Source organism: Arctopsyche grandis, chromosome 12 (assembly GCF_051622035.1).
Source record: "Arctopsyche grandis isolate Sample6627 chromosome 12, ASM5162203v2, whole genome shotgun sequence".
Classification (NCBI taxonomy): Eukaryota; Metazoa; Arthropoda; class Insecta; order Trichoptera; family Hydropsychidae; genus Arctopsyche; species Arctopsyche grandis.
Genome location: NC_135366.1, coordinates 15,704,681 through 15,848,859, shown reverse-complemented (window position 1 = coordinate 15,848,859; position 144,179 = coordinate 15,704,681). Strand labels below are relative to the sequence as shown.

At 33.5% G+C, this 144,179-nt stretch overlaps 14 protein-coding genes across 21 annotated transcripts in view; 5 read left to right on the top strand and 9 right to left on the bottom strand.

Annotated features, from left to right (window-relative positions):
- Positions 1-59,571, bottom strand: part of NaCP60E (Na channel protein 60E) — a 245,469-nt gene extending 185,898 nt beyond the window's left edge. Inside the window, exon 1 of the mRNA XM_077443333.1 lies at positions 59,368-59,571. The gene's annotated coding sequence lies outside the window, so the exon portion shown is untranslated. The remainder of the gene's footprint in view (positions 1-59,367) is intronic.
- Positions 59,572-72,931: 13,360 nt separating this feature from the next.
- On the top strand, positions 72,932-74,163 carry LOC143919888 (uncharacterized). Its single transcript, XM_077442453.1, has 2 exons — positions 72,932-72,966; positions 73,050-74,163. Exon 2 carries the CDS (start codon positions 73,063-73,065, stop codon positions 73,657-73,659), a length of 597 nt encoding a protein of 198 aa, XP_077298579.1. The 5' UTR covers positions 72,932-72,966; positions 73,050-73,062; the 3' UTR covers positions 73,660-74,163.
- Positions 74,164-79,624: 5,461 nt separating this feature from the next.
- LOC143920181 (uncharacterized) lies at positions 79,625-80,676 on the top strand. Its single transcript, XM_077442907.1, has 2 exons — positions 79,625-79,659; positions 79,878-80,676. Exon 2 carries the CDS (start codon positions 79,890-79,892, stop codon positions 80,571-80,573), a length of 684 nt encoding a protein of 227 aa, XP_077299033.1. The 5' UTR covers positions 79,625-79,659; positions 79,878-79,889; the 3' UTR covers positions 80,574-80,676.
- A 10,442-nt stretch (positions 80,677-91,118) lies between these two features.
- On the top strand, positions 91,119-92,495 carry LOC143919751 (uncharacterized). The gene is made up of 2 exons (XM_077442245.1): positions 91,119-91,166; positions 91,238-92,495. The coding sequence occupies exon 2, from the start codon at positions 91,246-91,248 to the stop codon at positions 91,903-91,905; it is 660 nt and encodes a 219-aa protein (XP_077298371.1). The 5' UTR covers positions 91,119-91,166; positions 91,238-91,245; the 3' UTR covers positions 91,906-92,495.
- Snx1 (sorting nexin 1) lies at positions 92,007-101,407 on the bottom strand. 2 transcript variants are annotated; one of them, XM_077442242.1, is made up of 10 exons: positions 100,864-101,407; positions 96,640-96,786; positions 96,324-96,567; positions 96,065-96,244; positions 95,862-95,983; positions 94,674-94,880; positions 94,467-94,583; positions 94,274-94,393; positions 94,039-94,191; positions 92,007-93,955 (listed from the first exon to the last, which is right to left on the bottom strand). In XM_077442242.1, exons 1-10 carry the CDS (start codon positions 101,059-101,061, stop codon positions 93,905-93,907), a joined length of 1,539 nt encoding a protein of 512 aa, XP_077298368.1. In that variant the 5' UTR covers positions 101,062-101,407; the 3' UTR covers positions 92,007-93,904. The 2 variants fall into 2 exon arrangements, with proteins under 2 accessions (XP_077298368.1, XP_077298370.1); XM_077442244.1 differs by having other exon boundaries at positions 94,039-94,185; positions 100,864-101,204.
- Positions 101,408-104,741: 3,334 nt separating this feature from the next.
- On the top strand, positions 104,742-107,583 carry LOC143919689 (protein PRRC1-like). 3 transcript variants are annotated; one of them, XM_077442137.1, is made up of 8 exons: positions 104,742-104,790; positions 105,192-105,345; positions 105,423-105,526; positions 106,162-106,457; positions 106,534-106,636; positions 106,838-107,008; positions 107,087-107,276; positions 107,345-107,583. In XM_077442137.1, the coding sequence occupies exons 2-8, from the start codon at positions 105,205-105,207 to the stop codon at positions 107,462-107,464; spliced, it is 1,125 nt and encodes a 374-aa protein (XP_077298263.1). In that variant the 5' UTR covers positions 104,742-104,790; positions 105,192-105,204; the 3' UTR covers positions 107,465-107,583. The 3 variants fall into 3 exon arrangements, with proteins under 3 accessions (XP_077298263.1, XP_077298262.1, XP_077298264.1); XM_077442136.1 differs by having other exon boundaries at positions 104,742-104,794; positions 107,345-107,474; XM_077442138.1 differs by having other exon boundaries at positions 104,765-104,932; positions 107,345-107,474.
- A 6,750-nt stretch (positions 107,584-114,333) lies between these two features.
- On the top strand, positions 114,334-116,734 carry Hmgs (hydroxymethylglutaryl-CoA synthase). Its single transcript, XM_077442101.1, has one exon. It carries the CDS (start codon positions 114,435-114,437, stop codon positions 115,806-115,808), a length of 1,374 nt encoding a protein of 457 aa, XP_077298227.1. The 5' UTR covers positions 114,334-114,434; the 3' UTR covers positions 115,809-116,734.
- LOC143919673 (alpha-N-acetylgalactosaminidase-like) lies at positions 116,734-120,306 on the bottom strand. Of its 2 annotated transcripts, XM_077442102.1 has the most exons (10): positions 120,117-120,220; positions 119,851-120,025; positions 119,600-119,774; positions 119,345-119,519; positions 119,162-119,259; positions 118,922-119,083; positions 118,644-118,838; positions 117,032-117,199; positions 116,893-116,965; positions 116,736-116,819 (listed from the first exon to the last, which is right to left on the bottom strand). In XM_077442102.1, exons 2-10 carry the CDS (start codon positions 120,009-120,011, stop codon positions 116,788-116,790), a joined length of 1,239 nt encoding a protein of 412 aa, XP_077298228.1. In that variant the 5' UTR covers positions 120,012-120,025; positions 120,117-120,220; the 3' UTR covers positions 116,736-116,787. The 2 variants fall into 2 exon arrangements, with proteins under 2 accessions (XP_077298230.1, XP_077298228.1); XM_077442104.1 differs by having other exon boundaries at positions 116,734-116,819; positions 119,851-120,306.
- A 582-nt stretch (positions 120,307-120,888) lies between these two features.
- LOC143919747 (alpha-N-acetylgalactosaminidase-like) lies at positions 120,889-123,257 on the bottom strand. The gene is made up of 9 exons (XM_077442239.1): positions 122,989-123,257; positions 122,726-122,900; positions 122,466-122,640; positions 122,198-122,292; positions 121,817-121,978; positions 121,536-121,733; positions 121,264-121,437; positions 121,104-121,188; positions 120,889-121,023 (listed from the first exon to the last, which is right to left on the bottom strand). Exons 1-9 carry the CDS (start codon positions 123,138-123,140, stop codon positions 120,992-120,994), a joined length of 1,248 nt encoding a protein of 415 aa, XP_077298365.1. The 5' UTR covers positions 123,141-123,257; the 3' UTR covers positions 120,889-120,991.
- Positions 123,258-123,800: 543 nt separating this feature from the next.
- On the bottom strand, positions 123,801-126,572 carry LOC143919704 (alpha-N-acetylgalactosaminidase-like). Its single transcript, XM_077442161.1, has 9 exons — positions 126,284-126,572; positions 126,040-126,214; positions 125,781-125,955; positions 125,532-125,626; positions 125,201-125,362; positions 124,920-125,117; positions 124,657-124,830; positions 124,242-124,326; positions 123,801-124,151 (listed from the first exon to the last, which is right to left on the bottom strand). Exons 1-9 carry the CDS (start codon positions 126,433-126,435, stop codon positions 124,111-124,113), a joined length of 1,257 nt encoding a protein of 418 aa, XP_077298287.1. The 5' UTR covers positions 126,436-126,572; the 3' UTR covers positions 123,801-124,110.
- Positions 126,573-127,580: 1,008 nt separating this feature from the next.
- Positions 127,581-129,720, bottom strand: LOC143920303 (alpha-N-acetylgalactosaminidase-like). Its single transcript, XM_077443127.1, has 10 exons — positions 129,632-129,720; positions 129,404-129,563; positions 129,157-129,331; positions 128,906-129,080; positions 128,719-128,813; positions 128,479-128,640; positions 128,207-128,404; positions 127,958-128,131; positions 127,798-127,882; positions 127,581-127,684 (listed from the first exon to the last, which is right to left on the bottom strand). Exons 2-10 carry the CDS (start codon positions 129,556-129,558, stop codon positions 127,644-127,646), a joined length of 1,260 nt encoding a protein of 419 aa, XP_077299253.1. The 5' UTR covers positions 129,559-129,563; positions 129,632-129,720; the 3' UTR covers positions 127,581-127,643.
- Positions 129,721-131,065: 1,345 nt separating this feature from the next.
- LOC143920301 (alpha-N-acetylgalactosaminidase-like) lies at positions 131,066-134,565 on the bottom strand. 4 transcript variants are annotated; one of them, XM_077443124.1, is made up of 10 exons: positions 134,454-134,565; positions 133,291-133,446; positions 133,027-133,201; positions 132,786-132,960; positions 132,281-132,375; positions 132,042-132,203; positions 131,768-131,965; positions 131,488-131,652; positions 131,330-131,414; positions 131,066-131,239 (listed from the first exon to the last, which is right to left on the bottom strand). In XM_077443124.1, the coding sequence occupies exons 2-10, from the start codon at positions 133,443-133,445 to the stop codon at positions 131,178-131,180; spliced, it is 1,272 nt and encodes a 423-aa protein (XP_077299250.1). In that variant the 5' UTR covers position 133,446; positions 134,454-134,565; the 3' UTR covers positions 131,066-131,177. The 4 variants fall into 4 exon arrangements, with proteins under 4 accessions (XP_077299250.1, XP_077299252.1, XP_077299251.1 ...); XM_077443126.1 differs by lacking the exon at positions 134,454-134,565 and adding an exon at positions 133,838-134,162; XM_077443125.1 differs by lacking the exon at positions 134,454-134,565 and adding an exon at positions 133,701-133,827.
- An 87-nt stretch (positions 134,566-134,652) lies between these two features.
- Positions 134,653-137,408, bottom strand: LOC143920300 (alpha-N-acetylgalactosaminidase-like). Its single transcript, XM_077443122.1, has 10 exons — positions 137,064-137,408; positions 136,816-136,990; positions 136,568-136,742; positions 136,403-136,497; positions 136,152-136,313; positions 135,473-135,670; positions 135,241-135,405; positions 135,079-135,169; positions 134,921-134,989; positions 134,653-134,783 (listed from the first exon to the last, which is right to left on the bottom strand). The coding sequence occupies exons 1-9, from the start codon at positions 137,216-137,218 to the stop codon at positions 134,925-134,927; spliced, it is 1,281 nt and encodes a 426-aa protein (XP_077299248.1). The 5' UTR covers positions 137,219-137,408; the 3' UTR covers positions 134,653-134,783; positions 134,921-134,924.
- Positions 137,409-139,694: 2,286 nt separating this feature from the next.
- On the bottom strand, positions 139,695-143,752 carry LOC143919822 (uncharacterized). The gene is made up of 6 exons (XM_077442362.1): positions 143,587-143,752; positions 143,304-143,465; positions 142,994-143,226; positions 142,140-142,911; positions 141,792-142,030; positions 139,695-141,707 (listed from the first exon to the last, which is right to left on the bottom strand). The coding sequence occupies exons 1-6, from the start codon at positions 143,646-143,648 to the stop codon at positions 141,076-141,078; spliced, it is 2,100 nt and encodes a 699-aa protein (XP_077298488.1). The 5' UTR covers positions 143,649-143,752; the 3' UTR covers positions 139,695-141,075.
- Between the last annotated feature and the right edge of the window lie 427 nt (positions 143,753-144,179).

Below are 144,179 nucleotides of genomic sequence, written 5' to 3'. Positions count from 1 at the left end.
TCCTCCTGAGAGAAATGGCCCAGCCCCACATTCCCCAGCTTTCACAACGCACGCTCGCTAATTAATTGATAAATTACCGGGGTCGTTACGGGGGCCACGAGATTTCCCACCTCCTCCGAACGAGAGGAAACAATACAACCAGTGGGATAAATAAAAAGTGCAAAACACATCGATAAATCAGCGTTAATACACCCCCACAGCATCCGAACGGAATGCACTTCGCAAATTACCTCCCGGTAATATATCGGATCCAACTTACGTACATTACGGAACGGAACTGATCTAGGAACCCTAAATTAAGCAATAAACCGACGATTTTCAATATCTCACACCGGCGAGCGGTTGAAATATTCACCGAGTTTGGTAATTTATTATACAACGTTCAATATTTATCGCATTGAAAATTTACCGTTCGATAGTTCGATACAAAGTCGGCGAGAGCGACTCGAGTTTAAGCCGAGCTCTGTCAACCAGTTAACTTGTACGTTAAAAGTAAACTTTGCAACCCCGATCGTACATTAAACGCGATGAAAGTATTTATATCCGTCCGTTATTACACAGGGTGATCGACGGACGAGATATTATGCATCGATGAATAATTTCTATAAGCGTGTATATTTATAGCGCTCGTCAAAATGGAAAGGTCCGAGTTTAACGTGAAAGAATTTGCAATAGCACGCCATAGTTGTGTATAAATAAAATACGTCAGTATTTATGGTAAAACCTCCCCCCAGCGTATTTGTATTTACGAAGGCTGAATTTGAATAAGTTTTAATCAATTGTATGTACTTACAGTGAACTGGGTATAAATCAAATCAAACACCCAAACATACCTGCAACAAAAAGTATAAAGGTTAATTCATATTTAACGAGTTTTTATTATATGATAAAAAAGCATGATTCTATTTAAAAAAAAAAACTAATAAGTCTCAATCTTATTTCACCTCTTGAGCAATATTTGAACAAAATATGTATGTACGTATATAGTATATACAGACATACACACATACACAGTTTTGCAAGAATTATATAGCACACAAGAAAAATATTTTGACAAATTTCAGCGTTGCATTAAAAGATTCGTTGATGTTGTCAAAATATTTATCATGTGGCTTGGACACATTTTTTCAGAGCTTCTTTCAAACTATTACATGTATGGCAAATAATACATTAAAAATAAATGATCGACTATGATATTTTCTGATTTCACTACAAATGTATGACCTCTACAGTGTTCATTAAAAATTTTCATTAATCATTTTCTTAAAATATATCGCTACATAAGTACATATGTTGTAGTTATCGTATACATCAGAGCTCCCAACCTTTTTTTACCACGCCCCATTTAATGCTTCAAAAATGTCGATGCCCTCCCCCATAATTAAATATCTTATCAAGCTCTAAAAATAAATATTGATATAGCCATCATAAGTTATCAATACAGTCTCTATGTTTTTTTGTAGATAATTTATCCATAGGTGTTTAGAATTTTTTGGCTCTCAACATTTCAATACGTCGTGTCTTTACATCATAGCCATCTCATATATTTTATTACTAGTATAATAATACCAGCAATTGCTCAGAAGCATTTCTTTGTCATCTATTTCCAGAACTTTGTTTCATAACTACATAACTTAATTTCGTAATATCATATCTAACTTAATTTCGTTTAAAGAACAATGCCTTAATTGTTGATATTTTTTTTATATGCACATTTAACCATGGGTGTTAAGGGCAAAACCCGTAATGGCGCAATAGTAAATATATTTTTACTTTATCTATGTACGTAGTAACAATAGATGAAGTTTTGTGATCATGCGAAAATTCGAACTCGAGATTTTGACTGATTCGAACTCAGAATCGATTACTGATCACGTTTTAATGATCTAGAAAAAATGTGTGTGTGTGTGTCTGTGTGTGTGTCTGTGTGTGTGTCTGTGTGTGTGTCTGTGTACTTTGGGGATTTTTTCAACACCGTTAGTCCTATCGAACCGAAACTTAGTATCGGTTATTGAAATTCTTATAGACACTACGTAAAATTTTTTCAAATTTTTAAGTTGACCGGAAATGGTACCTCCCCTTATAGGTGTCCTCTTTTTTTTTAAGTTTTTGAATTCGATTTTCTCCAAAACTACTAACTGAATCGGACTGATTTTTTTTTACATGTACTAGAAATAATAATTTTTATATTTTATATTTTTAAATATTTTTATCTGAACCGGAAGTAGTACTTTTACTCTAGAGAATTGAGGTTTTTTATGTTTATCTCAAAATCCTTTTGATTTATCGAACTGAAATTTCATATCGAACAGTTTAAGCTCAATACCAAGTTATGTTTAAAATTTGGTAAGCGTCCGTCGACCGGAAGTGGCAGTTTACTCTTGTTCGATTTTTCTTCCACTATTTTTTTCGACCCCTTAAACATGTGTGGTCTTCACGAAAAAATGCAAGTATAATTCTTGTATCAATGTGATTAAAATTAAAAAAAATCACTAAATTTAATAAGCCGGAAGTGGGATTTTTTCCCTTCCGGAAGCATCCGGAAGGAAGGTCAAAAATGTTGTCGCCTGGATCCTGACCACACCCCTGAACGTATTAAGCTGAAAATTTATATTTATATTCTTTATGTACTAACTTAGATTTGGTAACGTTTTGGTCAGAATTCGTAAACCGGAAGTAGTATTTTTTTTAAAAACAATATTTCATTATTTTTTCATTATTTTATTTTGACCTTTTAAATTATTTTAAGCGTCTTGATATTTATTGGGTATAATAAAGATAGTGATTTTAAGTAAAAATAAAAAATAAAACCATCAAATTTAATGAACCGGAAGTGGGATTTTTTCCTATTAGAAAAGTCAAAAATGTTGTCGCCTGGATCCTGGCCACACCCCTGAACGTATTAAGCTGAAAATTTATATTTGTGTTGTTTATGTTCTAACTTAGATTTGGTAACGTTTTAGTGAGAATTCGTAAACCGGAAGTAGTATTTTTTTTAAAAACAATATTTCATTATTTTTTCATTATTTTATTTTGACCTTTTAAATTATTTTAAGCGTCTTGATATTTATTGGGTATAATAAAGATAGTGATTTTAAGTAAAAATAAAAAATAAAACCATCAAATTTAATGAACCGGAAGTGGGATTTTCTCCTATTAGAAAAGTCAAAAATGTTGTCGCCTGGATCCTGTCCACACCCCTGAACGTATTAAGCTGAAAATTTATATTTGTGTTGTTTATGTACTAACTTAGATTTGGTAACGTTTTAGTGAGAATTCGTAAGCCGGAAGTAGTATTTTTTTTAAAAACAATATTTCATTATTTTTTCATTATTTTATTTAGACCTTTTAAATTATTTTAAGCGTCTTGATATTTATTGAGTATAATAAAGATAGTGATTTTAAGTAAAAATAAAAAATAAAACCATCAAATTTAATGAACCGGAAGTGGGATTTTCTCCTATTAAAAAGGTCAAAAATGTTGTCGCCTGGATCCTGTCCACGCCCCTGAACGTATTAAGCTAAAAATTTATATTTGTGTTGTTTATGTACTAACTTAGATTTGGTAATATTTTGGTCAGAATTCGTAAACCGGAAGTAGTATTTTTTTTAAAAACCAATGTTTCATTATTTTTTCATTATTTTATTTTGACCTTTTAAATTATTTTAAGCGTCTTGATATTTATTGTGTATAATAGAGATAGTGATTTTAAGTAAAAATAAAAAATAAAACCATCAAATTTAATGAACCGGAAGTGGGATTTTCTCCTATTAGAAAGGTCAAAAATGTTGTCGCCTGGATCCTGTCCACGCCCCTGAACGTATTAAGCTAAAAATTTATATTTGTGTTGTTTATGTACTAACTTAGATTTGGTAATATTTTGGTCAGAATTCGTAAACCGGAAGTAGTATTTTTTTTAAAAACCAATGTTTCATTATTTTTTCATTATTTTATTTTGACCTTTTAAATTATTTTAAGCGTCTTGATATTTATTGTGTATAATAGAGATAGTGATTTTAAGTAAAAATAAAAAATAAAACCATCAAATTTAATGAACCGGAAGTGGGATTTTCTCCTATTAGAAAGGTCAAAAATGTTGTCGCCTGGATCCTGTCCACGCCCCTGAACGTATTAAGCTGAAAATTTATATTTGTGTTGTTTATGTACTAACTTAGATTTGGTAACATTTTGGTCAGAATTCGTAAACCGGAAGTAGTATTTTTTTTAAAAACAATGTTTCATTATTTTTTCATGATTTTATTTTGACCTTTTAAATTATTTTAAGCGTCTTGATATTTATTGTGTATAATAGAGATAGTGATTTTAAGTAAAAATAAAAAATAAAAACATCAAATTTAATGAACCGGAAGTGGGATTTTCTCCTATTAGAAAGGTCAAAAATGTTGTCGCCTGGATCCTGTCCACGCCCCTGAACGTATTAAGCTGAAAATTTATATTTGTGTTGTTTGTGTACTAACTTAAATTTGGTAACATTTTGGTCAGAATTCGTAAACCGGAAGTAGTATTTTTTTTTAAAACAATGTTTCATTATTTTTTCATTATTTTATTTTGACCTTTTAAATTATTTTAAGCGTCTTGATATTTATTGTGTATAATAAAGATAGTGATTTTAAGTAAAAATAAAAAATAAAACCATCAAATTTAATGAACCGGAAGTGGGATTTTCTCCTATTAGAAAGGTCAAAAATGTTGTCGCCTGGATCCTGTCCACGCCCCTGAACGTATTAAGCTGAAAATTTATATTTGTGTTGTTTATGTACTAACTTAGATTTGGTAATATTTTGGTCAGAATTCGTAAACCGGAAGTAGTATTTTTTTTAAAAACCAATGTTTCATTATTTTTTCATTATTTTATTTTGACCTTTTAAATTATTTTAAGCGTCTTGATATTTATTGTGTATAATAGAGATAGTGATTTTAAGTAAAAATAAAAAATAAAACCATCAAATTTAATGAACCGGAAGTGGGATTTTCTCCTATTAGAAAGGTCAAAAATGTTGTCGCCTGGATCCTGTCCACGCCCCTGAACGTATTAAGCTGAAAATTTATATTTGTGTTGTTTATGTACTAACTTAGATTTGGTAACATTTTGGTCAGAATTCGTAAACCGGAAGTAGTATTTTTTTTAAAAACAATGTTTCATTATTTTTTCATGATTTTATTTTGACCTTTTAAATTATTTTAAGCGTCTTGATATTTATTGTGTATAATAGAGATAGTGATTTTAAGTAAAAATAAAAAATAAAAACATCAAATTTAATGAACCGGAAGTGGGATTTTCTCCTATTAGAAAGGTCAAAAATGTTGTCGCCTGGATCCTGTCCACGCCCCTGAACGTATTAAGCTGAAAATTTATATTTGTGTTGTTTGTGTACTAACTTAAATTTGGTAACATTTTGGTCAGAATTCGTAAACCGGAAGTAGTATTTTTTTTTAAAACAATGTTTCATTATTTTTTCATTATTTTATTTTGACCTTTTAAATTATTTTAAGCGTCTTGATATTTATTGTGTATAATAAAGATAGTGATTTTAAGTAAAAATAAAAAATAAAACCATCAAATTTAATGAACCGGAAGTGGGATTTTCTCCTATTAGAAAGGTCAAAAATGTTGTCGCCTGGATCCTGTCCACGCCCCTGAACGTATTAAGCTGAAAATTTATATTTGTGTTGTTTATGTACTAACTTAGATTTGGTAATATTTTGGTCAGAATTCGTAAACCGGAAGTAGTATTTTTTTTAAAAACCAATGTTTCATTATTTTTTCATTATTTTATTTTGACCTTTTAAATTATTTTAAGCGTCTTGATATTTATTGTGTATAATAGAGATAGTGATTTTAAGTAAAAATAAAAAATAAAACCATCAAATTTAATGAACCGGAAGTGGGATTTTCTCCTATTAGAAAGGTCAAAAATGTTGTCGCCTGGATCCTGTCCACGCCCCTGAACGTATTAAGCTGAAAATTTATATTTGTGTTGTTTATGTACTAACTTAGATTTGGTAACATTTTGGTCAGAATTCGTAAACCGGAAGTAGTATTTTTTTTAAAAACAATGTTTCATTATTTTTTCATTATTTTATTTTGACCTTTTAAATTATTTTAAGCGTCTTGATATTTATTGTGTATAATAGAGATAGTGATTATAAGTAAAAATAAAAAATAAAAACATCAAATTTAATGAACCGGAAGTGGGATTTTCTCCTATTAGAAACGTCAAAAATGTTGACGTCTGGATCCTGTCCACTCCCCTGAACGTATTAAGCTGAAAATTGATATTTGTGTTGTTTATGTACTTAGATTTGGTAACATTTTGGTCAGAATTCGTAAACCGGAAGTAGTATTTTTTTTTAAAACAATGTTTCATTATTTTTTCATTATTTTATTTTGACCTTTTAAATTATTTTAAGCGTCTTGATATTTATTGTGTATAATAAAGATAGTGATTTTAAGTAAAAATAAAAAATAAAACCATCAAATTTAATGAACCGCAAGTGGGATTTTCTCCTATTAGAAACGTCAAAAATGTTGACGCCTGGATCCTGTCCACTCCCCTGAACGTATTAAGCTGAAAATTTATATTTGTATTCTTTATGTACTAACTTAGATTTGGTAACGTTTTGGTTAGAATTTGTAAACCGGAAGTAGTATTTTTTTTTTAAACAATATTTCATTATTTTATTTTGACCTTTTAAATTATTTTTATCCTCTTGATATTAAATGGGTATAATAATTATATTGATTTTAAATAATTAAAAAAATTTGAACAAAATCCGCCAACCGGAAGTAGAAATTTTGTCTTGTGCAAGTATTTGCATATCATAGTTATTAGTTCAATATCGAATTTTGTTTTGTAACCTTCTTATATTCCTCAAATACATAGATAAAGTCATGGGTTGGTCACACCCGAATTTTTTTAGTAAAAAATAAAAATAAAACCAGATACACGATGAAACATACATACATACATATGTACATCGATACATATCACAAATATCATGATCGCGACACAAATTTCAACGCTTAAGGGACGGTTTCGATAACATGTGACAGATATCAGTCGGAACTCTCATATATTTATTTATTTATTTTATATTTTTACTCATACATACAGTGGTGTCACCCCAATATCGGAACAAAGTTATTTTTCCCGAAATATACTAATATTAGTGTAATTACGTAAGAAAATGTGATGTGTTTGAGAATTTTCCGTTTATTATAACCGAAATTTGATGAAAACTGCTGCTCAGAGCGACTGTATTAAAGTTATAAATTAATTTATTTAAAAGTACGCATTTTCACTTGGGATTTTTTCCCACTGTTAATACTATTTTATATTGAGTTTTTATCTATTGAAACATGTTTATTGGGATAGTGTTCTGGCTACAGTATTTTTTATTAAAATTCTCATATAAAGACAATTTAATATATCTATTATCTCTATTAATTCAATTCAGATTCGTGTAAATACTAACACGAGCTTTTAGCGCGCAATTTAAAATTCAGCACACTTCCAATTATCCCTTTAAAACGAAAACAAAAAATATTGTGGCCAGAACACTATTCTAATAAACATGTTTAAATAGAAAATACTAGATATACAATAGTATTAACAGTGGGAAAAAATCCCAAGTGAAAATATGTACTTTTGACTTTTGATTTGAACTGGACGACTACTTAGAGAGATTTTAAAGCTGAAAATTACTACAAATGAAAGATAAAATACCTGACTATAGATTTCAATATTCATTTTGAACAGGAAATTGATAAATTTTGAGACATCGAGCGAACAACACCAAGATATAGAAAAATCGCGCGATTTAAAAAACACATATATCTCCAAATATCGAGCTAATCAACATTTTTTATTACCAGATTCATGTTAACTGGGCATAGATCTATAATAAAAGTTATATCTCGTTTCTGAACAGTGTTATTTTTAAATCGAAGTATGTATATTCAACAAAAATTACGAAAATTTTATAAATGGAACAACGGGTTTCCGGAAACTTCAGATTTTTAACAAAAGGTTTCTGCAAGCCCTCGGAAACCGACTGGATCGTAACACTGTTTTCAAGTATCCGTATGTCAACTAATTCCAGACTAACAAAAAATCAGAATGTGTCTAAAGTAAAATGGCTTATATTTATGACCCAGAAGAGTCCTTTCGGTTAGCAGTGTGCATCGTCCATTATTATGTACATAAATATGCATATATCTACATATGTACATATTAATGGAGCCGCTTTCACATCGACGCCAACATTATCGTTCAAGTGCATCAAATGAAATCGGCTCAAATACAGCCTAGTTTAAATAGGTATTTAAACTAGGCTATATTTGAGTCGATTTCATGTAACCATGTAATTTTTACAAAAAAAATTGTTATCAATAAAATTTGAATTGTAAAATAAAATTTGAATTTCAGACACAGATTGCAGCCTGGAACAAAGTCATTATGATTTTCCAAAGATTCTTGTCGTCAACCTTGGAGCATCTCCAACGGCAATCTGATAATCTGGATTTCGTGATTCGATACGAATCGGAACGATGCCGTTTCGCGAAGCAATAAGACCGGAACCTGTCGACCACCACACCTATATCCTGCGGATTAATCGGTTTAGGTGATTGTCGAGGGCGACGGACTCATTACCATGAATTTCCATTGCTCCAAAATCCCAACACCCCTCAATTTCCATTTTCAGATAGGCATAGCGAGACTTAATACATGTAACGAAACACCTTCATTGCGCCAATCACGCCGAATTACTCCGAAGAATCGTATGTATGGATATCCTCATACAAATCCTCAGTTGAAATATGTAAGTGTTCAATCGCCCGTGAGTTGTAAAAGCGCATTCATATTATATGGGTATAGGTAATATAATATGTAGGTGGATCAGACGGTGATAACCTTTTGGCCGCGTGCGGTAAAAGTTCGTACCTAAACACACCGGCCACGACCTATTTAAACGTGACGTGTGCTAGCAATAAAATAATCAATAGTAATTCCACGTCATTGGTCACATTTGAACCTTGCATGTTGTTAGTAGCACATACGCGACCTATTCTTCATATAATATATTATTACACTTAAATAAATTAGCCTTTTATTTTGAGAGCTAAATAAGAAATCGGATTGACCGAAAGCGGTCAAATAATAATACTTGCTTATGTATATATATGTAATATTTTGTATAAGAAAATACGCAAATATGACATCATACAAAAGTTCATGCTTTATTAAAATTTTAACATCTCTTTAAAATTTTTGCATTTGCATCCAACTCCGACATTTTCCCACTATCCGACTTAAACTCGGACTCGGATGTTAATTAAAAATCTAATTTTTTCCGTTTTTGTTATATGTATGTATATATATATTATTTTTTATTTATATGTATCATTACATACGTAAGTATCGCACACACGTAAGTAAGGTTGTGCGACAAAATCAGGAAGATTTTCACAGCACGCCAATTCGAGGTACATAAATACAGATTTTACCAACCGATGATTTATCAAATATCGGCACTCGCCTAAACATTTGAAAAAGACATGGTGGAAACACTGAGTAACTCTCGTCACAATAATAAGCCTTTACATAAAAAATTAGGTAAACAATTCAAAAAATAAATGAGACTTAAATCACAAATTCACGACTGATTTTTATAAATTAGTTGCTTTTAATAATTTAATTTTCTACAATTGGTTCGTATAAAAATCCTTGTAAAATAAATGATCCATGTTTCATGTCTCACCAGCAACATGTGTAGCTCTGTTGATAGCGTATAATGCTAATAACGGAGGAGTCATGGGTTCGAGAGTTGGTCCAGTGTAGCTGGCCATACTTTAGATATATGTGATTCCAGTTCGATCGTTTCCTATCAGAGTTTGCAAATATATCTGATTTCATTGCTGAAACGGTTCTTACCAAATTGGCCACCTACCATTAGTTGAATTTAATTAAAATTTATAGTAATATTATAAATTTATATACAGTATATGTACGTACAAAGTTGAGCATATTGTCGCCTTGGGGCAATCTCGTAATGAAATAAAATAATAATAAAAATATTTTCGACAATTTAAATGGCGCTCATACGAACATAATTAGAATTAGCAGAAATCACACACCCAAGTGGTATGAAAAAACTTAATAAGTAAAAGTTTCGTCGACATTTTTAAAAAGAATTAATAAAGCAATCCAATTGAGTCCATCGCGATACTCAAACTTTTACCAGGCCCGATCTTGGATTGCAATCAAATAAATACATATACATACAAATGTGTGTATAATTGCCAATGTATTCCTCATATGCCAATTGTTTTTGAGATTGGGACGACTTCAACGGAAATCATGTGGAAGATTCTGTCCAATCTGACAGTTTTATGGTCAGATGACTGCAATTGCGATATACATACATACATATACATATATGTATGTATATATACATAGGAGACGAAATTATGGACGAAAATTCATATCTATAAAATTATATCTTTAAGATTAAATGTTCCACGAAATTATCTTCTAGAATTTTCAAGAAAAGTATAAAAATCCAATGAACTCTTTAAAAGTTTTATATTAAATGTTAAGCAATAAAAAATATTGACTATTACTAAGCGCAGAAATTTTTATTCGTTCGGCGTTTAGTGTTTTATTGATTGGCCGAAAGATACATTCCCCGAAATTTATTTCTAAGTCGAAGGAAACCTTGATCATGACACGTGCCTATTTATCTTGGGGCCTTCTCCGACCTTAGACTCGTTCGTATTAATGCTCGTCCCTTACAAACAAAACCTTATTTGTTCCAAACTACGATTCTATACGCATCCGAGCATTGTTCAAAAATCTATTATAGAAAATACGCAGTTCGTCCATAATACACCCACGATCGTATACACGCAGAATTTCACCGATAAATAAATACAATATAATAGTCGGCCGTTTACAGGTGAATAAATTTGAATGTATGAAAGCGTTATTAAATCGCGTCGCATTCGTGTGTACAAACTTATGCGAAAAGTTTTCAGTCGCGTTCGTATATTTCGCAAAAAAGTCACATCGACGCTTCAAATGTACCGAAAGGAAAAACGATTATTTTTCCACGCTCGATTTTCGCATTTTCGTACTTTTGCTTATTGGAAAAACACCGCTCGTTTTCCAATTTTACGAAGTTGAAACGCGTACACTTATACAATACATACATATGTATGTGTGCCGCTCAAGTTTACGTTATTTATCGACTTTCCATCTATAAATTTATTTTGAATATATTATTTACATTATACTCACGTTTGCATTAATATTTATGCGAATTATTCCAGCGATTTTCAATTTGATTTATCATATTCAAATAGTAAACACACAATAATTGAGATAAACTTAGGAATAAACCGCACGTTCCTTATAGATAATAACAAAAATCGACCACGTATTTTCACCAGTTAAGATACAGGTTATATTTGTGTATACTATTGATACAGAAGTTTTACTTCAATAAAAAATATATAAACGTAATTTCGTCAATTTAAACTCTTTCCTTCCCCCATGAATGAATAAACTATTATCCTTTAGCCAATGCGTATCGTCTTACAAACCAAAGTTAAATATTTGTATTAGCACACTGCATGTTTATCGTGCGGAAATTCAATATAGTATGTCTGTGTTTCGAGTAGACCAAGATTGTGCCAAATTGAATTAGATCGTAAGATACGCCCTCAGCTATCTTTCGCCATAGTTGAGCAACGAGTGTATCGTATTTTATGCAAATGAACAGTGTATGAAAACAATTTCATTCAACGGCTCGAAGCATCCAACGTGCTCAACAAGTACGTATTAATTTATTCGAAATACACATACGATAATAATGCTCTAGGAAATTGGGTAGTTAGAAAAGTGTAGGAGAATCTATTATCGAAGTAGTAAATCAGATAAAAGGCAGCGTCCGAACTTAGTGAGAACTTGGATATGGTTGAAAAGGGTAAATTACGCTTGGGGAACGTAATAACGTCGCAGGCATATTCAAGTTTATGCGTAAAGGGGGCCGCGTATAAACGTACACGTGAAATACGGAAAAGTCGCCGAGGATTATGCGCCGAAAAGGGTTCACCGTTAGCATATTTTCCCGCGAATAAAAAGTAATGGGAAAATGCGTCATAAAACAAATTATAAAATACGATCTTGAGGAGAATTAAAATTCGTAATATATTTAGTATGCAAATATGTACAGTATACGTATACGTATGTCGGTACATACATTGTGTTGCGTTCTATTCATGGAGTAAGAATCAAGGTGATGTAGGAAATGTATCCATGTCTTATTTTTCTTTTTACTGTCTTTATGTTCTAATGTACATATCTAAAAATATACAAAGTATCGATAGATGAAGTTTTGTGATCATGAGAAAATTCGACTTTTAGATATTTACTGATTTCGTCTGTCCATGGTAGGTGACTACCATGGACAGACATTGTTGGACAGTTTCGTTCTTAACATGTTCCTTCCATGAGATCTTTAACATCCTCCAGTAATTTCAAAATACTATCGTGTTCAACCTTGCCACTAATAGCGTCAGTATACATACCTGATACGTTTTCATCGTTTTTAAAAAACGTGTGTTTATGTATTTTGGAGATAATTCGCACATCGCCATTCACATCAAACTGGAACTATTCATTTGTAATTGAAACGCCCTCATAACACAACATTTTTTTTCCAAATCTCTTACTTGATTGAAAGTGGTACCCCTATTTATAAGTATTTATTTTTTTATATATATATTAATCAGTAAATTAGTTTGAAACTTTTGTACATATTAAAGATATGACAAATTATAAAAAGCGCAAATTATAAAATATTCTTAGATTTGAATTTACTGTCAGTATAAGATTTATGTAGGCATCTTGATAGTCAATTATCAAAAAATGGACTTGTCTCCGAGATTGAACTAACAATTTACATATTAATCCGTTCAAAATATTTTAATCTTAATTAATTAGTTTTAATTAATCTTAATTAGCTTAGCTTATAAAAAATCGACACAAATAAATCTAATCAAGAAACCACATCTAGTTATGGGAAAAACTGAAGGAAAACGTTGTTTATTGATAAAATAGAGATTAGGCTATTATTTCTTAGACACGGTGAGATGAAAATAGATTATTGTGACGAAATTGATGGATGATGTCCCACAACGTGTTGATCTATTATATAATAGAAAATTGTTTTACAAAATATTTAGTTGCTGCTATACTTGATAAATGTAATCAAAGAAAAATAAAAAAATGTTTTGAATACAGTCTTCATATCTATTTATACAATTAGCAAATGAATATTAAGAAATTTAAGATTCACGCTTCGGTACTTTTTTCTGAAATGAGCAAACATCTCAGAAAAAGTGTCAGTAGAAAATAAACAACAAAATCACTTAACATAATTCTTATACTACAGTTATAATTTACATTTTGGGTAAAAAAAAAAGTAGTTTACACGGTCATCAGAAGTAAATAGTTTGTATCAACCCGGGTTTTTATCGATGTGCACAAGGTTGAACGAGCGTCCTTTGCACACAATTTATATATCACTTAAGCGCTCCACTCCATAGAAAAAATTGACCAAAGTCTTCCAAGTCTCCACCCATCCCTCGTCCGAATGCTGACATATTCGGCGTGGCCGAAGGCTCAACAAGTCAACCGTGTGACAATATTTGCAGGAGAAAAATCAGGGGGGTAAGAATACCACCCTTCCCGTATCACTCCCCTCACCGCCGCCGTCGTCAAAAGAAAACGGTAAAAAAATCGCCGACGGCCTTTGTCCGGAAAATTTCGTCCGATATTCGATATTGTTGTATCGCGATCAAAAACTTTTATGGTTCAATAGTGTCATATTTTTTTTGACTGGGAAGGGTGAAACGCGCGAGTGTTTATTTTCAAACCATATGTAGGTATATGAGATGAACCACATACACATACATATATAGCTATACATGTACCTACATATGTGAAATTGAATATCAAATTTAATAGTTTAATGTTTAATGTTTCTTTTATGATACAATATAATTCATTAATAAACAAACTTTGAGAAATTTCCAACTATTATCAAAAGGTATTCTGCTAAATCCTGGATAAAGTTTGGTCAGATAATTCTTCGCTTATAGCTTCACTATGCTCTCGATTGAAATTTTGCCACGCTCTGACGATTTACTTCACTCTGCATGTACCCTTATTTATCTAATAAATTAATTTGTTGGGAAACTAATTAAACAGTATCAAAACTGTCAGTTTAAAAAAAACACGTAATACACTTTTTATTTTTTATATATCGTTAATGTTTCATATATCGTTTTATTTAATCTATTAATATTCAATTGAAAATTTTCGTTTAAAATTAAAGGAAAATTATCTTTGGAAAATAGAATCGTGGAAGATCGAATTACATATGGAAGATTGAATCGATGCTTTTCACATAAAAAATGGTTTACTATTGTCAATTTCTTAGAAAAACCATGCTTTTCTGCTCTCTTGCTTTGAATACTAGCGGAGCGGTCTATTTTTATTTGAAAAGCATCTACGAAAAAGCCAATCTCTGGTGATAACCTCACCATCAAAGCAATCCATTACCGTAAGTAAAGGAATTTTGCTTAAATTAAAACAAATCTTTCCTTGCAAGAAACTGTTCAAGTCTGAAACCACGTATAAAAAAATGTCTTTTTTTTAAATAATCAAACAAAAGCAATTATGTTAAATCACTACATAACCAATAAATCATTTATTGGACATCTGGCCAATATAAAAAGTTCTTAATTGACATCGCAAAGATTCACAACAGTATGAAAACGGGAGTAATCTTCAAGCAACAAATCAATTTAATCCATCCGTGTCGCAAATGATTAATTGGAAATTCTCACCGCGTATGGACGCTGCAAATTACACCCGCAATACATACATACCTGTGTATACAATAATACATTTTAGGGCACTTTGGGCCGCTAAATTCGATCCCAGTGTTCGCGTTTCACCTAATCCGTCGATTATTATCGTCGTTTTACTGTGGCTTTACCTTGCCTACCTTCGACCGCGCTGAAAAATGAAAACAATAAATAATGGATGACGCCCGCCCAGGGTGTATATAAAATATACGAGCGGGGTAAGTGGGCGGGCGGCCCGAGAAAAAGGTGAGTTTCGCCTTTTTAACAAAGGAAATTGATACATGGAGTATAAGCGGATGAGGCTGACGAAACCTGTCATCCGAGAAAATAAAGTGTGATAAAACGACGCGAATGAACGTGACGTTAACTTGTTGAAGACGAAAGCGACGCCTTGGAAAAAAAGGGGTAAAATGTACTGGAAAACACGTGCATTATTCACCGATTTGTACACGGCGCGTTGCGCATACTCGATACACACTCGATACGAATTGAGAGAATGTGTGGGCAATTTTAGCAAGTATCTGTACATGCATATATAATAGTACATATATGTACACAAGATAAATACAGCTCGAATTACACATACTAGTCGAGCAATCAAACTTAGCATTAAGACGTAGAACTGCGCTATTCACGAGGATATATTATACAAACATACATATTTGCATATAATTAAAATGAAACATACAGTTAATATATGTATGTATAGGAGCGATAAGAGAGACACGAAAATATAGGTATGTTGCCTTTAAAATCTATTGCTATTATCATATCCCGGTCAAAATTATATAAGAAATGTGTGAAAATTGGTATAAAGTACCGAAAATGACAGCAATAAACGGAATGTTTAATAATTCTAATGATGTTCAATAATGCGCATACAAGACAGTGAGTTTTTGTAAAAATATGCATAGAAATGAGTATTTTTAAAATTACAACTTGAGTATTTTCATTTTTCAAATATGAAATAATACCCCATTTAAATATTGCTAACGAGTTCTACTACTGTTATACGCGATATTGATTTCAACCAATAAAAAATCAGCCCACAATAGGAAAATAATAATTTTGTAGCGTTCGTGGACATGTCAACCGATTCAAAGTCTTAAAGTTTATATAGTAGTTTTACAAAAAAAACTACTCGTAAAAGTACTCAATCAAAAAGTGTAGACTGATTTGTAGCTTGGAATACAAATATTTTACTATTTATCCAAAAATTTATTTTTAAAAATATATATATAATTCCACTTATGTAGCCTTTGAGACTTTGAAAAATAACTGAAAAGTTTGATGACGACAATTTAAATTAATACGTTGTGGAAACTTATCAGACACAATAACAAAATGGTATTATATTTCAAATTAACATAAATATACGATCGTTCAAAGCGTATCGAATTAGTCCAAATTAAATAGAAAAACGCGTTCAACGAACCCCGTAATTTCGCTTAGGGGTCGAAAGCATCTGACGTCGGTGACTTGCCACAATCCAAAATAAAAATTGAAAAAAATCGCGATTTGGCATCGTAGCAACCCCCGAATAATAATAAAACATTAAATGCGAGCACTACTAAACGCCAGAGTTCTTTCTTTTTTTTAATACATTTCGCTATGGAAAAACCGCCAACGGGGTTATATTTAGTCGGCGAGTTTTTGAAGAATGGAAGTATTGCATGCTGGCGACACACAGCTGTATATTTAACGCTGCCAGGGCTGCCACAAACATACACGAACACATACATATATATTATATATAAATAATGCTGCGACACGTGTCAAATGTATAGTAGGTAGGTGCATACGTTTACATTTACTTTCATGGCGTGATTTTACAAAGGAGTGTTTTCCAGTTTAAGTGGTCGTTCACCCGTTAAATCATTTCAGAGAAGACGTAAATATATCCACTGTGATCTTCGGGGGAGTGTGGTGAGCCCCTATAAAAAATCTCTCATCATTTATTTTAAAGAAAATGTAATTTTAATCAAATGAAATATGTATTCCTTGTACATGCGATGTATGTCTATGTACCATGTAATTATTTTAGAAAATTTTTCGTAAGTACATTTACATATGTGTATAATAAGTCTTTTTTCAGCCAATTTCATTTTACTTCATATGTACATATACGTATATGTAAATACAAATTGAAAACAATTTTCGATGAAATTTTACGGGATTTGAATACACTTCAATGTATGTACATACATATACATATGTATATACCTATATATATATATATATATATATATATATATATATATATATATATATATATATATATATATATATATATATATATTATATATATATATATATATATATATATATATATATATATATATATATATATATATATATATATATATATATATTTATATATATATATATATATAGATATATATATATATATATATATATATATATATATATATATATATATATATATATATATATATATATATATATACATATGTACATACATATATATCTTAAAAATAATTGAATTAATATTAGTAATTCCGAATAAAAACAAAACAAAAATTCACTAAAAAAAAGTTCAATGCTTTTTTCATTTTTTCATTAATATTATTATTACGTCACTAATAGATTTGCCTAAAAAAATACTCCCAACCAAAGAGAGTTACGTCATTGTTTTTTTTTTACATCAATCAAGAACTAAAAGAATTTCACGAAAGAAACTAACCCAAAGAGACAATGTCCTTCGTTCTTTTTTTATTTTCAGCAAAAACTGCTTTGTTCGAACATATTGCGAAACTGACGCAACAAAAAGTTACCCTCTTAAATTGAATCCATTGCTATATTGGTTGAAAACTTAAAAAAAAAAATTCTTATCAAAAATTCCATATTTGGGTACAAATACTTATAATATATTCGGAACAATTTATTAATTTCAAACTACCAACAATATACATACATATTTAAATACATATGTCCTATGACATCTCATGGGTACCATTTCCTAATCTTATTGCATCATAAATCCTTGTCCAAGGTGATGAAATATAGCTTTACGTATGTATGTATGTACATACATATGTATATGTATACATATATAAGATATTATATACATAGTTATAGCAGACAGGACAATGAAGATTTCAATAGGAGATGTAAAGAAATGTAGATAAATTTAAGTCTTCGAAGGAAAAAGGGAAAGAGAAAATGAGGAATCTTTTCATACATAATATTTTTTACGGGTATTTATATCCCAAGTACACAGATGTGAAAATTTTCAATGTGACCTTAATAACAAAGTGACCCCTTATATTTCTCCGAAAAAGCGATAAAGAGACACTTCGCACAACATAAAAACACTACATATACTGATAAATAAAAGCATAATAACTTTCAGAGGATGGTTTTATGTAGCACTCGCAATAAAATAAGACATCTTCATGGAAACTGCAGTTTCTAGAAAGTTTCAAGAAATTGAATTTTATTGCGTGTACACGATTTCAATAACGAATACCGAGGAACTTTATAAAATATAGGCTGAATTCAACAAGTTCGCTGAAAATTTAAAAGAGGAGAAAGTCAATAACAGATTTAGAATAAATAAATAGAATATTAATTTAATAGTCCATCTTTCAACAGAAACTGAAAAATACATTAGTCATATTTAATTTCGTTATTATTAATGCACATGTAATTTAAGCCAGAGTGATTTTTCATTATGGTAATGAAAGTACGCCGCGTACAAATTCGATTCGCAGACTAGAGAAATGAAAAATCGTGACGGCAAAGCGTTTTAATTTAAATGCTCCCACGCGGTTTGCTCTTCGGCCGAATTCACCCATTTCGCTAATAGCCTTAGCAAAAATTCAAACTAATTAGTCCTGTGAGTTTATTCCCTAATGCCCACTACCCACTAATCATTGCTCAACCATTAAATGGAATTTACAAGGAAGCAAAACTGCCATTACGACGACATCAATATGTAGATACATATATGTATATAATTTGTAATCGAAACCATTTCCTGCATTGTACCTAATATCAAAAAAAAATCTCAAAAAACTTTCCAAATAGTTTGAAAATATTATATTATATATTATAAAACTTCTGTAATCAATTAAACCGTTAAAGGACGAAAAGACAATTTTCTCATAAAGGTCTTCTTCTTCTCAATGCCCTGTCCGCGTCCGGACGTTGGCGACCACCTCATTGATTATTTGAAAATATCCGCATCGGTCTTCAGCAGCTCGGAATAGCTCTTCGGCGCTCATATCGGTCCACATGCGCATGTTTCGAAGCCAAGACAACTTCTTCCTGCCAATATATTTTCTACCTTCTATTTTTCCCATGGTTATCAAACGGAGAAATTCGTATTTTGGACCCCGTATCATGTGTCCGAGGTACTACATCTTTCTCCAATTGATGATAGATGATTCCCTACCGCTCCCTATCATACCAAGGATAGCTTCATTTTATATTATTTTGATCGACGGGATCTTCAGCATACGCCTGTAGACCCACATCTCAAAAGCTTCGGTGCGGCTGATCATCCTGGTCTTCATAGTCCACGTTTCACATCCATGTCGTAACACTGTCGTGAATCTCAAACGCGTAAAAAGATTGAGATGCTTTTTTTTTAACAGTTATAAAATAATAACATAGTGAGATATATACTCGTATACATATGTATAATACAAATGTTTTTCACACGTAATATGTACATACCTATATTATAGGCTATTAATAAATAAAGGCTACGTATTTACTTCTAATTTTAAGGCATATTATACATACGCCAATTATGTATATTGCACATACATAAAATTATATTACAAGGTAGAGCAATTTAAATTGACACATTTAAAAATACTCAAACGCCAAGAAATAAATAATTGCATATAATTTTAAATATAATTAATAGCGGTACGCCATTACACTCGAAAAAAAACGACTAAATGAGTTTCGGATAAATCAATACGATATACAACAACACTTACATAGTTCATAGGCTTTTTTTCCTTTTGAACAACATAACCAGCAGATTAGACTAGTGGTTAGCATAAAATGCTTTGAACAGAGTGGTCACAGGTTCAAATTCAACTGGTTTCTGCTGGCCAGACCTTGGATTACTAACTCCAGGTCGATCGTTTCCTATCAGAGTTTACCAATTTATCTTATTTTCATTGAAACGGTTCCAAAAAATTGACAAACTCATCCATTTTCTCGCAAATCTTGAGTTTTCAGCAATCTCGAATTTCACTGAATTGTATAAAATGCTGCAAATTTACAAATCTGACCATTAATGTATCTGTGAATGTTAATTGGTATGTATTTACTGAATTTCAATGAATTATTTAAAAATTGCTGCAAATGTACAAATTTGACCATAGATGTCTCTGAGGTTGTTAATTGATATGTACATATTTACTTTGTATAATACTTGTATCAAAATGTACAATGTTTTTAGCCAGGAAGGCGCATTTAGGGTTACGTATTAGGCCTTCCTTGTATAGATTAAAAAAAACAAATTTAGACCAGAATGATGTCAAAAGCAGACACATTGCAACAAAAAGAAAACCAGCAAAACGCACTCAACAAAGCAGTCTTTTGATAATGGACGTGTTTTGAATCGACGGGAATTCACATCTTATTTTTAAATGTTTAAAAAGTTTAACACCGAATCCAAACCTATCATTCAACACCACACATTCGAACACAATGCACTTTTTCTAGAATAGCCGCACCGCACCGCAAGCTTCCCCTATTCAACACATAGGTTGGCTACCTTATTGTATTCTATGTAGATACGATTTCAAATACGAAGTGCACTAAAGTGCATCGTCACCCACCGGATTTTGCGGTCGTAACTCGTAGAATTTATATCCGGCTTTCACTATGCCGAGGACGAAGCAGTAAGCCGTAAGTTTAGTGACTCGGCGGTATCAGCTGTGCAGCATCCGTGCTACCTTTGCCTCTCTCTTTCTACATATCTCCTTGTGACCATTTTTGACCTTTTCCCCGTGTAGTTTCTGAACATTGTCTAAGTCTTAAAGTGCGAATCCGTCCCTGTCCGCACACGACCATGACAAATTTGAAGGGGGCGCTTGCTTCTTACGAACCGACCGCGAAATGCGAGAGCAATTTGCGCCGCAGCCACTATTTCTCACTATGTAGCATGGCCGCAATTACTCAGCAGAAACGTGGCACAGAAACGTATGTATCTATGTATATATGTATATACATAAGTATGTATACGTGTAACTATGTATCTGGGCTCTCAAGTGGCTGAAATGTACGATTGGCATTAAAAGCGAGCGATTAAACGAATAGGTGGATTCCGGAAAACCTACTCTGAGTAAAAGTTAAACGTTGTTGTATATATAATATTATATTATGTGTACATACAAATGTATATACAGTACATATATCACTAAAAATTGATCTACACATTCCATATAACGATTTTGAAAATAAATAACTCTGAAACTGCATATACAAACTCTTTTATTTACCAAATAGTGTAAAAGAGATATTGCTTTCTATTATTTATCCATTTTTCGATGACGACACATGTTATCTGAATTATAATTAATCTTATATCTAATTAAAGCACGGAACAAATCCACCGAATTTATACGCTCATCACAGAGAGACCATTGATCGATGGGTCGCGAGACCTTATTGGCTGTTGTATGTACATTGATTGCTGCTGGTAAACCTATAGTCGACGAGAACCGATCACCTAATCTGTACGATAAAATATTTTCATGACGAAAAATTTAATTTAATTCAAGATCGACCATTTTCCGTCACAATTTTTCAACGTATTGAATTCGACTAACATTTTCGTTACTGTGCAAAAAAAATCTGCTAGCCACTGTGCTAGACGCCAAACGTCCAGTTAAAAATGTGTGTTCCAAGTTAAAATAATGCAATATTAAATAATATAAAATAACGGCTGAAGCAGAGTCGTCATTGCATGGCGGATATCATCTCACATTGACCATTGACTTTATCTCTCATCTGTGAGGCAAGTGTACAAGGGACTTCCTGTGGAAATAATTATTTCTGTTAATATTGATCATTTTTTTATTTCGCAATGGCATAATTCGAATCATAGGAGTTTCGATGAGGAATACATGAAGTATAAAGACCCTGCATTCAATATATTTGGAGAAATAAAATAAAATATAAGTCCTGGTCACTCATGTATGTGCATATCCTACCCTGTATATAAATATCAAAATACATACATACATACATTCTTCCAAAATATTCCACTCTATAGCAGATGTAAAACGACAACGTAAGGTCTATAGAATTAATGTCGAATTATCAAAAATAATATGCATATGAGCCGTTATATTTGAAAGTGGCGGAAGTCCAATTTTCAGTTCCAAAAATACTATTTCTGCTTGACTTAATTCACAGATTGCTATCACTTCTTTTAATTCAATATTTCCAGAATCTCGGAAAATCAGGATAAACTTATTACATGCCACTAGTATTGTTAAATTTTCGAATGGCTCCTATTCCAAGAGCTATTCGACTTCTCAATGAAATCGTTGCTGCCGTGCCTGAATGCGATATTTTCCACCTATGTAAGTGAGCGTAGATTATCGGATATTATTTTAACATATTTATCTAGCAACCTACGCTCATCATTATTCTCTTAATTTTAATGTGATGTATGTGTGGAATTGTAATCTACTCTCTTCCATTTGGGCCTCTCAGGGATGTGTTGTATTCGTAGCTTGTTCTTATTTATCGGAACAGGCTGCAGGTGCAAGACATTTCCTTCTTTGTATTTTTACTTATTTTAATTTTAATTATGCTTTAAGGTTCTTCCTGTAATGCCACAATGGTCCATAACGTTAAATAAATAAATATATATTGTAAAACGCAAAACATTATATTTAAATTTTCGCGAGACATTTCTCGAAATGAAAAAAAGTGGAATTTTGCCACTTTCAAATATAACGGTTCATATGTATGTATGTATGTATGTACTACCTCAAAAAATATAATTGAATATGTGTCAAATTCAATAAAAAATTTCTATTCTTTAATTTGAATGGAGATATAAATTTAAAAAATAATAATAGTTCTCTTAGATTCGTAGTTTGGAAATCGTCATGGAACGGAACCAAAGACAAAAAAAAAAAATATACCTTTATATTTCAATCGATTATGGAGCAGGGCCGGAAACAATTTAACAATAATTCGGGATAAAGTTTTTAGACGATTAGATCAATTTTCGGCGAAGAAAAGCGATCATAGCCCGATAAGGTCCAAATGAAAGTTCCACTGAAACGAAACGAGGGCCGTTTCACTCCCTCCCGGTAAACGGAACATCCGAAAGAATCCACTAACACTCGTTAAGCAACCGTGAAAAGTAAATGGCGCGTTTCACAACAAACAGTGGAAAAAACTCTTTCGCTACCGGAGAGAGAGCGAGCCTCTTTTTCCATTGCGATAAAAGACAAAGGAAAACTCTACGTAACGACACGGCAACCATACCGCACTTCATAATATTAGTATTTTTATTATCACAATAATGTGAAATAAAAGATTCGTATGTACATACGTACATACATATGTATGTAATTCCGCTTTCAGCGTTGAACAAAAGAACACGCAAACATGATCACTACATATGTACATACTATACTTTTAATCTTTTCTTCGTTTTATCTCTCATTTTTTCCCAAAAATCAAAAACCTTTTGTGTGTACTCACTTTCTGTGATAATTCATCTTTAAATGTGATTATACATAAATTTCAAGTAAATAACAGGAAAGCCTGATACCATAAGAAATTTATCACTTTTATTGAGAAAGGATTCAAAAATCTTTTTCATATAGGTATATGCACAATATAAATATGTACATACCTGCATATTTTGACTTAATTGAGGGGCGAGCAGTTGCAAATCTTAAAGCTCTAGGCTTAGTATTATGAAAATAAAGGTTGCTCGAAGCATTTACTCGCACTTGGCGTTTAGCAAGAATCTCGAGATTTTATTAAAAGTGTAATGGCCGCCATTACTCTTACCCGACAAGGTCGTGGCATTTAGTTTCGTTTTGACAGATAAATTTTGTACACATATACGTACATACATATGTATGTACTATGTTACCATGCATTGTGTAACGTTATTCGTAGTTTGCAAGTAAATTGCCTCATCATTTCATTACTTACACTGCTTAAATTTTAAGTCCACGCTTAAAAGTTGTTTCGAATAGACACAACTTATTATAAAAGCTTTTAATCTTAGATAAAGATACTACACTATTCGCTCAGTCCTTTCGCAGATCGACGATAAAAGAAGTTGAAAGTCTGAATTTATAGTTCCTCTGAAGTTACTACGATCGAAAAAAAAGACCGCTTAAAGTTCCACAATAGTTTCTTTTCTGCGAAACTAAATAAAAACACCCTATTCATGTTAATATCTAAAAAAAACATATATACCTATAATATGTATGTACATACATACTAATGCATATTATTTATTTTTTGACGCAGTAGATTTATAATTCGTCGTGCGATAGAAATAATATTATCAAAGAGCGATCGGAATTGCGGAACATTCGATTTAACTTCGCTAAATCACAAGGACACGGAATTCGGGACAAACAACAAAAAACCTTAATACGTTTTGGTGATTGATTTAAAACCAAGTGAATAATTAAAAAAGTATCGGAGTTCAAGTTTTGCTTGCTTAATGAAATTTGTTTTCGCGCGGATCCCATAAAGAAAATCATAAGCTGAATCAATTTCTTAAAATCACACAAAAACTTCTAATATTTTGTACGCGCGTGTTTTGAACGTTTTGAAAAACGTTTTATAAAATTATTCATACCTAATAACATATTTTAATATCAAACAAACCGTCAATCTGAAATTATGTGACATTCAACATTCTGTTTTACAAAAACATTTTTACAAAAACCGTTTTACAAAAACAAAAGCATATCTCCATTTGAATTTTATTCAAATTATTCCATATCAATGAAAGAATATATGATTTTAATTTGAAACATTTATCTCACACGCGCTAGTAAAAGTGGTGTATTTTCCTTCCTCGTTAAAGGCCCCATAATAGCATTCGATACATAAAATATTGTCTAATATATAGTATACATAAATACATATTTTTCCTTATATCTAAGCCGCTCAATAGAATATTACGCCTTCATTGGTTGAAAACCGTATATATGAATTTGTCAAATACATATAACTCCACGAAATGTTAAAAAAGTGATCAAAATTCGAAATTTAACTTCAGAATACTTGATACACAGGCAAATAAAGAATGTAGACATTAAAATTATTTTTTATTAGTTACGAGGAAAATATGCGTATGCAATATAAAATATACGTATGTATGTAACTCTTATTTTCATAAATTAAATTCTAAAAACGATTTTTTGGATAGAGCCAAAAACTGTACTACGCAACTTTAAGTTCAAATTTAATATAGAAAACCCTCTTATAACACCCTAAATCGGTTCAGAAAAAAGGCATAAGAAAAGAAATAAAAATAAATAAGTGAAATCGGACAAGGACAATATTTATTACAATATGATTCTTTTTATTTTCCCTTCTTACTTTTTTCCGTTTTCCAGCAGAAAACATCTAACACTTTATAGTAAGTTTGAATGTACTTTAATTTAATCAAATTTAATTTTGAAAATATCTGACATGAATTCCAGAATTCCCTATTGCGTCATCACCTTTGCAATTGTGCTGGAAGCAGTTCCCAAACTACGCCTGGCGTCATTCTGCAAAACGACGAGTGCGAACCGGACGTTTTGTCTCTCTATCGTTAAGACGGTTAACCATAGCTTCTCGTAAAACTTAATTACGGGCGTCATTTAGTTTAATTCGCTTAGCGAACTTAACGCGCGTTGATAATTAATTAAAACGTCAATTTCCGGTGTGAAGTCGGCTTAAATGCGCGCAACGTTGACAAATCCCGAACTTAACGCCCATTGACACCGATCATTCTCAAACTGTCGACCGAAATAAACAAAACATAAATAATTAAAAATACATACATATAAGAGATTTACATATACATATATGCATGTCCAAACAGGGCAGATATACAGTCAACAAGTAAATCGAGAATGAAATGAAAGAATGCGAAAAAGGGGTTACGAAATGAATTTCCCCCTGACGGCGATCAAAAAAGATCTCGAGAACGAAAAGAAAAAGATAAAAGGAAATCTAATCCAATGGCGAATATACGCCGTTATTTTTAAGAACGATGCAAATCCAATCGCTTTTCCATTTCCGATAAAACTTTATTCACAGTAAATTTTCCAGTGTCCAGTTTGATTTGTTATTACAAATTAATAAGCAATACCAAAATGTTAGTAAACATCAAATTTAAAATGCTTTAGTTTTAATTTTAATCACTAAAATAATACAAGGTACTTTATATACGTAAATTACTTCATATCGAACTATTTATGAACGAAAACTGTTACACTTTATAAGTGTTGCCTGAACGTAGTCCGACACTTACAGTCAGTACACACATAAATATCAAATTAAACTTCGAATTGATATTAGGATTCGAATATCGAATACGCATCTAACAATTCTAATAATTCGTAACTTGCGCGATTATCGGTTCACCGGTTCGCATTAATGCGAACGAAAATGATTAACTCGTCTAAACTTAGGTACGTGCAATAAATAAGCCTCTCGATCACAACAATATTTAATTTAGCTTTAAGCACTTAATTATATGTCGTCAAAAAAAGAAATCTGAAATTCACCAGTCGCGACTGCTTCAAATGTCATAAATCATCATATTAAGTATACGCACAAGGGATTGACCTCAAAAGAAGACCTTAATCTCTGAAATACACTTTTATATAATATATATGTACATATGTACAATAGAATATTTCGCGAACAATTTCCTTTGAAATTTTTTTCGCTTTATTTTATAAAATTATTTTTATTATTTCCCTATTTCCCCAGCTTAACTTTTCGTTCGACCTGCGTTGTTAACGAGTCTTTTTGTCATCTACATTTTCAAAGGACTCGAAGTCGTAGCAACTATTCCCAAACTGAACGTCTTTGCAATGTGCTTGTTTTGTTTGATTTATCATATTAAAACAATTTCATCGAGTTCAAGAGTTGGCTTCTTTTAAAAATTATAAGAATACACTTGAAACAACATACAAATATAATAGTTATATGTCAAATATTATAAATATCAAATTTCATTTTTCTCCTGGTTGCTTTCTGGAATGAAAATTGAGAATATGTGAAGAATTAAGGATGTATTTTGATATAAATTATGTATGTGTATATAAATTATATGTAGTTCGCTAAGTAAATTATCATCAAACTGTGTGTACTATCTCAAGGTACTCTATATTAGACCTTAAACGGTTTTGAAAGAGTCTTCCATACAAAATTTTAGATTATCTAAACACAATCAATCTGCTTTAGATCGCCGACTTTAGAGAGTTTTTAATTAATATTATGTTATATGCATTAGATGTATTATGAGCATTTATAAGAATTGTAAATAGGTTTTTGAGCTCTTTTTCCTATTATGCTGTAGATTAACATTAGAATAATATATGTAATACTATGATTACTAACAAAATTAAATTAAAATTATGAAATAGAAAATGACCAATAGATCAATAGGTATTAAAATAGATACAAGATGTATTGTGAACATAATTTAGTAAAAATTTAAAAATCAAAAATCAAATACAAAATTTCCTGAAAGAGTTCTAAATTTTGGTATTTTTAATTCGGCCAATATGTCTACATATCCATTATGTAATAAATTACATTTCAAACAAACATACAAACGTACATTCAATTGTGTATTTCATGTATATATGCATAGGTATGTATATAATATATGTATGTACATATGTATATAGAAATAAGTCAATAAATCAATATATTTAATTAGTTTTGATGCAGATTATTATATTATCGATAATCTAAAAGTATGTGCATATAACGTATGTATAATATATAACACGTGGCAAAATAATAATTAACCCAATTACACATAAATCTAATTTGTGAACACGTAAAATTATGCCAAAAAATAATATAAATTTAAACACGACAACGTTATCGAATTGAATCTGGGGAGCTTTTGGGGCGGTTCGTTAATTCGCACATAATTACTTCTAGCGACATACCGATGAACTTCACTGCAACCTCTTTACACATGATTCGATATTTTAAAAACCTATTGTTTTGCGGTCGGCTTGGGTCCTTATTAGGGCTTCCAGGGTCGGACCGCAAGGGTGGAGGGGGTCCGACGGAGTACACAACAATAATAATCGACCACCACGCAAGCGTGTCACATTTGCGGTTGTAAAGTGGCGTGTCGATGTGCGTGCCTATTTTTTCTATATATTTCTTTTCGTATAATATATTTTTATTTTTAATATATGAAAAACCGGCCGTGGTTCCGAGCCCCGTAATGCAGTGGAGAGCCGAAACGAATTTTTCGGGTCGTTTCGTGACTCGCGTGATGAAGGGCCAGACCTTAACTACTGCATTAATAGCCACATTTGACGACAATGGCGCACGAAGAAATCAATGCGGACCCTATTACATACTTGCGTATGTATGAACTTTACACACGTGTATAAAAATTGTGCCGCGCGTTTAAAGGGTTAAGTTCTCGGAGACCTATGTATGTACATATTCACCTATGTATACATATGTACATACTCGTATGCGGTTTCAGTAAATAGGTCAATTTTACACTAGATTTTCCCGTATTCATCCGATTGAATACACATATGTATGTATTATAACCAGTGGCGGCTCGTTCATACGCACAGCGGTACTGCAGCACCCCCAAGGAAATCGAGAAAAATTTAATATTATTATATACATAAATGTATGTATGTATATTATATCAATATTATTAAGCCTGCCCGCACACTGATACATCCAATAATGATCATACATCGCTGTACTAATATCAGAAAGTGAGGCATCGTTTATGATTTTGTGCAGTACGGTTTTCGATGGAATATGCCGAGTGGGCGAAGGAGGGGCGCGGGGGCAGCTAGAAGCTTGGTGGGTACTGCACTCCCAACAGCACTACATATACACATTTCTTGTTGCGTTCGTGTGTGCGCCGCGCCGCGCGCTCGACACGCTCCTCACTTTTCGTCATTTCTTCTGCACCTTTTGTCTTTCCTTCTACACCTCTTACACTTTCTACCTTTCTACACGTCACTTTAAGTATTTAAGATGGTATCAAAATCAAGAGAAGCTGAGCCAATGTTTTCAAGAACCTAAATATTCTTCCGAAAATACTGATAAAACAATAACAGATTCTACCAATTTACTGAATACAATTTTTTATTTTAGTCAGAACTTTTTCACAAGTTAATGCCGCATGTAGAAATTATTTATAACCAAATGCAATCTAACATAGTAATATCGATGCATTTTCAATTAAAGAAAACTTAAAAAGTTTTATTAATGTCATTATACAAATATGAGATTCCAAAAATATTTGATGCATATATTATATGCATATATTATCGCACATATTATTGAAGCCAAAATTATGTGCGATGTTATTATTAAGGATATAAAAGAAAGATATACTTTTTCTAATCAATTAAAAGTTGTGAAATTATTTAATAAAGAAAATTTTGAAAAATACTGAAAGAAAATGCCAATGAAAGATTTACTACTAACCGTTGAATCATATCCAATGCTAGATAAAGAAAAACTTCAAACTGAATTAGAAGTGTTTTACTCAAGGATAGAAATGCATAGTATTAACAATTTATTAATAATTTTAGAACTTATTTTTGCAATCAATTTATGCAAAGTTCGTGTGGAAATAGCAAAACTTATTCAAATTCTGCTTACAACTTCAACTACCACTGAGCCAGAACGATGTTTTTCATCAATAAATAGAATAAAGACATACATATATAAGAAACACAATGGTTCAGGAGAGATTGACGGCTTTGTCTATGCTGTCAATTGAAAAAAAATGATGATGAACAGTGAAAAATTTAACGAAAAGGTGATAGAACTTTTTTCAAGGAAAAAAGACAGAAGAATCAATTTTATAATGAAATAAAATACATATAATGTTTAATTTTCATCATTTTGATGTTAATAGTAAAATATAATCCAAATAAACTTTATTTTTATTTTTAATCAACCGCAGCACCCCCAGATATCTTATCCACGAGCAGCCACTGATTATGACAATAAATACATTTGAATGAAGTATATTCGTGAGCGAATGAGTGCTTCAGTAACTTACTCAACCATCAGTCCGTATGGGAAGGTGTTCCTATATGTAATTCTAAACTGATATGAATATCATATCCTCACCTCCTCCACGTATCCCATCCATTAACCTCAATTAAGCTCTCCGAATCCAAGTATACGTACATCAGTGATTGCACTTGCTATCTTACGAAATCTAACCCAAGACACTTATCCAACATTGAAAAGAGTTCCGCAATCAAACACCTCAGTTAAAGCTAATAACAAGAAATAAAATGCCACATAGAACATATTATATGTATGCACGTAGTAAGTTCAAAATAATGAAAACACTCCTTACAAACATAAACTTGAATCTAAACTAGAGTGTGAATATTTCAATACTAAATTTGGTCCGCTGTAAGGAGATACTTAGGAAAAACGTACATATATACATGCTGTCCCTTACAACCGATAGCATTTCATACATAAAATAGAACATGAAATTCTATTGATCGAGATGGGGTGTAAGGGACAGCATGTGCGTTTTACTTAAATGTCTTCCTACAGCGAATGGACTATAGACATGTAACTTAACCACCACTCTATTTGAAAGTACGGAATTAAATGACTTTGATCCAAGCTCTATATAAAAGTATGGAAGCACTGAAGGTATGGATCTATACAAAGATGAATGTTTCACATCTCGTGGTTTGACATAATTAAGAAAACGGAAGTAATTGCATTATTAAGGGAGATTAAAATAAAATTTAAAAAAATACTTCAACCAAATACTACACAATGAAGAATATAGATTCTTGCAAAAAATAGAAGGAATACGAAGACTGGAAAAGAAAATAGAATCTCGTGGCAAAAAAAATACAAGAATGCTTTGGGAACAACACTATGTATGTATGTCTTTAATTTGAGACACATATTATGAGACAATTTGACGGTTAAACTTACTTCGATTTACTTGAAAAAATAATTTAATGGATTTCAGACGCATTTACTTCGAAATTTGATAGTTATCAGTGTCAGTGTGTGAAAAATGTACATATATGTGGAACAAACAACTGCACAAATAATTTAAATAAATTTAATATGTGAAAGTAAAAACTTCAAATTAATAAACTTTCAGTTATTGTTTGTTCGATAAGGACCCTAATTTTACGCCCATCATACTAAGCGCCTGTGGCAAATTGCCCCCATTTACCCACCGAGATTGTGCCAGCCCTGATTATGTCTATTACGACAAACCCGGTATAGAGATCCGGTTGCATCAGTTTCAATCTCCGCAAGGGTCAATTAATCCGGTCGATTTCAACGATCAGTGCAAATAAGTAATGGGGTGAGATATTGAAAACGTCATCACATCGACGCGTGAATATTTAAATAAATCTAAATAAGAGAAGGTAGACATAAAGCGTCTAAATTAGACCGGTTTACTATTCTAGAGTTGTATCGCTGTCAATTCAACGCTCTAATTTCGTGTCTATAACGTAATTTTGAGCAAAGTTCAACCGCAACGTGAACGTGAATTGAAATTCTAATTATAATTAAATTTTGGACTTTCTCTGTCGAACGGGTGACAGAGTGAAATATTTCACATAATTTACATGCTTTTTTTATTTTGTCATTGAAAATTTAAGCGATTGCATCCTGGCGAATGCGCCGCGGGAAGGCTACAGGGAATTTTCGCCAGGAAAATCCGCGTCGGGTGGTGAATATTGGAAAATTGGCGAACCGATGTATGCAAATACGATATTGGAAATTATGCAAGAATTTGCACACACCACGCCGTTCTCGAATTAAATTGGCACGTCGCAACCAATGCACTCCATTCTCGATTTATTATTATATTGACGGTCCCCATTACCACGGTGAATATTCAATTTTCTGAACGCACCCTCTCTTCAGTATGATAAAGTGAAATGGTAAAAAATATAAATCTCGCAAACAAAGTGTATTTTTCGTTGATGCGAGTTTTTGATTTCGAGGGTTGACGAGGGTTCATTCGAATTTTTGCCGCAATAAATACTCGAAATATTTGGGCTTGAATTTTTTTTGTTGGAGTCGTGTTTTGCTTTCTACTGAAAAAGAATTAAAATAAAAATATTACACGTGCGTTATATTGTACGTATGTATGTAAACATTTTTTCTTTGAAATTTGTACTACATAACATTTTATTAAACTTTTTATTTATTTGTTTTTTGGTATAAATTTTAATGAGATTTTATATTTTCTAGGAGGCATAAAATAAAAAAACCGCCAAAAAGCGATTAAAAATTTATCGAAATCGACTTTTGGTCAAAAATTTTAATTTTTATGTTGTCAATCAAACGTGATATAAATATTTATAAAAACGAATGTATGTGTGTACGTATATTTTCCCGCTATGCAAATTCACAAATTTGGTACATTATCTCAAAATATCCTATGTAATATGAACCGCTGATAGGTTTTGGAATTCTTCGAAGCCTTTTAAAGAGTTTATTTTGCCATCTACCCGAACAGCAGCTTTCGATCTTCCCCAAACAAAATCTATCTCTGGATTTACGAGGTTTATGGCCCAGTATGACAAAATATTACATTTCATAAATGTTAATAAAATTACACCATAAAAACAATAAATCATGTACATGTTCACGAAATAATATTTTAATATAATATAAAACAATTTAATAATTCAAAACAAAACGTTACAGGCCGAAGTCTGCACCATCATTAAAATCTATTCAGATATGTATGTAACGAGGTATAGCTCCCAAAGGACTACAGTACATCACAATATGTTAACTTAATTACTCGCATACATATGTAATAAACGCGGAAAATGATACAATGGCTAAAGCAATGTCACTCAAAGCGCCAGTATAATAATTAATTAACTTTTAATACAGTTTTAATACAGTCACAACCGATAAATAAATATCACACGCCATTTTTAGTCATTCCGCTTAATTCTTAAATTCAATGACAGATTGAATGAGCACGTTCGAAGAAAATATAATGTACAAAATTATTAACACCGCCTCTCCCCTCCCCCTCCCATTTTGACGTACCATTGTGCGCGTACGCGTATTGTGTGATTTCTTATACAAATGATAAGGCTTTCAATTCAATTATGCGCAAATGTCACCTTTGATATTTTTCAAACAATCGTTGATAAACGATGCGAACGATTTGTTAAATGAATATCGTTGAATTAATATTTTCTTCTCTGTTTGAATTATTTTCATACCGTTTGATGTGGATCAAATTATGATTATAAAAAAAATATATTATCTGTCTGATGGCCAAACATTAGATAATAATTTTATATTGAAATGCATTTTAAATAAAATTAGTGGCTCTTAATTTACAATTCAAATGATGTTTTATGTTCGGTAACGCCGTTTAATAATGCATTCGAAACTTTAAAGTTGTCCAACACTTTTCAAACTAATGAATCTAGACTGTATATCATTAGTAAATATGTATGTACATATAATAAACTCATGTGGAGCAAATTTCATTTCTGAAATTAAAATTCCGTAGTACATACTTACCACTCATACAGTATAAGAACATCTGAATTTCAAATAGATATCCCTTATTAAAAATCGTTAATTGTAATCGTTAATCGTTAATTGAAATCGTTAATCATAAATTGCATAGAAATATCATAGTTTTAATCTATCATGTATGTTATTTTTGTTTAGACATAAAATTCATATAAGATCTTTTTTGTACAAGAAAATTTATAACTTTGTCCATAAATAATCGTCATTGAGCTTCATAACAAAAAATTACTAAATATTTGTCATTATTTGAAAAAAAAAAACATTAATGTGAAATGAATACACTTCCGCACCAACTTATAACGAATAAGCTATTGTATTTTGGCATGCAGTATCAAATATTTACTGGTAAAATAACTCAAGCGTCTTTTTGAAAATCATCATGTTTTAAAAAAGCTTTTTAAAAATATGTTTAGGTTATGACCTATAATAACTTTATGATCTATAAAATCTATAATCTACTGCTAGTATTGAAAATTTTGGAAATTTTTCATTATATGCATTCTACATGTTCATAAACATTCTAATCATAAATTAAATAAGTATGACGCTTTGGACTCAGTTTTTTTTTCTTTCAGCTAAGCATTTAATGTTAAGCGTTCACATGGTTTTTTTTTTTATTAAGTAAAATTTTATAGATTTATAGTCAATCCACAATATTGCGTCAAAGCCATGAAATCCCGTGAGTAACTGTAATAAACGAAACTATTATCAATTTCAAAGATTATCACAAAGCAAACCTACACGTTAGTGTTAGTGTTAACGAATATACATATGTGCATTTACAAAACAGCAACTCTGATGTTTGTATTTCGGCAGGATACCCTAAGCACCCGTTTTCATCATCCATTCAAAATTCATCCTCGTTAATTTTCGAAAATTTCTAAACTGGACAATCGAGCATATTGCACACATATGTACAATATAATTTGATCAAAACGTAATTACTTATGAGCCCAACGAACAAAAAGAAAATTCAATCTCCACCCTGCCATTGGTCAATCGGAGAGCTGCGACTACGCAACCGCAAATACGGCCAATCACAGCGACCTCACATATGTACCTACGCATAACATCCCAACTCGAATCCTGGTCCAAGTTTGACCTTCGCTCGGCCAGCATGCTTTGATCGACGTGTGGAGGGTCCTGTGCGCGTTGCAGGTGTATCGAACCGCGTACGGCGGCTCACATACGACCCCTTTCGTATTGATTTTGAATGTGGTGTATGTGTGTGTGTGTGTATGTACATATGTGTGCCATACACATATGCAGGGATTGCGCATGTTGGGGTCGCGGTCGCCGACGACGACTACGCACTGTTGACATTCCACAATACACGCCCCGGAGGACGCCGACTACTGCTGACCGGCACGAATTTCAACGTGAAATCCCAACGGGACTAAGTTTTCCAACGCTTCACTTCAACTGTGTTCTGTGATCTGCTGTTTCCCTGAACTTGCAATTTTATTTTATAAAATTATCGTTTTCCTGCCAAATACATATGTACTTTCTTTTCTTCTTTAATTTTTTATCATTTTTTAACCTTGCGCCACTATAGTTTGCCCAAAAACAGCACTTATTGCCAAACTTGTACATATTAAATTAAATATATATGTATATGTACATTATTAAAACCAGCAGCATAGCTCGGTCGTTAAGCTTCTGCCTAACACCGAGAGGCGCCGGGTTCGATCCCATGAGCTGACTTCGATTAAAAAATAATTTTTCTGAGTATATCTGTAGTGCTGCTGGTCAGACCTGGATATTTTAACTCCATTTCAATCGTTTCCTATCAATTTTCCAATTTTCCAAGTTTGCCAATTTTCTCTGATTTCATTGTTGAAACGGTTCCCGATTAAAAATTGGCTAAAAACCTTCCTACCTACTATATATGTCACCACTATTTGAGTATGATTAATGTACAATAAAATGTATGTACACTTCATAGATATCTCGTTAATTTGCGAGTTTTCAGTGTCTCGCAATTCAGCGACTTGTATAATAAAAAAATGCTGTATTGTTTGTAATTGGCCAGGAAGGCGCACTGGGGTTTACCTGTAAGGCCTTCCTAGTATAAAAATGTAATAAAATATAATATATGTATAAAATACATTTATATAGTACCTATAGATAAATTTTAAATTATAATCGATCAAACAGAGACGGCAAATAGAGAGTTGGTTGCCAATTTGTGAGGAAACGTTTTGACAATTAAATTAGATACATAAATGTGCAAACTCTGAAAGGATGGATCGACTATGTTTATCAGAATATTCGAATCAGAACAACACTACTGCTAAACTATTTCAAATCATTTATGAATATTATAAACGACTTTTTCACACATTTCAAGTTTTTATTTTAACGGGTGGTTTTGAAAATAATTTGAAAGTAAAGTTAGAAATGTTTACATGGTATCGCAAATAAACTAGATCCAAATCAATTAAAATATTAAATTCGAATTTTTTGTATCTTGAATCTATCGTTACTTTGTTTATAGATCATATAAAAATGGGAATCTATTTTCAAAATTTATCAGTGTGCTACGACACTCATGATTACATATGATCTCTGCGATCGAACTAATTAATGAACGAAAAATATCATACTATAGACCCTACAATATAGCGTTTCTCACTCAGTCGTTTCAGTAACATACTTTTTAAGAAAGTTACATAATTAAAGAAGATTTATTGAAAATGAATTGTAATAAATTTAAAAGCTATCGAAACTGTCTGAAACAAATAACTACGACTTTATTTTAAAAAAATATATGCTAAAAAACAATGCCGAGTGGATGCACGAGGGCTGTACCTTCTGAAATAAATTATCTTGACATATTTTTTCATAAATTTGTTTTATCTTAACTTTGTGCACACATAAAATATCCAAAAATAATTGGTTTATAATTATATGCGGAATTTTTTGAATATAAACACGTACGTTAACTACTGTTGTGTTTTCGATTTTTTTTTCAGAATTAATTTAATGACACTCTTGCATCAACTTTACATTTTTTAACGTTACACGAAAAAGCGACTAAATAATGAGATGCCGGCGTCCCAATCGTAAAACATGAAACATCTGGCAAACTAATATCAGTTTTTTGATAGCTCCATAATTAAACGGCTGACAATGCAAGCGCAGTTGCTAGCAGCAAAAACTGCATAGCGATTTTGTCGAAACTAGCTTTTTGGCATTTAGCAATTTCCTAGTATTATACAATAATATGAAAGTATACATAAAGTATTGGATGCCGCAAATAGAAAAAACGATTTGAAATAATCGATTACCCAATTTGTATCTGCACATGGCATCGGATCATTTTCTGCTTTTGCTAAACTATAAAAAAAAAATTTAAACGATCATAACGAAATTTAAAAAAGATCAAAGTGAATTTCTCCGAAAATTGTTCAAAAGTTTAAGGATTAAATTAATTGCGGCGAAAATACTTTCAAACTTTATAACTAAAAACCTGTTTCACGTTTGTGTGATTAATAATCAAATTTTGGACCGTTGACTTATTCCGTCTTGTATATAAAAATATATACTAATAACTTTACAACCCTTATCTCATTAAATACAAATTTTATCCACTTACATACATACATACGATAATTACGGCCAAAAGTGATGACAAAAATACTGGAACAGTAAAAATTTTCCAATAACCACTAAGACATGACACCCCAGTACACATATTAAAAAAATCTCGATTTCTTCATCTATTGTTACTACGTACATAGATAAAGTAAAAACATCAAAGGTAGTACATATGTACATATGACCCAGACGTTCCACGAATTTGACCCAGGAGCGTATTCAAACGTTCCGCGTGTTTTCCAACATACCTATGTACACAAGTTTCTTGTATTTGCGTCGACATTCCCCAATAGGTACACTTCTCGGATGGTCCTTAGTTTTATCGGTCGCTCACTCGACCGTTATCAATCCAATTTCGCTAGGAAACCTTCCGACCCACTCAAATGTCAATCGTTCCACCCGTGTTGTTTCGCAATTTAATCATTTCGTCCATCTGACATTGCGCACAATGAATACGCAATACTCTGAACGTCTACATATATGTATGTACATATATATCTAGGCATGACATCTACAAAATGACTGATAAATGAAATGTATTATATGTACTGAGCAATGATGTCTACCTGCTTGGATTTTCTTTGGCAGGCGAGACGATAGAACTGTGAACAAAATAAGACAATTCTAAAGTGCTATTAAAATAATTAATCTGTATTTGATAGACAGTGTGAAACAATTTTCTTTCTTCCGTTCGTTCTTTCACTCTGTCTATCTCGACTGATTCACAGCACGCTTTCAACAAAATGAAGAAATATGTATGTACTTCGTTTACAATTGTTTCGTACGTCTGTCATTAGCATTCTGAAGTTTTTATTTCACTTATGTATATATGTATGTATATATGTATGTATGTAATACACGTCTGTCTGTCTTGAAAACGATACTGAAATAATAAAACAGGTATTTATAATATAGTCAAACAGCGGAAAAAGCGATTCAAGATAGATCTGCCATTTGCGCATAGTTAACTTAAACGTGCATTCATAAAGGGAAAAAACTACAAAAATTCTATATAATATATAAAAAAAAAACTAAATAGACATGATTTAATATAGGTGTGCTTGAAGTATTATATATGTACGTATATAATACAATATGAATGAATGAAGTGCTTACAAATATTGAACATTCCAAGTTTGACTTCTATCAAGTATCAGTACAAATAAGTAAATTCCTCTTAAACCGAATCAATCATCATTTCGATTGAGACGTACATACAAGCATCATGTTTTTCAAACGTTACAAGTTCAACAAACATCATATATTACATATCCGTTTGTTGTAACAACTTGTGCAACTGTTGATTCTGCTCGAGTTATGTTTTCATCTGTAGAACAAACACACGAACGATAATTACACTGTCATAACTCCCAGAACATACACGCAAAAAAATAAACCACGCGAAACTTTTTCTTCCAGGAAAAAACATAATCGAAATTCTCGTTTATTGCAGGACAAATATTATTTTTTTATTCGCAAGACTTCCACATAAAACCTGCGTTCGAAACGTAACCCTGGCGCCCTTTAGTGGGTTGATTTTTTTTTCAATACTACACACGCCTAGGAACCGTCGTAAAATTTAATCGTAAAAATATAATATGCGATGTAAATTGCGAATTCCTGTCATTTTTTATGTACCTAGTACATCTATCTATGTAAATTTAACCGAATTTTGAACACGGCGCACTTTCTCAGGTGTGTAATATCAAAAATTGATTTCAACTTGCATACATACATATTTACACTATGTATGTATGTTGATATAAAATTTTATATAAATTGTATTTTTGCTTAATGGGCAACCCACTTACATATTTTTGACACTATTTTTATTTTACTAATATTATTTTGAAACTATATATTTTAAAGTAATAAAAAGGTTTGCCATTTACATTTTTGCTACTGCTATTTTCTTTTATAAATAAGTTAATATAAAATTGTTATAAATATTACTCTTATAAGCTAGTCTATTAATGTTCGATAATATCAGCAACTGCACGTAAACAGCAGTACAAAAATGATTATTTAGAATATTCTACATACATACATATATGGACACATTCATATGTTCCGTAATGTGTTAGTAACGTGTCCGAAACAGCAATAACTGACACGATCTGTTCATATTATACAGCAGTACCTGTCACCGAAACGTATAAAGCAGAACCGGTTTTCTTTTCCCACTGTGGAAATATTCACGCATGATACGTCATAGCGGTGAGTGCACCCATACTAATAAAATTGCTGCCATGTACATATTAATATTTTCAGAAACGTTATATTGTGACTACCTATATATTAATCGTAACCTAATTAACTTGACTTACAATATCGATAACGTAGATCTTATAGCGAAAAACTGTGCCAAAGACTTAGGTATACTTATAGATTACAAACTATCATTTAATGAACATATTAATCATATTGTTACTAAATCTTATAAACTCTTGGGATTTATTTGCCGAGTTGCGAAGCCCTTTAAGAATCCCCATACTCTGATTCTACTCTATTACAGTTTGGTTCGTAGTAATATGGAGTATGCCTCAATCATATGGTCTCCCTATTACCAAACTCACATTGAGCATTTAGAGACAATCCAGAAGCGTTTTTTGCGCCATTTATCCTATAAGACTGGTCTTAAAAAACTGTTACCATCTTATAATGACAGACTTTCTTTTTTCCATATTGCAAGTTTGTCTCAGCACAGAAGGGTTTCTGATTTGTTAATTTGTATTCTTGACACATATGTTTTAAGTGAGATTAATTTTAACGTTAATGCCCGATTCACCAGATGCACAAATCTTTTTTATCCACCAATTTTTCAAAGCAACACTTCTTTCAATGGTGTAATCGTTCGTATATGCCGTATTTACGATAGCTTAGATGATTGTCCTGACCTCTTTAGTGACTCTTTTAGTATTTTTAGGACAAGGGTGAAGAAAATAATATGTGGTTGATTTGCTTCTTCACCCTTATTGTCTTTCTTTTTCTTTTTCTTTTTTACATTATCTGTTTCTTTTATTTTTTTTTTAATCTTGATGTTTTTGTAATTTTACTTTTTTATATCACCATGTGATGCTCACTGTAAATGGAATATTTTATTTTTATTTATGTTTATTATTATTTTTTGTCTCATTATACAACTTTATTTTTATATTTTATTCTGTATGTGTGCCTATTTAAATAAAATAAAAATAAAATAAAAAATATTGACTCGACTATAAAACGCAAGCAATATTGCGCCGTATCGTCGAGCTCTGTAATATACATATGTCGATTTTGCCTTGCACTCGTCCAAAATAAATATGAACGGGCTGAAAACAGACAGTGCTGTACAGTATGAATGGAAGGTCTTTTTCGTGCAGTTTTGTGCCGAACTGTTGACGTGCAGTGCTGGATAAAATTAATGGATCTTATGTATATGTATGTAGACGTAATATGTATGTATTACGTACATAAAAATCTGCATTTATGATTTCTAACACCCAAAAATGTCGATTTGATTTGACGATTTGATTTGACGTAATTAATACATTACTGTTATTACTTATCCTACATATCAAATATGTACATATAAATGATATGTAGGATATTGAGATATATTTATCGGGCGAATTTTCCGAGAAAAACGCACCATAGAATTAACGACGATAATTACGACGTCGACGACACACACTTTTGTGCATACATAAAATATCTACAATTATGACCCCATCCCACCATCACCACATGCGATAAAACTTTGCCCATTCGATTCGGAAAAGAATTCTTCGAATCGTAAAATACGTCGTAATCGGACCACGGCGCAGATTCCCACCCTTCGAAAAAAAAAGTTAGAAAACATCCATATTTAGCTGCTTCGGGGGTACCTACATACATATAACAACTGTGAAGATATAATTGTGACCTCGATTCTCGCCCTTTCTTGGGGGAATTAAAGCTGCGCCAATTATCATCCATTTGGGGCACTAATGGGAATCGAAAAGGAAAAGCCAAGTCGCGTTAATTTTGTTTAAGCCGAGAGTCATAAATCCAAGCGCGTTTAAAAGAAAACACACACAAATCATAATACTCAACGACCAGAAACTTGAAGATTATTCCCGCTTGAGATATTTTGACGTCGAGCAGGCTATAGATATTTAAATTTCTTCAATAAATCTATACTACGTATGCATGAATGTGGAGTCAGCTCTCGTTTGCCGTTATATCACATTTTATTTTATGACTGCTCTTTTTCATACGATTACATAACACACACAATATCAAAATATAAAATGCATTTTCATCGATGATTTTCTTATCTCGTTTTACAGATGAATGCATTGAATCAAAAAGTTCAAATTGAGAATTTATTATATCTGTTTGTTTGTTCTTAATACAATTTCACCAAGAAAAATCTGGATTAAATTTAGCATTCGTGCAATTCATGCCATTGTGATCATACAACTACAAGGAATGTAAATTGATCTTTCTGAAAACTATCATAAAAAATGTGCCGTGTTTATTTATAGATTTTCGTTTGTAATTTTACTTATTGTAATTTTATTATTAATATAATTTACATTGTTTCATCGCACCACTTCAGCTCACTATTTCCAACATCAAAGGATTCGTTATAGTCCCGAAAAGTTTTTACAGATATGAAAATGCAAAAATTTTCAACTTTTATTATGAATTACAATCAAATTTTTATCACAGTGGGCCATATTTATGTACTTTTATTTATCATTTGAGCTTAAAAACTATTCAAAAATAATATGAAATACATGATCACACTACATATGTATGTAGATCCAATTTGCTGATCGAAAAAATGGATATGAACAGTAAAATTTTCTTGCAGGTTAAGCAAAAGTTGAAGACGGAAATTAAAATTGTAAAACTTCATATAGTAAGAGTGAGAATAATAACTCAAACGTCCCTAAATTTAATGTAATTTTATGCGTCGCGTCAACTTAACGATTCAGAAATAATTGCCATCATAAATGAAGAATTACGCCAATCTCCACCCCCTACCCATCCGCCAGCGAACGATAAAAGTAAGACGTTACACTTGAGCTATAAAATTCCACCACACGTCTAAATATAAGAACTATGTAGTGCTCCCACATACATATGCATGTATATACATATGTACTATTCAGCAGTTTCCATATCGAGTATACCCGGTTGTGTGACATGTGCTACTGTCTAATAAGGACGTTCTACCGACGAAGCAGTTGCACAAGTATTCGAAGCGCTCTCAGAACAATCTCTCCCTCCCACCCTCATCCCAAACAACTCGGGGCAACAATGCCGCTCCCCACCGGATAGACGATGGATGATGAGGAGACAACATCTCGTAGTTTCACCACCACAACACACCGCACCATCATAATATCCTAGGGGAGTGGAGGTGTACAATAGGAGCCTAGATATCATCGACCATTTCATAAGTGGGCTACTCGATGACGATAGACGTACCGTTTAGTACCTACATACAAACACTTATGCTGCCAACTCTGTGAAGACGATTTTCAATCGGTAGTTTGGAAACTGTTCGTCTTTTGAGAGGTTTGGAAAAAAAGTTGTGTGGTATTTAAAATATCATACATATGTATGGAAATATACTGTAGAAGATTTCTTAATTTCCCCAGTGAAACAATTTTGCATTAACAATGTGGTGTATAAAATTATAAATCCGAAGTTGTTCCTTGCATATAAAATAACTAGTGGTTTTACCCGGCTTCGCTCGGTATTTGTAATATTAACTGCTTAAACATGTCTAATCTAATAGAAAACATTTTATTTGATTTATCTGAATAGTTTTATTTTATTAAAATATTCAATTATTTTTTTATTAAATTTAACGTCACGGATTCTCCCACCCAAACCTTACATACAAAGTCTCTTTCGAAATTATATATTAGATGATATTTTCATCGTTGAAATACACCAGGAACCACTCTTTATAACAATGATCACATTGGGCAACAAAAAAATACTAATCGATCTTTACTGATTTTGACCCACTGAATAAAAAAAAAGAGTTTATTTTGCTAGTTCTTCATTTTACCACATTTATAACGATTAGATTTCTATCTCAATCAAATTAGTACGTTTAAATAATAAAAATATATTGAGATTGGAAACTAGCTAAATTAATGCAATATAGCACGGTAAAAAATTAAAAGCAACAATGAAGTAAATAGATATGTGTAAAACTCCACTATTTACATTTCTGCAGCATATTCTATGTATGTACAAAGTTATATATATGTTTTAGCACACCGAGTGAATTCATTCAAGGCCCGCAATTTTTTATTGAATTCAGAAACTATTTTGAGAACATTATTTAGACAATTACGAGAGATAGCATTCACACTTTTTTTACTACAAAAATATTTACACCATTTTAAAATGTGTAAAAATCTAACTGGCAATGTCCCAAGTATTTTTAACGAGGAAACTTTGGGAAAATGTTGAAAACGTATACGTAACGATATAATATACGACGTTGACGCAGTTACATATATACATATGTACATATTTAGCTTAAGTAGATAATTTGATTTACCGCTGATTGAAAAAGGCATTGATTTCGATTAGGCAAACTAATTTCAACAATTCACCTAAAATAGGTAGACACACATATGTACACACGTTCACAAGTGAAATTCTAGTTTGTCAAAGTTTTACGGCATTTTCAAAGTGAAACTTCTCGCTGCCAGTATTTCGTTTTCCAATGCAGCCACTCGCAAAGTGAAAGCCTCAACTCCCTGGGAGATCTGCAAAAGTTTCCTCGGTTGAAAAGTAACCACAGACCTGACAAACTTTTCAATGGTATTTATTAATAATTTTCAGCCACGCAACCCAACCGTTTCATTATCGCATTCAAAGAATAAGTGTTTGATTTCATTTTTGTTGTTTTTTTTATATCGCGAGACGTGCGTACGGCACGTTAAACAAACTGCTATCGTTCCTACGCTACCCGCGTTTATTCGACTCTATCTTCCATCTAACCAATAACGACATAATAATCACCAGGTAGAATCGTAAATTTAGAAAGAATTGAAAAAAACACACACACCACCGACGTATCTATATGAACTGTGATCGTTACGAAAGATAATTTCTTATATCGCATATTCATTATTAACATGTAACAAAATCTAGTGCACCTCACGCAGTCATTATTCACATTGAATTATCAACAATATTCATATAAGTGAATAATATTTGTAGTTGAAAAACAATTCATTATTATTTTGACTATTATAGATGCATTTCTATATTTATTAGCGACACGAAAAAAATCTCACCTTTAAAATCATAACAATAACATAACTGAACGATTGCATTTAAATTTCGACTATTTCGATGATATTCACAAAAAAAGATGGTGACAACTGGTATATTTATTTTCGCAAGAAATCTTAAGTTAAGCACTAAATAATTTTATGTTAAACACAGCGATTGAATCCACTTAAAATCCGATATTATATTTTCAACATTATTTTATGTTAATGACATATTCACTTTACAAATATGACACTAAGACTAACAAACGTATACTATTATATAAATAATTCAATTCAAACGAATTTTCCACTTTTATGACAATAATCGATATTAAGATATATGAGTCAAACTAGCGTCAAATATTTCGATAAATCACTAATCTATTAGCCATTAAAAGCAATTTAAAAAAAAAGCTGCACTTTTTTATTTCATAGCTTTTCACCTTTGGTCCAAGCTTTTTCTTACATTCCACTCCATCGAAATCAAGAAAAAAATATAAAAAAAACCAAATCGTTCCAAACTATGTATGTATGTACATGCACACAATTACACCCTATCTGGGGAACACTGTGAGGAAAACTGAATGGTATGAATTTTCCCACATTTCCTTTTTTACGAGCGCCCCGCCGAAACGCCCCTAATCACGGAAGAGATTCAAAAAGAGTCACTTAGAATTCGCCACCGACGAAGAATGGCACTTGAAATTTTAAATTGGCGCGAAAGTGGGTCGCCAACAGATATCTGGGATGGGCAGGGGAGGGACCCTAAAGAGGGTGTGGGATGGGAAGTAACTCTTGGCCTGATGCACGATGCCCCTTTAATTACGAACCGCGGACCCCTCGTCCACCTTACGACCCTTCTTATTCGCGATTGACCTTTCGCCGGCGAGTTATTAAAGCGGCTATTCCACCACCACCTCCCTCCTTACTCGCCCTTCTTCCCTTCCCTCCTACCCTTATTTATTCGATGTGTATGTATACTTTTGGCCGCATTGAATTATTCATATCGTAACGGGTCGGTCGGCATGTTTGACTTTGGCGGCTAACTCGATTCCTTCAAAACGTGATTTCTGCGCTCTGCTATCTGCGTAAAACGTCTAGCTACAGTAATTTGCAGATAATGATAATACGTTTAAACAATTTTTTAAATTTCATTGGATGTCAATTCCTAATTTTGTCTACCCATCTTCCTTGCGGACTTCCTTTTAACTTTTTGCATTCTCTCGGGTACCATTCTAGCACTTCTTTTGTCCACCTTTCGTCCAATTCTTCTAGCTTCATCTCTTTACTCTATTCACTGTGTCCTCCACTCTTGTCATACTTCTCACCCGCGTGTTCCGCTTCCTGTCTTTCCTCGTTATGTCGAGCATACTTCTTTGAGTGCATTGGACTTTGTGTAGCATCTTGGCGTTCAGTGTCCATACGTCATCACTTGCAAAACGCATTGATCGAAGATCTTTTTCTTCAGGTAGAGTGGCATTTTTGATTTAAAAACAACATTCGTCCAAATGCGCTCCATCCTAATTTCATATGTCTCTTTATTTCTTCTTCTTTACTACCGGATATGTCAATTATTTGACCTAAATATAAATAATTATTTACTACTTCTATTATTTTATAATCGAATGGAATGCTATCAGGCATTCAACAACTATTGAACATTAGTTTGGTCTTATCTACGTTAATTTTTAATCCTAATTTATTACTTTCCCTGATCAGCTGTTTTAGTCTGTTAAGTAGGTCAGTTAGATATACTGGTCAGTTAGATCGCGAGCTATTTAAACTATATCGTCTGCAAACCGAAGATGACTCAAGAAGCGACCGTCGATGATTACTCCGGCTGTGTCCAGGTTCCTGAAAACGCCCTCAAGCGCCGGATTGAATAGTTTAGGAGAGATGGTATCTCCTTACCTTACTCTTTCCTATGCTAGATTTATCTGTATTTGAAAATTCTAGAAATATGTCTATAATTATATCTTAAACAGAAAGCTTTTACAATTCATATACAAATTTACATATGTATATATGTGCTCATATGAATGTAGTATAATGCTTTGATAATTTTCCATCAAACGGAAACGATTGTTGAAATTTTCCGTGGGTATGCGTACGGAAAGGGTGAAATCAAAAATGCCAACGAATCTATTCTTGTCTCGAAATTAATTTGCTACATAAGAGCAAAGATCAGTTAAATCGTAAATATAGTAAACATGGTCGGGCTAAAGGTGAATTTTAATAATAACGTTTTTTCAAATTTACGGAAGAAACAATTCAACATCACTATTTTAAATAAGGGATTAATCAATTCAATGAAACCAATCAATTTTTCAACAAGTCTGTCATAGATTTAACGGATCCAGTGTCCAAATTAGTCAGTATATGTACATATAATGATTTTCTAAAATATCCAAAGCTACCACTAAATACTACTAAAATTTTTATGATTTAAAAATGCGAATGTTAATGATTAAAGAAAGTTACAGGTATTTATTTCATAGCAAAATGTAACGTTTCCTTTCTTTATAATATGTATAATAAAGCGAATAAATACTGTAATACAGATTCAATAACACTGAACTTACATATGTACATTTATTATTTATAACTTTTTCAATTATATAACCACTAGTTTCCATTTCAAAGTACATATCTAATATATAATTTCGAAAGAGACTTTTTGAGTATGTATGTATGTAATGTTGGTTGGTAACATCGAAAACAAATTAATTTCTATGACGACGATTCGATTTTTTTTTTCGATTCAAATAAATTTAATAAAAAAACAAATGAATATTTACTATTAGATTCACCATGTTTAAGCTGTTTATATTACGAAAACTGTAAAACAACTAATGTATAATAAATAGTACACGGTGTGAATTGACGTAATTATTTTAACGATACATAATTATTTTCAAATAATCGTCGTATGGAACTCAAAAATCAATATGAAAGTCACCCTCGTATAATACGCATGCTAAATAATCGATATATTGTATGTACTCTGAATTGAACTGCGTTGAATCTACTATTGATCTTGGGGGTTGCCTTTCAGAGTGACCTCAGGTTCTCCAATCACACTGATTCTGTGTGTTGATCAGCTTCAAGGATGCTAGGGTTTGTTTTTTCTCAATTCCCGGTATTTCCATAATCCTACTGCTTTGAGGCTGTTGTAAATACAATGCTCTGGTGAGAAGTATCATGGAGTACGCATCTATAGTCATTCAGCCAAAATTCAGTCTATTAAATTTGATGTAATCGAAAGACGCTTTCTTCGGTTTCTTTGAAAGGAACTGTATGAGACTTACCCATATTGATTTCATTCAAGATTTGAGTATGATTGGCTACACTTCTCTTGAAAACCGAAGGAGTGTTGCTCTATTACCAGTTAATTCTGGCGGAGATTAGCTTTCATGCTCCAGAAAGTTTTATCTACATAGGTCCGCCATCGTCCCCTATTTCATATTCTTTAGGCAAGAACCGCGGCATGTTATAATTCTCCCATTCCTCGAGATGTAATTGTTTTTTTTTTATAATATATTTTATCTTCTATTCTTAATCTGTTTAGCACACTAGTCGCTTTGGAGTTATCTGTTAGGCGAGTGTGCATGATTAATCAATAAAAAAATAATAAATAAATGAACGAATGTAATTGATATACAAAAGTAGCAATTGATTATTGATAATAAACACGAAAAAATCTGTCTTTTTTTTAATATCATATATTTATGTATGTATGTAGAATCAAAAATTTAATTATGAAAAATGTCGATCTTAACAAGAGAGAAAATTTTTAGAGGGGTGTTCCTCGGAGGGTCGTAGTGGGAAAATATTCACAAGCGTGAAATTCAAACACCGAATTTGACATAGGAAGAGTGGCTTTGATCTCGAGAGACGTCTTCAAATTTCTTCCTGAAGCACACACACACACACACACACACACACACACACACACACACACACACACACACACACACACACACACACACACACACACACACATACACACATGACAAATATACATATATACATATACAAATAGATATTTTAATGTACATATAGGTACATTTTCAAAAGTAAAGCTTGGTGATGGCATCCAATGGTTGAAATCATCTCAAAATTCATGAGTAATACTCTTGAAAGACGTCTTACAAAATAAATTCTATGCATTTTGATACGATTGAACGATTCCATCTGATCAAATGCTTCCCAACCGAAGAATCGTTTCCTACACAAAACCCTTTGTAAATTTTTCAATCAATAAATAAACGTACGTATACATACATATATGTATGTACAAACATACATGACGTCACACGAAATAATTTAGTAAATTATCATTTATAAAATTATATTCATTCAAAATATACATATACATACACATAAGTAAACGAGCAGACACTTCAACGCATTTTTATGCATGACGAACTAGTGAATTCTGAGCAAAGTGCGTATAATAAAAAAAATAGAAGTGTATCGCACACTTTTGACATTTGACAATTCGCGCGCATTTTTCATTTCTCCGCGGGAGAAAAAGCAATTTCGCACAGCTTCATTTCGAAGAAAATGCGAAAGCCAAGCCAGGTCGTACGAGGAGAGCCACCTCCAGTGACACGAGACCATTATGGGAGCGAGGCCCGAATAAAAATGGCGATATTTCCCGGCACATCAGTGCAAATGAGCGAGATATTGTCATCTTCTTATCGCTACTTGGGAGGCGGCTGGAAAACCACTCCACACTGTTTACGATCTTCGGAAAAACATACTAAAAAAGTGATACCCGCGCACACTCGCCTGCACACTTTTTCAGAGAAATACATCCAACGGGAGCCGTGATGAACCCCTAAGTCTTTCATCATCGTCAAATTAGTCGCGCGTTTCGTCTGCTGCGGGGCCGAAATGTCGAAGTTCGCCCTTTTCGCCCGAATAAAATTATATCATTTTGGGGGGCAGAGGAGGCAGAAATTTGGTAACAGGTTATGCCAAAATCCATTATTCGAGTATTGGGCAGATGTCGAACCGTTCTGAGATAAGGCTCGTATCTGATGAAACCCGACGTTCTAATTCCGAAGTGAAACATACACATACATACATTTATACATATATGTAGGTACATGCGTACGTACTCATACGATATGATCGAATCTACATCTCAATATACACCGAAGCGAATTAATTTAAGAAATGGGGAGTAATCGTTCTTCTTTTTCCATATACGATACGTGCATATGGATACAAAGCAAATCTGTATACATATATAAAGCAAATTGAATGTCTGTGTGTGTGTCTCGTATAGGCTTCTAAAGCACTGAACCGATTACAATGGAACTTTCAGGATTTGTTGTATGCATGTGCGGGAAGATTACTGTGAAAAAAAAACCTCTTAATAATAATATTCGTAATTACGATTTTACTGGCGTGAAAGTAATCCTCCCGCCTTCAACGCATCACGCCGCGAGTGCGACAAAAATCACGCGGCGCCTATCTCGCACTTGAATGTGCTCGGGAACGGGAACGGGAACGGGAATTGCACGCGTTATTGTGGCATTTCAACGCATGCCGGGTTTAGCTAGTATTTAATATAATTTCCTACCAGCATTCATAAAAAAATGGATTTGATATAGGTAATAAAATCCGATCATTTTTTCCTGTCTCAGACAAATATCACTCCGAACAAAGGTTCTCACTCACCCTTATCACCCGACAAAACAAACGAGTTATTTTATTTTTATTTTTGACAGTTTTGCTATGGGACAACTTTGACTTTACAAATGTCACGCGAGAAAATCCTAATATTTTGCTTACATTCAATATAATCTAAAAATACAACCATCACGATTATAATACATATGTGTATATATATATATATATATATATATATATATATATATATATATATATATATATATATATATATATATATATATATATATTACGAATCTTATGAAGAAGTATTTATTATATCACAATATGCACTATTAAAATTGAGTTTCGGGTCACTTTTATACACACACTCAAAATAAAATTCAACAATAATTCTCAAATTCAATTGTGAATAAATTAATAAAATAATAAAAAACATATAGGATACATATACGAGCGAAAATCTGAAATAAATGAAAAAGTCACATGTTGACTACACCAGGGCCATTGCAATTTGTGAAAATAGCAGAGAGCTTTTGTTTCAACGAAAGCTCACACACGTCACGCTTCTCCCACTAACGACCCTCTTTTTGGTTGTGCTTTAACATCTGCGCACGAAAATTTACCCACACTTCAAACCACCCCCTTCCATCCACGCTCACCCATCTATCTTCAGAGAAATTTCGTCCGGTTCGATTTGAATGATCGCGCACAGAAAATGAGCGAAAAAAAATACTCGATCGTAAATCTACAGGCTTGCAATTGAACGAACCGTTTGACCGAAGTGTTTTATTTACGACTTTTTAAAATTGGTCACCATAGTTTGACGAGAAGAAGTGCCCGTAAAATTGCGGCATTTACAGGTCCGCCCTAACCGGTTATTAAACGATTTAACGGTTCGCGAAACCGTTTGACGACTAATTTATAACAAGGCTCGCACATGGGTGATCGAAACGCTGAAAATTCAAACTTTTACAATGAATTTAAAATTATTTAAATATAATGCAAACTATTATATTAAAACTATTCAAATTTTCTAGCATTGCTCGAATGTAAAAAAAAGTGAAAAAAGAACTTTTAAAAACCCTATTATCAAAGGCTATCTACAGTATAAAAAAGGGTACGCAAAATGAGATAATATATAAAATAATGGCGATTTTCAATTGAAAAATAAACATTACTACAGCGAACTTTCAAATAAAAATTCAAATTTATATAATAAAAGATAGTAGAAATATTAAAATTCCTAATATATTTATACCGAAACGTATCAACTTGAGTGCTATGAAAACAACCATATCCGTATTTCACCCACTGGAGAGAAAAATCAAATATCACCACTTTGGTTCGCAGGGAGTACTTATTTGTGTTTGTATTTACAAACTTTTGTATAATATTTAACTTGAAATATACATTATTAGCGTATGTCGGCATTACAATTTTCTAATTATTTAAAAAACCGTTCGAAACATACATACATACATACACTTATCAAATGTCAGCAGACAAATTAGAAAGGTCGTTTCAGATTTAGTCATAAGCTTCATATTAATCACATGACCGCAAAAAGCTTAAAGCTTAAGTAGATATCTACATATATACATACAAATATATCTATTTGATATTTAAAAAAGCCTACATTAATATGCTCGGATTTGGACATTACATTATTATAATATAATAAATGTCCGGACCCTAGAGGTCAACTACACTCGCAAAAAATTTTCAACTTTGGTCCCAGAATAAGTTACGCGATAATACGCAGTAAGCCTACCCCTCCTCGTTTCAACATATCATACGAGCGTAAACGCTATCTAAAAACGTAATTTATGGCGTCCCTCAAGGATTTTTTATTTTATTTTTACAAAAAATACATCGATTCAACGTGTACAATTGTTATGCTGCGCACTTTTCGCTTTTTTTCCTGGCGTGGAAAACATGGTGGAAAATGCAACGAACGCTGCCGCGGCTTATTTTCTTTGTTACCATACGTCAAAGCACATAATGGACATATTTCAGAGCGTGAAAAGTAGACAGGGGCGTGCGGAGGGGAGGTGCATTGCGTGTCATGTACAGAATAAACCTCACACGACATTCACTATGAATATTGGCTCGTCTAATTGGGGCGACCATGTCTTTTTGCGAGACACTACGTAGCATAACTCAACAGAAGCTCAAACTGTATTAGCTGAAAGAACGTTTTTTGAAGTTAATTTCAATTTTTAATTATTCCTACGCCTACATATATACATCCATATTTTTAAACATACGTATATACACTTCGATTTCTATAACTTCCCGCAGTACATATGTGAATTATATAAAATCCATATGTAGCTGCTCCTTCCACATCCCTGCATTTGATCACTGTGAAGCAGCTGGCAAATAACCAGCTGATTTATCTGATAAGCCTAAATAGCTTTGACCACTACTCGGTTCTTTTTATAAAATGTATATTTATGTACAAATTATACATATATATTCTTTTTATTCGATTTATTATTTTTTTGCTATCTTGTTTTCTTTTCTTTTTACATACATATATACCAGGAATGCTTGACAGGAAGACCCCAATGCGCCTTCCTAGACAATTAATTACAAACAATGCAGCATATTTAATACATAAATCACTGTATTTCGAGAGGTTGAAGAACACGAAATTAACAATTAGTTAATCCTGTGAGACATCTATGGATTTAGACTTGTACATATTTTTTTACAAATTGTACATATGTACATTAAATACAGAAGATTTGTGACAGCAGGTAGGATGATTTTTTTTTTTGTCAATTTTGAGGAACCGTTTCAACAATGATCAGATAAAATTAGCAAACTCTGACAAGAAACGATCGACTTGGAGTCACAAATATCCAAGTTTTCGTGACTACAGTTGGCATTGAAATTTATTTTATTACAAACCCGTCATTGTAGAAATTGGATGAAACCACTGCGATACAAAAATGCATCAAAATATAACAACATTTGGTTCACCTTTAGGCGAATATTAACTAATCGGAAAACTATAAAAAAGAGCAACCTCCAGGCTTTTCGGCAAAGAAGCTCACCCCCCACCCAATTACAACAGGTGATTGTCTGTTTTTTTCGGGAGGGCAGGGGTAGTCCTACCCCACGTACCGGAATAAGGTCACTCCTGTGCGGCCGCCGCAGCCTATCGATCCTCGCCGATAAATAAATAAGCGGGCCGCCTTCTGATGCCGCCCCTGGAGTCTCGTCGAGACCACCCGCTCGCCCACACCACCCACCTCCCACCCGCCAACGTGGCGGTGCGGCAGCCCCTACACGACCGCATCGTGGTCGCACACGCTCCAATTGAACCACGCAATTAAGCAGCACCGAGCTTCTACTAATTTTAAATCAAACTACCCGGCGCTGCTCGGTAGCCGCCGGAGGCAGGCTCCACCGTGATAAATTAACCGGACGTGAAAAAAGTATTCGCGGTAAACGCGCGATAAATAATGCGCATACTAGATCTAGAATACTATGTATGTATGTACAATGTAGTAGGTGTGGAAGAATTTACATACATATACATATATACGTAGAACACTAGTATATATGTACATATGTATGTACTATGCATATGGATCCCTCGAGGATCTGTAGAGGTACAAAGGCTTATAAAGAAACTAGTGGCTATACCCGGCACTGACCAGGTTTATTTCAGGATACAATAAGGATTGGGTGTATATTTTTTTAATAATCAATCCCAAACGGTACATGATTATAAACGGGATAATGTTTTTGGCACGGCTGTAAAATAAATTATACGACATATGTCAAAACGACATTTAATGTCAAATTAACATCTCTAAAATAGCTCGCACAACCCATTTGGGGTTCGCCCGGAAAATCAAGCGTCAAATGGGTTGCCAGTAACAAAAATAAAATTTGAGGTTTCAGTGAAATCATAACCAGTTAGTGACATTTTCACTGGATATAGTTCAATGAAATCATATCCAATTACATTTTCACTGGCCCCTATCAGTGAAATTATAATTTTTGACGGTTAGATGATAGTGCGTCGCCCCGCTCCTGTCCATTCCCGCTCTCCCCATGGTCCACACATCGTAATATTCATCCAAACACATCGCAATATCTTAGCAGCCAACACTTATTTATTTAAAGGTTAGATTAGGTTAAGTTGGGTTGCCCCTATTAATTTAAGATTAGGTTATTAGAGTCGGTATTTATTATTGTCAATTTTTTTTTTATTATTATTGGCAACCCATTTGACGTTTGATTTGGCGGGCGAACCCCGATTTCGTCGTGCGAGCTATTTAAGAGAGGGGCATTCTTTTTATTTGCAGGGCGAAATATTTTAGAAATGGTCATTTGCATATTATGTCGTGAGAAATTTGTCTGGAAATAGGGCTATTTTGTCGGGCCAATAAATGATACCCATTATAAACTCCCCAACCCCTCCTCAATTTTTAAAATATACATACGTAAATTCAAATATTTTATATTTTCATTGAATGTGTAAAGCTGACGATTCATCTCTAACAATTTTAAGTATTATTTAATTTAAATACTAAGGTAATGTATATATTTCTTATTTTAAACCCATATTCACACGACTCCTTTCAAAGTATTATTTTGATGCGTTGAGGAAATACGCACAATTGATTTTAAAATGATAGGCGGTAAAATTATTAAGTAGCTTTAAATGGGTGGATATTCATCCGCAGATCATAAAAGTTTTACAATCCCTGTTGTCTACAAACCGCTTTACAAAATGTGTTTTATTCACGAGTGGATACGTGTATGGGGTGCGCTAGTCCAGAGATGGAGGTTCGCGGAGATGGCGCGAAACGGGGGAAATTGCGAAGGTGCGAGGCTACACGGCACGAGGTGAAAAATAAGTAAGAAAATAACAACGGGGTGAGTTATCCCTCATTTGTCCCACAAAGGATTTCCCCCCTTCCCCCCACACAGATGTACCTGAGAGGATAGGTATCTATACGTTTTTGACCCGAACTCGAAATGCTCAAAAATGCGAGACGAGTTTCGGAGTTGAAATTAATAACCAAGCTCTCCTTTGTTGTATTCTGTTTGATCTCCGTGGAAATATTTATCTACAGCTCAATATTATATTTTTTCCGTCGTTAAACATTTATGAACTTTCCAATATGAAATATAAATATGTACATACAAATGCACGATTCATTTCCGGTGAAACCCAATTTTATGATATGGAATTCAGTATACATATATATACATATGTACATATAAATCAGCACACCGTTCTATTTAACATGCGCTAAAGAATAATAAGACAAATTTCTATTGTAATTAAATTTTTCAGCGAACGCAATACATTGATTACCAACAAAATAAAATAAAAATAAATAGTAATAAATTGTCTTTCAATTGAGTAATTTTTTAAAATATGTTCTTTTTATAACAATTTCCATAGCATACCACAGATATTCCATATTCAGTCATAAATTTTAATAGAAATAAAAATTTCACATAGGTTTGAAATTTTTATTTAATTTTATTTTATTCCGTGACCAAATTATTATACAAACATATTGTACCAGTCAAGGAAAAGTTCATTTAAAGTAAGATGTATGATTTCGCGCATATCGTCGTCTCTTACGCCAACCAACATGTTTATTCACATTTCGGTCCATTAGAAAGACATGTACATATGCACATACGTACATTTCGTTTAGATACAACCGCTCTCGAAACATACTATAGACATTAACAGTTCATGTAGTAGGTTCTACCCGCATTTTCATGTTGAGATAAAAGAAGCTGGAAGAAAACTTGCAGGGAGAGAAAGTGCAAGCAGACTGAAACTTTCTGAACGGCATGATAATTTTCCACGTTAAAGTTCGCGCGGCATTCGTTTAATCAGATTTATTTTTTAAACGAGTTTCCTTTTAACGCAGAACAAACTCAATTTGACTCTCGAAGCCGGAATATAATATTGTGCGAACACAAGACGTGCATTAACCAAACATTCATTGCCTTCAATCTCTTCCGGCTCTGACGGTTTTCAGGCGCGCACACACACGCACACACTCACACACACACACACACACACACACACACATACATACATACAAATTCGATCTTTTCAAGCTCAATTTCATCCGTACCGCAAGTTCATTAATCACTCACAACTTTTTTGTTCGAGCACTCAACATCGCTGAACGGCTAAAAAACGTAAACCCACAGAGAGAATTGTAAAATTGCGTACGGTTTATTTTTTTCTTTTTTTTTTTGTTATTTCAGTTCAAAATTGAAAATCGCATTAGGGCATGCAAACACATGCGCCGAAGTGTATTTTGACTTTTAAAAATCTCTAAATAATTTCTCGCGCTCTAAATGCGTAATGCGTGCGCGCGCACTATTCTCCGTACCACACCGCATCTAAACGAACGCCTTTGTTTAATACAAAACCTCTTAAATTATTCAATGAGGTACCGAATGTTGAGAGATGTGCCTGGCGAGTCGACCTCCTAGATCAAAGAGGCTGGTATCAGAATTATTCGAGCAGGATTCCTGAATAAAAGAACGAATCCGCCTTCGGATTCTACGCAGACGACAGATAAAGCATGTGCATGTCAAAACTGGAGACAGCTCCAACCGCACGATTCAAAGGTCACATCTCATACATAAAACACTTCATAAATAAATTCATCAGTCTATCGATGACAACTTAAATGCAATAATTAAAAAAAAAGTATATATGTATATAATGAAAGTGTCACGTGGATACATATGTATGTACATATGTACATACATAGTTTGGGAGAACTTATGTATATTTTCCGTTCTGCATAGTTGTTGAACCTAAGCCCGGACATTTGGTATTAATAAAGTTTGCGAGTGAAAATGAGGTGATAAATGAGACTAGAGAACTTGGTACCATAACTCAACCGGGTTAATTTCCCGAGATTTTAGACAGACGCTTCGGGGAACACGGCAAGAGATTTCTACAGGAAGTCATCCTAATATTTACGAAAATAAATAGCGTACACGGAGAAACTCCTGAGCGGTGAAGTTCGTTTAAAATCGTACCCGAATTTACAACACACACATATATGAATAATATTTTAATATTTCATTTGAACGAGAGCGGTGCGATGAACATTAAATTCACACGGATGAGATTCAAACATTTGTTAATGACTCTCGTTAAAATTTCGAGAAAACACATTTTAACGTAAAAACACAAGTGTAGTTTATAAATTGACCTTGATAACAATAAAAGTAAATGACAAATTAATACGCAGGAATTTCGAAGAATTGTTTTATAAAATTATCCAAATCTCGAACGGTGAATCTCGTGAGATTTCCCTCGATGCCACTACTGACCCTTTTATTAAATTTGCCGAAACGATTAAAATAAGTGCAGAAGATCTCAAAGGGGTATTAAAAACAAAGAAGTGAAAGAAAATTTAAAATAGATATATAACAGCGATTCCCAAAGATAAATTTTAAATGCTTGACCCTCTTAAAGTTAACATAATTGACATTTATTATCTTTCATTTTATTTAACTTTAGAAACCGCTGTGTTGGTTTATGCATTATATTAATATTTTCATGTTCATTTAAAAAAAATGTTCTGTAAATACATACTACGATGAATGATAAGAATAGGAATATATGTATAATTTAATAGAATAGAAGGTATAAAAAATGCTACAAATTAATAAACAGTCTACAAGATTGTTTCCAAGGCAAAAAAAATATATATAGTAGTGTTTTCTGCGTTGATAAAATCAGTCTTTTTAATTCGGGGGCGTCCAATGAAAACTCAGCCTCATCAGTATTCATTGCATACTAACCCTTTGAGCGCCGCGTCATTCGCTACGAAGAATTCTTTGTAAATTGATAATTCTGTGGTCGAAATGTTTAAATGCACCAATTTATTCCAAGCCAAAAACGCATAAAATTAAACGAACACATGCGAAAGTATATAGTATATAAATAAACTTTTTGCGTTTAAAATTTGTATGAAACCACAGAATTAATAATCGTGAATTTAATACAATAAAAATGAAAAAACTTTCCACTTAGTACAACAATACACATGTACATACATATGTAAAACCCGCCTCGTATCTGAAGAACGACATGTCGCTCACGGCACTCAAAAGATTACAGAAGACAAATCAATTTAAAACAACATCCTCACTATTCCTGAGACATGTAAGACAGTGTTCGTCACAAATGCCCTACTGGCAACTGCAGGGTTTCAGTGTTCAACATAATCACCAACGTAAGCTTTAGCGCCACCTTTTCTGTATAAAATATATTGTACTCGTATACTTATAGATATAAGAAATACGTGAATTATTTTCAAAAAATGAATGTGCTGGTAATTATGAAAATAGACAATGTCTTTTTGGTAGACCGACAAGTAATCAGAAGTATTATAATGTAAAAAGAAAAAAATATATTTCTCAAAAGTAACTTCTATCACTTTCTATCATACATATTCTTGTGACGATTAATCAATTTTGCGATATTTTTTATAAAGCTTACCTTAGCATAAACAAAACTTTTAAGTTTATGCATTTGATCAACATTAAAAAAATTACCCGGTAGAAAAAGATTTTTATAATACATTTTGAGAAATATGTACATACATATGTATGTAGTTTTTTCTGCATCCATAATAAGTTATATTATTGATTGCTTTTCGATCCACTTTAACTATGCACAAGTGACTTAGCCCATAGTCATAATTACCTCAGTAAACTCAAACTAACCGAGCTTATTAACTATTAACCATTGTAATCAGTCTGAACAAAGAAAATAAAATACATGAATTCCAGCAAACACAAGATTCGATCCATGATTTGAACATGATAAATGCCACTATGTACGTAGTAACAACAGATGAAGTTTTGTGATCATGCAACGTGTATCAGAGAAGCAGTAAAACTTACGGCAGTACATATACAATCGTCACAGAAAATTGGAATATCGAGGGAACGATATCCCAACTAACCCAATATCTACACCAGCACCAACACTGACCACGGCATTCGTGACGAGCACTGAATCGCAACATTTCCAAATTAATTATAGTATGCTACTGACTGACCTCGTCGTAGATGAAGCTGTCGATCTCCTCCAGCGGCCTCCCGTACAGGTTCGGCGGGAACGGCTCGTACTTGAACGGCAAACGAGCGCCATCCTCGACGCTGAGCTTCCTCCTCGGCTGGAATCCATACTCCTTGACCAGCTGGACCGTTTTCGTCTCGAGCCGCTCCAAGGACTCCCTGGTGAAGGGCTTGACGGTGGCCTTCCCGGGGGTCCTGGAGCCATCGCTGGGTGTCTTGACGGAGGTGATCGACGGCGGGGTCTTGGCCGACCCAGCACCCGGCGTGGACTTGCCTTTGGAATCCGAGGGCGATTTAACTTTGCCGTTGCTGGTCGACTTGGGCAGATCGCCGAATTTGACCCCCTCGAGCGGTATGCGGAGTCCGCTGCGCTCCTTGCGCTTGTCCGGCGAGCGTTTGATGTTGAGCACGGGACTCAGAGACGGGTGCTTCTTCTCGAGGGTCCTGCATATCTCCACCAGGAGGCTGGAGTCTTCGATATCGCTGCCCGGGGAGACGATGTCGGAGGGGCTCTTCACGTTGGGCTCGTCGCGGGGCAGCCGTCCCTCCTCGGAGACGTGCAAGGAGGGGTCGTCGTCGGGCCCGCTCTGGATCGAATAGTCCTCCGCTATCTCCGGGCTGGTGACGTCACCTCCCGGTTTCCCCGGTGACGTCGGCATGGCTCAGCCACTGATGATTGTCTGTGTTCGCTGTTGTCGATGTTGCACAACGCAAGTGTAGCGGGTAGTAGTTACGTGATCATCGCTCCTCGGACACGTAGAACCTCATTTTCAACCGGTCGAGGTGTGCAGTGGTCCAGGAGGCTGCCGCGCGACACATCTTCACAAAGGGACGACCTCTGACATTATACGGGAGAGGGTAACCCGGGGATGACGCGCTGTCGGCGAGGCACGCCCTACTTTATCTCTTTTTATTTTATTTTTTCCCGAAGTATAATAGAATAATCGCACCTTGCTAAAATCACTGATGCACAATTTTTTTTATACGCGCATTTACTGTTTTCAATATTTTTTTTTTATACAATAACAATTTTTACAATTTTTATTACGAGAAATGCCAAATATTTACGCTCGCCCTCTTCCTAATTCAAATCGTATTGTTTTAATTTAAGTATTGTAATTATGCCTATTATTTAAAATTTATTATTATTATTTAAATTATGATTCCAGTGCTCTCCCTCTTATGTCTTACGATCGCTTGCTTTTTCTTTATCTCTATACGTTAACCAGTCACAACACTGTCAATATTAAAAATCATTTTATTGCTGTCGACATTTTGATATTCATTCCGCTATACAGTTGAAACGTTCGACTTGAACCTCGAATTTGTCACATTCCGTAGCCATTTGTTTCGGATGTATTCGATTTCCAATATCTGAAAAGAAATTCAACGAAATTTTAAATTAACAATTTTAAACTAATAAGCATCACGACTTCAAAAACAAACAAAAAATCTTTTAAATGATTTTATTTAAAATATTTAAGAATTCTAATAATACAATTATCTATGTATGAATATATTGTGCATTCTAAACCTTATTCAATTTTGGTATATGTATATTAAACGTATATACCACACACAAGTGCATCCCAACTGCTGACCCAATAATCTAAAAGAATAGAATAATAATATTGCATAGAAGAATATGAATTACATGTACCTATGGATATATTTACATATATAATAAGTCCATCAACGGAACTTTCCAACAGCGCCCCATTTTGCACACCATGTAAATTAATATATTTATATTATAGGTGGACAAATCGATCGATATACATAATTACGTACAAAATAAAAACTGGTTGAAACGAAAAACATTAACAACACGATCGAAACCCAGTCGAGTGGAAACAGAAGTTTATTGAACGTTTCGGTTTGAATTATTGATGATTTTTAACATACGATATATGTACATATGTACATACTTACACCATTTTGACGCAACACAGAATAATATAATGAAATACATAAATTTATCATACACGACTGCATGTATAAATATTTTGCTTCCTATCATCAATACATACATATGTGTGTATTTAAATATATACATACATACATACATACATATACATACAAAATAAAAATGCATATTTATAATATTATAATGAAAATACAAGTTAATTATTACAATTGGCGATTGCTCCCTGTACCTCAATCAACTAAATTGGAGAAGGTGGGATGCATGTTATTTCTTACCCTTAATTATGATTCTCATCACGTACACCCTGAAATTCTACCCTTAATTTTATCTTAAGTTACTAGAGCCTCCGTCTCACCTATCTGCGTAGATTACTTTAGTCTTTTATACATTATTTAGTTAGCATTATAAATTTGATGTGAAATTTTGATGGCATAATTCAGTTCAATTTTCATAGCTTAAATATTCCTTTATTCGCATTTAATCTTTATTTTTCAATTTAAATAACCGAGTATCTTTCGTTGAAACAATGTCAAGATTAAATAAATAAATAAAAGAATGTATTCGTTAACTGCGAACGGCGTTTTATTACACTTTCCAAGAAGTCGTCAACGTAATTAAAACCATGCTATTTTCAATTTTTTACGAAACATTAATTTCCCCCTCACCATGAAAAGCGAAATTTTTCACTCACTTGCATATTTGTGAAAGTAAATTCGATGAATCTGTACATATTTACGCAACGCGTTAACGACACAACAATAGCCAAATCAAGTTTCTGTACAAATTTCAAACAATCAAAAGTATAATTTCCTGCGAATAATGAACTCAAAGGGAAAATACTCCGACGCGTTTGAAAACGTTAACACAAAATTCAATTTTACGGTGACAAAATCCGAATCACTCAAAGTCTCTTAGTTCGTCATAATGGACCTTTGTTTTCAAAATTCGCAGACAAAAGCCCGAAAGGGGTAACCGGCGGGAAACCATTTCGATTCAATTCAATTGATTCCACCCCTTTGTTAGAATTATTGACCTGAGGCATTTTTGATCAATTTAATCCGCAATTGAAATCTGAACGCCTACGACGAAAGTTGAGAAAAACTTACTATAATACAAATCAATTTATAAAAAAACTTTCCATGATGATTTCTTCAATATATATGTATGTATGATGCATTCAATCCTTTATATTAAAATTTATCCAAATAATGCAGCATATTGTGTTAAAATTAATTATAACAATATTTTTAATTGAAAATAAACATAGTATGTAATTTACATGAAATCAAACAGCATCATTGATTAAATGACAACAATATCAAAAACTTTTGTTGCACCAAAAAAAAAAAAAAAAACCACCACGTCGAAGTTTTAATTTAAAAACCAATTTTTTCATTCAAAAGAAAAACTTGTTTCCCTTTTGTTTTCGTGTAAAGTAAAATTTCTTGCGAAAAGTTACTTTTTCAAACAATGAAATATGAAATGTTTCGCTTTATTACTGTTCTGGCATGTGAGAAAAAAACTGTCAAATTCATCTTGTTCAATTTCTCTTTATAAATTAAAAAAAAACCGTTTAGCGTAATGCAACAAACGTGGAAAGTCTTTAAAAAAAAGTTATTAAAAAAAACCGTGCGACGCAATGCGACTGTGGAAAAAATAAAAACAAAATAACCTAAATAAAATCACTAAACGCATGCAGAAAAAAAGGGTAAATTGAATGAAAAAAAAAAGTATTACAACATTTTTAATTATAGTTTAAAACGAACGAACCTGCCTGTTGGTACGTCTGTTTGTGTTCGACGCGTCCGTATTACAAGTGTTCGTATGTGTGAGTGTTGTGTAGGTGTGTACGTGTGTGTGTGTGTGTGTGTGTGTGTGTGTGTGTGTTTGTGCGGGGGGGGTGGTGTTGGTGTTGTGCGGGTGTTGCGGGGGGCGCGGGCGCTCGCGGCGCGTCGGGCTGCGGACTGGCGGCCCGGGCGCCCCCAGCCCCCAGCCCCCAGAGCGCACGCCCGCCAGGGGCGCAGCACCCGCGGAACGAGACCCACAATCTGATAGACGTTTAAATAGTACACACAATCTGTTTGTACAGTGTTTAAATAGTGGCACAAACGTATGTATAAACATACAAACGTATTAGACTTCTCCCAACCTCAATTATGGCACTAGAGAAATTATTTTTTAATATGCTAAAAAATCGCCTCTTTTTACACCCACGAAAAGAGTTTACCGTGCTTATTTAACGGTCGATTTAAAAAAAAAAACGCGCATAGTTGCACAGAAAATATCTTTCTCATACCGATGATGAAATTTTTTTCGGAGGAGAAAATAGAAGAATACGAAACCTCGACTTTGTCAATTTAAAATACGTTTTATCTGGTCGAAGCGCAACTGTCGCATTCACTCAATATATATATATATATATATATATATATATATATATATATATATATATATATATATCATCATCATCATCATTTACAGCCATTCGCCATCCACTGCTGGATGAAGGCCTCTCCAACACGCTTCCACTCGTCTCTGTTTTGCGCAACACTCATCCATCTCATTCCGCACATTTTCCTAATTTCGTTCACCCATCTTCCTTGCAGTCTTCCTTTAAATCTTTTGCGTTCTCTCGGGTACCATTCAAGCACTTCTTTTGTCCACCTTTCGTCCATCCTCCTAGCTACGTGACCCGCCCATTGTCATTTCAATCTCTTCACTCTATCCACTATGTCCACTACCCTTGTCATATTTCTCACCCACGTGTTCCGCTTCCTGTCTTTCCTCGTTATGCCAAGCATACAGCGTTCCATACTTCTTTGGGTGCATTGGATTTTATTTTGCATCTTGGCGTTCAGTGTCCAAGTTTCACATCCATACGTCATCACTGGCAAAACGCATTGATCAAAGATCCTTTTCTTCAGGCAGAGTGGCATTTTTGATTTAAAAACAGCATTCATCCGTCCAAATGCACTCCATCCTAATTTCATACGTCTCTTTATCTCTTCATTTTTCCTACCAGACATGTCAATTATTTGACCTAAAAATAAATAATTATTTACTACTTCTACTGGTTTATCATCTAAGGGGATGCTATCAGGCATGCAATAACTATTGAACATTAGTTTAGTCTTATCTACGTTAATTTTTAATCCTACTTTTCCACTTTCCCTGTCCAGCTGTGTTAGTCTGATAAGTAGGTCAGCTGAATCACGAGCTACTAAAACTATATCGTCTGCGAACCGAAGGTGACTCAAAAAGCGACCATTGATGCTTACTCCGGCTGTATCCCAATCCAATTTCCTGAAAACTCCCTCAAGCACCGCATTGAATAACTTGGGCGAGATTGTATCTCCTTGTCTTACTCCTTTTCCTATGCTAAATCTATCTGTACCTGAAAAAATTTTAACCGAAGCTGTGGCAATTTTATATATTGCAGCTAACAGTCCCACATAGGGTTCCGGCACTCCCTGTGTTTTTAGAGCGTTAAGTACTGCATTATGACTAACTGTATCGAAGGCTTTCTCATAATCGACGAAACCTAGGCACAATGGCCGTTGATATTCGTTGGCGCGCTCGATTAGTTCGCCAACTACTTGGAGGTGGTCCATTGTGCTGAAATTTGCCCTAAGCCCTGCCTGCTCTATAGGGTGGTTCTCGTCGAGGATATTCTTCAGCCTTTCTGTAATAACCTTCGTGAAAAGCTTGTAGACCGCTGAAAGTAGACTAATGGGTCGGTAGTTCTTGATATCGCTTTTGTCGCCTTTTTTGTGTATTAAAATGATAGTTGCGTTATTCCATCTGGTATAGCTTGGTTCTGGATGCATTTGCTGAAAAGATATATATATATATATATATATATATATATATATATATATATATATATATATATATATATATATATATATATATATATATATATATTTTTTATTTTATTTTATTTTATTTTATTGTTACAATCAATATACACTCGTCATTACAGATCGCTCCAATGCGACGAGTGTACGATAACGATCAGAAATACAATAATACATATACAATCAGAATACATAGCATATAACAATTAATCAGTACAGAAATAATAATCATAGATACATCTATGGATTATTTATTTTTAGATTTTTGTCTGATGCTAAATACATACGCTACCATTAAGCCAAACTGCTGGTTTAATATATATATATATATATATATATATATATATATATATATATATATATATATATATATATATATATATATATATATATATATATATATATATATATATATATATATATATATATATATGTATATGTATATATATATATATATATATATATATATATATATATATATATATATGTATATGTATATATATATATATATATATATATATATATATATATATATATATATATATATATATATATATATTGATATATATTGTCGCATTCACTCGATATATACATTCACTCAATATATATATCGAAGAAAGGAACGGCAACAAAATTAAGGTTTCGGGTGTACGGCCCTCTTAAGTGCGCTTTGCCGTTCTGTGTCGGTTTTTTAGCGCACATCAAAGGGATAAAAGTCCAAATGTTTGTGTGCCTGCCACACTGCGCGAAGCCCAGTTGCAACATCTATCCATTCATCACACATCTCATCATTATCATCATTATCACACATCCATTCACATCTTCGTTTTGGCTGTTTTTGTTTATTTATTTGCACGTGTAATAAATAATTACACGCGCATAAATAATATAAGCAAACTGTGTCGACCAAATCGTCGTCCATGTTTTGTGAAGTCTATTTGAAAGTCTAGCTGTGAGCTTAAATGAGCGATCAAATCTTTGAACACATATCTGGCAGATACAACAATATGTGACCAAATGTGTGAGCAAAGTCTTCAAAGAAGTGATCACTTCTTTGAACTCATGTCTGGCACCGGCATTAGCACAAGCAGTCCATCTCCAGTACTCAAGGCTCGGCGAGCAAGGCTGACGAAAGGGGGCATATTCCCATGGCCCGTACTCGGTGGGTCGCCGAAAAGCGGGGGGGGGGGAAGCTGAGGTTTAAGTTCCAGGGCCCGGACTACTTGAGGGGCTCCGTATTGGGACTTTTATATATGGGATATTTTATATTATTCTATATAAAAATACATATATTTCTTTAATGCTAAATGTTTATTATTTTTCGATCACGGACGACACTTTGTTCACCGATATCTAGCTCACTGACGCTTCGATCACGGACGATTCGTTCATGACAACTCGCTCGCGATAGTTCGTTCACAACTGTTGGTATACAGACCTGTCGTTCACAGATGTTTCATTCACAGCCATTTCGTTCACAGACGCTTATAATATAAATTAACTTATATCACAAATATAAATTAACTTTGTCGCGGAGCTCGAATGATTTTTTTCGGCTTTTCCCATAATTAAATTAGTATATCGTTTACGATTCGCAAAGACAATTCTGGAAAAAATTAGCTTTTTAAAGCAATTTTAAAGGTAACCACATTAACATCTCCGGTTCTATAGTTATTTTTGGAAATTGTGCTTTTTAAATAATTTTTAGGTATATCAAAAACTAGTAGTAAGAATTAAAAAAATATAGACATTTTCGTCATGTTAAAATCTCTATGAGAGTTTCATTACAAATTTAAACAAATGTGCAATTATGAGCTATGGACGTGCACATTCACGGATATTCCATTAGATCCGTCTTGTTGAAGCGTGTGGAATCTATTGTCGATTTGGGTATCACTTTTGATCCTCAGCTCACCTTTCACAACCATATCAAAAAAGTCGCAGACGTTTCCTTTAGTCGACTTGGATTTGTTTTGAGATATGCAAGATTATTCTCCAATCCTTTGTCTTCTCGCTTGCTTTTCAATTCGCTTGTGAGAAGTAAGCTAGAGTATAATGCGATTGTGTGGAATCCGCATGAAGCAAATTACTCTCTGATGATTGAGAAAGTGCAAAAAGCATTTCTTCGTTTCCTATATAGGAAAGAATATGGGTATTACCCATATCTCTACCCCACTCCTTTCCTTTTGGGCATGCTTGGGTATAATTCCCTTGAACTTCGGAGAAACTTCTCATTAATTCGTTTCGTTCTCCTGCTCTTACGTGGTAATACGTCATGCCCGTTGTTGCTGGAGCAGTTGGGGCTTTATGTCCCTAATCACTATGTGCGTGGTAGACATCATCATTTGCTGGCTGTACCTCCTGCCCGCACAGTCCTTTTTCGAATGGCTCCTATTCCAAGAGCTATCCGACTTCTTAATGAAATCGTTGCTGCCGAGACTGAATGTGATATTTTCCACCTTAGTGAGCGTAAATTGTCGGAAATTACTCTAACCCATTTATCTGGTAGTCTGCGCTCATCATTGTTTTCATGATTGATTGTGATTTATGAGTGAAATTTTGATTAACTCTCTTCCATTTGGGCCTTACAGGGATGTTTTGTATTTGTAGTTGTTTCTTACATATTTATTGAAACTGGCTGTAGGTGCAAGGCATTCCTTATGCTATATTTTACTTTATCTGTTATTATAAATGCTATTTTTAATGTATGTATGGATGTATTTATGTTTATGTTTAATTGTTATTTTGTTTTTTTTTCTTTTTTGTGTTATATTTTTTGACCATTGTGGCGCTTTAGGAATTCCTGTTATGCCACAATGGTCTGTTTAAAAATAAATAAATAAATAAATAAATAAATTACATGCTAAATCACAAAGCTTGAAAAAAACATAAGGGAACGATTATAATGTGGACAAATATATATCAACGCTAATTTTATTAAATTAATAAAACAATATTTTCAAAATAATGAATTCAGTTAATTATTAATACCTCAATAAATAACACTGTTCGACACGAAAAATGGTTCAGAGACGAGATATGACTTTTCTTATAGATCGAAATATGATTTTTTTAAGTGGAATTTTATTTAATTATCATATAAAGACAATTTAATATATTATCCCTATTAATTCAATTCAGATTCGTGTAAATACGAGTAAATAATTGTACGAGATGTTAACTCGCAATTTTACCGATTTAAAATTCAGCACATTTCCAATTAACCCTTTTAAATGAAAACAAAAAATAATGTGGCTAGAAAACTATCCCAATAAACATGTTTCAACAGAAAAATCTCAATATAAAATAGTATTAACAGTGGGAAAAAATTCCAAGTGAAAATACGTACTTTTGACTTTTGATTTGAACTGGACGACTACTTAGAGAGATTTGAAAGCTGAAAAGTACTACAAATGAAAGATAAAATACCTGACTATAGATTCCAATATTTATTTTGAACAGGAAATTGACAGATTTTGAGACATCGACCGAACGACACCAAAATATAGAAAAACCGCGTGATTTAAAAAACACATAAAAATCTCCAAATCTCGAGCCAATCAACATTTTTTATTATCGGATTCGTGTTTACTGGGCATAGATCTATAAAAAAAGTCATATCTCGTCTCTGAACCAAAAAAAAGTCGTCATTTGTCGAACCGCGTAATTAATGCTTACGTTATTTCGAACGCGAATTCTTTCATTTCAATCATACACATAAAATTACTTGCCTATATAATAAGTTGATAAAGTAAAATTAATACATAGAATCTTACCGGTCATCGAATATTGTTTTGCTTGGGCGACGCCAGGCATAAAGAGATCGTTTATTTTTTACAAAGTTCTTATTAATGCAATGTATATGTATATTTTTTATATGGCGTCCATTACACTGACTGAATTCAATTGTTTTTTATTTCACTTTTTCGATCGAATTAACAAATGAAGACTGTTTATTTTATCGAGTTAATTTGAAATAATCATTTAAGTCAATTTTATTTCTAGCGATCTATAATATTAAATAATAATACATAATATGTACATATTTAACCGCACATAAAAAAATCCATCTAAATTTGTAAATAGTGGACGCTTGCTTCAATGACATAAAGACATCGTGGAAAACTTAAATTTTTCCGTGTTAAAAATTAAAATATTGCAATTTTTTTCTATTTATTATCATTTCACAATTTTTTTCTAAAATTTAACATCAAAATTATTTGATTTGTATACCTACATATATACAGAAAAGTCATTTTTTTCATAGTGCATTTTTTTCTTCGTAAGTTTCATTTGCTCTTAGTATATTTAAATAATCATGTTTCCCCTATTTACATTGTTCACAATAAATGAACAATGATGAAGATTTAAATGGTTCGAAGTCGTCGCTTACGGACCCCTGAAGAAAAGCTCGTGTATTCGTCGTGTGGGAAACACGCGGTTCGCCTGTTGAAAATTATGAAACAAATACGACGAACACCAAACGATACAATGGCTGAGGCTCGATCGAAAACCCAGCACACACGTTTAAAGGTCACAAAGTTACTAATAGAGTCCTTTTTCTAGCCATCACACCTCACCCTTTAGCCCAGTTTGTGCCGCAAAGTTTCCAAAAACGGCGACCGAACTTCCAGCAAAATAATGCGGCGAGAGATAACGCTTCACTGCTCGCACACTTTACTTCTACTTTTTGGTTTACTTCATCGAGATATTCCAACAGAAAAGTTAGACCGGAGTAATGACCACTTTTAATGCACTTTAATTTCACCTTCATTATAGTTTGAGAGCCTTTTTATACGCTATAAGCCGCGTCACGCCTTTGAAATTCACATAACTACATATAAGCTACATATACCAATTTTATTTTTAACATTCCATATATAAAATTTTTATGGATTTTATTTTTGATACTACCAATATTTCTAAAATATATACATACATATGTATATACATAGATAGGGTCGATGACATTCTTCGTTAATGCTATCGATTGTAATTCTCATACTTAATTGTTAATTTGCATGTCACTTTTGGTTAGTTAATTTATGTATGTAGACATACATATGATATTTCTTATTATAAAAATCTCATATTTTTGTGTATATAGTACTAAAATGAATAAAAAGTTTAAAAACAAAGTTTTTTACAAGGCTCGTTATGGTTACGATAAAGCAGAATAAACTTTAGAAGGACTTAGCTCATTTTTTTCTTTCTATCCTTTGTTTCAATTATGTACAATATTTCAATTGATTCATTTGAAGCACTTTTTAAATTGTATATATGTTCATATGTACATTTATTTTATTTATTTATTTAACATATTTGGGGGGAAGCGACGAAGCCGATAGACCCAAAAGGTTTAACTTAGACATATACAATATACTAGTGTTTTTACCCGGCTTCGCTCGGTATTTGTAATATAAACCGCTTAAACATGGCCAATCTAATAGCAAACATTTTATTAAATTTATTTGGATAGTTTTATTTTATTTAAATTTATTTGAATATTCATTTGTTCGATGACATCACGGATTTACGAACCAACAATAGTTACGTACATACATACATACATAGTTTCAAAGTCTCTTTTGAAATTATATATTAAGATATATGTATATATATATATATACATATATAAATTAAATGAGAAAAAAAATTAACATTCAAGATAACAATGTACATATGTACACATGTATGTATGTACAAATTATTTTATTATTTAAAATAGCAATAATCGATGCATCAAAATAATGCTATAAATGAAAAATGTCCCAAATAAAATTTTAATCACAAAATAATTGATGCAGAATAGTTTAAATTTTTATAAAATTCTAATACAAGTTTAGATATGTATGTATTTACACATATTGATTGAAATATTTAGACTATAATTTTACTTTTCACATTATTGCCTTTGACAGTATTGACAATCATGGAAAACCAATTCTGGAGTTTGCTCAAAAACATGCTGAGCGGATTAACTTTCACCGTCACCAATTCACTGCCATAAATCTCCCCATTTGGCAGAATCTCTTCGACTTCCGGTTTTTCTGGCGCGGTTTCAACAGGTTGAACTTCAACAGGCTTGACGGGAGACGGATCGATCAAAGCAGGTAAAGGCACCGGATTAACTTCAATCACTTCAGGTAAATTGGCTATGGGTTGTTCGGGCAATACTTCCGGTTCGGCATCTTCTAGAGCGGAAATTTCAGGCTGCTTATTTTTTGGGAATAGTTTCTCCTCCTTGATCACCGCACATTGTAATGTATTGACATTTACATCAAGTATTCCATCAAGAATTGAACTCTCATCTCCATTCACGTATCCAGTAAGAGAGACATATCCATCATTTTCCACTGGCTTAGAATTAGCCAATGAGAAAATTCCAATACCAACAGGCACAGTGTTATTCTCATTTTGCCTTCGTACACAAAATAAAAAAATTTGAACGATTTTATGTAGTTAGACAATGATCTCGTTGAAATGTCGGCGATTATTTATAACTTCTAGTATTTTTTTATCTGCTAATCCGGATAAACCGTCATGAAATGTTTATTAGTAGGTTGTTAACGGTCGTCCAATACAGATATGAATAAACAAGTTATAAATAACAACGGATAATACATACTGAATTTATTACATTTTGTTTATATTTTATATCGCAAAATTTTATAGTCGATAAAACCAAGTCGTCACAAATTCAAATACCATCATGAAACTATATAAATTTTATTTTATGAAGTACGTATGTATGTGTATATAGGTAGAATTTTTCCAATGATGATTTTGATTTAAGTTCTTGTGAGATTAAAATTAAGGAAAATACTAGATATTTTATTTTCCGTTTTAAGGTTCATTTATATAATCCAGAACTGCACATCAACAGCTCGGTACAATACAGCATAGCACGAAAATTAGTTCTGTTCATACTATACAGCACCGCCCGTTTTCGGCATGGTCATGCTTATTTTGGACGAGTGCAAGGCAAAATCGGCTAACATTTTCACTACCGAACACAACGTTATGGCGTAATATTGCTTGCGTCGTATCGTAGAGGAAATATTGTCACAATATGACGTTTCCGAAAATAATCATATGCACATGTAAACACTTTCATTAAACGGGTGCACTCGCCGCTATGACGTCATGGCATGCGTGAATATTTCCACAGTGACCAATGAAAATCGGTTCTGCTTGATACGTTTCGGTGACATGTACTACTGTATAAAATGAATATATAGTGTCGGTTGCTGCTGTTTCGGATACGTCACATACACATTATCCATATGGAATGTACTAAATAATGTTTTTCGTACTGCTGTTTACGTGTAGTTGCCGGCTTGAGTTGCACTGGTATAAACGAACCTTTAAGGGTTTGCAACTTAACCGCGTGTTTTTCCGCTCTGTGAGATTTAATTCAGTTTGCAAACCGTTACCATTCGCCGAATCGACAAAATTTTCAATCGCCTCCCAATCGATTTACACGGCAAAATACAAACACGAATTTGGAGGTTTTCTACCCAATTTGCATTTTTATCGCCAATTAATTGTTTGTGTGTATATTAAAGTAAACTTAAAGCGATCATTGAGACCGTTGAGGTGCATAGGCTACAGAAGTATTTTTATAACACATTATCAGCATATCATCCCAAGATTATATGACAAAAAAGAAAACTTTTACTTTCAATTATCTCTCTTATCATACGTCGATTAAAGGTCATAACAGATCTCACACTATATAACACGAGTGAAACATTTGATATTCATCAGTCCTTTTTGGTTCATCTAGTGGAAAGGTAAGAACAAAACAACTAATTTATAATTTAGTAAATAGTTTATATTTTGTTTTTATATTCAAAAAAATCATATTTGTTTGTAGATACTAATTGAAAATGAAAGTCTTTGTGGTATTGTGCCTTTTGGCCGTCGCTTATGGCAAACCGACGTCGATGTTGAGACCCAACTTCGGCGAACCAGAAGCCAACATCCATGAAATTACTAGACCATCTGCCATCCCCCCACCACCTCAAGTGATCGAATTGCCCGCTGAATTAGCTCCCTTCGTTCAAATCATTGTCAACATCGTCAAGAGGCAAGAAATTCCAGTTGGAACTTTCCCACTCTTCCCAGAAGGAGAACTGCCACCAGTAGGAACTTTCCCACTTTTCCCAGAAGAGCCAGAAATCGCACCACTTCCATTCCCCTTCCCACAGCCTGAGCCTCTTCCAGTCGACCCAGTCGAACCAGAAATCAGACCACTTCCATTCCCCTTCCCACAACCTGAGCCTCTTCCAGTCGACCCAGTCGAACCAGAACTCAGACCACTTCCATTCCCTTTCCCACAAGAAGATTTGACTAAACCAGCCCCAGCCCCAGTCAACCCTGAATTTCTTCGACCATCCGTCAACGATCAAGTTGAAGATATCCCATTGAACAACTTCAACGACAATGCTGAAAGGCCGGCTGAAAGCATCATCCGAAGATATTAATTTAAATCTCCTTCTATTTTTCTTGAATGCTAAAACTTTCCTTTCTTGAATGCTATTTTTTTCTATTCCCATGTTTTAATCTGTAACCGAAAAAAATAAATAAAACTATAAAATATCTATGTACATAAATGGTACATATATTTTACTTTTATCAAATTTATGTTTTTTGTGACAAATGATATATGTATGTACATATTACCTGAGAATAGCTGGTTTATATTTAATTCTAAATAACTGGTTATTGTACACAAAAATACATCCACCTGATTCAAATAATGTTATAAAATCCGCCATAATACTAAAATTACGTTTTGACAGTATACCCAGCAATACATCAATATTAAACAATTCAAATACATACATAAATTAAATCAGGGACGTCATTTCACCGTTTTCCCCCACTTTTTTCCCACACATTTTTCTGATTTCATCCACCCATCTCACCTGCAGCCTACACAATATACATACATTTATGTATATTCAAAATATATGAATTACCAATGCATTTATGATTCTTAATTATTGTAATCTTAATGTGACTACTTTTGAAATTATAAAGAAACATTTATTCCAAACGATAAGACTAGAAGACATTATATCTCTACTCTCCATTTACGAATATTCAAATGTATATGTAGATACATATGTATATACATATAAAATTTATTTATTGTAAGGATAATATTTTTGGCACGGCTGTAAAATACGAAAAATGTCAAAAACGACGTTTAATATCAAATTAACATCTCTAAAATAGCTCGCACGACAGAATCGGCGTTCGCTTGGCAAATCAAACGTCAAACAAAATTGCCAGTAGGTTGCCAGTAACAAAAATAAAATTTGACGTTTCAGTGAAATCATAACCAGTTACATTTTCACTGGGTAATCGTAATATCTTAGCAGCCAACACTTATTCATTTAAGGATTAGTTTAAGTTAGAGTTAGCCCTATTCATTCGAGATTAGCTTGTTAGCGTCGGTATTTATTTTTGTTACTGGCAACCCATTTGACATTTGATTTGTCGGGCGAAAACCGAATCTGTCGTGCAAGCTATGTATTTTAGAGACGGGCATTATTTTTATTTGCCGGGCCGATAAATGGTACCCATATTGTAATATCTAATATATAATTTCGAAAGAGACTTTGTATGTAAGTATTGTTGGTTGGGAACTTCGTAAACAAGTCAAAATTTCTATGACGGTGATTTTTTTTTTCGATTCAAATAAATTTAATAAAAAAACATGTCATGTTTGACCTGTATTAGAAATACTGAGCGAAGCCGGGTAAAAAAACTAGTATGCCATAATTGTGTTTGCTTTTTACACAAAAAAATTAATTGCGTGTATCGTCAATAAGAATGTGCATAGTATGTACACATAATATATATATATATATATATATATATATATATATATATATATATATATATGTGTGTATCTATATTTTGGCAGACTAGAAAATCGGGAATGGTGAAAATTCCTGAGTGGGTCTCATTTAAATACTTTAGAATATTTTACAATCACCATATTACACTATAAAAAGAGGGAAATTTCTGTATTTTCCATCAAAGGTTTATCGCGATATTTTCAATTTCCCGATAAATTTAATTATGAGATAAGATTATTTAATAATAATAAGTATAATTTTAAATTAAGTATGTATCTGTATTCATAAGACCTTTAACGGTGGTATTTTTTTATATTATTATCTAAATAAACATTTTATTAGTGTAAAAATGTGTTACTTGATTACTTATTTGAATAAAAAAATTAAAACAATTTTGAATATTAATCGCCACTCAAGCGATTTCATAACCTAAAAAATATACTAATTTTATGAAACGTATCCCAGCATATCAAATATTATACGTGTATGTATGTATCTATATATATGTACATATGTATGTAAGTATGTATGTACAATGTTCATATGTATATATCTTTATTAGATTATAGATTTTTTTTTTAAACGAAATAGGATGTTAATGAAAACTTGTGTTGTTTCTCCCGTATTTTTTTACAATTTGATAAAATATTTACAAAAAATTATAATGAATGGTCATAAAAATGATCATAATGATCATAAATACACAAAAGTTCATAAAAATACATAAGATAAATGAGTATCGTCAAACGTAATAAAAAAAATCCAGTTCAATATAAATTTAAAAGGTAGGTACATACATATTTTTTATTAGTTTATCATTTTTGACAGTTTTATCATATTCATACCATAATTGAATATAATACATTGTATATAGCAAATACGTTTTAATAGCTCATTGTAATTGATGCTCTAATATCTAAATTAAGAATGTGATTATTAATAGTATGCTATATATATATTTGTAAATAGCATTCAATTTTGGTATTTTTGAGATCCTGCATATGTACATACATACATATATTCACAAAAATCTAACGATTTTTTTATTTGACAAAATATAACCCAGCAGCATGGACTAGTGGTCATCATATCTTACTATGGTCAGTGTGGTTATGAGTTCAAGTCACACTGGTTGCTGCTGAACAGACCTTGGTTTGTGACCAGGTCGGTCGTTTCCTATCAGAGTTTGCCAATTTCTCTGATTTTCAATGAAACGATTCCTGCAAAATTGGCTTTCCCTCGCCATTTCTCTCGCAAAATCTTAAGTTATAACGTTATATCTCAAGGTTCACCGGTTACTGTTAAGTTATTTCTCTCCATAGATGTCTCTGTGGTTGATTATCTATAAAACAAACAGTGTATGCTATTTTAAGTAGGGCGAACCCTAACTCAACCTAACTTAACCTAACCCTTACAGGGTAAAGTTGTTTTACAACTTTACCCTGTAGATTCTATTCAAACAATTCAAATTTTAGTGCTAATTGTTTAGTGGAAATTTTCCAGATCTTAGTTGCTAATTTTCCAATCTTAGTGCAAATTGTCCAAATCTCAGTGCAAAATGTTTAGTGGAAAATTTCTAAAACTTATCCAAATGTTAGTCCAAATTGCAAATTGTCCAAAAGTTAGTTCAAACTGTTTGAATATGAGTTCCAATTCCCAAGTGTATACTATTTAAACCTAATTTTAACGCTTTCGCGGACACTTCAAAATTATTTACACCTCATCTGGGACATCAATTAATTACACTGTTTGACACGAAAAATGGTTCAGAGACGAGATATGACTTTTCGTATAGATCTATTGATAACTGGGCTACCTCGATAAAACGAATTTTTGTTATTAATCCATAAGAATAGTCGAAATATGATTTTTCTAAATTAAATTCTATTTAATTCTCATATAAAGACAATTTAATATATTATCCCTATTAATTCAATTCAGATTCGTGTAAATACGAGTAAATAATAGTACGAGTATTAGCTCGCAATTTTACCGATTTAAAATTCAGCACACTTCCAATTAACCCTTTTGAATGAAAAAAATACGGTGGCCAGAACACTATCTCAATAAACATGTTTCAATAGAAAATACTCAATTTAAAATATTTCATTTGGGAAAAAATCCCAAGTGAAAATACGTATTTTTGATTTTTGATTTGAACTGGACGACTACTTAGAGATATTTGAAAGCTGAAAAGTACTACAAATGAAAAATAAGATACCCGACTATAGATTCTAATATTCATTTTGAACAGGAAATTGACAGCTTTTGAAACATCCACCGAACAACACCAAGATATAGAAAAATCGCGCGATTTAAAAAACACATATATATCCGGATCTCGAGCCAATCAACATTTTTTATTTCCAGATTCGTGTTCACTGGGCATAGATATACATATGTATAAGAAAAGTCATATCACGTCTCTGAACCAAAAAAAAGTAGTCATTTGTCGAGCAGTTTTGTCGATGCAATTCATGAAAATAAAAATATAGTTAAACCATAACCAAAACATACAATTACTATTTATATAAATCTGTTTATATAAATTGTGTGCTGTGTAGGGACGTTATTGTTACAAGTTCATACATGCAGTGGCGGACTGGCCATACAAGCGAACATGCCCGATGGCATGTGGGCCCCACTATCTGTTAGAAAATATGGGCCCTCAGTAAAATTAAATAACTTTTTAACTATTTCACGCGTGTAAAAATTTATAGGATATTGCACTTTGGGACCTAAAGTTTGGGTATTTCAACAAAACAAATTTCTTACGATATACACAAACAACTAATACCTGCTTTAACAGCCCAAGGATCGGTTAACTTTTTTTATTAGGCTCGAAATGTAAGTTTCAACATTTGCGTGGGCCCTTTTGCTGGGCCCATTTCTAACCTCAATATTATGTATATACCAATACCTATGTAACAACTACCTACTGAAATAAAAATGGAAATAAACAAATTTCCGTGAATAATATAAACTGAATTACTTAAAACAATTTTGATAGGACGATTCATCATCAACCAGCGATTTAAATTTACTTCATACTTTCAAAATAACATTTGATTATACTTCGACGATATAGTAAGATTTAAATACACAATTTTAAACAGTTTCCGAATATAAAATCTATTCGTAATTTAGACACATCCATGTATATAGAAATATAGGATAGGGGCCCCCTCCCCAAAATCCCGATTTTCGCATGATCACAAAACTTTATCTATTGTTATTACGTACATATGTATGTATGTATGTACATAGATAAAGTGAAAAGACAGTCAGTGGAAATTAAGTTAACCCAAAGGGTTAAGGGCTAAGGGTTGATAGTGATAGCTAAGGGACTCAGTTTGATGGTCGATTTTTGTTGACCATGTGAAGATTTTTAGAAAAAAATTTTCACCTGCGGCGCTTTTTTCACTTTTTACATAATATTTTTTTATATGTAATTATTCTATCAAAAATAAGCTTATTTTTTTCATATTTTATAACTCAATAAGGTGTATGCAAAGAATATTTTCCATTTTTATTCCGATATAAAAAAGATTTTTTGAAAAAAAATTCAATTTGACCAATCTTTGCCTGCGCCCCCCAAGAAAAAGCTGAAATGACGTCCCTGATTGTTTTCTACCGAAAGTAAAAGCCGCATTCTTTTATGATGCATTCTATTTACCTAGGACAAGGCTTAAAAAGAAATATACAATGTAATTTATGGATCTATTTTGCTTTTGCCATTTTTCTTGTACTTAAATTTGTTTATTCCCATTTTTGAAAATTTTTTTTTTACCCTTGATTTTTAGCGTGGTGGAAAGAAGAAAATTTTGTTATATGGGGGGGGGGGGGGGACAAATTTTTTTAACCCTGGGTGGGCCCCCTTTGACTCCTGGCATGCACTAATTTCAGTCCCAGTCCGCCACTGCATACATGCATACAAACTAATTACCACGCGCGCCTGCATGCACATACTTGTCCGGCGCAATAAACAAGAATTATGTGTGTCTGAACCGAAAACCGGAACTGAACCGGTATTTTTTTACCAAACCGGAACGAAAAAATAAAATTCGTGTCCCTGATTTTAACATGATAGCATGAATGCATAAATTTGTATAAACCAAAATTAACCTTTTTCAAATTATCTATGGTATTTATTAATTTTGATTGTGCTTAAAAATTTCATAAAGATGACTTTTTTTTTGTTAAATAAATATCAGACGTTCTATTGTCAATAATCACAACACAGTACAATAAAATCGAATATGGTTATATGTACATACATCTTTTCAATGCACTTCAACAATCATGAAAAATTCCTATTTCAGATAAGAAAATTGAACACACTCGGTTTTCCCGATCGTTGGCTTTTGTTCCCGGCAGTAAAAATCGGCTTTGGCACAAATTGCAATCGTAAAAACGACATGAATGATTAATACACGTCAGACATGAAAGACAAACATTCCCACAGCGGCTGCTCTGATAATACATCAATGAAAATCACTGTTTTATTGTAAACGTACTAAGCATGCTAAAGTTCAAACGAGTAATAATGTATAAATAACCAAATTTTACAATGAAAAGCATAAGTCTGCCGTTGTTTTCTGAAGAAGTAACAAGGTAAAAACATTGGTTTGGTTCTATATATACAAATGTATATATTTATTTATCATACCTATATAATGTAATGTACATATACATGTGTATAATACAAATTCAAAACTTTTTCTCGGTTCATATTAAAATATTTTATTTATTTACAAACTCTCATTAAAATTAGTTTTCCCAATGTCTACAAGTTGCCATTGAATTTCACCTAAATTAAATTTATGTTTCAGACAAAAATAAAAATGAAATTATTCCTGGTGCTGTGCCTAGTGGCTGCCGTTTATGGCAAACCAACTTCTGATCTTTTGAGACCATCAAATCCTACTGAGTCGATGTTGAGACCCAATTTCGTTGAACCAGAAGCGAACATCAATGAAATCACCAGGCCATCTCCTATCCCTCCACCACCACATATGACTAGACCATCTGTCATCCCCCCACCATCGCAAATAATCGAATTGCCCGCTGAATTGGCTCCCTTCGTTCAAATCATTGTCAACATCGTCAAGAGGCAAGAAATTCCAGTAGGAACTTTCCCACTCTTCCCAGAAGGAGAACTCCCACCAGTAGGAACTTTCCCACTCTTCCCAGAAGGAGAACTGCCACCAGTAGGAACTTTCCCACTTTTCCCAGAAGAGCCAGAAATCGCACCACTTCCATTCCCCTTCCCACAACCTGAGCCTCTTCCAGTCGACCCAGTCGAACCAGAAATCAGACCACTTCCATTCCCCTTCCCACAACCTGAGCCTCTTCCAGTCGACCCAGTTGAACCAGAAATCAGACCACTTCCATTCCCATTCCCACAAGAAGATTTGACTAAACCAGCTCCAGCTCCAATTGAAACAGAATTTCTACGACCAGCTCCAGTTCCAGCCAACCCTGGATTACTCCGACCAGCCAATCCAGATGACGGTATCATCTTCTAAACAGCTTTTATGATCATTTCCAATCAAAAAATAATAACAAAACAACAAAAAAATAGTTATATAAATAATATTTATTAATAATGTTCAATAAAAAGCATTCCACAATATTTTATTTTTATTTTTCTATATATGTAAGTATGTACATATCTACTTACAATGCAAGGTGATATAAAATATTACATGAGGAATTGTCATTTTTTGAAATAAAAATAACACATTTCATAAACTACAAACAATCTTAAAAATTAGAAACTACCTATACTTTGCAGTGAAAGTCGTAACTCGATTTTCCCACTGATGAATTAAATAAATAATCACCTCTGAAATTTTAATTCAAAATGTCAACATCCATATAAATACATATGAAGCTCACAACTACACTATAAAGATCAAAAGACAATCAAAACTAATTTGACTAACCTAATAAGTCAAACCATAAACTAATGAAAATTTAATTGCAATATGTATATCTAGGATAATACTCGATATCCACGCCGATAAATGTGTTTCGGGTAACTTATAATAATTTCCCCAAGTGAAATCTAATATATAATTTCGAAATAGACTTTGTATGTATGTATGTTTGTTTGGGTCGTAGATTCCGTGACGTTCAATTTAATAAAAAAACAAATGAATATTCAAATAAATTAAAATAAAATAAAACTATTCAAATAGATTTAATAAAATGTTTACTATTAGATTGGCTATGTTTAAGCGGTTTATATTACAAATACCGAGCGAAGCTGGATAAAAACGCTAGTATTGTATTATTCACAAACAAGTTTTATGGTTGCGATGATATATATGTAGGTACTAGGGATCCCAATCGAATATTCGAATATTCGAGTATTCGAATTATTCGTCTAATTTTTCAGCCGTTCGTTATTCGAATATTTCATCAACTATTCGAATATAATTCGTGTATATATTGTTTTATAAACTAAATACACAAAATCAACATGAAAAGAGTGATGACGAAGAAGCCGACAATTATGAAGAAAATGAAATATATAATGGGGATAATTGTGATGAAAATGAAGATAATGAAGAAGATCAAATGTCTACTTGTGAAGAAACGGATTTTTATTCATTAAATACGGAAATGTTTGAAGAAAATCACTTTTCGATCGATAATAATCTCTACGAAATTTTAGAAAACATCAGAAAAATAATACGAATATTTAAGAAATCACCGGCAAAATATACATTTTTACAAGAAATCATAATGAAAAAAAAATATATAAAATTGAAATTATTATTGGATGTAAAAACGAGGTGGAATTCAATGGCAACTACATATTATAAGACGATTTATTCCAGTTTACGAAAGTGTAAACATAGCACTAAAAGAATATAATTTCAATACTGTTTCCAAGAATGAAATTGATATTTTGAAATATTCTTAAAATTACGTTTTATTAATTGAAATATATTACATATATAAATATAATTTAATTTATGCTTAGTACATATGTAATTACCTTTTTTTTTAATTTTCGAATATATTCGAATATTCGAATAGCACTTGATTTAATATTCGATATTCGAATAGTTGAAGTCGACGAATATTTGGGATCCCTAATAGGTACATAGGTAGTCCCTCTCTCAACCCATTTATAATTGCCAGTGTGGATACCAGGGACGTCATTTTAGTTTTTCTTGGGTGGGGCAGGCAAAAATTGGTCAAATTGAATTTTTTTTCAAAAAAATATTTTTTATATATCAAATCAATAACAAAAATGGAAATTATACTTTGCATACACCTTTCTAAAAAAAATTATTAAAGAGAGAAATTGGAAAAACAAAAATATAAAAATTAATCATTTTAGATATTAGACAAATTATATAAGGGTATTTTTATTTTATAATATTTCATTTTTCTATTATTTTCATATATAATAATATGGAGTGGTTATAAAGATACATATAATAACAATAAACAACTTTATTTTTGAAAAATTTTCAAATTGTATCATTCAAATTCATATTTTGTATTATGTAAAAAGCCAAGGCGCAAATTTTTTTCCAAAAATCTTCACATCATCAATAAAACTGTATCATTAGAAAACTATCAATTAACTTAATTTCTACCAACTGTCTTTTTACTATGTCTATGTACGTAGTAACAACAGATGAAGTTGTGTGACCATGCGAAAATTTGAACTCCAGACTTTAACTCATTGACACCATTTTTTTCGACCCTTTAAATATGTGTGCTCTTCACGACAACATTCAAGTATAAGTATCAATGTGATGAAAAAAAAAAAATGAAATGTAACTAACCAGAACTGGGATTTTTTCCTCTTAGCAAAGTCAAAAACGTTGTGACCACACGGTTTTTCCACATCCATAGACGTATCAAGCTAAAAAATTATATTTGTATTCTTTATGTACTAATTTAGAGTTGATAAGGTTTTGCTCAGAACATTAAACAAATATAATAATAAATACTTTACTTTATTATCTATTTATTATCTATTTGATATAATCTGTTTTATTTTTAGAGAAATTCTTTTTCATAAATAATTTGTCATTCAAAATACACAGGAAAGTTTTAAATTTTGATATTTTATATTTCATCAATAGTTACATATGAGTTACCTGTGTTAAATTTTTTAATTAAAATATATGTAGTTACATATGTATGTATGTTAGATCTAGAAAATAAAGGTGCCTTGATTTGCACATACATAAAATGTATATTAATTTTACTTTATTTTATATAACTTTTCTACTAGTCACACATATTTTTAAATCTAAAATATTAGAAAGGATTCCTTAAAAATTAAAATCATCTATGGGGGACGGTTGGAGTGAAAGTGAAAGTGAAGTATTATTGTAAACACGTCTATTTAATATGACTAGAGGTAGGACCGGAAGCGTGCCGTTTATTATTCAATTGTTGTAAATTTCTTTGTAAAAAAGGTTCGGCAAACCGTTAACAATGCATTTACAACATTTGAACAATAAACGGCCCCCTCAGGGTCCGGGCTTTAAATATGACGGACGGGAAGGAAGTATAGTGGGATCTAACAACAAAGTCGAATTGGTGCCAACTCATAGAATGGCAACCTAGTTAGGTTCGACCATGTCTTAGGGTCGCCACAGATACTTAGATGACTTTGAATTAATTTATCTAGATTTAAAAGTCTTAACCAGTATGACATTATAATACACAATTTTAACATTTTTATTTCAAATACACGTATAGGTAGATATCTAATCTATAATTTGGAAAGAGACTTTGTATGTATCCTTGGTCGTCGTTTTCGTCGTCGTCGTCGTCCGTAGATCGGTGACGTCATCGAACACGTGATTCGATTTTTTTTTTTTCGATCCATGGGCGCCGATTTGTTTTTTTCGTTTCAATGGATTCACCCCCGCGGGGGCGCAAGGCGAGTAGCTTCATGGGGCCCCGCCAGGGGCGCCACAAGGGGCGCAGCCCCGTGGGGCCCCAGCCTCATGGGGCGCAGCTCCATGGGGCTCAAAAGGGGGCGCCACAAGGGGCGCAACCCCGTGGGGCCCCGAAGGGGGCCCGGGGGGCCCAGCCTCATGGGGCGCAGCCCCATGGGGCTCAAAAGGGGGCGCCACGAGGGGCGCAGCCCCGTGGGGCCCCGGGGGGGCCCAGCCTCATGGGGCGCCACAAGGGGCGCAGCCCCGTGGGGCCCCGTGGGGCCCCGAAGGGGGCCCGGGGGGCCCAGCCTCATGGGGCGCAGCCCCATGGGGCTCAAAAGGGGGCGCCACAAGGGACGCAGCCCCGTGGGGCCCCGTGGGGCCCCGAAGGGGGCCCGGGGGGCCCAGCCTCATGGGGCGCAGCCCCATGGGGCTCAAAAGGGGGCGCCACAAGGGGCGCAGCCCCGTGGGGCCCCGGGGGGGCCCAGCCTCATGGGGCGCAGCCCCATGGGGCTCAAAAGGGGGCGCCACATGGGGCGCAGCCCCGTGGGGCCCCGAAGGGGGCCCGGGGGGCCCAGCCTCATGGGGCGCAGCCCCATGGGGCTCAAAAGGGGGCGCCACAAGGGGCGCAGCCCCGTGGGGCCCCGAATGGGGGCCTGGGGGGCCCAGCCTCATGGGGCGCAGCCCCATGGGGCTCAAAAGGGGGCGCCACAAGGGGCGCAGCCCCGTGGGGCCCCGGAGGGGGCCCGGGGGGCCCAGCCTCATGGGGCGCAAGCCCTAATAGGCATTAACTAAGGGGGGCGAAGCCCTAGACGGCAATTAATCATGGGGGCGCGGAGGGGCGAAGCCCTAAAAGGCAACTGATCATGGGGGCGAAGCCTTAGACGGCATTTAATCGTGAGGGCGCGGAGGGGCGAAGCCCTAAAAGGCATTAACTAAGGGGGGCGAAGCCCTAAACGGCAATTAATCTTGGGGGCGCGGGGGGCGAAGCCCTAAAAGGCATTAACAAGGGGGGGCGAAGCCCTAGACGGCATTTAATCATGGGGGTGCGGAGAGGCGAAGCCCTAAAAGCCATTAACTAAGGGGGGGCGAAGCCCGAAACGGCAATTAATCTTGGGGGCGCGGGGGGCGAAGCCCTAAAAGGCATTAACTAAGGGGGGCGAAGCCCTAGACGGCTTTGAATCATGGGGGCGCGGAGGGGCGAAGCCCTAAAAGGCAACTGATCATGGGGGCGAAGCCCTAAACGGCAATTGCTCATGGGGCGTGGAGGGGCGAAGCCCTAGAAGGCAAAGGCTCAGGGGGGTGCCGAGGGCGAAGCCCTAGAAGGCAAAAAAAAAAATTTGATTTTTTTTTTTGATTTTTTTAAATTTTTTTTTTGATTTTTTTTTTATTTTTTTTTTTTGATTTTTTTTTTTATTTTTTTTTTATTTTTTTTTTTTATTTTTTTTTTAAATTTTTAAATTTTTTTTTTTTTTTAATTAAATTAGCTTAGTCATGTTTAAGCGGTTTATATTATAAACACTGAGCGAAGCCGGGTAATACAGCTAGTTATATATAAGTAAACAAATTTACACTGGCTGACAAGAATATCTCCATCATGAAAATATCTGACAGGAATATTAACTTCTAATTGGATGCCCAAAATACAACTGCCAATAAATTATATAGCTCCAATAAATCAAGTTTATAACAAACGCATTGTCATCTAGGTGACATTGTAAAACAGAACTTTGAATATAGCAATATCTCAATAGATAACGGAAGCTTTATTGTTCGTCTATACATATACATAAATCTAATCTATAATTTGGAAAGAGACTTTGTATGTAAATATCCTTGGTCGTCGTCGTCGTCGTCTTCGTCATCGTCCGTAGATCGGTGACGTCATCGAACACGTGATTCGATTTTTTTTTTTTCGATCCATGGGCGCCGATTTTTTTTTTCATTTCAATGGATTCACCCCCGCGGGGGCGCAAGGCGAGTAGTTTCATGGGGCCCCGCCAGGGGCGCCACAAGGGGCGCAGCCCCGTGGGGCTCAAAAGGGGGCGCCACAAGGGGCGCAGCCCCGTGGGGCCCCGAAGGGGGCCCGGGGGGCCCAGCCTCATGGGGCGCAGCCCCATGGGGCTCAAAAGGGGGTGCCACAAGGGGCGCAGCCCCATGGGGCTCAAAAGGGGGCGCCACAAGGGGCGCAGCCCCGTGGGGCCCCGAAGGGGGCCCGGGGGGCCCAGCCTCATGGGGCGCAGCCCCATGAGGCTCAAAAGGGGGCGCCACAAGGGGCGCAGCCCCGTGGGGCCCAGCCTCATGGGGCGCAGCCCCATGGGGCTCAAAAGGGGGCGCCACAAGGGGCGCAGCCCCGTGGGGCCCCGAAGGGGGCCCGGGGGGCCCAGCCTCATGGGGCGCAGCCCCATGGGGCTCAAAAGGGGGTGCCACGAGGGGCGCAGCCCCGTGAAGCCCCGAAGGGGGCGCGGGGGGCCCAGCCTCATGGGGCGCAGCCCCATGGGGCTCAAAAGGGGGCGCCACAAGGGGCGCAGCCCCGTGGGGCCCCGAAGGGGGCCCGGGGGGCCCAGCCTCATGGGGCGCAGCCCCATGGGGCTCAAAAGGGGGCGCCACAAGGGGCGCAGCCCCGTGGGGCCCCGAAGGGGGCCCGGGGGGCCCAGCCTCATGGGGCGCAGCCCCATGGGGCTCAAAAGGGGGCACCACAAGGGGCGCAGCCCCGTGGGGCCCCGAAGGGGGCCCGGGGGGCCCAGCCTCATGGGGCGCAAGCCCTAATAGGCATTAACTAAGGGGGGCGAAGCCCTAGACGGCAATTAATCATGGGGGCGCGGAGGGGCGAAGCCCTAAAAGGCAACTGATCATGGGGGCGAAGCCTTAGACGGCATTTAATCATGGGGGCGCGGAGGGGCGAAGCCCTAAAAGGCATTAACTAAGGGGGGCGAAGCCCTAAACGGCAATTAATCTTGGGGGCGCGGGGGGCGAAGCCCTAAAAGGCAACTGATCATGGGGGCGAAGCCTTAGACGGCATTTAATCATGGGGGCGCGGAGGGGCGAAGCCCTAAAAGGCATTAACTAAGGGGGGCGAAGCCCTAAACGGCAATTAATCTTGGGGGCGCGGGGGGCGAAGCCCTAAAAGGCAACTGATCATGGGGGCGAAGCCTTAGACGGCATTTAATCATGGGGGCGCGGAGGGGCGAAGCCCTAAAAGGCATTAACTAAGGGGGGCGAAGCCCTAAACGGCAATTAATCTTGGGGGCGCGGGGGGCGAAGCCCTAAAAGGCAACTGATCATGGGAGCGAAGCCTTAGACGGCATTTAATCATGGGGGCGCGGAGGGGCGAAGCCCTAAAAGGCATTAACTAAGGGGGGCGAAGCCCTAAACGGCAATTAATCTTGGGGGCGTGGGGGGCGAAGCCCTAAAAGGCAACTGATCATGGGAGCGAAGCCTTAGACGGCATTTAATCATGGGGGCGCGGAGGGGCGAAGCCCTAAAAGGCATTAACTAAGGGGGGCGAAGCCCTAAACGGCAATTAATCTTGGGGGCGCGAGGGGCGAAGCCCTAAAAGGCATTAACTAAGGGGGGCGAAGCCCTAGACGGCATTTAATCATGGGGGTGCGGAGGGGCGAAGCCCTAAAAGGCATTAACTAAGGGGGGCGAAGCCCTAAACGGCAATTGCTCATGGGGCGTGGAGGGGCGAAGCCCTAGAAGGCAAAGGCTCAGGGGGGCGCCGAGGGCGAAGCCCTAGAAGGCAAAAAAAAATTTTGATTTTTTTTTTTGATTTTTTAAAAAATTTTTTTTTAATTTTTTTTTATTTATTTTTTTTTTTTTTAATTTTTTTTTTTGATTTTTTTTTTATTTTTTTTTTATTTTTTTTTTTAATTTTTAAATTTTTTTTTAATTTTTTTTTTTTTTTAATTAAATTAGCTTAGTCATGTTTAAGCGGTTTATATTATAAACACTGAGCGAAGCCGGGTAATACAGCTAGTCTAATCTATAATTTGGAAAGAGACTTTGTATGTATGTAAATATCCTTGGTCGTCGTCGTCGTCTTCGTCCGTAGATCGGTGACGTCATCGAACACGTGATTCGATTTTTTTTTTTTCGATCCATGGGCGCCGATTTGTTTTTTTCGTTTCAATGGATTCACCCCCGCGGGGGCGCAAGGCGAGTAGCTTCATGGGGCCCCGCCAGGGGCGCCACAAGGGGCGCGGCCCCGTGGGGCCCCAGCCTCATGGGGCGCAGCCCCATGGGGCTCAAAAGGGGGCGCCACAAGGGGCGCAGTCCCATGGGGCTCAAAAGGGGGCGCCACGAGGGGCGCAGCCCCGTGGGGCCCCGGGGGGGCCCAGCCTCATGGGGCGCAGCCCCATGGAGCTCAAAAGGGGGCGCCACGAGGGGCGCAGCCCCGTGGGGCCCCAGCCTCATGGGGCGCAGCCCCATGGGGCTCAAAAGGGGGCGCCAACAGGGGCACAGCCCCGTGGGGCCCCGAAGGGGGCCCGGGGGGCCGAGCCTCATGGGGCGCAGCCCCATGGGGCTCAAAAGGGGGCGCCACAAGGGGCGCAGCCCCGTGGGGCCCCGAAGGGGCCCCGGGGGGCCCAGCCTCATGGGGCGCAGCCCCATGGGGCTCAAAAGGGGGTGCCACAAGGGGCGCAGCCCCGTGAAGCCCCGAAGGGGGCGCGGGGGGCCCAGCCTCATGGGGCGCAGCCCCATGGGGCTCAAAAGGGGGCGCCACAAGGGGCGCAGCCCCGTGGGGCCCCGAAGGGGGCCCGGGGGGCCCAGCCTCATGGGGCGCAGCCCCATGAGGCTCAAAAGGGGGCGCTACAAGGGGCGCAGCCCCGTGGGGCCCCGAAGGGGGCCCAGGGGGCCCAGCCTCATGGGGCGCAGCCCCATGGGGCTCAAAAGGGGGCGCCACAAGGGGCGCAGCCCCGTGGGGCCCCGAAGGGGGCCCGGGGGGCCCAGCCTCATGGGGCGCAGCCCCATGGGGCTCAAAAGGGGGCGCCACAAGGGGCGCAGCCCCGTGGGGCCCCGAAGGGGGCCCGGGGGGCCCAGCCTCATGGGGCGCAGCCCCATGGGGCTCAAAAGGGGGCGCCAACAGGGGCACAGCCCCGTGGGGCCCCGAAGGGGGCCCGGGGGGCCGAGCCTCATGGGGCGCAGCCCCATGGGGCTCAAAAGGGGGCGCCACAAGGGGCCCAGCCTCATGGGGCGCAGCCCCATGAGGCTCAAAAGGGGGCGCCACAAGGGGCGCAGCCCCGTGGGGCCCAGCCTCATGGGGCGCAGCCCCATGGGGCTCAAAAGGGGGCGCCACAAGGGGCGCAGCCCCGTGGGGCCCCGAAGGGGCCCCGGGGGGCCCAGCCTCATGGGGCGCAGCCCCATGGGGCTCAAAAAGGGGTGCCACAAGGGGCGCAGCCCCGTGAAGCCCCGAAGGGGGCGCGGGGGGCCCAGCCTCATGGGGCGCAGCCCCATGGGGCTCAAAAGGGGGCGCTGATCATGGGGGCGAAGCCTTAGACGGCATTTAATCATGGGGGCGCAGAGGGGCGAAGCCCTAAAAGGCATTAACTAAGGGGGGCGAAGCCCTAAACGGCAATTAATCTTGGGGGCGCGGGGGGCGAAGCCCTAAAAGGCAACTGATCATGGGGGCGAAGCCTTAGACGGCATTTAATCATGGGGGCGCGGAGGGGCGAAGCCCTAAAAGGCATTAACTAAGGGGGGCGAAGCCCTAAACGGCAATTAATCTTGGGGGCGTGGGGGGCGAAGCCCTAAAAGGCAACTGATCATGGGAGCGAAGCCTTAGACGGCATTTAATCATGGGGGCGCGGAGGGGCGAAGCCCTAAAAGGCATTAACTAAGGGGGGCGAAGCCCTAAACGGCAATTAATCTTGGGGGCGCGGGGGGCGAAGCCCTAAAAGGCATTAACTAAGGGGGGCGAAGCCCTAGACGGCATTTAATCATGGGGGTGCGGAGGGGCGAAGCCCTAAAAGGCATTAACTAAGGGGGGCGAAGCCCTAAACGGCAATTGCTCATGGGGCGTGGAGGGGCGAAGCCCTAGAAGGCAAAGGCTCAGGGGGGCGCCGAGGGCGAAGCCCTAGAAGGCAAAAAAAATTTTGATTTTTTTTTTTGATTTTTTAAAAAAAAAATTTTTAATTTTTTTTTAATTTTTTTTTTATTTTTTTTTTATTTTTTTTTTATTTTTTTTTTAATTTTTTTTTTTGATTTTTTTTTTATTTTTTTTTTATTTTTTTTTTTAATTTTTAAATTTTTTTTTAATTTTTTTTTTTTTTTAATTAAATTAGCTTAGTCATGTTTAAGCGGTTTATATTATAAACACTGAGCGAAGCCGGGTAATACAGCTAGTATACAATAACTTGTAAAATGTAAATAAACAAAAGAATTCGAGATCTTATCGGACAACCAAAAGTAGCAATTCATTTGGTTCAGACTTTTTCAATATTTTTTTTCAGCGTACATACTTATACATATGTACGTGTAATTTATGAAAATACATACGAGTATTTATGATTTTCAATATAAAAGTATATTGAGTATAATGGAATATTTTAAAATATATTATCATATGCAGAAATAAAAAAAAATTGCAAAAATGCCAATTGCAATATATGTATTGTTGTTATCGTTTCTTACTACTACAATTTTTATTATTTCTGGAGCATGAATTTGGATGTATGAATTTGCAATTATCAAAGTAAATCTCTCTAGCAAAGATATTTTATTTATGAACCTTTTATTATTCTCTTAGTTTTTCTCTAAATAATTTCAACCATATAGATAATCGAATAATTAAAGGTAACCTATTATACATATCTTTCATGATATTCAAACAAGCCCAAAATCTAAACGTCCAATAAAATCTCATTTTTTGTATAAAGGAAAAAATTCACCTCATGTACTAGATATAATACGTACATGCATATTTTAATCACACAATAAAATTAACTATTAGTGTTAATTACCAAAATTAATTTTTACATGATGTACATATATTTCAAATGTTCATATCAGTCTTTTGTTAATGCTATTTTATGACAAACAGAAACAAACCAATTAATCTTTATTATTCTTACACACTCGGATCAATTCAAAGTCTTCTTTATCTGATTATAATTTTCTCAAATATGTATATATAGGGATGTTTCATTTGAAAAGTATCATAGCTGCCTTGCGTCTTCGAGTGCAACATCAGTTATAAAACCAGTGAGTTGAACATAATATAAAATTTCATATTAATTTTACAGTTCATAATAAAACTTTAAAATTGTTTTCAGATATCAATATGAAGTTCGTATTCGTGGTTCTCGCCCTTGTTGCGGGTGCAAGTTGCAAGCCATATGTAGCAATTATGCCACTTCCCGCTGATTTTTCTGGCACTCATCCAAGCATCATGCCTCTACCTGCCTATCCAGGAATTATGCCACTGCCCGCTCCTGAAGAAAATGACGTTGGTATCATGCCATTGCCCGCCCCAGAAGAAGGTCACGGTATCATGCCATTGCCTGCACCTGAACTTCCTCCTGTGTCGACCTTCCCCCTTGTAGTCGACAACGAACCTGCTTTCCTGTCTGGAACCCCACTCGTACAAATCATTTTGAACATCAACAGTATTGATGCTATTTACGTGCCAGCTCAACCTGAAGATTTACCAATTGATTTGACTAGACCTTCCCCGGAACAGCCAGAGATTATGCCCTTGCCATTCCCCTTCCCAGAAGACTTGACTAAACCAGCCCCAGTTCCAATCGACCCCGAATTACTCCGACCAGCCCCACTTCCAGTTGACCCCGAATTACTCCGACCAGCCCCACTTCCAGTTGACCCCGAATTACTCCGACCAGCCCCGCTTCCAGTTGACCCCGAATTACTTCGACCAGCCCCAGTTCCGGCCAACCCCGAATTACTCCGACCAGCTAATCCCAATGATGGAATCATCTACTAACTTTACCTTATATTTCTTTGTTAATTGAATGTGAAAATCTAATAAATACATTAGATCTTTAAAAGCTTATGTGATTAAAAATTCCAACCATTATTTTTATTACATATGTTTATTATTTCATTTAATATTTCATACAAAATTTAGATAATCAAAAAACATAATAAATGTTTGCCAATTGTATTTCCAATATAAAATTTTCAGGCACTATATTTTTTTACATAAATAAAAATAAGGTTTTGTATATGACTACATATATCTTCATACTCGAGTATGTATAGTATACCTGTATACTTAAAAGATTTACGCCCAATTTCTTATTTTATTCAAAATTTTTAATTATACTATTCGAAAGGTATCAAACTATTGGTGCAATTTGAACAATTTAAAATAAATTTCTATTTTGAATATGACATTCGAAAAGATTAAAAATGTGAAATTCTAGGTGAATAAAACCAAATTTAGCATAATGACAAAAGAAAAAAATTTCTAAAATATGTACATATAATCATGTGTGTATGTATGTACATATATAAGATTGAAAAATGAGATTTTTTTGCTAAATATGTTACCAATGGAAACTTACATTCTACAAATAAAAAAATATAATATATTTCCTAAAATATAATATAACATGGAGTAAAATAATATAATTGAGCACAAATTCAAGCTCAATACAGCCTTTGAGAATTTTAGATTTTAAGTTTATTTTTTTTAAATAGAATCACATAATGACAATCCCACCTTTAAATATATAAAATAAAGAAAAAAACAATTTTTATGTAAAAAGGATATTATAATCTCAATTTCAAAAAATTTAAAAAATTTGATCATCGAAAATAAAAACAAAGAAACAAATGAAACTTCTATTAAAATCAATCAGTAATAGTTTATAAATTTAGTTTTTTTAATACAAAAATTATATCTTATCTAAACATACTTATAAATCAAATAGGAATAGTTTGAAAAATACGATTATTTCAAAAGTTTTGGTTTTAATTTTCATATATGCATATAATATTTTATAAGGAACCTAACATGTTGAGATAATACATAAACTTATGTATGCACAACTCAACATAAAATAAAAATATTTTTCTTCCATTTTGGAAATTTTAGTCAGGGCATTATAAAATACTTTTATAGCAAAATTATCACACATATTAACTACACATTTAGGTTTTAATATCCCTTTTACTGATAAAAAAATAAATGCTTTGGAGATTAGGATATACATATGTATGTATGTAGTATATAGTCATTAGGACATTTTGGATAAATAACGTAAACTATAAATTTAAAAAAGTAAAATATAAGTATTAAAGCAAATTAAAATGAAAAACTATGTTAAACATGTAGAACACCAATTTTTAAAATACGTAGCGAGCCTTTGAAGCACCGCACTGTAGCATAACACATTTAATTATTACAATGAATAATATATGCATGTAGTTTTATTTTAAAGTGAATAAATATTGTTTGGGATAGCTATCTTTATAACATTCAACACTCTTAAGTTGAACAATCGAAAATCATATTCATGTCAAGAAACATACTAATGTAAATTAACAACAAAAATATAATGGTTATTTTTAATTCACATTCAAACCATCATCAACTATTATATATATAATAAACACATCTATGCGTATTATATGTATGTAATATATACACGTAAAATTCATTATATTGAGAAAATTTCGAAAACTAAATGATGATTTTTCATGTTAACCATTTGAACACCGCCAAATCTGTTTGCATATGACACAGATACATATACACATTTATTTATAAATTCTATAATATATTTATATACTTTATGATATACTCAAAATAATATTTCCACTATTTCAAAGTGGATAAAAATATTTTACAATATGTAAAAAAAACACGATTTATACATTTTTTAAGAGTGAACTTTTCAGTTTGACGTTTTTTTTTTATTCAATTACCATTTACTACTAGTGTACATATCCCCGTAACATGAGGATTTATTTGAGCCTCAGGCGATTGCTTTGGCTTCTGGAATGAAAACTTCCCAGTATTTTACAAGCTAAAAAAATATACACAAGTATTTCAAATAAATTTCAGGATTAAAAATTCGTAGCATATTTGATGTTTAATATAATGCATTACCTGTGCTTGGTGTGCCATATGATCTTCTAAATATCTAATAATCAAAGACTTGAATTCTTTCACACGAGCTGCCTCAAACATTTCCATTTCCTTTTTAATCATGCTTGATATATTATTAAATTCTTGTTGTCCTCTCTCAACTTTAGCCTGCCACTTGAAATAAAAATATATTAAAGGTTTAGAAACTGCATTTGCCGTTTTCACACCAATATAAAACATCACAAAAAAAAAATACCTCAATAATTTCACCAGCTGCCTGCTCCATTTTATCATTGCGTCCGGATAATTCAGCTTTAGCTTTGTTTTCTCTTCTTCGGTTTAGTTGTAATTGAGCATGTTGCCAATGTTGGAACACCTAAATAATACCATTGTTAGTTAAAAACAATTACACTAATAAACCATGAGATTTTATAAAAGTAACACTTAACCTTTACACGTTCATGGAACACTTCTTTAATAGCACCAAGTAAGCCTATATAGTCTTTGATTAGTTCACAAAGAACATAAAAATCAGTATTAGACTGTTCATGATGAAGTGACTCAACCTTGACATAACAAAATCCAATACAGATGAATTAAAAAGATTATAAATAATAAAAATCGTTACAAAATAGTCGAACTTTTTAATTTCATACTTTTTCTTGAACTATCACCAAATGAGACAGCCCTTTTCCGAGAGCGGCATGTTCTTCAGCCAACGAAAGTGTTGCTGCAGAATTAGCAACACTGCCGACTAGGGAAGCCAGCTCCCGACGACCACCAGCTAGCGTCTCAGCGGCACCGTGCAATCTCCTCAACGCAGCATCCAACGCCTCGACCATACTACAACGTTCTTCGAACCACTAAAATAAAATTTAACGTAAAACAAACCAACAAACTTATGAGCTGAATCAATTTCAAAAGCTAGTTTACTAAATCAAGCATACAAATGACGAAAAATGAAAAAAATTCAATATTGAATTTCACTCTTTTAGTTCAAACCTGACAACCAGATATTTACCCATTTCTTCTAATTAGCAATATTTTAATACATCTATATTTGTATTGATTAAAATTCCTCAATAAAATATTACAAATTTGCACAGTCATAAGATTTCAAGCAAATAAAGATAAGTAACTTAATTAATTCAAAATCCAAGGCTAATCTAACTCAATAGGTTGAAATTGCATAAAGTATATAAAGCATGATAATAAGTATATTAATAACAAATAACAACATACATTCTATTATAATGTATAAACATATATTTACAACATCGGGATAAAATTAATTTATAGCACATTTAAGACATGGTTTTACAAACATATAAGTACATTGAATGTTAAAATAAAAACAAAATTTTTATTAACTACATACTTCGGCTGCTATTGTCAATTTCATAAGTAAACAATATCTACTATTGGCATGGTAAATCTTACCTTGCCATCCTTCTGCTCTCATCGTACATATGAAGCAGTAATACAAAATGTAAGAAATTGATTAATTGATTTCAAATAAAGCCATATTTCAATAATAGCACATTTCAATTTCAATATTTCAGATTACTTGACAGCTGAAACCCTTGTATTAAAATTAACTTCATTTTTTTTTTTTTTTTGTAAACAAATTTAAAATTAAAACACAAACAAGCCCTTTCGCATCCAACAATTACATGCAGTATTAAATTTGATCACAAATTTTAAAAGGAAACTTCACACAAACATGCTGGGTCTAGTGCACGTGTGTAGGTATTCAATAGAACATTTTAAAAGTACATAAAGGTTGTATTTAAATCCACAAATATTGAAAGCCAAATAAAATTAATACACAACGAAATGCTTACGGAATCGGTTTCGTCCATTTTATAAGTTATCTTATTGACAGTTTCCCCGACTTTATTGAAAAGTCGCATCACACCCGCACCACTAAGAGCTGAAGTATTTGTCGCTTTTGGTAAATCAACCTCTGAAACATACACAGCAGATATTTTAATTTCCAATATTTTCACTCACCCAATCAATACAAGCATGTAATTGACAGCCTCACCTGCTTCTAAAAATCTTCTGAAATCAGGATCAATGCAGAGAACGGGATGTTGGGCAGTTCTATTCAAATATCGTTCCAAAGAGGCACGACGACGCTCTACAAATTCCGAACTTCCAGACCCTCCAGGAGTAATGTTAGCGCTCGGATCTGATTGATTTGACATTTTGATCTTTGTCATACCTACAATTTCAATAAATCACAATGATACGAAGCGAGTAACATTATTATTCGATACAACCATTTAGGAATAAATCATTACCGATTACACTCTTCTCGGGAGCTGGTGGAATTATTCTTCCAGTTTTTAAATATTTCTCGGTTAATTTATCATGCAATCCTAAAAAGTCACTAAATCTTCTGGATACGGTGAAATTCTGTTTGTTAAATATACGCATGTTAGTTTTCGTGATGACTCGGTACGCCACATAAGAACTCATACCTTCTCCTACTTTTTGCGGTTCAGTGACAGATATAATTATATTATTACCCCTTTCAGTTGAAACCTAAAATCGAATCGATTACATTTATGAAAATATTCTTTATATACATAAAAAAAAATACAACGATATAACCACCTCTTCCATTATGGTGCTATGCATAATATTTTGCTTGCCGATCGGTACATCGTCAGTCTCATTTTTGGCCGGTGGTTGTATCGCCAAATTCGAAAAGTCATCAATATTGTCATAGCCGTTGGTTTCATCATTGTTCAACGGTATATCCTACAATCGATAAAACAGAATAAAATATGTATTATAGCGTGTCAATGGATTTCGCTTATAAATTTAGTGATCGTGGTAGAGTGACCGACAAAATTGTATGAAATAAAAACTGTGACTTTTTCAGTGCAATCGTTGTAGATTACACGCACATACATATTATTCTCGCGTTATTTTCACCGAGTACTCGTGAAACTGTTTTATCTATGTTTATTAGCATGTTGCACGATAAAAATTACTGGGGGGCCTTACCCAGCTTATGTTGTTTTTATCAATCCATTGTATTTTTGTAACATTAACATCTGAATTCAAATATAATATGTACATAGATAGTTTTGTCACAAAATTGAATTTAGAAATTGACTAGTGAACAAAAATTACATATATATTGTAATACAATATGACACGACACATTATGGCTATATACAGTCGCGCTCTGTTTAAAATAAGCAAATGAATGGCAGTGAGGCATAGCTGTAAATTTTTATATGAAACGTCTTTTCGAAATTGATAATTATTTATCCAATAGTTAAATTGCTGTTAATTAAACTTAATACTATTATATCTATAATACAATGAACAAGCTTAAGAACATTCTAAGGCTTTCATAATTGGATTTTCAGTTTTTAAATTGAACTTTAATACTACATATGTATATGTAGTCAATAATATATAATACATTATATTTTTTATTATTTCTTGAACGTGGAAATTTTATAGTGTTTTCATTTCATAAGGAAACTATCAATACTGATTTTTATGCATCATAAAATTACAGTTTTTACACTTCAAATTCAACCTTTTGTATTTTGAATTTGATTTGCAAAAGGTTGGATTTTTTATTTTATTATTTTTTACATAGATATATTACCAGGAAGGCCTGACAGGTAGACCCCAATGCGAAACAATTAATTACAAACTTTGCAGCATTTTTATTACATAAATCACTGTATTTCGAGAGGCTGAATAGCACAAAATTAACAATTAATTAATTAATTAATCCATTGAGACATCTATGGATTTAGAATTGTACATAAATTTTCACATATTGTATACATAAATCAAATTCAGATATTTGTGACAGCAGGTAGGATTATTTTTGCCAATTTGAGGAACCGTTTCAACAATGAAAATCAGATAAATTGGCAAACTCTGATAAGAAACGATCGACTTGGAGTCACAAATATCCAAGTCTAACCTGCAGTATAAATATTAGCACGGGATCGAACCCAGTAATCTCTCAGTGCTAAACATAAACGCAACCACCGAGCCATACTGCTGGATATTTGATTTCAAAAGGTTGAATTTCATTTGCAAAAGGTTGAATTTGAAGTGAAAAAAACTGTATTAACTTTGTGATAAAATACATCATGTTGATTTAGTAGAGAATAGAGAGACTGAAATGGCAATGAGCAGGTCACGTAGCTAAAAGAACGAAAGGACGAAAGAAGTGCTCGAATGGTACACGAGAGAATATAAAAGGATGCACATACGAGATGGGAAGATGAAATTAGAAAAATTTGTGATGAGAGTTGCTCAAAACAAAGACATGGAAGCGTGTTTGAGAGACTTTTATCCAGCAGTGGATGACAAATGGCTGCAAACAGAGAAATGTAATAATAACAGAAGTGGCTTTGGGCGTCATAATGTTGTAAAATTGCGGTATGGCTGCCGCCATACTTGATTAGTTTCCGCCACAGTCGTGTTTGGTATGCATTGTTCAACTTTTAGCGTTGCACTTTCCCATCTTGCGAATAATATGAACAAATTTTTATCAGACGTACGTCGAACACCAAACAAGACGGTGGTGGAAACTGAGTAACTATGGCGATAGCCATACTACAATCTTACAACACTATGATGCCTAAAGCCACTTCTGTTATTACATTATTACATTTATTTGGCTGTGAAGACGCAACTACACTGAATCGTACGGCACGGACACATTCTTGGCCACTTGTGGTGAAAAAATATGTTTTACATCGCGGGTTTCTTCTACATTTCTTCAAATATATGGGAATCACCATTATCGATCACTGTCAAACCTATGTTAATACAAAGATTTTTAGCCTGGATGCCACAGCATAGATCAGGCATGCTAGCGTTTTTTGACACGTGCAAAACTATTTAAAAAAAAACACGTGCCGCGTACCTCTCTGTGAGTCTACGCCTTGAATGATGATAACTAAGATACATTAATTGCTTGAATCATTTATTTTATTTGCTAGAATTTAAGGACCTATACGATGAACAGAATTTGTTTTCTGAGATATAAAATACTAACTAATTAATATATTTATATATTATATTATATGTATATATATACACATACCTATGTATTATGCTTATTATGGTTACACGACAATTGGTGCAAGTCCAAAAGGTTCAACGACAAAATGTACCCGCGACAAAATGTTCACGTGACAAAATGTCCACGGAAATAATGTTCAAGCGACAAAATGTTCGTGAGCGGATTATTAGTTATTGGATACGGTTGAGAACACCTGTCATTTATACTAATTTAATAACGCCCGCGATGTATACGATAAAAAGTAAATTATTCATTTGAAATAAAGAAAATTTTGGAGACGGTTGAGAAGCCCTGACATATAAACTGCAGTTCATACGCTTAAAAAGTATTTTTTTTTTCCAATTTAAATAAGTAAATATTGGATACGGCTAAGAACCCCTAATATTTAAACTAATTCAATGACATCTTAAAATGATATTCAATGAGTCACAATGACATTCACTTAAAATGTAATTGTTCAATTTAAATAAGAATATGATGATGCGGTTGAGACCACCTGTAATTTAATAACATCCGCGATCTATACGATAAAAAGTACCATTTTTGGTACTAAAAAGGATTTTTGAACATTTTGTCGCGTGAACATTTTGTCGCGGGTACATTTTGTCAGTGCACTAATTTTCGGGTACATTTTGTCGTTGAACCTTTTGGACTTGTCGCCAATTGTCGCGTCTCCGCTTATTATATAATGAAATGAAAATATTGTCACTCAATATAAAATTTTTTAATAAATTTAGATGAGGTTCACTTGAACAAACTCAAATCATAAAAAATTACAATCAAAACCCAATTGCACAAAATAAGTCAGGTAATAAAGTTTCTTTGTACTTGTAATGGATTGAAAATGGTTAGTGAGTTTGTATATTTGGGTTATCGAATCAACAATTGTGGATGATGCGTCGGAGATTATAATAGTAGAAAGATTGCGATGGCCAAAAGCACTATGACACGGTTTACCAAATTATGGAAGGACAGACGCACTAAAACATCTACAAAAAAACATTTAGTAATAAGTCATGCTTCTCTATATGCCTATATGCTGCCAAATCTTGGTCAATAAAGGCTGATGAGCGGAAGAAAATTGAAGTTTTTAAAAACATAGCGTTGGAGATGAATGTTGAGGATTCATTGAACAGCACAACAAACGTTGGTTCATTCTGAAAGAGTTTACAATATGTTTACGACGAATTCTCAAATTCTTTAAACGCACGGTGAGAAGAGACGACAATAGCCTGAAAAATCTTAATGTGGTTAGTGCAGTAGAGTGGAAGAAGATATACGGTAGACCAATCAAGTTTGGCTGTTCTGTCAAAATGCCGGTTCAAGAGAAGATTGAAGAATCGGAAATCACGATCCTTAGTACTGAGAGGCCAACTGAATAAGTATGTGTATTGTATATAATAAAATGATCATAGCAAAAGTGTGTTTCTTTTTGCATCCTCGAAATATGTATGTATTTGAAACTACACGTGCAGTTCTACAATATTGTAATATATTGATTGAACAAACGTATATGTTTTGCCTCTGTTTAACACACATAATAATAGCTAATAAAAAGAGACAGCGCTATGTGCATACATAGCATACAGAAAAGGAACAAAGCATGAAATAAAATACAAGTATCAAGTTGTCAACCCTGCAAGTTCCAATTGACAGATGCACGAATCAATGAATGCACCGATCCTATTAAGATGCAGACCGGATATCAGCAGTGAATTGATAACAAGGACACGTCACGAGAGTGGATGTTAGTGGATGAGTAGGTTTACCTGAACGGCGGAAGTGAAGAGGTCGTCGTCGTCGGGCGACTCGACCAGCGGCTGATCTCGCCGGATGACGACCGTCTCGAAGAGGGGCTGATGAGGAGGCTCCTCCGAGGCCGAGTGGACTCGACCGGGGTTCAACTCGACCGGGACCAAATTGTCCAACAGCGGCGGCTCGATCCGTTCTCCTTCACCGTCCGACATGGCGACTTGACGTTGGCGTTGACGTTGACACTGACACTGACGTTCCGACGAGCCGGTGCTCAGATTCACTGCAGTCAGCACCAGTACTTGTAATTACAACCACGGCGACACCTGTCACTGTCGCTCTCAATACTGCCAACTGCGCATTTGCACAATTATTCCACCGGCAATTTATGACGCGACAATTTCTATTCGACTTTTCCTTTCAGGTAAATTAATATCAGTGACGTTGTTCGAGCTAAAAGCCCTCGTGACCGTTGGTTGTCCTCTTACGGCTTCGGTCTTTTTTCCCCACCTTTTGCACCGACCATCTGTCAGTCGGCTTTAGATGCCCCCGTGGGTTCGTACTGTTACGTCTACATAAGTCTTTATTTGTTTTATGTTAGCTGTATTCTATTCCCACGACCTTTAAATCAATCTGCGAGACGAATTATGTTTCCCCCAAAAATATCAAAGCCCTTCTTAAGCCTGCACAACAAATTACGTGCATCTACTCAGCCATTTCTCGATACATTCAAGACACATATGTTAACACTAAAAATATCGTTTTTCAATTAACTTTATCGCTTTTCTGCATTATTCCCACGACTCTTAATCCGCACAACGAATTGCGTGAAATCTACCCTCAAGGGATACATATGCAAACACTAAAAATATTATCTTTAATTAGTTTAATTAGTTTTATCGACTACGGCCAGCTCGACCACGTGTTTCGACCCAAGCCTCGAACACGGTGAGCTCTCAGACGCTCACGAGCGACCAACCAAGAAGGTTGGTGGACTGGTCGACCCTTCCTGACCAGCCAGCGTCTCATCCACAGCCTTCGCTATAAAAGGGGCAGAGGCGCCGAGCATATACTTCCCGGCTCCGTATCATACAACAAGTCATCAATAAACGAGATCATAACCTTTACTCTTGTGTCTAATTCCCCCACCCCGCACCGTTCCAGAACTAGCTGGTCCGACGAGAGAGAAGATGCCGACGACCACACATAAGCAGTCGCTGGGCATCCACACATACACATACACACATACAGCCCCTGCAGCTATCGAAACAGACGTTCTTAGACTGTTTGCCGTCTTAGGCGAAGTTCAAAATGCCGCCCGTTCTAAAACTGTACGATTATTTTGGGCAAACATTTTGATTGCACAATTTTCATCTATGTACAGAGAAATGTAATAATAAAGGTCTGTTCATACCTATCCAGCACGACCTGCAAGTACGGACAGTATTCTTTAGTACTGTTACGTATACTAAAATAAGAGGTTAGTAAAGAGCCGCCGGTTAAGTGCAATCAGATTAGGCCGAGGCGCATCCCTGACACTTTGCGACCGTTGTAATTGGTTTTGAGGATTATCTGCAAACTAAGTGCAAGTAAGCTAAACAATGGCGAAGTAGTGGCACTCATACACTGTATGCAATAGAACAAATTTACATACGAACTAGTTTTTTCGTGCACATACTATTAGGCATAAGCTTAAGAATTCTGAATCGTTTGCTCCATCTTTTATCTATACGTACACTGGGCTGAAATGTTTAAAAATCAGCAGAAATGGGAATTATTACAACGTTCTAGTGTGGTTTCCATAGGATTTCCTATTTTAAATACTTAGTGTTCTGATAGCTAAAATTAGAGGCATTCTATTTGATTTTATTTCACCTGGAGGGATTCTATTTGAATATAGGTTTTGACTTTTAGTACTTAAACTAAAGCTTATAGTACGTGTATAAATAAATTAGTATGTTATTGAACAAACTGGAATGAATACTTGAACTACATATAACATTTATATTTGTAAAAGCTTAGCTTGTGCAAATATAATCTGGCCTGGAAGGCACATTGGGGTTACCTGTTAGGCCTTCCTGGTATAAATTAAAGACAAAATAAAATAAAAAATAACTGACCGCTATTTGCAATGTTGCTTTTAATCACTATAATATTATTTACTTGTCTCATAATCAACAAAGCTAAAATGCACCAGAATGTAAAATGCAGTCTACCTACCAAGCTATTCAGGGAACTGATAAATAATCTGATTCGCCTATTACTCATATTACAATACAAATTCAAATAATACTAATCAAATCGTTTGGAAATCGTTCGGAAATCGCATCCGTAACACGCCTGTGCCCCATTTTTCTTCCGACATTCTTCAACCGAATGTCCCTGGTTGTGGCAGAAAGAACACGTCAGTCGAAAACGCGGCCTTTGTTTACCCATTCGGTCCCTTCTCGGGAATGTTCGGTCACTTCCGGTCGCGGGCCGGCTTTTTTTTGTGTCCGGCGCGGGTCTCGAACGGTGTGGAATGTCGTGGGTCGCCTTTGTTCTTGTTTCAGGTACCCCCGTTGGCGTCTCCGCCTCCATCTCTGCGATGGTGCGTGCGTGGAGAATCAATTCTTGGAAATTGTCTACCTGCTCTCGGCTCAAACGGGTTCGTAGAAAGGGAGACAATAGGCCGTATACCATATCTAGCTGCATCTCTTCGGGAATGCTGTACGGCATTTTCGCGAACAACGCGCGTTTTTGATTGATGAAGAGGTCCGTTGATTCTCCTTCCTGTTGTCTCGTAGCGCTAACTTCGAGAAACAGTCGGTAAGCTGGTCTACGTTCACCGTAGCTGCTTCGTAGCGCCTCTAGCGCCACGGACCAGGTGGGGATGGAAGGTTTCATACCTACCCACCAAATCGCTGCGTCTTTATCGAGTAGCATAGGCAAACCTCGAAGCGCGTCCTCGTCTGGGATTCGGCAACAATCTTTATATGTCTCAATGGCATCAATGAAAGCTTCCACTGATTCCGATGAGTCGCCAGCAAATCGAGATTTGCAACTCGCAAAATTTCCCGCCGCGACCGGGGCAGGTAGAATGACGGGGGGGGAACAGATGCGGTGTTGGAAGCTACCAGGTGCTCCATCATCAGCTTCATCATCTCCATCAGCAACGCACCGTCTACTGGAGTTGCCATCTTCGTGATGACTTCGAAAAAGCGACTTGCTAATCAGGCCCACTCGTTGGGCACCAATGTAATGAACGGGTTTACGCGCGTCTTTATGCAGAGGGCGTTATACGTCGTTATTCTTCCAAGAGTCGAGTTATGTAGAAACGTGGACTAACCTTGGGATAGTTATATAAATGTATATAGTCGGGGAGGTTCCTGACTGCAAGTCGTCTTCATTGATAACAGCTTCCTCGTCGTCTCACGGCTGAGGTTTCTCCGGAAACAGCGTGAGGAATGCAGGGGAAGTTGGGCTGGAACTCAGGGGAGGGAGTGATGCTACACTCGACCTCGCGGCGGTTCTTCAGCACTGATGGTGATGGATCTCTGGGCCCCGTCTCCCCCTGGAGACGTGCACAGGAGAGATCTTTCTTCGACGGGAGCTCGCGTGTAATGGGCGCGCGCTACATGCGCGTGCGCCTATATAGCTTTTCCCTGGGTGGCCACTCGAAATAAAGGGCGAGTGTTGCCCTATGGGACGATGGGAAAACGTCGCGTTACAAACATTAATATTTATATATTCGAGTTCATGCCGTTAAATTATATAACAATAATAGATTAATAAAGCTTTGATTGCACAATTGACTTATTAAATATTTGAGAAGTAGGTATTTTCCAGTTGGAAAACCTATGAACATTTTCGAGTTAGAATGTAAAAAAATTCCAACGCGATGTATAGAAAACTCAGTTTATGGCCATTTTTAAGACCGACGCGTTCTGACGTTTAACATATGTGTTGGTATATTATTACATTGTTGAATATACATATATTTTATAATAATATCGATCCTTTCATCGTACATATATAATTAATAACTAAATCTGGGCTTAATTTTATACAATAATTAGTGTAAACGCTAGGAATTTATAACGCACGGTAATCAAATATGTACACGTCAGAATGTGACACATAAGCAAAACAAAATAAACATTCACATGCCGGTTTACTCCTTGTTTAACTAATAATTCCCTATAGTAATAAGTCGAATCAGTACGAAATAACGTTATTGTAAATTGAATTTTGCTATTGTATTTCAATCTGCATCCATCTGCAAATATTTATATTAATTAATATTTTCATTATTATCTCCATTTTAGATTTTAAAACTGTTCTAATTGCATATTTATTCTTACAGCAATAAAATTAAGATGAGTAACAATCAGAATGCACCCAAACTTGCAAACTCCACTGCACCTGGAGGGCTGTTATCACGAGTTGCACCACCGTCGGCGCTACCCAGTTTTGTCACCACCCCATTGCCACAGCAAGCGTCTGAAAATCTCATAAAAGTACTAAATAAAAATAAAAAAAGCATTGTAGTTATTATTCCAATTTAGATATATAATAAATCTTTTTTTTATTTTAGAAAGAATCAACTATTGAAAATATTCCACAAATTCCAGAAAATTTTTCGCAAACTCATCCATTTCCAACTAGCGTTTCAAATGATTTCATTCCAACATCTTTTAGGTAATGATTTATACCGGACTTGATATTCGTACACTTGAAATGTCATGCTCAGATAAAAAGATAAAGAGTTCGGAGACTGAGTCGAATTTGGGTGGGCAGCCGATCAACAGATTTTATTAACTTATTTCTTTTAGTGAAATTGATTCAATCATTGAAAGACATCAAATTTCGTTATTGACGATTTTTACAAGATTTTTACTATCTTCACTTGTTTTAAATTAAAAAGTTACAGCACATATAGGTTTTTCATTCCAAATTGAATTCCTTTTTCATTTCAAATTAAACCTTTTTGAAATGAAAATTTCAAATTGACGTTGAAAGGGGGTCAATTTGAAATGAAAAAGGGTAAATTTGGAATGAAAAATCTGTATGACTAAATATTGGATCGACACTAATCATTTCAAAAATGAAAATAGGCACTAGACAAACTTAATAAATTTATAAAAAATTGTAAGCAATCATGAAAGTTTCTTTATAAAATTCATTGAAGTTTACGAACAGAAAACTTATATGTACATATATAATGTTTGTAACATTCAAATTCTTCAATTCGCCGCAATAAACTTTAACTATTATATTATGAGATCTAACAAACCAATTTCATATAACTTTAAATTAAATTCATTGATTTGCAGTCCAGTAATACCGGCTATAAAGGGTGCTCCTATGGAAGCTTCACAACCGTTTAGTGGAGAAAACACATCATCAGATTTGACGACTCCAAGTTCTATTGACAGTGCCCATCCGTCTCTCCAATCAGCTCATGAAGCTGAAGAATATTTAGGAGATCCTATGCCCGGAAGTGGTATATTCACATGGGTCAAAGGTGCCGTTTCTACTGGTGGATTGTTACATAGAGTGGCCGAGAAGGCGAAGAGTTCTGTCGACTCGATGATTACCACTCTCGATCCTCAAATGAAAGAATACATATGTAAGAAAAATCAAAATATTTTACTGATTTTAATTTGAAAATAATTTTGTTAATAAATTTTAACATTACATTTTAGATTCTGGCGGTGACACTGAAATAGTTGTTGCATCGGATAAAGAAGATAAAGTCAGTGCAATCAGAGAAGCTTTTCAAAGTGTGTTTGGGAAAGCAACTGTTGTGTTAGTTTTATACCTCAACTGATTATATTTATGTTAAAAAATCAAAAAAAAAACGTAGCTTTTCTTTGACATTGTATCTCAATTATTTTTGAACAGTAAACTCTTATCAATGAATGATAGTAAAAAAATATTCAAATTTCTTTCATTTTGTAACAATTTACTGAATATTTAACTTTTGAACTTATGTATTCATAATTTTAGAGGACTTCCATCACAGTCTACAAAAATAGCAGCACAACCAGTCGGATTTCCATCAGCTCTGTCAGCAGCAAAAGAGCGAATAGGTTATCTTCGATCTACGAATAACAAGATAGGTAACCAAGTACCCATTGTCGCTATTGAAAATTTCGTGTTAGAAGTTACCAGTGAAAGGTCAAATATTCAGTCTCCATATGTAAATTGAGAGCATATATTTTATTTTTACTTAACAATGAATGTTTATCTTTTTAGGTGGTTCGATTTAGGAGTTCTAATTTTAACAGACCCGCCAAAAAATATAACACTTGAAATATACACTCAAATGACACCAATACCATTGGCCGTCATAGCCGCCGCCAAGGGCGACACGCCTAAAGATTATCCACTTAAAGAAACGGGATTCAGTACTACTATTGGATCATACATGGCTGCAAATTTACAAGTATGGCGAATCCATTGTCATTTAATCAAATTAAAATGTATCGTATGTGTAACTGGTATGTTTTTCAGGTACACCACAAACACTGGCATGAAAACGCTACTGGCGTATCGAGACGAGAATTGATTTTGCAGGCAGCAAAATCATTAGCAGTTTTGTATAAGAAATCTCTTTCAACTTCTAACAATTAAAAAAAGACCATATCATACATGTTTTCGTTCGTGATGTCTTTATTATTATAATATTATTTTTATATAATAGAACATTATTATCGTTTGTTAAATGAAATAAATATAATATTATACATCTTAAAATAATAAAATAATTATCCATAGTTTAATATATAATATATAAAAAAAAATAAAAATTTAAAAGTAAAACAATTAAAAGTATATACATATTTTCTATCTGAATTTCAAAGCGATAACTTAATTTAAACGCCCGTTAAAAGTGGGTTACAAGCGACATACGTTTCGTAAAATCTTGTAAACGCTTTCACTTTCATTCAGAATATGTTATCACTTTCTTCCATTAATATATTCCAATCTATCCACGCTCGTTGTTTGAAGTTTTCTTTCAAACACCGCTGTGTTGAATTTGAAAGGTCGTCGTAGTTGACATTTTATAAATTTGCATGTTCTTAAGAGACGTACGCATTTAAACTACTCCCCGCTGTGCATAATTCAAAATCGTATTGTATACATACAATTTTTATGGTTTTATTTTATTTATTTTATCCCATACCGAATGTTTGTGGTTGAAACAACATTTTTAACACAAAAGTTGTAATGAAATATTTACAATTATATAAGATGTACTTAAATATATGTATGTACATTTGTATTTTTACCAAAACTCATTACATACATATTAATATCAATCCATTGTTAGCATGTTTTTACTTTTTATGAATTCATCCTTTTGCATTGAAAGTTACTTTAATTGTTAGACATTTCAAATGTTCAACTTAGAGTCTGCCCAAAGCTGAATATGCTATTGGCTTTCACTTAAGTATTATATATTGTGAATTAATATTTTTTTATAAAAACAAAAATTTGTTTGTTTTATTGATTTGACTTAATTTTCCAAAAGTAATTTCCCTCAAATTTTCAGCGCTTTTTTTATTTTTATTCGTTGAACTCTGCAAACTACATGCAAACTCTAAACCTCATTTCCTTGCATGCGTATGAAAAATATAATACAAATCCTATTGGTTAAAGCAATTGAGCTGACCAATAGAAATATTTTTTTTATTGCTTCCTGTTGCTAAACTAACTTAAATTATGTGTAATTTAAATTTTTCCTGTTGGCAAATCATACTCTTTTGTTTTGAACGTTAAATTTAAATAAAAATGAGGAAAGGCTAATATGTTTACATAATTCGAATCCCATCTTAAGTATTCGACCGCATTTTTTCCTCATTATTGAATGAGAGTACCTTAGTGTTGTTTCTCGCTACCGGGTCATTCACTCGCGTATCATCGTCGAAAAAGAAATAAACCAGAAGAATTCCGTGGCACATGGCGAGAATCAAGAAATCGGAATGATTGTGATGCGACCTGATAATCACGACCGGTTTATCGAGAGCGTCATATGACGACACAAGCGCGTGAAGGTGAGAGTCAGCAGGAGAAAACTTCCGTGCCATCGGCTTTCAAAGTTGTTTCATTGGCTCGTAATCGAATAGTCATTATCTCGTCGCATAGTATTTCTTCGAATTAACGGGGGAGAGGGTAAAATTCTGCCGTTCGCGCTTCAAGCGAATGCTCCATATCTGTCGTACTTTCGACCAAAACAACGGATTCACACTATACGACACGTTCAAATCGATAAGTTTAAAATTTTTATAATCAATTTTTTCAAAACAATACAAGGTACTATTTCATTTTTGGACAACGCTGGCAGGTTATTAATAATAACCGGATACATCACTTTGTTTTCAACTGTCTATGCATATTTACGTTTCTCAAGGTGAATAAAAACAAGTATGTAGTATGGTTACAGGAAAAACGCCTCTGTAGAATACCTCATTTCAGTTTATTTGGTAGTAGGCAAATTCTAGATTCTTATTGATCGACGAACTTTGTTATAAACCTCTATCTTACACGAATCTTAAACGACCAATAAAAATCGCGTATTATTTTCTTCTTAATGGCAACCAATGGCAGATGGTATAACTCTCTCTGAAACACCGCTCGCACACACACAAGTAAGGCTGTGTAATGGAGATAGAAAGAGTTCCAACATCCGCAACTACTACCAAGTTGAGAAATAAGTATCGTTCAAATTTCAGTCATTAGGGAAAATCAATGTTAAATGAATCTCTAACTCACATCCTTTTATGCTGCGTACGCACCAAACCAACGAACGGCTCACAGGCCAACTTTTAAAACCAGTAGCGTACAAAATATCGAAATACAAACTAAATTAAATATCAAAATTAAGCTAAAGAGGGAGATTGAGCTAAAATTAGATCATCGTTGATGTTTTGAATTACAACAATCTTTTGAATTACGACGATAGGCATTAACAACCAGAGAAATATTATAATTTTTCTGCTTACGGGCGAAAAAAAATCTTGTTAATATTTCTTAAAAGTCGTCACGATATCCACTGTCCTCTGAGAAAACAATTATACGGCATCACACTTTAGCCTATATACGGTTGTATGAGTTGATTTGAGATTGTATTTGTATATTCGTGAATTCGCTCCCATTCGATCAAAATTCATCCTCTTGTGGAAATAATATTAATAAATAAATCAGCTCAGAGGTAAAATTAATCGGATGATGTGTGGTTTTTATATTGTTTTTGTTTGTAATTTCCGACCGACTTAAAATATAGAAATTCTCTATTAATTTTATTTCGACGAAAGAAAAAAAAACCCTTTAACAAAACACCGACAACCGACACCGACGGTTTTTTTAAAAGTTCGTTCGTTGGTTTGGTGCGTACGCAGCATTACACTTTTCTTGTCCAACTTTCGTCTTTTATTTTACTCTAGTGTCTAGTCGTACGCTTCGATTACATATAATCTCTCCTCATTATGCCAGCCATACAGCATTCCATACTTCTCCAAATACTTATTTTTTCGATACTTTAAAGCACATGTAAAAAAATCCAGGCCAAAACTCACCCCCCTGGGATGTTTTCTTGACATAGGATTGACGGTGATCGATAACGGTGATTCTCATATTTCAAAAAATGTAGGAGAAATGTTAAATTAATTATTTTGCACATTGTGATCGCGCAAACGACAATCCTTACTATGAAAATTGCGAATACGTATTATCTGGCACTCGAATTCTCGTTAGTATGATATTTCACGTGGGTAAATCTCGATGGATGGAATTTTCGATCTTTTTTTTTTTTGATCGTTCGAAATTTGGAAATCTGGCAACCCTGCTTGAGACCTACCAATCTGCATGTGTAGGCATTCATCAATTTGTTGTGAATTCGTCGAAAGTGCACTTCTATCAAAATCACCATTGAATTCAAATTTATGTTTCGAATAATAAGTGCCTGCTGTCGATTCATTTTCTATATATGTACTGCTCGACTGTTTACATTACGACTTTTGTGCGCATGAAACATAAATTATATTGTATTTTTAGTAGATTTCTTTTGATTATATTATGTACATAGGATCTTCGTCAGCCTAAGATCAAGAGTCAACTGTTCTTTTGTAATTTTATACATTGAAAAGCATTTACATTGTATGTGTGTAGATATTCTCATTGAGTTGAGATATTATATAAACAGATCATTATTCAATATGTATAACAAATACAATTTTGTATTCAATGCATATAAAGCTGCTGATTGAATTATGACGCCTTTTGTCGAGCAAATTCCACTACTTAACAGAGGTCAAAATATACCAACAGTTTAGTCTTTGGCCTTTTGCTATTATAATATTTTTTGCTTGTGCTCACTGTCTGTTGTGACTAGTTCAATTTTTATTTTTGCTATCTTGTATAATAAAACACAAACATCAGGGTTTAAAAGGTGGTTTGTAAGATAATAAATAATATCAATTATGCACATGCGAAGAATTTTCAATGACAAAGAAAGACGTTCAATTGTATGTACATACATACATATATTGAATAATAAACATTTGCTAAAAATATATATCGGATTCTTTGTTCATATTTTAATTTACAAAACAGCGTTCACGTGTGAAACTGGTGTTGAATAGTTGTGCGATGAATTCATAAAAAAAAAACTTTCACCAAATAGCATGTTGCATCGTGATCGTAATTCGGAACCGGAAATGATTCAAAAACCAAATTTTCGCATAAGTACGTATTGCGTACTTTTATACAATTTTTTTTACATATATTGGAAGCCTTAGGCGGTTTATTTTTATTTATAAAACTTTCTACTTGTTCAATAAAAAGAAAATTCAGGTGCTAAGAAATTAGTCATTGACATTTAAATTTTCTAAAATTCTTTGGAAACCAGTTTTTTTTGTTCCATTATTTTTTGACTTACCAATTTCAATAAGCAAATCAATTTACTTGGTTACCACGAAGCGTTAAAAGTTCAGTCTTAATATTTCTTTCGTAAAATTTGTAACACATGTTTGAAATCAATCGTGTGGAATATAAACATAGTCCTAAAATAATTTATTTATCAAAATGACTCAGACGTAATAAAATATGCAGTTTGGATTCCACGTGTCTTAATTTAAATGTATTTAATACCTACACATGTACATCTATAAGGTAGTCATTTATTGTATAAAATATTTTTATATTAAATGAGATTTAATAAAAAAATTCCTCTTCATCATATGAATACTTCTTTCAAATTCCAAAAAAATCTAAAAATCAATTTACACAAAAAAATGAAACCTTTAACCGTGGAGTACTATCACTATTATATTTTTATTGCTGTGCAAAATCGTTTACACATTATCGTATATTAAACATTTATTCACAAACATTAATAGATTTATCTGTCTAGATATTATATTTATTGCTGTAAAATGTATTTTATTGCATTTTTTTTATCGAAAATGATTTTTTTCTTTTACTAACAAAAAACTGCAATTACATGACAAACTTTTTTATTAAATTATCTTCATTTGAGTGTTATATGTATTACTTCTCTCTCGCATTATTTTTAATTAATTAATCACTCTACATATTTACATACATACATATTAACGTATTCTTATTAAATTTTATAAATACGTAAAAAAGTGATGCTAAAATCGGTTAATACGTTTGACATGAATCAAATATAAATACAATTTATAGTACCTGTAACACGCGTTGGCGCCCATCATATGTATAACGTCTATCAAAACTCTTAGTTTGAATAGGTAAACTCTCCGTATGGACTTTTATTACCTATATATTCTATTATATATTTAGAGCGCGCTGCAGGAATTTTTTTTAAACAACCTTATATGAATTATTGAAAAATATTTAGAATTCGAGAATTCGTCGCGAGCTAAAGAAATTTCTGCGTGCCACGTTTGGTGTGTGTGCAATATGTTTGGTGCCGTTTTTAAACATAGAAATATAAAAGACCTTTTTTTAAGGAGAGGTACTACTTCCAGTCGATTTAAAAATTTAAAAAAAAATTTACAAAGATTAAGATTTCATCGACCAATACAAAGGTTCAGAATTTACAGTGTTCGAATTAGTATATCTCCAAAATAAAAAAAAAAACCGAATAAATCAGTGACTGATTCTGATTACAAACCGGTCAAAATTTTCTAAAGACTACAAAAATTCTATTGACACTTCATATATAGAAAAAATAAAAATTATGTGAATTTTTATCAGTGGCGTAACTAATATGACACGGGGGTATGCGGTGCATGTGGGCCCTCAGAGTAGGGGGGGGGGGGTAAGAGGATCTCCAAATACTAATGTCACGATGTCCATTAAACACTTTCCAAACTTGTTAATATCAAAATAAAATTTTATTGAAAGCGAATTCTCGTAAGTGTATGAATACGAAAATTAATCACGAAAAAACTGGTCACACCCAAAAATTCGACCAATATTTAATTTTTGGGTGTGACCAGTTTTTTCGTGACCAATTTTCGGGTGTGACCAGTTTTCTCGTGACCAGTATTAGTTTGACGGGTGTTCACGTGTGACCGATCTAAAGCGACCGGTTGTCCTGTGACTGGTTCACATATGACTAGTAGTCCGTTTACCATTATTAAATTAGCGAAGAGATAAAACTTTTCTCACAGCTAAAAATATCCTCAAAATAAGATTTATATAAAAAAATCTATACACACTTGCGATTTTTTGTCGTGCGATCACTTAGTCGCAAAAATAGAACACACAATTTTAAGTACGATTGCACATGTAACCAAATAATCACGGGGTTCGGTGATTATTGGTCACAAAGCGCTCGCCCAAAAGTCACTAAAATCTCTATAACGGAACATGTGGCAGCCGAAAAGTCCATCATACTAACGAAAACTCGAGTGCCAAATATTCCGTATTTTCCGTATTCGTGATTTTCATGGCAAAAATTGTCTTTTGGGCGATCGCAATGTGACTAATAATCCAATTACCAATCAACGGCCACTTTGTATGGTTGTATGGTTGAAAGTGCCTACTTGTGTCTGAAGACAAAATCTTAAATTTTTTAAACGTTGAAAAAATACATTGCATTCGTTGTTTTTTAATAATTTTTTACGTCGATGGGCAACAAAGATGAAATGAGCAACAATTCTTTTAGATTGATAAATAATCCTCACAAAAAAATATTATTATTGCAAATCTTTCTTCCGCCGTCTGTAATCTAAAAACATTTCCCGACAAATGAAAAACGTTTCCCAGCAAGCGCGAGCGAGAGCGAAAACTCGAGCGACCGTCTCACTCTAATTTGACAGCCACCAGCTACCGCATCAGTAACACGCTATACCTATTTTCCTCACATACGTGGCCATCAGCTATACAATGCAAAAGAGTGAGAGAAAGCGATCGGCCTACTGACGGAAGTGAAAGGGACAGACCAATCGTAAAAGGAAGACAGCACTTTATTGTCACCTGGCCGGCATTCCTCGGGGTTATGTAAACCGTTTAACGAGTACGTTAACTGAAACCGCACACAACGTAGAGCGCGGCCGCTCAGTAGTGGGGGAAAGTCTCCCTCGAACCGCATCCACAGCCAGTGTTCAAGATGAGCTCGTGGCCTAAAGACGTGGGTGTGTTGGCGGTCGAGCAGATCTTCCCTGCACAGTACGTAGACCAGACCCAGCTCGAGGAGTACGATGGAGTCTCCGGTGGCAAATACACCCTTGGGTTGGGCCAAGGGAAGATGGGCTTCTGCACGGATCGCGAGGATGTGCAATCCTTCTGCCTCACAGTATTGCACAACCTCGTCAAAAACAATAATCTGAAATACAGCCAAATCGGCAGACTAGAGGTAGGAACCGAAACCATCATAGACAAGAGCAAAAGCGTTAAAACAGTCCTGATGCAACTCTTCGAAGAAGAAGGTGTGACCGACGTTGAAGGTATCGACACTACTAATGCTTGCTACGGAGGAACCGCTGCACTTTTCAATGCAATCAATTGGGTCGAATCTTCCACTTGGGATGGCCGATATGCTGTAGTTATAGCGGCTGATCTTGCCGTGTATCCTGCAGGTACAGCTCGGCCTACGGGTGGTGCCGGAGCCGTCGGGATGCTAATCGGACCGAATGCTCCGCTCGTCTTCGATCGAGGTATCCGTGCTACGTACATGAAGCACGCTTACGACTTTTATAAACCAAATTTAGCATCCGAGTATGCGATAGTAGATGGCAAACTTTCCATTCAATGCTATTTGAGTGCACTTGATAATTGCTATCAATTGTACCGAAAGAAAGCTCAAAAGCTCGATCCAACGAACGTCGGAATTGAGAGCTTAGATGCTATGATCTTCCACTCACCATATTGTAAATTGGTGCAGAAATCTTTCGCAAGGTTGATCTTCAACGACTATAAATTGGCTACAGACGATGTACGCAATGCTAAATATCCCGGCTTGGATAAGTTTAAAGATGTGAATTTAGAAGACACGTATTTTGATCGAGACGTTGAAAAAGCCTTCATGACAATCAGCAATGATGCCTTCGAAAAGAAGACGAAACCGTCTCTTCTCCTTGCTAATCAAATCGGTAATATGTATACATCGTCTGTTCACAGTGGTTTAGTGTCTCTCTTAGTGAGTAAAGAGCCATCGGAATTGGTCGGACACCGGATTGGTTTGTTTTCGTACGGTTCTGGCCTCGCATCTTCCATGTACTCTATCTCTGTCACGAAAGATTTATCTAAATTAACAGCTCTGATGAAGAATTTGAAGAATGTCAAGCCGTTGCTGGAAAAGAGAGTGAAAGTGTCACCGCAGAAGTTTACCGAAATAATGGAGACCAGGGAGAAGAATTACCTTGTTGCTCCGTTCGAACCCGTCAGTTCGATCAATGAATTGTTCGATGGCACATACTATTTGAAGCACGTAGACAAAGTACACAGAAGATCTTACGGAAGATACGTTAGTGAAAACGTATAATCATAATGCATCTAGACTCTACATAGTACAGGGTTGTAATTAGAGGGGTAGGTGTGGGATTGGTTGTTTTCTATTGGAGAAAGTTTTATATTATTATTTTTTAAAAAGGTTTTCAAAATCAGTAACGCAACAGTTACCTCGGTATTTATATGCTATATATATATTTTATATAGGAACGTGATATTAAATTTACAACATTGCCTTTTTATAATATTAGATTAATTATAAATAAATTATTGATATTTTCTTTTAAGCAATTATGCAGTTGACAGTTTACATTATAGCAATTTTACACTTTATTTAGGCGTACTATTTTCATTAAATAGAATATTAACTTTGATACATAAGAATTCTTTGAAGTGTCTATGTATGTGGAAAAAATAGATATTTATTGCACATTTTCCTTATGTGTCATCATTATCTCTATATAAGTAATAAACGAAAGACAATTTCAATAAAAATATAATTGTAATATTTTTCATGTTCATTTCAAATGTTGAAAATTAATTTGAATAAATTCCCAAAGCGAATGTAAGCCTATATAAAGTGTACATTTGTGTACATGTAAAATACATCTGTTCACTGTACAAATTTAAATTCTCAAAGTTGGTATTTATTGAAAATGTTATTGAATAATGTTATGAAATATGTAATGTTTATTATTTACATCTCAAATTCAAATTTTTTAAAATATGTGATTATTTTTGCATTGATATGATTTGGAAAATTGTGCTTTATTATTATATATAGTCTTCTTGTTATAACAATTGTTTCAATGTATTGATTTTATAAAAACTTTTGTTTTTTTTTTTTATTATTAAACCATTTTTAACGACTGCAAATTATTTATATATCTTAAGAAGAAGGCCAAGTTGTACTTCTAAAATTATCAAAACTTTGTTTTTGGGAAATAAAATGAAAATATTAACTCGTATTTGTATTACCACAAATTTATTTAAAACATTCACTTCACAATAAATTATAATATAATCAATTTGTAGAATACGATATCTGGAAAAAAAACCACTAAACATTCAGCAACAATTTTATTAATATAAATGTAAATAAGAAATTCATAACATACCCATCGGATTTACATTAATTTGTAATACATCATTTGGCGTTATATTTCTCAATTCGTCACCAGTGAAAAGATCCTAGAAAAAAATTTACATCACAAATCAAATAATATGTTATTTATTCATCGATTTTTATAAAAATACCATAATAGTGTATCCATCAGGACTTTTTAGTCCCAAACTATAAATGTTAACAGAAATCTTTCTATCAACTTTGTCGTGCATATTTATAAATGCTATTGCATATGAATTATAATCATTTATTACTGGTATGAGTGGTCGAGTCCATATTTTCAAATCTCCAAATATGTCCTACGGAGAAAAAAAAACATTTAAAATAATCATCGTCAGGGCTGGCCGGAGGGGCAGACAGTACATGCGATTGCCTGGGGCGCCAACTTCAAGAGGGGCGCCAAAAACCAACATAAAAACGTAATAATATCTCCAAAATATTTCGAAAAACATTGCTAAAGATAATGAGCATTTTATCCAAAGCACAGCTCAAAATCTACATTGAACGATCTTCTAGTAATACGTATATAGTATATCTCGCGATTAAACATGAAGCTACATATAACGTTATCCCAACAGTTTTGCGATTTTTTATTTCTCACGCTCCTCATAACTTGATATAATATTTTGAAACACATAAATGTAATTAGCAATGTAGTCAAGAAAAATGGACTTGGGATCAGTAAATCATGTACGGAATATTTAATCGTACGGATTTGAAAATGTCAAATATGAAGGAATTGAATTAGCAAAATTATTTGTTGTAGAACTAATATTTACAGATTTTTTTTTTTTTTTTGATTATGATACATTCATAATCAAAAAAAAAAATAGCCGATTCGAGAAAACTTCCTCAAATATTCTAATACACTTGTACAATATTTAGGCAAACAATAAAACAACTTAAAACAAGCACAACAGTGTTTCGTTAGGCTGGGATAGGTTAACACTACCTACCCCGCCTATATAACCTTAAAGTACAATGCAACATATTATAGAAGTATTCTTAAAGATGGAGATAGTCGACATAAACGGTAATGATTTGCACGAAGAAATTTAAATAATTGGCACTTAAAATAAATACTCCAATAGAAGTCCTAAATTTTGTAAAGATTAACCACCTACAAAATGTTTTACCGAATTTATGAATGGCTTTAAGAATTTTACTAACCCTTCCGGTAACAGTTGCGTCGTGTGAACGTAGTTTTAAATTCATTAGCTATATGTATTATCAATTGAAAAATAAATAGCTCAAAAACTTGACGTATCAACAATCATAATTATAATTGAATAGTATGATGGCAAAATTTATATAAAAATAATCTTTTAATCTTCCAAAAAGCATTGAAATACATCACAGAAATAGTTGTATTTATTTATTTTTAAAATTGAAACATATTGTATTTACTTTTTATTAACACATTTTTAAAATATAATATACTAGTTGTTCTACCGTTGTCATAGAAATTTTGAAATTCCCAACCAACAATAATGACATACAAAGTCTCTTTCGACATTATATATTAGATGAAGATAATAATTTTACATTTACTAAAAAAGGATTGCACTGAAATTTATTGGTATATCTTGAACGAAGCGAAAGATTAAAAAAATATATATGTATGTATATAGAGGAGCGCAAATTGAGGTTATTGCCTGGGGCGCTAAATAACCTAGGACCAGCCCTGATCATCGATGCATACAACATATCTGAATTAGGATACGTGTACAAAAGTTATTTTACCTTGAACATTGAACCTTGTATTCCAAGTGGATCTTGATCAACGGCAATTATTTCCCGGTTAAGTAATATGTCTTTTGTTTCTTTCGAAATGTGAATAAGGTCATTAGACATGATAAGAGGAGCAGCTAAAATTGCCCACATTGCCATTTGAATTCGACATTGACTAACGCTCAGTCCTGGATTTCCGATCATCAACTGTTATAATATGAAAAAATCTATTAAACATTTGTAAAACAAAAAAATCAAATATAGAAATATAATAACAAAAAAACCATTACCATATCTGGGTCATTCCAATGTCCAGAACCAGCGTATGAGGCCATACGTTTGTGATTTTTTCCATAAAAGTTAATTGTATTTTTAATACTTTGCCATGAACTTGATATATCATGATAATTCCTCCATAAATTACAATATTTTTTAACTAATTCATATTGAGGCTGTAAATTCGTATTATATAGACAAATATTAAATATTTCATTACAATCATATTCTTTAATATCTTAACTCATAAATACCATTATATTGAATATATGCTCTTGATAATATGGCCAGCTGCATGAAAACACTATGGGTCTTCCCGTTTTATTCAATTGCTTACTAAATTCCGGAAAGCCTACAGATTAATATTTAACATAATAATATTATACTATGTACTGATTCAAAACCATACTTTAATAACAAGTAATTTACAATTGTACCATAATCTAATTCCTTGGAGAGTGTAAAACATCCGTCAAGCTTCAAATAGTCAATTTTCCACTCGGCAAATTGCTGAACGTCTGTTGCAATATGATACTTAGATCCAGGATACCCTTCGCAGGTAACGTTCCCATAATTTTCATACATACCAAACTTCAATCCATAGGAGTGTATCTAAGAAACAGTAAATGAATAGTCGTCAATATAAAACATTCATATAATTGATCTAATTATGTATTTAAAAAAAATCACACATATTCAGAAAGATTTTCTATTCCACTGGGAAATCTTCTATAGTCTGGCATCAATTTACCGAGATAGTCTCGCTCATTTTCCATCCAACAATCATCAATAATGATATATTCGTAGCCCACGTCTGCATATCCACCACTGATAAATTCATCGGCTACTGCTTTAAAAAGATCTTCACTAAAATTTACAACAAAATTTAAGAAATATATACAATAAAAAAATGAAAATATAGCTTAATATTATATGCATGTACCTTATACATTCAGTAGGATAATTGTCACAATCAGTGTTGCATCTGTAACGACCCCATGACATCCAACCCATCGGTGGAGTTTTTGCTAGCCCATTATTTAAAGCGACTACGCAATTTAAAATTAAAATAAACATCACCAATAAATTTAGCGAGTCTATCATTTTACGTCAGCTTTCTACTAAAAGAATATAAATTGTGATGAAACGACGACACGTTTAAACTTTCTAGACCTTGAACTCATCACATTTGGATTTTTCTATTAAAACTGTTACTCTCGTCACATCTTAATTTTATTTGTGAAATGAATTTTCATAATAATATACTTTTAGATGTGTAATTGATATCGCGTTATTGTAAATTTAAAACATTGATGATCGATAATTCACATCTTCATGTTTGTATTTGACTGACAGCTGTTTCAGAGCGCACCGTTTGACGTTTACCGTAAGTTCATATAATATGGCCATGTACGTATATTATTAAGTTGTTTCAAAAAACCATTATGGTAATTTCAAATCGGCGTCTAATACATATTTGACTGTATTTTATGGCTGATTTGATGATATTTATTCAAGAAATACATCTTGTATTAAATTAGTTTCAATTTAAAATTATTTGCTTTAATGATTATTAAAAAAAAAACTACACATTTGCCATTACGATAGTTATAAAGCATTTATCTTTGAAATCATGCAATAATGTCTTATTGCAAGATTCTATTAACTTACACAATTCTTATAGTAGAGTATATTCTTGACCAGGGACGTCAGAAATATCAACTTTTCAGACCTTAACTGATATAATTAAGATTCATAATATCTCAACAAATGACGTGCATGTTCCTGGCGATAAACGGATTATTACTCTCGTTAGTGTGTACAATACGTATTTCAGTTAGTATGTAAAATATGAGATTTTAGTGACATGCGCGAGATCACTTTTTGCGGAATAATCACTGAACCGTTCTTGATCTATCCGAACCTAGGGGGGGGGAGAGGTATCACAAAATACCGTTTTTAAGTAAATAAAACGAATTATAGTTTTTAAAATCAATAAAATTATTTTCTTCAAATGTGTACATTATTATCAATATATTTTTTAATTATATTTAACTAAAAATAATTTGACTACAATTTTAAGTCTATTTAGCAGTTAATTTTAACATCAGCACACCTGAAAAATTGAAATGTGCATTCGTGAGATATGATAAATAAAATAATTAAAGAGATTAAAATTATAAAACTGAAAATTACCTGTGGGATTCACTAATACTTCAAATCTATACCTGCCATCAGTCTGATAAACTGTATATTTTTGTGTGGATGATGGCAAAAGATCCTGAAAAAGAGAAAATGAAAATTATTTAAATGTCATCATTAACATATTTTTAACAACGCAAAAGAGTAAGTATACTTGTATTTCATAGCCATTGAAAGGTTCTGAAGTATCAATTTCCAATTCTTCAAAAGTGAAATTTCCAAATCTCGGCGTTCCATTGTCATTATGATTAACGAATGCAACTGCCAGAGAGGTACGATTACTGATTATTGGTGAAACTTCTCGTTTCCAAGCAGAAATTTGACTCTTCTAAAAATTTAATCATAGATACATTTCTATAACGTTAATATAAACAGATATTTTTTTAATATATGTATATATTTGCATCCATAATATATTCACTTTACCTTTAACGGTCTATAACCAGCCCTTCCAAGTGAATCTTGATTGATTGCAATAACATCTTTATTCAATAACAATTCCTTCATTTCAAGTTTTATATTCCCAAGATCGTTAGACATCAACAATGGTGCTGCCAATATAGACCATACTGCCATCTGAGCTTTGCTTTGATCATAACTAAGTCCAAAATTTCCTATAACCAACTATTTTTTTCATTTTAATTTATATTTGAATATAGGAAAATAATTTAATTTGTACAAAACATGATTGCATTTGAAACCATTACCATATCGGGATCATTCCAATGTCCTGGACCAGCATATGTAGCAAGTCTTTTTGAATTATCACCAAAATAATTCATAATACTTTCAACACTCCCCCAAGAATCTTGAATATCATAATAGTTGCGCCAAATGTTGCAATTCTCTATAATTGATTCCCAGTTGGGCTGAAAAATAAAATTGATTTATTATTATTTCTACAGCATATTATATATATACATTATTTTTTACTTTTTAATATCTCTTAAATTAAGATATCTATAATTGCAAAATGGAAATCATAACTTAATCGGACAAGAAGGTTATTAATTTTGAATAGTCTTGAAGTGCAATTTTAATTGGTGAGATAAGAAATTGAAGATACATTAAAAATTTATAATACACACCGAAATTCCTGCTAAATCGAGATAAAAAGGCCAACTACATGAATACATCATTGGTCGACCAGTTTTATTAAAATATTCACCAAATTTCGGATAACCTATACACATAAATACAGTTTAAAATTCAATATAAATAGTACATATATAATATGTATATAACTGTCGTTTATAACTCAATATACCTACAAATACTAAATAGTATTTTACTTATACATATTTAAAAACCACATTTTTTTTATGATAGTCTTTAAAAATAAATAATAATTATAACCTTCATCCATTAAGGATGCATCTACATTGCAACCATCCACTTTCACATAGTCTACTCCCCATTCAGCAAAAGTGGTAGCATCTATTTCCATATAGTTTAAAGATCCTGGATATCCTTCACAAGTATGTGTACCGAAATCTCCGTATAAACCGAATTTCAATCCTCTTTCTTGAATCTGTAATATTTTATATTCAATGACTATAAATAAATTATACTCTCTTATAATTATATTAAACCCCCCCAAAAAATATTTTGCATACAAAATCAGCAATGTACTTCATTCCTCTTGGAAACCTTTCTTTGCTTGGAACCAATCTTTGATTTTCATCCCTCTGTGATTCAGACCAACAATCATCAATTCCTACATAGTTATAGCCAGCATCTAGATATCCTTCTGTTTTCATTAAATTTGCTTGTCTAGTTATCAAATTTTCGCTGAAATTATTTTAAGATATAGATATTTGTAATATAAGTATATGATCATAAAAAAAATCAATATTTAATAAAAATACATATTAAATACCTGATACATTCCTGAGGATGATTGACACAATCAATTGTGCATCTGTATCGCTGCCACGATAACCATCCCATTGGAGGTGTTAAACCCAATCCATTGTCTAAAGCTAAAGAAGAATTTAATGAAAGTAGTAGTAAAAAGAATATGTGATTCATTTTACTCGATCGACGGAAATTTATTTAAAAACTGAAAAGTGTTTTGGTGTAGTTTGAGCCGTTACTTTGTGACTACTGTTATGAATTAATATTCGACGCTTTATTATACATATGTTGATAAAACGAAATCATCAGATTAAAAGAAAAAAGTGATAAAATATTGTTTTAAATGTTTGATGTTCATCAATATCAAGATAAATGTGAGTTCAAATTTTATTGAATTGTCACTTATCAAAAAATCTGAAACTCTAATTTTGGTCGCATCGCCTTGGTAACCGTAAATAATTTTACAAAAATTTGTGTATTTTTATTTTTCTTACAATAACCCTTTTCCCCATCCCCTAGGTGCTACAAATGAACTCTATATAAATTTAAAACTTTTCAAAGTCATCTATTGCACAATATTCAATTTAAAACAATTAAAAAAACAAAAAAACCAAAAACAAAATTGACTTTCACATATGATATATCAATTTACACATACGATATATCAATTTTCACTATCATAATTATTAAAAAGTTAATTATTTAATTATATAACTAAAAAATTTAATCATTTCTAATAGATAATATCAAAATGATACATTTTCAAATTGATCCTTTTTGTTGATACCGAAAATATTATATACGACAAAAATGATATTTAAAAAAAAAGTAACAAATTTAAGACGGAAAATTTATTTTCAAATTTATATGCAATATCATCATACATACATTGTATAAATGGTAAACGGACTACTAGTCATATGTCACACTAAAACTGGTCACGAGAGTTTTAGGGTGTGACCAGTTTTCTCGTGACCAGTTTTAGTTTTAGTGTGAAGGGTTATCACGTGTGACGGGTGATCACGTGTGACCGATCTAGATCGACCGGTTGTCCTGTGACCGGTTCACATTTGACTAGTAATCACCGAACCGTATAAATATAGAGGAAATTATACATATAAACAAATTACAAAGAAAAATTAATTTACAGAGACTCTCTGGCAGTCAATCTGAGTAAAAGGACACCTGAAATATTAGAAAATATATTTTTTTTAAAATCTTTATTGTTAAAAGAATATAAATTATTAGTAGGAAAATTTTAAAATTGAGAATTACCTGTGGGATTCACTAATATTTCAAATCTATACCTGCCATCACTCTGATAAACCGTATATTTTTGTGTTGATGATGGCAACAAATCCTGAAAATAAGAAAATGTACATTATTTATGCATTGCTGTTAGCAGAGCCGCCAAGAGAAAATCGGGGACCTGGTGTAACTACAAATACGCTCAGTGCTTTTTCATTACAAATACGCAAAACAATTCTATTTATGTTTTCAATTAGGTAAGTTGTTTTTTTTTTGGCTTTTTTAATTATTAGTTTTTGGAATAAAAATTCGCCATAATTTAAATATAATAAAATGTGACCCGGGCTATTTTGACTGTTATTAGCATCGGCGGTACGGCCCTCTCATCACGTCTAGCTATTAGTATTAAATATATTTATTTGTAAAAATAAAATAAGTATACTTGTATATCATAGCCATTAAAACGTTCTGAAGTATCAATCTCCATTTCTTCAAATGTGAAATTTCCAAATCTCGGTGCTCCATTGTCATTATGATTAACAAATGCAATTGCTAAAGATGTATGATTACTGATAACTGGTGTAATTTCTCTTTTCCACGCAGAAATTTGACTCTTCTAAAAATTTTACCAGACATAGATACATTATTTAACGGATAATTTGTCAAAATGTATATGTATTTGCATCCATAATATATTTACTTTACCTTCAACGGTCTATAGCCAGCTCTTCCGAGTGAATCTTGATCAATTGCAATAACATCTTGATTTAAAAGCAATTCCTTTAATTCAGGTTTTATATTCCCAAGATCATTAGACATCAACAATGGTGCTGCTAATATAGACCACACAGCCATCTGAACTTTGCTTTGATCATAACTAAGTCCAAAATTTCCTATAACCAACTATTTTTTTCATTTTAATTTATAATTAAATAAAGGAAAATATTTTAATTTGTACAAAACATAATTGTATCTGAAACCATTACCATATCAGGATCATTCCAGTGTCCTGGACCAGCGTATGTAGCAAGTCTTTTAGAATTATCACCGAAATAGTTTATAATACTCTCAACACTTGACCAAGAATCTTGAACATCAAAATGATTACGCCATATGTTGCAATGTTTTATAATTGAATCCCAATTGGGCTAAAATAAAATATAATAATGACTTTATACCAAAAATTATCTGGCAATAATCAAATATCTACGTATAGACACCAGCTTTATTACCCGACGTTGCTCTGGTGGTTTAAAAATGTCAATAAGAACTCAAAACTTGAAATAAAAATGAGAATACAAATTTTATAATTCATACCTCAATTCCTGCTAGACTGAGATAAAAAGGCCAACTACATGAATACATCATTGGTCGGCCAGTTTTATTGAAGTATTCACCAAATTTCGGATAACCTTAACATATAAATACAGTTTATAAATCAATCTAAATAGTCCATAAATGTATAAATATATTACATTTCTTATAAAAACTACACATACAAATATGTTTTTTACTACCATTAAACATACATAAATATTTTATACTAAACTTTAAAAAAATTATAACCTTCATCCATTAAAGAAACAAGGACATGGCAACCATCCACTTTCACATAATCCACTCCCCAATCAGCAAAAGTATTAGCATCCACCTCCATATGCAATAGAGATCCTGGATATCCTTCGCAAGTACGTAAACCGAAATCTCCATATAAACCAAATTTAAATCCTCTCTCTTGAACCTGCAAAATGTTGTATACAAAATCTACAAATTACATTCTCTCAAGATTATACTTAACCTTCTAAAACAAAACGATGTGGCATACAAAATCCGCAACATATTTCATTCCTCTTGGAAACCTCTCTTTGCTTGGAACCAATGTTTGATTTTCATCTCTCTTTAGCTCGGACCAACAATCATCGATTCCTATATAGTTATAACCAGCATCTAAATATCCTTCTGTTTTCATTAAATTCGCTTGTCTGGTTATCAAATTCTCACTGAAATTATTTTAAGACATATAATCATAACAATTTAATAATGTGCTCATTAAAATACATATTAAATACCTAATACATTCCTGAGGATGATTGACACAATCAATTGTACATCTGTATCGCTGCCAAGATAACCATCCCATTGGAGGTGTTAAAGCCAGTCCATTATCCAAAGCCCACGAAGAACTTAGCGAAAGTAATATTAAAATGAATATCTGATTCATATTTTTTGAACACGACGCTCTAATATTAAATTCATTTAAAAAATAAAACGTTTTTTGGTACAGCTTGGGCCGTCACTTAATAATTACTATTATAAATTAAATTTTGACACTTTTTTTATATATATTTTAACGAAGTCATCAGATTAAAACGAAAAATGATAAAATTTTGTTTCACGTATTCGTTGTTCATTAGTATCAAGATAAATGTTGCCGGCTCAATTTTATTGACCTTGGTAACAGTATTTAGAATTATAATACTAATATTTGATGAAAATGCTTTTTTATTATTTTATTGTCAATGTGTAGAACAAATGAAGCATAAAACATAACTTTCGTTTTCTTTCAAATATGAATGTACTAATCAACTTGATTCGAAACAGTGAAACTACAGAATTTACTATTCCATCGTACTTAACATACAAATTCAACATATTTTTTCTTATTATTATAAATTATATTATATAACAATCTGAAGATGCTGTCAAATTCATAATTATATGTCAAATAGCTATCTAATGTAATTAGCTTTTTGTCAATCGATATATACTTATGGTGCAATAGATATCATAATCAATCTTTGTAAAATGAAAGATTACAGTATTATTTTATATATTAATCTGGTACAAGATTAAAAATAGGGCAATGTACTTTATGACTTTTTATCAAAAAACAATACAATGAACTTAATATTTGATTTTTAAATGCTTTTTATTATTACGAAATTATGTTCACAATACATCTTATATCTATTTTAATAGCTACTGATCTACTGATCAATTTCTATTTTACAATTTAATTTAATTTGGTTAGTAATCATTGTATTATATTATTTTAATGTTAATCTACAGCATAATAGGAAAAAGAGCTCACAATCCTTAGTGAACTTAATATGAAATATTGAGTAACTATGAAGATGTGAAATGCTCCAGTGAAGATTTTGATTGATTTGATTAGATTAACTTAATATAAAGTTTTTCGAAATAAATGACTGATTAAAATGTGAAATCACATGTATGATTATATAATACTAAAGATTTTAATCAAATCAATCATCTTTAATACACAGATATCATTCATGTTGACCCTAATTATTGTCACTAAAAATATCATACTGGGAAACAACAGATTTAATAAAAGTCAAAATTTATATATAAAATTTATTTTCAAATGTGTATAAAAAATCATACATTAAGACAAATTTAAAAGATTTACGACGACGCCTTAGCAGTTAGTTTGAGTAAAAGAACGCCTGAAATATAAGAAAGTACATTTTTATAAAAAAAAAAGAAATTACATAGTAAAAAATATTGAAGCTTATTACAAAATTTTATAAAAATCAAAATCAAAAAAAAATTATTTTACCTGTGGGATTAACCAGTACTTCAAATCTATACCTGCCATTACTCTGATATACTGTATATTTTTGTGTTGATGATGGCAACAAATCCTGAAAAGGACAACAACAAGATTGATTATAATTGTTGATAAATTTTAATTATATTTAAATTTAAATTGTGCATACTTCTATATCATAGCCGTTAAAAGGTTCTGAAGTATTAATTTCCAATTCTTCAAAAGTGAAATTTCCAAATCTCGGTGTTCCATTGTCATTATGATTCACAAATGCAACTGCTAAAGATGTACGATTACTGACAACTGGGGTAATTTCTCTTGTCCAAACAGAAATTTGACTTTTCTGCAAGTGAAATTCTTATTTTAAGAAAAAGACCAATGTGTAATATTCACTATTGACTGTACCTATTCACTTTACCTTCAACGGTCTATATCCAGCCTTCCCAAGGGGATCTTGACTAATTGCAATGAGTTCTTTATTTAAAAGCAATTCTTTAAATTCAGGTTTAATATCGCCAAGATCAGTAGACATCAATAATGGACCTGCTAATATAACCCATACAGCCATTTGGGCTTTGCTTTGATCATAACTGAGTCCGAAATTTCCTATTATTAACTAGAATTGGATTTTTATATTATTATATCATTCAATTCTGACTATTTAAGCTGAAATATATAAAAAAAAAAAACCATATCAGGATCATTCCAGTGTCCTGGGCCTGCATAAGTCGCAAGTCGTTTAGAATTTTTACCGAAATATTCCATGATATCATCAACACTCCTCCAAGAATCTTCAATATCATCATAATTACGCCACATGTTGCAATGTTTTATGATAGAATCAAAGTCAGGCTTAAACATTACACATATTCAAAATAATTGATAGAAAATAAATCTTTTAAGTAATATATAATAAAAAATATATATTACCATCATTCCTAATTCTTCTTGATATACAGGCCAACTACATGAATACAACATTGGTCGACCAGTTTTATTGAGGAGCTCACCAAACAGTGGATATCCTTAGAAATTATTTAATATTCATATTTTGCCACTTTTGAAATCATTAAAAATTATTCATTTTAAAATAAGATGATAGTAAATATTAAATTACCTTCATCCATCAATTCAATATCAACATAGCATCCATCCAATTTAACGTAATCAACTCCCCAGTCACCAAACGTTTCGGCATCAATTTCCATATGATTCAAAGTTCCGGGATATCCACCACATGTTAAAGTACCAAAGTCTCCATATATACCAAATTTCAATCCTTTACTATGAACCTTAAAAAACATATTAGGCAAATTGACAAACTTTTAATACTAAATTATTGTGCAATAATTAACTGATAAAACATACATAATCAGCAACATATTTCATTCCGTTCGGAAACCTGTCCTTGTTAGCAACCAATCTTTGATTCTCATCCCTTTCGAATTCGGCCCAACAATCATCGATTCCTATATAATCGTATCCAGCTTCCAAGTATCCTTCTGATGCCATCAGATCTGCTGTTTTCAAAATTAAACGTTCGCTAAAATTTATAAAAAAAAACTTATATCTTGTTACACATGTTGCTATGAATTTAGTAATAAAAAAATAATACCTTATGCATTCATCTGGCCGATATGCACAATCGGTAATACATCTGTAACGCTCCCATGTCAACCAACCCATCGGAGGAGTTAGAGCCAATCCATTATCTAATGCCGAGGAGGAGCTCACCAAACACACAACCAGAAATACTAATTTGGTATCCATTGTTGCTGAAATATGTACTGTATATTAAATGGAAATGGTATTATTTGTCGAGAATTAGAAGCCAAACACTTACCGCTTGCAGTTAAGCAATTGCTACTAACACGTTTCAATGTTTAAATAGATTTTATAGGCAAGTAAAGCACTCATCTGATTAAAACGTCTAATGATAAAATATTTTAACTGATATTCATAAAATAGATAAGTATATACGAGAGAGTAAAGAAACACGTATAATGAATTCGTCTGTAGCAGTGGTGTCATCCCAATTTCGGAACAACGGATTTCTGATATATATACATACATGGATGAATGCTGTTTTTAAATCAAAAATGCCACTCTGCCTGAAGAAAAAGATCTTTGATCAATGCGTTTTGCCAGTGATGATGTATGGATGTGAAACTTGGACACTGAACGCCAAGATGCTACATAAAATCCAATGCACTGAAAGAAGTATGGAACGCTGTATGCTTGGCATAACGAGGAAAGACAGAAAGCGGAACACGTGGGTGAGAAGTATGACAAGGGTAGTGGACATAGTGGATAGAGTGAAGAGACTGAAATGGCAATGGGCGGGTCACGTAGCTAGGAGGATGGACGAAAGGTGGAAAAAAGAAGTGCTTGAATGGTACCCGAGAGAATGCAAAAGAGTAAAAGGAAGACCGCAAGGAAGATGGGTGAACGAAATTAGGAAAATGTGCGGAATGAGATGGATGAGTGATGCGCAAAACAGAGACGAGTGTAAGCGTGTTGGAGAGACCTTCATCCAGCAGTGGATGGCGAATGGCTGTAAATGATGATGATGATGATGTATGTATATATGTACATATATCGGAAATGAAAATAAAGTCTAACAATTCAATCGAGTAAAACCGAAGTAAAAATACGTCCGTTTTGAATCGAACTATATGCCAAACTGAGAGATGCAGAAAGTTTGCGAGTTGAAAAAAATGTCGAGCGCAGCTGTGCAGTTCACATTGAATGGCTAACAGTTAAGAGTGCATAACGGAATAAAGGTCCTTCCTTATACCTTATGATTGAACATTTGTTATACTTATGATTATTCCTTATACTTATGATTATTTGCTATACTTCCTTATACTTATGATTGAACATTTGTACAGTTTTTAACAAAAATGACATGAATTTTTGATTTCAAACAACCGGTTTCCGGAAACTTTTGATTCTGAACAACAGGTTTCTGGAAACCCATGTAAACCAATAGAATGACACCTCTGGTCTGTAGTATTAATGCCTGTATAGCGTTAATCAATTTGACTGTTTGAAAAATTTTATTCGGTATTTATTATATTTAATCCAATTGTATGTATTTAACTGAATTAAGTACGTTCATAGCTCTTAGAACTCAACAGCTCTTAAGATTATGAAAAGTTACTTAATATCATAACTACATATCATACAATTGTCAAGATTATAATCATCATTTCAATTTCTTTAGATACGTCACTCCGAGAAAAATAATTCTCGCATTAAATTTAAAATACGTATTGACAAGTAAAAAATATATATTTTAGTATTCGTTTATTTTAGAGTAGGCATATCTTATATACACATAAATATGCAAATACATTTCTTATAAACATATCCATGAATAATAAGATCTAAACTTCATTGTTGTAAACACCAATAGAATCCTTTATAACTAATTTTAACAAAAGAACACCTGAAATATAAAAATCAAATTTGTTAAAACAAATATATTTTGATACAAAAAATATTTAAATAAAGTACACTCGATCAAATAAATCATCACCTGTTGGATTGATCAAAACTTCAAACCGATGATTACTCTTTTCCTGATATACCATTATTTTTTGTGTTTTTGACGGTAAAAGATCCTGAAAAAGTAAAAAAAAATCATGGATTTTGAAATTGAACCGGAAAAATACAATAAAATAAAAAAATACAAACATAAACATCATAGATGTATGAAGTATCAATTTCTAATTCTTCAAAAGTGAAATTTCCGAATCGCGGTGCTCCATTAACATTGTGATTGACAAATGCCACTGCTACAGATGTATGTTTGTCTTTAACTGGTACAATGTTTCTTTTCCACACCGAAATTTGACTTTTCTGAAAATGAAATTATTTTAAATAAAACAATACTGATAAATAATATAACACTTCAGTGCTTCATCAGTATGTCAATACACTCTAATATATTATTATTATATAATATGTGCTTTACCTTCAAAACTCTAAAACCAGCTTTCCCAAGTGGATCTCGATTAATAGCAATGATATCTTTGTTCAAAAGTATCTGTCTAAATTCTGGTTTAATAGTGCCGAGATTGGTAGATATTAATAATGGAGCTGCTAATATAGCCCATACTGCCATTTGAACTTTACTTTGATCAAAACTGAGTCCGAAATTTCCTATTATTAACTAAAACCGATTTTATATTTTATTGTTTAAAAAATATATGCCATTAACATAATATTAATTAAAGAATAATAGTTACCATGTCAGGGTCGTGCCAGTGTCCCGGTCCAGCATGTGTTGCTAACATTCGTGATTGATTACCAAAATACTCCATAATAGTCTCAACACTCGTCCAAGAATCCTCAATATCATCATAATTACGCCACATATTACAATGTTCAATGAGTGAATCAAAGTCAGGCTATAGTATTTATTATAAATTTTCTTAAACATATTTAAAATATTTCTAATTTAAAAAAATATATTTAATAAAATTACCATAATCCCTTTTTCTTGTTGATATGCTGGCCAACTACAAGAATATAACATTGGTCTACCGGTTTTGTTGAGAAGACCACCAAATTTTGGATACCCTAAATATTTATGACATAATGATATTATTATTATTATATATACATATACATACTTTGTACACATGTAAAAAGAAATGCCTTTCAATGTGTACAAGGAGAGCATTATGTATTATCCTAAAGGGTGTACCAGTGATAGTCAGTAGCGGCTCGTGAGATTTTATAGTCGGGGGGCTGCAGAGATTATTCAGGCTGTAGTAGCTCGTTAACCAAACCGGTGATCCAATGAAAACAAAAATAGCTTGAATATGTACTATACTGGGAGGTCTGCAGCCCCGTAGCCCATGTGGATGACAAAAATAGCATGAATTTGTACTGTACTGGGAGGACTGCAGCCCTGTAGCCCATAAGGACGAGCCGCCACTGGTGATAGTACACATTTAAGGCTTAAAATATCTACAGTTTTTAATTACCTTCATCCATTAATCCAACATCAACATAACACCCATCCAATTTAACGTAATCAACTCCCCAATCACCGAAAGTTTCAGCATCAATTTCCAAATGATTTAAAGTTCCAGGATATCCAGCACATGTCAAAGTACCGAAATCAGCATATATGCCAAATTTTAATCCTTTGCTGTGGACCTTAAAGTTACATATTTCAATTAAAACGACAAAAAATCGAATTACATCATTCACAATCAGACTTACATAATCGGCAACATATTTCATTCCATTGGGGAACCTTTGCTTGTTAGCAACTAATCTTTGATTTTCATCTCTTTCGTGCTCCGCCCAACAATCATCGATGCCTATATAATCATACCCAGCTTCAACATATCCTAATGATGCCATTAAATCTGCGGTTTTCAATATCAAACGTTCGCTAAAATATTCAAATTAGGGTTTTATTTGTATATATTTATGTACGTATGTATATTATATTAATTTATGTTGCACATAAACTACAAATACCTGATGCATTCATCCGGACGATATGCACAATCGATAACGCATCTGTAACGCTCCCATGTCAACCATCCCATCGGCGGAGTCAAAGCTAGTCCATTATCCAGAGCCGAGGATGAGCTCACCAAACAAGCAATCACGAAAATTAATTTGGTGTCCATTCTAATGTAATTTCAAAACAATAATATTTTAAATCAGTTATTTAGTGTTATTTTTTTCATTTTCATTTCATATCGATTTTTTTTTCTATATACAATATGTACTTTTATCGAAGCGTTTTTTCCCACATGTACGCCTTGTATGGTTATAAAACGACTACTAACATGTGTTTATGCTCAGATATATTTATAACCATTTGACTAAACTGTTGAGTGATAAAATGTTGTGATAGATATACCATTATTAACAAATAATACCGGAGAGTAAAGGAAACAGCACAACAGCAGGGTAGCACACTCCTATCACTTACGGACGGCAAAAGAGAATATTATTTCAACACGTAGTACAAGTCAATGAACCACTCGTATATATTATCTTCAATTTGATTACTTACTTATATGAGTACTAGTCGTTGTCAGGTTAAGCACTTGTTTTACTTAATTGAATTGACGATGAAATTTATTTCATTATTTATTTATAGATAAAGCCCATTTTTTAGTACATGGCAAATAAAATTACATAAGAAAATAACATCAATAGATAAAAGTAAATATGTCATTGAATCATATAAATATGACAAAAACATAATAGTAATATAGGAATGTAAAAATAGTAAACAACATAATAGATAAAATAAGAGGACATTAATTACATTCTAAGGAAAAACAATGTGCTGTAAAGAGCTAATAAATTGACCATAAAGATGTCAAGATCCGTATGATCAGCTATATGATTTAATATAGCTGATATATAAAAGCATAATAATATAGCAAACAAGCACCGATCATTAAAAACCGTTGGCTATTCAATCAATTAGCGCAATTAAAAAATATGCAAACTTTTTCTTTGTCTACATATGAAGTAACTATTTAAATTCGTATGTACAATACATATTCATACTAACTTAACATATCAATTAAAATATTTTTTCCAGTATATTTTGTAGTAATCTACATATGTATATAATTTAAACAAATATAAATCGCATCAATTGCTTAAAATATCATTACTTTTTTTGGCACAGAAAATATTCCAACAATCACTAAAACTTTTGGTGCATGTGTTTTATCTCATTACATATGCAATACTGGTTAAATTATTATCAATGACATTTAAACATATACATGTCACATTATTCCGAATAATCTACTAATGATAATAAATATACATACATATGTATCACGGAAAAAAATAACACATTCTTATTTTGTACAATTTATTTTTATCTCGAATGTATTACAATTTCATCAAATATCCATAAAATGTAAAATAAAAAAAATCAAGTCAAGCAGATAAGATAATATTCTTTTGTAATAAACCAAACTGATTTTTATCATCAACTGTAATTACAAAATAGACCTCAATTCAAGACATCTTTCAAAATATTTTATATAAAAACAGTATGACAGTAACAAGTTTATAAAAAATACAATGAAAATTATATACAGCATAAAAATAAAAATAAAAAACAATGTACCTATTTAAGTTTTATAAATACTTGCAGTATTAACAATTTGTGTTGGTTTAAGTTTTAACATAGCGACACCTGAAACATAAAATAAAAACGAAAAGTTAAAGTAATTTAATACAAGTTGAACGCTCTTACAAATATGTATATATTATAATAAACATTACCTGTCGGATTTACCAACACTTCAATGTAATTAATATCATTTATGTGATCTTGGTGAACTCGTATGCTTTGTGTTGGTGATAATAATAGAAACTGTAAAATAAATCATACTAATAGAACTGTGTTAATTCAATTAACTGCATTTAATTAGAAACTACACTAACCTCAACATCATAGTAATATGTAGTATCTATCTCCATTTCTTTGAAAGTATAATTTCCAAACTTCGGTGCTCCGCTATCGTCGTGGTTAACAAAAGCCAATGCTACGGATGTCGTATTATTCAAAACTGGTGTAATTTCCCTTTTCCACAGAGCAATATCACTTTTCTGAAATCGAAATTAAAAATCTTATAATATGTACAGGCATTTGAAATGAATTATATTATATATTTACCTTAAACACTCTGATTCCGGCTCTCGCAAGTGGATCTTGATTAATCGCAATAAGGTCCTTATTCAAAAGTAATTCCTTTGCTTGATCTGTAATAACTTCGAGATCGGTAGATATCAATAACGGAGCTGCCAATATAGCCCATACCGCCATGTGCGATTTACTCTGATCATAACTCAATCCAAAGTTTCCTATAATCAACTACAGAAACAAAAATTACACAAACATTGATAACATAATAAGTAAAAATAATATTAAACGCATTTGCATTTACCCGGTCTCCGTGATGAGCCCGAATGTGAAACGCCGGAAAACGCAAATATCGAAAGGCAAAGATCGAAAATCGAAAGATCTTAAGTCGAAAGATAAATAAAAGGGTGCATGGTAAACGGTACATACTCACGTAAATACTCACTTAATTTGCGCGAGCAGGATACAACAGGAACAAGAGGAACAGGTTTTTCCTCCCGTATTAATGTCCGCGCGCAGAATACGGGAGGAAAAGCCTGTCCTCTTGTTCCTGTTGTATCCTGCTCACGCAAATTAAGTGAGTATGTACCGTTTACCATGCACCCTTTTTTTATCTTTCGACTTAAGATCTTTCGATTTTCGATCTTTGCCTCCCGATATATGCGTTTTCCGGCGTTTCACATTCCGGCCCGTCACGGAGATCGGCATTTACCATATCAGGATCATTCCAATGTCCTGGACCAGCATACGTAGCGAGTCTTCGCGAATTTTCACCAAAATAGTTCATAATATATTCAACGCTATACCAAGAATCTTGAATATCATAATAATTACGCCACATATTACAATTTTTTATAATTGAATCCCAATTCGGCTACAATATTAAATTCATACTTTTATTTACATATTATATTCATAATATCTCTATGTAATATATTTAATATGAATAAGTTTATACAATACCGTAATACCCGATAGTTCTTGATAAACAGGCCAACTACATGAATACAACATTGGTCTACCAGTATTGTTGAGAAGTTCTCCAAACTTTGGATATCCTTGTTTCATAACAATCAATCAATAAAATAGAATACAAAGAAATAATTTCAAATATTACATTTAATTTACCTTCATCCATTAACTCCAATTCGACATAGCATCCATCCAATTTAACATAATCAACTCCCCAATCACCGAAAGTTTCGGCATCTATCTCCATATAGTCTAAAGTTCCAGGATATCCACCGCAAGTTAGCGTACCATAATCTCCATAAATGCCAAATTTCAATCCTTTGCTATGAACCTAAAAATTATGAATTAAAATTAAAATGAAAAATAACTATGATATTCAATTAATGCGTAATTTTGTATCTTACATAATCGGCAACATATTTCATTCCATTTGGGAACCTTTCTTTATTGGCAACTAATCTTTGATTTTCGTCTCTTTCAAATTCTGACCAGCAATCATCGATACCAATATAGTCATAGCCAGCATCTAAATATCCTTCTGATACCATTAAATCTGCTGTTCTAAGTATTAAACGTTCACTGGAAAATATTTTTTTGTATTAACACATTTTTTTCATGTTTTATAATTTTATATATATTAAACAAAAAATACCTTATACATTCATTAGGACGAGTATTACAATCGATAATACATCTAAAACGTTGCCAGGTCAACCATCCCATTGGAGGCGTTAAAGCCAAACCATTATCTAAAGCCGTTGAGGAGCTCAAAAAGCTAACCAACAACAAAATGAACTTCTTATCCATTCTCCCTAGATTTTAAAAACCTGTTTGACGCTTAAATTTTAAACACGTATGTTCAATGCTGTAATTTGTATGTGACTGCATAATTTTTGAGGTTCAAACACATTTTTATAGACTCGACATCTGATTATAACGCCTATCGATAAAATTTTAATAGATACTTCACTAACAATGAAGATAAGTGTTCGAGAGCAAGGAAAATAGCACAACGGGGTACCTGTATATCAATTAGTACATTATTTAAATTAGAACTACACATTTTGCATAAGAATCTTTCTACCGATTGTGTACTTTGACAACGTTGTATTACAGTGTTTGTGCGAGTTTGAATTTTTTACAATAATTCAATACAATTTCATAACAAAAATTGAAATAGCATTTAACATGACTTTATCTATGCAAAATATAGCATTTATATTGTAGTTCTCCATTTGGAATGCATACTTTTAACCAGTAAATGAGGGCATTGGAGATGCTTGCTTGGAACAAGAACCCTGTGTGAATTCTAAATCATTCCTGTAGATTTCGAAATCTTAAGGATTGTAAATAGGTTTTTGAGCAAATTCGAAATTTTTTTTCGATTGTTTAAGGACTGGTGTAGAATATGAGCTTAATGGGCCACTGTTCAAAGAAGAGTATCTTCAAAAGTTTTCATATGTGTAGGTATATACCGTAACGGTCAATTAAAAAGTATCCACTTTCAAATTAAGGTAAATGCAGGTATACTTTTTTTTGGAGACTGGGGATTTGTTCAATGCCCTTTAATTTTATGAATATGATCCTTTGCTTTTATTTAAGTCACTTTAGCCGTGACTTTCAGCTCATTCATACCGTCCCTGTGCTGTTTACTAAAATAACGCCAAATTATCCTAAACTGACCGCGGCGCAAAAAGTCAAAATTTCGGCTTTGGATTCCAAGCACGTCAGCTCCCGATCTATCACTAGTCAAGTTGGATGGCGCAAGACATCAGTGCTCAAATATATCAAGATGAAATCAAATTGTAAATACAATAGGAAAAATGTGGTATGACGACATTACAGGTGTTAAAAATATTAGTTTAATCGAAACCTTCGTGAATGAGAGATGTGATGCATAATAAAGGAGGGGTTGCAAAATATTAGATTTAGTGTTTTTAATTAGTTTTATATATAATTTAAGTAAATTTTTTTGATAAATAAATAAATTTTTAGAAGAAAAAAATCATTTTTTTTAGACAAAATCTTTTCAAAAAACCCAGTTTTACAAGAAATTAAATAAAATTAACATTTAAAAATATTTTTGCCTCAAATGATATCAAATAATCGAAAATATATTTATGTAACACTTATCATTGTTGATCAATTGTTGGATATAGAAATTATTTAGAGCAAATTAATTTAAAAAATACGCAATTTTAAGGTGGACACATTTTATTGACCGCTACTGTATATTATATGTATTCAGAATAGATTGACATCTTTGTCAGCAATGAGTGAGGGTTTTTCAAATGAATTATTACTGATTTATTTAATACATTCACTATATTCAAGTTTTCTGAATAAGGCTGTATAAGACTGAACGATTTTTTAAATCTACGAAAGGGTACGGAAATATTGGATTTTTCACGAGAGAGAATGCTGCGGTTCTGGATTTCATGTAACGGAGCGCTGTTCCTATTTCGAACCCTGCCCTAAACCTATGTACATATATCTAGGACATTCCTTTAAATGATTCGAAATTTAGCATTTGGTAACACAAACATTCCACATTTTGAATTTATTCAAAATTAGTATGCTAATGAGTACAATTATATACATGTGTATGTAATATTCATTTTCAAGGAAACATCTGTTGTTTATGATTACTTTTTTATCGCTATTGATTAAATTTTGATTTTAAAAACGCTTGCCAACAGAAAAGCGTGTAAATGTTTGTTATCGCTCAATATAATAGAACATCTGTAAAGAAAACAATAAAATCTCTATTCAAAATACATATAATGATGCATAAAAAATTACATTTTATATATAATCATATTGTGTTGCTGAACCAATAATCATAATCCTAATCACAATCAAACCAACAAATATTATACAATTCATGGGTTTCTCTAAAACGAATATGTATTCAATTAAAATGTACATATGAACATTTTATCTTCTACATATAAAAAGATGAATGTTTGTTCACTAAAAAACTATAGTATTCAATTTAGAACTATTCAATTTGTTACAGTATCTCATGGTACTCCAACTTAGACTATTGACGGTTCTTGGAAAGGGGCCAGAGCCCGAGGTCAAAGAGCTCCCATACAAAAACCTTCAAGCAATACTGGGAAAAAAAAATTTCCACTTTTTCAATTTAGAACCACCACATTAGGAGTACTACTCATGGTATTCTAACGTAAGCCATAGATTATTTTTGAAGGTGGTCAGAACCTGGGGTCAATAATTTATAAATTGAAGACAAAACTAAAAACAAAGTAGAAAGAATATTTTTAAATATGTTTATTTTAAAATTCATTAAATGCAATATAAAATCAGAAAAAAACTTAAATGTATTTACCAACATTAAATGCTAATGTCTTACGATTAAATCAGTCAAGTCAGGATAATACTAAAATCAAATAGTTTTTATTTATCGTTACACACAGGGCTTTTTTTAGAAAAAATAAGGTGATGGAACTCACTTATTGTCAAGTTTTTTATTAGAAAAGATTATATTCAAATTATATTATATTATATGGAATATTCGTTTGAAAAATACCAAGAAATAAGGTGCTGGAACGCCGTTCTACCGCGTTATATGGGAAAAAAAGCCCTGGTTACACATGTTCTACCCAATTAAAATATGTACATATTTGCTATATAATACACCTATTTGCTATATAATACACCAAATGTGTCATAGTATCTATGTATATCAATACAACATATTTAGATACACATATTGCTTAATTTGATTTCAAACAATAATAATCCGTAATCTTGATGGTTAAATATTGTTGTAGCTGGTCGCAATACATAGATAGTACATACATAAGTACATATGATATGGCATACAACAAATAGAATTACTGATTAATTTGTAATTTAACCAATTTGAAAATTACTGAAATACATAACATTTAAAAAATTGGTACATGTCGGCACTTGGAATTTGATGGTTTTATAAGAAATAGTTTTAAAAAAAATAATATTTTGATTTTGCAACTTAATTAATATTTTTGAAACTTATAATATAAGTATGTACATAAAAATTATACTATAAAATTTGCTAACGGTTAGCAACAGTAATAACGAAATACTGCTGCCAATTATCAAACGTTATAAATTTGCTTTGATATGACACAAAAAGTATTCATTGATGAAGTAGTGGTCAAAATATTTTTCTACGAGTGTTGGGTCTCTTTTTTTCAGAATTACATGTACATATATACATATATATGTATGTATGCCCGGTTGCTACAATAGATAATTACATATGATAAATCTACTTATGTCCAATCAGTACTATCACATTTGGCTGTACCCAATTAGAGTTACAGTATTATCTAAGCTCATAATATTACAGCACACTGAAGTATAAAATATAGTGTTCATAAAATTATTCAATATATTCAATGAAAATTCAATTCATTAATTCAGCTAAATACAAAATAGTAACAAAAACTACTTGCAAAATTCTTAAATATCAGGTACTTTGTTTTGAATAATATGTACATAGTTACACTTGTGTTAACTGGTTATTACTAAATATTATAAAAATACATAAAAAAGATCAATAAATACATAGGTTTCGGCATCTAAAAATCATTAATCAAAAATTAAGCTTAATACAAATCTACTTGGTCGAAAAATTATTACAAGGGAAGAAATCATCAACATATATCTGCGGGTTTCAGTTGTCGTTCTCCTTCGTTCAATAAAATGAGCATTGCTCGGTACAACAGATACATTCCCAAATGTTTCTTTTCTTTGAGGGACCACGTTGAAGATACTCCATAATAATTGCCCGGTTTAATGTTTTTCAAATTTTTTAGACTCAAGACTTCAATCATGGCAGCTTCTCTGGTGTAAGCTTCAGCAGGAATGACATTTTGAAAAATATGCAAACACACAACGCCCAAATTTTCTTTCCATATGTCCAATATATATTGAACTTTCTTGTCTGATGAGATTAATTGTCCAGCATTATATAAATTCACCGCCTGATATAAATGGCTGTAAGGTCTTGATCTTTTACCCTTTCCAACATAAAAAATTGAATCCAAAAATGATTTCCATAACTCTTGCTGTGACACAGTATCAGCTTTGCCTGGTAAATTGTCTGTAAGTCTTGGATCCATCAAAAGATAAGTAAACGATGATTTTATTATGCCTTCTCGCCAACGTTTCCGTGGATCTGGTTGATCAAACTGTTTTACGATTTTTCCCTCTAATTCCATGTATAATGAAAGATTTGTTGTCCAACTAAAGTCACGCAATGATTTTTCTAATTCGATAGTGTACGCTTGAAAATAAAAAAATACATACAATATTGCATTCACATATGATTAATACACATACAATTTTATATATTAAAAATTAACCTTACTTTTGCCTTTTACTTTATCTTCACATTTATTCCCTTTCTGTGGTGTTTCTTTCTTGAGTCTGTATAGTTTATTAAGATAGACTTTTTTTGTAGATGCAGTGATTGGACCTGGACTAATACCATGCAATATTAATTCTTTACGCAATCCATCAGTATCATAATCTATAGACATAGGCAGGGAAGACACCGAACTAGTTCTAGATACTTGCTCAGATTTGTCTAAAACGTAACTTTTCAGCCTAGAATTTCGTGAATTAAGAAAATATAATAAAATCATATCGTGAACATGTATACAATTTTTTTATTATTATTTATTAGTGGAAAAATAAATTATTGTCAAATACTTACAAATTAGATGTTGAAAGTATTCTTTTTTCAATCAAAATAATGCCTGCTTGCTTATCTTCATATTTATATTCTTCAATTATACTTTTAGTTTCATTAGCGTTAGGTAGTTGAGATGTGACATTTACAGCAGAAACATTTTCAGTCAAATTCAAATAAGCAGGAAACAATGAATTTTCCACAGTTTTCATATTACCACTAGGCGACGGAATCTCTATTTGATAACCATCTTCAATTGCGCTCTTTTTATTTGAATTTAATGTTGTTTTTGAGTAATAATTCTTATGTGGAAAAGGAACAGGGGAATTAGCAAAGGGACTCGCTTGTTTTGTACCTGAATTCTCAATAATGGAAGATTCCAGTTCAATTTTGTGATCATTTGATTCATGAAAGACACTATATAAATCATTATCATTTCTCGTAAATTTTAAAGTGGCAATTCCAGTTAAGAAACTTTCATCATTTGATGCATTTTCAATGGATTTGCTTGAGTCATCGGTCATGATGGAGATGTCGTTGCAACTATGATAATCAGAACATTTCGTTAAATTAGTAGTTGAATTGCTATTGCAAAATCCATCATTGAATGATGCCTTTGAAGTTGTGATAGGTAAATTATTGTTGCTTATATTTTTTTCGGTTTGACTGTTACAAATACAGGGAACTACTGAATTATTCAACTCATCGTCATCCTCACTCGAATCGACGCTTAACTTGTCATTATCTAAAGTTCTATACTCTCCTTTCACAGTTCCATTATCAATAATAATTTTATCTACAATAAAGAACAATTTTAATTACTTTTTGATATTTATGATTATCATATGTATGTAAGTCTAAAAATATATTCCACTTACCTAATCTTAAAACATATGATTCAGAAGAATTTGAACATTCATCGTCGTTTTGATAATAATCAAATAAACATTCGATAATATCAAGATGTTCATTTTCTGTAGCATAATCTAATGGAATCTTATTATCGCTATCCCTTATATATGGATCGGCACCATTGTCTAATAATATTTTAACAATACTTTGCTGACCCCACGCGCAGGCAATATGTAATGGAGTCATTCCTTCATCAGAACTAATGGGGAGATATTTAATTTATTAAAATATCAAAATATTGAACTATTAAAATTATACATATATTCAATTGCAGACCCCTCGTTCGGACTACAGCCATAATTGAGAAGCAATTTTGTTACATTTTCAGCATATTCAACAGGATCCATTCCTACGGCTAAATGTAAAATATTCATGCCTTTTCCTGGCAATATAATATTAGGATTCATTTTACCGATATTCAATAAATCATTCATATTGCTGAAAAACAAAAATAAATTATTCTAAAACAATTATATCTACAAGTACATATTAAAGATTTATTGAGGTTATGTGCAGTTCAGTACGTGTATGTAAATACTTGTGTATACTACAAACTTACTGAATATTTTGTTGGAAAATACTACTATAAATGCGTTCAGCTACTTCCAAATCAGAATCCATGATTCAATACACTCAAATTTCGAAATTAGGATGCGGTAAATAAACTTTTAAATCACCGGTATTATGACAGCTGTTATGGCGCGTTAAATGACATTTTCACACTTAACACATGAAATTCGAACCATGACAGCGTTAACTCAAAATATTAAATTAATTTTGAATTGTTTGCGTGGTGACTATTTAATGTAAGTGATAATCTTATTTTTAATATATTAATATGTAAAATTTTCATGACTGCTCAATTCGGCAAAAGTTGAAATAAAAAGTAAAAAAAATTAAATTGTTTCAAAAATTGTACATGAAAATATGGTAATTGGACTATTCGTCACATTGGGGTGGCCACAAAGACAATTTTTGCCATGAAAATCGCGAATACACAATATTTGGCACTCAAGTTCTCGTTACTATGATAGTTATCGTTAGTATGATGGACTTTTCGGCTGCCAGATGTTCCGTTATAGAGATTTTAGTGACTTTGTGACGAGTAATTTGTGACCAGTAATCACCGAACCGAAAATATATGTAGACCTC

Coding starts and splice junctions, on each gene's coding strand:
- Hmgs (XM_077442101.1), top strand. CDS start 114,435: ATGAGCTCGTGGCCTAAAGACGTGGGTGTGTTGGCGGTCGAGCAGATC.
- Snx1 (XM_077442242.1), bottom strand. CDS start 101,061: ATGTCGGACGGTGAAGGAGAACGGATCGAGCCGCCGCTGTTGGACAAT. Junction 96,568..96,639: donor ATAGCACCATAATGGAAGAG/GTGGTTATATCG, acceptor ATTCGATTTTAG/GTTTCAACTGAAAGGGGTAA. Junction 94,192..94,273: donor CAGCTGGTGAAATTATTGAG/GTATTTTTTTTT, acceptor TTTTATTTCAAG/TGGCAGGCTAAAGTTGAGAG.
- LOC143920300 (XM_077443122.1), bottom strand. CDS start 137,218: ATGGATAAGAAGTTCATTTTGTTGTTGGTTAGCTTTTTGAGCTCCTCA. Junction 136,498..136,567: donor ATTGGAGTTAATGGATGAAG/GTAAATTAAATG, acceptor TTATGAAACAAG/GATATCCAAAGTTTGGAGAA. Junction 134,990..135,078: donor AGTGTTGGTAAATCCGACAG/GTAATGTTTATT, acceptor TTTATGTTTCAG/GTGTCGCTATGTTAAAACTT.
- LOC143919704 (XM_077442161.1), bottom strand. CDS start 126,435: ATGAATCAGATATTCATTTTAATATTACTTTCGCTAAGTTCTTCGTGG. Junction 125,363..125,531: donor TCAGTCTAGCAGGAATTGAG/GTATGAATTATA, acceptor ATTTTATTTTAG/CCCAATTGGGATTCAATTAT. Junction 124,327..124,656: donor TTAATGGCTATGATATACAA/GTATACTTATTT, acceptor TCTTATTTTCAG/GATTTGTTGCCATCATCAAC.
- LOC143920303 (XM_077443127.1), bottom strand. CDS start 129,558: ATGGATACCAAATTAGTATTTCTGGTTGTGTGTTTGGTGAGCTCCTCC. Junction 128,641..128,718: donor AAGAAGAATTAGGAATGATG/GTAATATATATT, acceptor GTAATGTTTAAG/CCTGACTTTGATTCTATCAT. Junction 128,405..128,478: donor ACTGGAATGATCCTGATATG/GTTTTTTTTTTT, acceptor ATCCAATTCTAG/TTAATAATAGGAAATTTCGG.
- LOC143919689 (XM_077442136.1), top strand. Junction 105,527..106,161: donor TTCATTCCAACATCTTTTAG/GTAATGATTTAT, acceptor ATTGATTTGCAG/TCCAGTAATACCGGCTATAA. Junction 107,009..107,086: donor TTAGAAGTTACCAGTGAAAG/GTCAAATATTCA, acceptor TTATCTTTTTAG/GTGGTTCGATTTAGGAGTTC.
- LOC143919747 (XM_077442239.1), bottom strand. CDS start 123,140: ATGAATCACATATTCTTTTTACTACTACTTTCATTAAATTCTTCTTTA. Junction 122,901..122,988: donor CATCCTCAGGAATGTATCAG/GTATTTAATATG, acceptor AAATAATTTCAG/CGAAAATTTGATAACTAGAC. Junction 121,734..121,816: donor ATTGGAATGATCCCGATATG/GTAATGGTTTCA, acceptor TGAAAAAAATAG/TTGGTTATAGGAAATTTTGG.
- LOC143920301 (XM_077443124.1), bottom strand. CDS start 133,445: ATGGACACCAAATTAATTTTCGTGATTGCTTGTTTGGTGAGCTCATCC. Junction 133,202..133,290: donor CGTCCGGATGAATGCATCAG/GTATTTGTAGTT, acceptor TGAATATTTTAG/CGAACGTTTGATATTGAAAA. Junction 131,415..131,487: donor CATACATCTATGATGTTTAT/GTTTGTATTTTT, acceptor TTACTTTTTCAG/GATCTTTTACCGTCAAAAAC.
- LOC143920181 (XM_077442907.1), top strand. CDS start 79,890: ATGAAATTATTCCTGGTGCTGTGCCTAGTGGCTGCCGTTTATGGCAAA.
- LOC143919822 (XM_077442362.1), bottom strand. CDS start 143,648: ATGGATTCTGATTTGGAAGTAGCTGAACGCATTTATAGTAGTATTTTC. Junction 143,227..143,303: donor GGCTGTAGTCCGAACGAGGG/GTCTGCAATTGA, acceptor TCTCCCCATTAG/TTCTGATGAAGGAATGACTC. Junction 142,912..142,993: donor ATCATATGTTTTAAGATTAG/GTAAGTGGAATA, acceptor TCTTTATTGTAG/ATAAAATTATTATTGATAAT.
- LOC143919751 (XM_077442245.1), top strand. CDS start 91,246: ATGAAGTTCGTATTCGTGGTTCTCGCCCTTGTTGCGGGTGCAAGTTGC.
- LOC143919673 (XM_077442104.1), bottom strand. CDS start 120,011: ATGATAGACTCGCTAAATTTATTGGTGATGTTTATTTTAATTTTAAAT. Junction 119,084..119,161: donor AGCATATATTCAATATAATG/GTATTTATGAGT, acceptor ACGAATTTACAG/CCTCAATATGAATTAGTTAA. Junction 116,820..116,892: donor AATTAATGTAAATCCGATGG/GTATGTTATGAA, acceptor TTTTTTTTCCAG/ATATCGTATTCTACAAATTG.
- LOC143919888 (XM_077442453.1), top strand. CDS start 73,063: ATGAAAGTCTTTGTGGTATTGTGCCTTTTGGCCGTCGCTTATGGCAAA.